Raw genomic sequence first — 144,179 nt, forward strand, 5'->3', positions numbered from 1 at the left:
TGATTTGTGTTCGAGGAGTACACATTTTCTTAGCCTACTTACGAGGTGAGTCTTCTCACTATACTTACCATGAGTGGTATCTTTGTGCCACCGGAGGGTGCTATGTGCTTACTTGGGTTATATGATATTATGCATTTTGTCTGTGTGATATATATGCTATATTCTATGTCTAAAATATTTTTATTTTTTGTTAAAATATCAATATTTTTTTGCTGAAATATCATATATTCTTGCCGAAATGTCATACATTATTAAATTTTCGATATTAAAAAACTATTTTCGAATTATAAAATCAGTTTATTTTAATTTTTTAATATCTGCAGCAGCATGCAGATGTTAGAAAAACAAACACGCTTCTTATTACAGTCTGCAGCCGTTTGGTCCACCTCTTCTACTGCAGAGGGTTGCAGAGGTGGTCCGCAGACTTTATGGATTTTTGCTTCAGAAAAACAAACAGCACCTAAGTGTTGTGCGGCTCAGCAAGAAGTGGTCAGAAGTGGTTTTTCTGAAAAGTCAAACAACACATAAACTTTTAGTGTTTACTGTTTAGGCTGGGGAGTAGTGGTAGGGCAGGCCACACAAAGGGGAAGAGAAGAGAAAAGATTGTAGGAATAGAAATTTGGTGATGAAGGATCTTATTTTTCTGACCATGAAAAGTTTATGATACATGCACTCAATATATACACTTGTACATATGGACATGTGTACATGGGCCAAATAAAAGTATACAATATATGGCCCGCAAGCTATATAAATATATCTACTGCTATAGATACCCCCCTTCGCCTACCCATTTATCTAACCCAACATCTCATTTTTTTCTAGACCCAACACACCATTCAGTTACCCACCAAGCTGAAGGACCGTCTATGTTTTGGATTTGATTCTCTTGTTATTTCTTCTGTAATTATGTTTATCATTAATTTCTTCTGTAATTATGTTTATGTTAGGAAAATATAACCCAAAACTGTACGAAAGAACAAAATCCAACAAATTCTTGAGTGAGGCCTATGTTGAACTCAATTTCCTTAAAACAAATTCGCCCTATATGGGTGTTTGTTTCCCAGGATACAACAGTAGAAAGCAATTCTTCTAGATTGTCCGAACCCTCGCTTGGCCCGGATGATACCTTGGTTGCAGCAGGAGAGAAAAGATGAAGCAGAAGCGGAAGAGAGGAAGAGAATGATTTCGCTTCATCCGGGGTATGGAATCAGTCACATTTTCACTGTATATATACTATCCAATGTAATCGATGCAATTAAAACGAAATCGTAACTGTCACAATTAAATAAGAAAATTAATCAAGAAATCAAAACCGAAATCTATGATTAATTGCTCTTAATTCGGTTTTGTAACTGTTAACCAAAAGGAAAAAAATGCAAAAAAGGTCCTTGAACTTTTCTAGTCGACCGGTGGTGCATTTGTGCCCGCAGGACGCACGCTCGCACACAAGTTCAGTAGCACGAATCCAATTTGGCTCGCATTTGCACCCCCTTGCGTGCGCGCGCAAGAGAGAGCCTTGGTTCTAATAAGTCTTACAAAGGTAGCTAGTCTTTGTAGTTATAAACCAATTTCCTTTTCATTCTCCCACCAATGTGGGATGAGTTTTAAACCCACTTAACTCTTTTATTTTCTCTTCCAATTGCTCTACTTTGACAAGTAATTTCTCATTCATTTTTACTCCGTTTTGGACGTGTGATATACTGAAACGTAGATATCACGGAGGAGAACACGAATATATAATCAATAACTCGTTTTGATTGTATTTAGAGTCCAAAATTTGTGCTCAAAAATGGAGAAAATCTATTTTTGGAAATTAATTAAATTAATTTTCCAACAGTTTATCATTAATATATTTTTCTGTTTTCAAGGGATGCTAGAACGTAAACATGTTACTTATATAGAGGTTGTTTTGACTGAATAAAAGCATTCACATAGGTCACGTATGAATCGGTTAGCATTCAACGCATTTGATACAACCTAAATGGTCAAGGAACTTCACATTCTCCGAACCATTAAAAAGTTGGAATCATTCGACACTAAATAGTTCAATTTTATCAAACAACTACTACTTTCGTCCTATATTTATTGTCCATTTTTTACTTTTGAAGTCTTTATTCTTCAATTTTAACCTTAAATATTTTTTGTTTTTAATATATAATACTTGATGCAAAATACATAAATGGGTTGTGTTTTAAACGTCTTTTCATTGTCATAAGTTTCATCAAGTATAACACAAATAAAAACATATAACTATATAAGGTTAAAATAGAAGAATAAAGACTTTAAAAATAAAAAATGAACAATAAATATAAGACGGAGAGAGTATTATTTATGACTAGTACAATTTTATCAAACAACTGCGGTATTATTTATGACTAATACATAGTAATCAGTTACGTAAATCTAAAGTGTGCCTCCAATCTCTTACGTATTTCTCTTCTTCCATTTGTCGTTGTTAAGATTTATGGAGTCATGAACAAATTGACAAGTTCCTAAAAGTTCAAGGGCCATAAATGTAACTTAGCAAATTAAACAATTTAATTGTATTGTTTAATGGAAAAATGGACGGTGGTTCAATTATTTAATATTGAATGGACGCACATTTTAGGTGGAATAGTTTTGGACGGCATATATTTCAATTCAAATATGGCGGCTCAATTTCATGTGCAAATTGCGGCTCACAAACATATATATATATATATATATATATATATATATATATATATATATATATATATATATATATATATTGCAAGAAGAAAGTGTGCAGCAGCGTAGCGCAGAACAACAAAAGTGCCGAGTGATATTACCATTTGTAATCTTATAGTGAGTTAATATAAAATCTAGTTGCGCCCGTGGACGTAGGATTTACACCGAATCCGAACCACGTAAAATCCTTGTGTTCCTTCTTGCTTTATTTCCTTCGTGTGTTTGTGTGTGTGATAGTGTTTCCGCTGCGTGTACCCTGTCTCAATTCCTAACAACTGGTATCAGAGCCTGGTTAGCGAGGTTTTGGAGGGTACGATCGTTTTTTTATCACGCACGAGTGTACCTGATTTGTATCTTGTTTGTCGTAATGGCTGAAGACAAGATTATAATCGAAAGGTTCAATGGTTCTGATGTTAGCTGGTGGAAAATGCAATTAGAAGCATTGCTATGTCAGAAAGACTTGGACATGGTACTCGGAGACAAACCGGAGAAAATGGAAAAAGCTGCTGAAGATGCGTGGAACTCAAATGACAAGAAAGCCAAGGCGGTTATTACATTGTCGTTGACGAAGAGCGTTGCTTTCAACATCATGAATGAAACCACGGCACGTGGTATGATGGAGGCTCTGTCAAATATGTATGAGAAACCATCGACGGCTAACAAGGTGTTCTTGATGAAGGAGTTGTTCACTACAAGGATGAATGAGGAAGGCTCAGTTACGGTTCACATTAACAATCTAAATTCAATTCTATCCAGATTATCATATGTGGGAATTAAATTTGATAACAAGACTCAAGCATCACTGCTACTAGCTTCTCTACCTGATAGTTGGTCCGGAACAGTTACCGCTGTTACGAGTTCCGTGGGGACCAGTGGTATGACTTTTGAAGGGGTTAGAGATTTGGTTCTAGGATAGGATATCAGACGCAAGAATCAAGGTGGATCTTCCTCTTCTGATTTATTAAATGTCGGAAGAGGTAGAGGGAATAGCAGGAATAGTGGAAGCAGTGGGAGTCGGGGAAGAAGTTCATCTAGAACTAAGAAGAATGTGAAGTGCTGGAACTGCCAGGAGGTGGGACATGTTAAGAGTCAATGTCCAAAGAAAGAATTGAACATTACCGGTGCTGAGAGTGTGTCTGAGGATGATGCATTGATACTCAGTATGGAAAGTTCTGTAGACTCTTGGGTCATGGATTCAGGGGCTTCGTTTCACGCCATGGACAACGGGGAAACGATGGTGAATCTAAAAGAAGGAGATTTTGGAAAGGTACAGTTAGCAAATGACGAGATGCTTCAAGTAACGGGCATGGGAGATATTGATTTGGTTACTTCATTGGGAACTACATGGAGCCTGAAGGATGTCAGGGTGATTTCGGAGCTGAAGAAGAAATTGATTTCTGTTGGTCAGCTGGATAAACAAGGACTGGAAGTAAGGTTTGGAAGTGGTAAATGGAGGGTGGTCAATGGTGATCTGGTGATTACTCGTGGTATGAAGTGTGGGTCATTATATATGGTTGAGGTACCTGATGAGGGAAGTATGACCGTCCCTGTTAAGCAAGACAAAATCTGGTTCGCTAAATCTACAGCTAAGAGAGTTCATTTTGCAAACATGAATTCTGGAGCCAAAGAGATGTTAGCTGAATGAGTTCAAAAGTCTAAACCATTCAGGGGATTCTGTGACAGTGGGAGCACGAGACGTGTTCCTGGTACAGTTACAAAGAGCCGTTGGGTTTTGAAGACTAAGACTGAAAAATTCTCTCCTGTTGAATGTTTGCAAAGTTGGGAGAGTGTTAGTGGTCCTCGGTGTATCTCTGGATCTGGTGGAGTGTCCAAACCGGTTGAGACAGAGGATGAGTTGGTGGTGGGATTAGCCACGGCTGAGTTGGAGCTAGTGGGAGCTTCAACTGGCCCTTCTAGTAATTAATGATGAGGGGCGGCTGCAACTAGAGAAATCAGACTAAGTTTTAGCTTGTTCTTTGGAACTGGAAGCTTGAAGGACTTGGTTGTTTTTTAAGATTACTGGAGTAATTAAGAGTTGGATGGCGGAGAAAGACTAATTTGTTCAAGCCTTCAAGTGGGAGATTGTTAAGATTTATGGAGTCATGAACAAATTGACAAGTTCCTAAAAGTTCAAGGGCCATAAATGTAACTTAGCAAATTAAACAATTTAATTGTATTGTTTAATGGAAAAATGGACGGTGGTTCAATTATTTAATATTGAATGGACGCACATTTTAGGTGGAATAGTTTTGGACGGCATATATTTCAATTCAAATATGGCGGCTCAATTTCATGTGCAAATTGCGGCTCACAAACATATATATATATATATATATATATATATATATATATATATATATATATATATATATATATATATATATTGCAAGAAGAAAGTGTGCAGCAGCGTAGCGCAGAACAACAAAAGTGACGAGTGATATTACCATTTGTAATCTTATAGTGAGTTAATATAAAATCTAGTTGCGCCCGTGGACGTAGGATTTACACCGAATCCGAACCACGTAAAATCCTTGTGTTCCTTCTTGCTTTATTTCCTTCGTGTGTTTGTGTGTGTGATAGTGTTTCCGCTGCGTGTACCCTGTCTCAATTCCTAACAGTCGTAATTGAGACCATTGCTTACTTAAAGCAATCCCATCATTCTTGAGTCCATTCATCCATTGCTTCCTATAGAGAATGCATTACCTTTTCTCAAGTCAACGATTCACGTGCATGAAGCAATCAAAATGGGCGACATATTTAATTGGAGCGTGTAGTGGAAATTTAGTTGGGGGGGGGGGGGGGGGGTAGGGTTTTCAATACTATATTCTCTCTAAAACAATTGTACAAGAAAGATAATTATTTTAATAAGATTTTATGTTAAACCGTATTGTCAAAACTAACAAGATACACATATTAATTATACGTTTACAATATAAAAGATATGATTATAAATAACCAAGTTATTAGTTATTTTAAAATACACGTTATCTAAAACTATCATTTAAAAAAAAAAAAAAAAAAAAAAAAAAAAAAACTTTCATTTGGATGAGAAAATTGTAGAGTAAATTACACGAATGGTCCCTATGGTTTACGGTAATTTATGCGTTTGGTCTCTAACTTATTTTTTTAACTCGGAAGGTCCCTACTGTTTGTTTTTGTTACGTGCTTGGTCCCTGTCTTACTTAAAAACACTATTTTGCCCTTGATTTTCTAATGTATTTAAATAAACACAACTCCAACCCCACCCCCCTCACCTTACATTACCTACCCCACAATTTTTCCATATTTAAATAATAGTCTTTTTAGGTAAGACAGAGACCAAGCGCGTAACAAAAACAAATAGTAAGGACCAAGCGTGTAACAAAAACAAAGATTAGGGACCTTCCGAGTTAAAAAAATAAGTTAGGGACCAAACACGCAAATTACCCCAAACCATAGGGACCATTCATGTAATTTACTCAAAATTGTACGGATCTAAAATGGTAGGTGAATTTGGGATCAGTGATTGAGGAAACACTTAAGATTTAATCAGATAAGTAATGAAGACAATAATGAGATTATGACCGATACCTTTTTTTTATTCTTTTAACATAAATATATTTAAAACTCTAGTTTCATGTAGCATTAAAAAGAAATCGTATATTGTATCTAAAAAAGAGTTTTATTATAAGTATCTTGATCGAAAATTATGAATACACGACTAACCAAATATCATCTGAATAAAATAAAATATTTTAAATAACTTAATCATAATTCATAACAAAACGTATAAATTTAATAAATTAAAACCAAAACTTTTAGTTACTTGACAACAACCACACACGGGAAGTGCACCCCCACACACACCTACAGACAAAAGAAAGAATCATAGTACTAGATTCGTGTTCACACTGGCTAGATCCGGTTCCTAATCCCTTTCACACTCAAAATATATCCGGTTCGTCCGTTAAACCGGCCATCAAACCAACCAACGTCACTTACTTAATATAAATAAAATTAAATACAAATAATGTCCCCCAACTATTTTTAAATCACTAATTTTAGTTCAGTGACATATTCTTTTTTGGCATTTACTTCAACATAATTATTTTTTTAATCATTAATATTAGAAATCAACATCTTAAAGATTAACATTATGTTTCTGATTTTTCAATTATGAAAAAGAATAATGTAAAATAGGTTGTGGCCCCCCTTTTTTTTTTTTTTTTTTTTTTTTTTTTTTTTTTTTTTTTTTTTTGCTTATAACTAGTTTAACCCACAAATTCTTATATATATTAGCCATGAAAATATAAAAATTAGGCTTTGGCCCTGCTGTTTTTTTTAAGAACTATAGTTTTAGTTTTGGCCCCCCACATAATTTGTTCAAGCTCCGCCACTAAGAGCAATGATAAAGATCGATGATAAAGTTAAATAGACTAAAATACCCTCATTAATGTTTGTGTTCTGTTAATTTTTTCGACAAAATTTGTACTAATCTTTTTCTTCAAATGGTTTTACCGATATAATGTCAATAGTAAAAATGACCAAATATAATAATGAGTTGACAATTCAACGGTAATGGATACTTGATCTACTTACATACATTATTTTTACATGTGTTTTTTGAATTCAACCGATATAGTTAATTTATTTTTGATTGAACATGACTTTTATTTTTTTATTACAACTTATAAGTAATTGTAATCAATGATGTTTCTTCAAACTAGGCGGACCTAATTAAAAAACAACAAAGACTAAAATTTCAATTTTCATATAGCCGACTCAAAGCATTTCGGGATTAATCAAACCGTAATTGACTAAAAATCAAAATCATAAATGAAATCCATAAAAGGTAGGACCGAGCTTTTGCACATCTTGGTATGACTACCCATATTTGAATGTTTATTATAAATATTCAACACTTAATAGATTATTGATTGAACGGCATGTACACACAAAAAATAATAATAAATACTTTTGCAATCACAAATAACATACCAAAAACATATTAAATTGTATATATCAAGTCAATTATTATAGTATTTTATAAGGAGTAAATAAATATGCATTATGCATACAACATATGTCGAAATTTTAAAAAGAATGAAAAGTCGACAGCAATATATAGTTGTTTATTAGATTATGATGATGATTAACCTTACACATAATTAATATGTAATTAAAAACTATGCTATAACCGTTTCGATTTTTGTATCTAATAAATATTTTCAAAAATCTTTGTATGAAATAACTCTTCCCTTGAATAAAATTATAATCAATCCATAAATTTCAACATCCTTAAATATATCATTTTCCCTTTACTACTGCATACTACTTATCCTTTTTAAGTTTTTTCCGTTAAACTTTTTAACCTTTTTCATTTGACATGGTAAATAAAAAAAAAAAATTACTCAAATCGATTTATTTAATAACTGCATACTACATTGAGTATATCACAATATTTATTAATAGAGAAATTAAAAATGATTTTATTTTTGTTTCTACATATCATCTTATCAAATTAAATGATGACATGAGTCATATTAATATATTAAAATAACATTAAGTTACATATATCAATATTTAATTGGATAGAATGATTTATAGGAATAAAAAATAAAAAGATATTTAATTTCACTTATTAAAAAGGTTGAGCATTAAGTCTAATCGTGAATATATATAATTTAAGAAACAGTTTAAGAATATAATAATATGTTAGATTTGTTGTTTTTTTTAAAATAAAATAATAAATGAACTAGATTTTAGATATTATAAAATAAGTAGATTAATTATTGAGTAATTGAGTTTGGTAGTTGGGATAGGGTCAAACCAACTATACGTACTGCACCTGCCAGGTAGGACACATTGACACCATCCTACGTGGCCATCCACATCTCTTTGACCCTTTCTTCTTAACCTATACGTACACGCTTTTTTATATATATCCACCCATCGTCACTCTTATATATTATTCATAAACACCAATCGGATTCCCAAATAATCTCTGCTTTCTTCGTTAAATTTCTGAAAATCCAAGAAATCGAATGGGAAACTGCTTGAAAAAAGATTACGACAACCAATGGGGCGGCGATTATTGGGGATCTCCAGCAACATCGCCAGAAAAAGCGCTACTTTCATGCGAACCTCGCAGTACAGGTGAAAAGAAGTTAGTGGCCGGAGATGGAAATGGAGATTCCGATGACCTTTTTCCTTCTTCCGGCAGTAAAAGAAAAAGACGGACGACGGAGGTGAAAATTAAGATAACGAAGAAACAATTGGAGGAGTTATTGGGTATGCAAGAGATGCAAGGGTTGACGTTACAACAGGTGTTGACTCAGTTGATGAACAGCAGTAGTAATATTAATGGAGGATTTGAATCAAATCAACGGCCATGGAGACCTGCGCTTCATAGCATACCAGAGTAACTGTAATCCTCTACATGTATGTTTAGTAAATTAAACGAGTGTAGTGATTGAACATATTTTTAATTTCATTTTTGTAAATAGTGTCTTGAATTCAAGATTTTCAGCGAGTATGAATTATAGGTTTTTCATGTAATGTACAAAATCTTTCATTTTTTAAATCGACATGATAAGTTGAACTTACTAGCGGTTACAAATCATTCAAAGCAGTTTCCATGGCTTTCTTCCCACTCCAGAGAATGATCTGTTCGTCTTTATACAATATAGGCACACAAGGTACCAGATCCTGTGTTAAAGAGCCAATAGTGAAACAAGATTATCGGATTTTTTATCAAAAAAAGACATAAAGATGGAAACTTTTTATCACATGATTTGATTATAAGTCAGAAACCACATACCCTTAGCTTCACAGCGATCCTTTTGCAATCGCTCATATCCACATGGGCACAATCGGATAAATTGGTGGATATGGCTTCCATAGCATTAAGGGAACGAGAGGTCTATTCTTGGGGTTGTAATTTCGTTCACGATAGAGTAGCAAGATGTTAATGTATGAAATGAGTAGTTGTTCACTTTTTTGACACATAGAACGTATGGAAAAACTACTCATTTCATACAGTTAGTAAAAATGTGAAATGTCTTAGAAATAGAAAGAAACATGATTATGCATTTCGTCATTAAATTCAACTGTAATTGTCCATTCAAGATTCTATAAACAACATAAACCCATTGAATCTTTTTACTTTTCAAAGATGATCACTGAAAGCACAATCTAAAATCAATCATAAGTTCATAACAAGGTCTTCTACATAGACCTGATTTCACTTTCAAACTTCAATCTTTCATCCTTGCATCTCCTCTGATCTACAACCATTGACTCAAAAACATCCAACAAACAATCCAAACCTTCAAGATCTTCTCCCCCAAGTTCTTTGAGCGCATAAACAATGCTCTCAATCGATGACAAACATCCAGCTTTTGGTTGTCGCCTCACTTCACCATACAAACTCAGCTCATCAATATCCAACTTCAAATGTGGCAACAGTTTCAACCATGGATTTTCATTGTACATCTTTGTGGCTTTAGACCATGTTCCATCTAATACAATCAAATTCTTGACACTGAAATTAACATCTTCTATCCCAATCGAATTCTCACTTGGGAAAAGAAGCAATGATCCTGGAGGAACTTCAATTAGAAATTCTTCCATGTATTTGTGATCACTCCCTCTCTGCGTCTTTTTCACAGTAAACCCATTTCTTACTCCATCAATCGCAACCAAAAGCTGATTAAAATCTTGGTTTTGATCCCAATTATTCACAAGAGATGTGATGGCACCTTTTTTCTCAATAGTGAAACTGATATCAGCAGGTGATAAATGTTCAATCTTTTTGCTGTTTTCGACTGAATTACGAGGACCCATTTCAGGATTAGATTCGGAAAAGTGTAAATCAAAGTGGGCTTCAGAAAGAACATCTGAAACACAAATTACATCGATGTTCTTCAGACCTAGTTTTGCTATTTTAGCTGAATTGAGTGGGTGTTTCTTCTCCACGCTGTGTTGGAGAACTGTGACGGCTATGGAGTTTTCAAGAATTGGGGTTTTAATTCGAGTGCAGAGGCAGAAGCTAGTTGGTCTTGAACAAGATGGGCATGTGGGTCTTCGATTATCAGGAGCAGAGAGAGTCGCCATTGCTAGGGTTAGGGTTTGAGGAAGATTGATGACGACGGGTGGCGGGTTCTGTGGAGATTTGAAAATGGAGAAGAAGGGGTTGCTTCCAGTAGTTCGTAAACGGATTCCAGATCCAAAGTTGGCGAACATTTCATTCGCATTTAACTATCCTAATCAAAACTGCTTCAGTTTGGGAACAAGGATATGGGTCATGGACTCATGGAGGCTCATGGGTAGTCTGTAGTCAGGTAGACAAAGTCTCGATTTTCTGCGACTTTTTTTTTTAATCATTTTCATTGGATTACATCATTACATATTCTTTTTATGTTTCTATAGATTTTGATAATTTTAGTGGTCTTTTTTATTTTGAACCTCAAACAATATTTCTTATTATATATTATACATAACATTAAATTACCATTAAAAATAAATGATTTATGAAAGGATAATGACTTAAAAGGGTAATATATTTTTCGTTTTTTACATATTTAGTCACTAAGTTTTTTTTTTTTGGCATATTTACCCATTCAACTTGTTAAACTGTATACATTCAATCCTTATGACTGGTTACTCCAGGTTAGCCAGGAAAAATGATTTAATAGGGTAATATATTTCTCATTTTGTACACATTTAGTCATTAATATTATTGTACACATTTAGTCTTTAGTATTTTGTTTCAAAATAAGTCATTTTTGTTTTTGTACTAATTCAGTACTTACAAATGATTTCTTTAGATTTTTCTAGTGTTGTAAAAATCGATCTAGGCAGCCGATTAATCGGCGCCTAGGTACTTGGCGGCCTCCAACCGCCTACGAATAGGTGTTAGAGGGTTAATTAATCGTGTAACGCCCCGACTCTCAGGTATAAACTTTCAGTCTTGTATTTCCAACTTTTAAGGTCGACTCGACGAGTTGGTTGCCCTGACTCGTCGAGTAGGCACGCTTTTGGTCGCGGGTCTTAAGTGACTGACTCGACGAGTCGGTAGACGGACTCGACGAGTAGGAACTGATGGACGAAACCCTAATTTCCGGGGTTTCACACCCTATTTAAAGGATCATTAGCCTCCCTTGGCCTCCCCTCACCATCCCATTGAGCTCTAAAACCCTAATTCGTGTGTGTGTCTCATTTAGTGTGATTTTTCAAGTTGGAAGGAAGATTTTGTTGCAATGAGCTTGAAGACCAAGAAGTGTGAGGTCAGGAACGTGTGTAGATATGAAGTCTACCTCAGTTTAGCATCATTTGAAGGTATCAAGTCATTACCTTGATCTTCTTATAGCTAGATCCTTCTATATTTGAGTTTTGGGGCCATTTTGGGCATTTGGTGCTACATTTCGAGTGATGAACCAAGATCTGAAGTTGCAACTTCAGATCTAGGCTCATCTTGGCCCTTACAATCATAAAGTCTCAGCCTTTAGCATGCTAGTGTGATTCCTTTGCCTAGAACCTCTTCTTTAGCTTGATTTAAGTCATTAGCACCTTGCATGTATGTAAAGTTTGCAACTTTACGTAAGAAGTATGCCCTAGGAGCTTAGATCTACATTATGGAGCTTTGGAATGGCTTAAAAAGCATCTGAATGGAGAAAGACTGAAGGGACTCGACGAGTTGCAGGGTCAACTCGACGAGTCCGATGAAGATTGTCGTGCAAGGACTTTTGCATGGACTCGGCGAGTCAGTAGGATGACTCGGCGATCCAGTTAGGGTTCGGTCCGCGAAGGTGCAAGCATCAAATTTAACCTTGCCACCTTCCGGACAGGAACAGATCTCGAAGATTGATTCCGTCTTCTCGAACCATTGCGAGAGGGCAATGATTCCGCCAGTCCCGTTGAAGGACCTGGGCTTACAGTTGGTGAAGTCCTTGTAGGAGCACTCTCTAGAGCGCACTGGAGCATCACCTGTAGTGGGAGGCACATTAGTCCCACTCCCGCTAGTACCGGTCGAGGTGAATTGTGCTAGGGCTGCCGTAACAGCCGCATTTATAGCAGCTTGAATAGCTGCTGGGTTGTATTGAGGAGGAGGAGGTGGAGTTTGATTTAGAGTTATTGGAGTAGCGCGTATGTTCGATCTACGAGGAGGCATCTTGTTGCTATAAGTTTAAACAGATGAAGATATTGGTAAGAATTTAAAGAGAGAGAATGATGAGAGTGAAACATGGACTAACTCTCCGTAGCATAAAAAAACAGATGAGAGTATGATTGATATTGAGATCTAGTACTAGAAATATGAAAGCATTTGGATAATAATTTCCATGATATTAGATAACTGCCGATATTATGGGTATTACAGATGTAGCTAGTTCGGGAAAAATGACCTATACATCAAACCAAAATGAGAAAATTTCGACAGCATAGAGACCTAATAGACTGAAAGTTCAAGGTCCTAAGATAACATGAAATTTACAGGGGAAAAGTGTTACTTAGAGCATAGCTATGAAGGCTATTCCTTAAACCAAAAGAAAGGATGAGCAGAGCATCCCCTACTGGCAACGGGCACCTCTTGGGCGAACCCTCAAGTCAGCCAGTTGACGCTCTACATCGAGAAGGCGTCGTTCATAAACCCTTTGGCGTACTCGGAGCTCTATAACTTCAGCCCGAGTTGCAGCCAGTTCCTGCAGTAGAGACTCATTGTCTCTCGCAGTTCTCTCACGGTCATCTTCCAGTCGACGAATGTGGACAGTATTGATTCCAGCATTGCCATCAACCTCCACAATTCGGTTGAGGGCTGTCCTACCCTGTATTTCGTTACGAGAAACCCTGCGCACCAGAATAGGTAGGACTCTGTCCGCTGAGCCTCCTTCGCTCAGGTTGTAGAAAATTCGGTCCCCATTGTATGGCATGGGTTGTCTTTGTTCTTGACTCCATGTTCCCAAGTTTTCCGCCCACAGAGGCGTCGGGCCTTGAAAAGCCGGATGAGGGTTAGGGTTGGGGATTGGAGCTTCCAGAGGTAGATCGTTGACTTCTGGCTCGGAGTCAGAATCCTCAGGGAAGTTCTCTGTGAAGTCATCATCCAAAGAGATTGGATGATTCTCTTCTGGCTCTACGTCGAGCCATCCTCCGTTGCCTTGGTTGGGGAAGTACGGATATCCGGGTATATGGAATCCATCCATGATATCTACGCGAGAATAGGGGTAAAAGAAATAATTAATAGACGTACTAATTAAGATAATTATAATTTGATCCTTACCAGTTACTCCAACATTTGCGTAGCACATACCAGTCATATGTGACCAAAACAGGATAGACCTTCGAATAGGTGACCCTAACTCTAAGCCCACAACCAAACAAGGAACAAGAAGTAAAGCAAAGATCACAGATTCTAAGTCTATAAAACCCTAGTCACATATAACCTTAGCGTATCCACTCCGCAACTATTGGCATACTAGTAAACACCTTTTTAGTTTGCACATAAGTAATTATAGTAACACAAAATACTCCTATAGTATTTTAAGTTTATGTTCTGTTCTAAAGTTTTCATTGTAGTAGTGTTGGTAAGTTTTTAGACTTGTTGCAACACCACAACCATTCCTGGGCACATGTTAATCACTTCTCGGAAAGATATAGTTGATCATGCTACATCACTCTCAGATCTGATTATATGTTCCCAAGCCTGATTGTGTTGTTCAACAATCGCAATACTTATGTTCTGTCCTATTGACACTGATTTTAGTATGAATGAAGGTATGTATACTTTGTTAAATATTTTTTAGTTAAAAGTATAAACTCTTGGTCAGAGTATTTTAATCCCGATGTGTTTATAGTTGTATATCTTTTGTGGGTTGATATACTCAATTCGCTATAAACAATGCTCTGATACCAATCTGTCACACCCCAAAACCGGAACGGCTGAAACGTTCGGGTGCGGAGGACGTCATGTACATCTTCTCAAAACATGGTCATCAGTACCTGTCTACTGGCGACCTGAGAATACAAGTTATTTTGAAAGCGTAGATCAGCATTAAAGCTGGTGAGTTCATAAGTATTTTAGTGTCATTGTTTGTATAAGTTTGAAGAAAGAGCTTGTAAATGTTTGATGTAAAAGTTTGTAAGTGTTTGATGTAAATGTTTGTAAACTTCCTAGAAAATCCTATATTTTCTACTAAACTAGTCTTCTACCAAGACTCAACTGTTCTCTATGTTTGTTCTTTTGTAAGAGTGTGAGTTTTCCCAAAGTATGACTATTATTACCAAAATATAGTTTTTCATTACCGTTTATGTGAGAAGATCACAATGTAAATGAAATGGAAAAATAAGGATGTACTGTAGTTTTATCTAGGTAACTACCAATATACTAACTACCTTAAACTTGTTAGTTTAATTAAGGTAAAATGTGATAAGATTGTAACCATACTTGATCAACTAGTATAACACGACGTTCGAGACATCGAAATGATATGACATTCGTCACTCGTAGACCTGCAGGTCCCACTGTAGCTAGCAACAAGTATATTGCTATGCCGTGAAGTAGTGGTTTCACATTAATGTTATCTTGTTCTTGTAAAAGGATTTATGTTATTTTCTATTCTTGTTATTGTATGTTCCTTTATGTTCTTGTTATTGTATGTTCCTTTCTATTCTAGTTATTGTATGTTTGAACTGACTCATGTATGAACTGACTCTTGTAAGTTTCATCGTTCTAGAAATAGTAAGTAGTAATCCTCTAAACTATACCTATTATAGTTTACTAGTAAGCTATGTAGATGAATGACTGTTCATGTTTGTACACCTTTGCTACCCAAAGGTATTGAACTGATTGGAAGAACTTTTATATCTACATACATATACATAATATATAACTAAGATTTAAACAACATTCGGACAAACAACCGATACTCTAAGTCCACAACCAAACAAGGAACAGGAAATAAAGCGAGTTATCAGTCCTAAGCCCTTTCAACCTTATTTATATAACTATATCTATATAGACATGATTTTGACAATATATAAGCTTAAAAGAGTTTTGTAAAATGATAAAGAGTTTATAAAGTGATTTGAAACAGTTTGTTTGGTAACACAGTTTTGAAGTCTAAGAAATCCTTTTGTTTGATAGTTATAAATCACATGTGATTGATACTATAACTATATTGTTTTCTACTTGTATTCACCCCATAAAAGCATTTAAAATCATTAAAATATAAGTTTAGGGGTATGAACTCACCTGTAGTGAGTGATTCAAATGAAAGATAGATATAGGATGCTTGAGATCACAAATGAAGTCCCAAAGCACAATTGGATCCTATTAGACATATAATCACATATATAGGCATACAACTAGTGTATATAACAACTAATCATGTAAGGGAACAACCTTAGGTACTAGGAAACACTTGGAATGAAGTGTTACAATCACATATGATTGTATGAAAGGGCTTCACGGCCACACAAGGAGGGTTCACGGCCATGTCAAGATCCTATGAAGGGTTCACGGCCACATGAAGGGTTCACGGCCGTGAACTCTTGAAGATCTTGCACAAAGTGGTTGTTTCATGGTTGGAAATCAAGAGCTTCTGATGGATAGCAAGTGTATGGAAAAGATACTTACTTAATGGTAGTGTTGAATGTGTTCACGGCTCCAAGAACAAGTGTGTGTTCTTGGTGTTCTTGGTGAAAAGATGATGATTTGAAGATCTAAACCCAAAAGGGATGAATTCATGTATGAAATCATAGGGTTTCACTTGAATAAGAAGGATATCAAGAAAGAATGGAAGAATCACTTACACTTTTGAAGATTAAGGAGGATATCCATGATGATACTTGAGAGAGATATGAAAGTTCTTGACTTGAAGATGTGGATAATGAAGGAATAATGAGTGATACCCTTCATATGAAGAGAAGTTCACGGCTACCATGGGTTCACGGCCGTGAACTCCTTGTGAAGGTGGTTCCATCTCTATTTCAACTCAATGAACTTAAGTTAATACATTCTAACACACAATCCTTGGGTGTACTAGGCTTAGAACTCTCAAATAGACCCTTAACAAATCTAAAAGTTAACAGAAACGAGTCTGACTTTAGATTGAAATGATTGGCTTTACAAGATAGAAATTTCGGGTTGTCACAGTAACTCACTAACCCTTCGAGCTTACATTTATCGACTATTGTTTCAGGTACTTCTGATGATCGCGGGAAGACGAAGGAGTGATCGTACCGCTCCTCACAATTTATGATTTTATGTTTTGATTCTGGGAAACTCTGACAATATACTATTTTGAAAACAAGTTTTGTAATGATCATGGGTTTTAAAATGTTTTAAAAGTTTAAAATTTGCTTTAATTTTATGAGTGTTACAAGTTGGTATCAGAGCCTTGGTTTGAGTGAATTGGAGGAAACACTCGTGTGTCTCCAGTCTCAAATTGAGGACAAGATTTTAAAACGATTTTCTTAAAATTTTTTCAAAATAATAAAGGAGGATGCAAGTGTACGATCGGCCGGAGCTCGTGGATAGACCCCAAAATACCTTGCGGATTACCTGATTATGTGATATGTTAGAACAACATGCTAGTACTAGGCTAGGGATCTTCAGGAATTGCATGATAGAATCGCCTGATTATATGATGCCTGGTAGCCTAGGGTTTACCTCATATGAAATTGACATCATTACTGTAGTTGCTTAGTGTATGCGTTACGACTGTACATAATTAAGATCTTATAGCCCGAGAATGTTTGGTTTAGCCTTATTTCCTGTTCTTGTTTGATGAAGGGCTTAGGTAGGATCGGGTATTCGAAAGTCTATAGGGTCCAGCGTTATGTATGGCTAGCATACACGAGGGCTTAGGGTAGGATCGGGTCTACAAAGGTTTGTTCTTCAATTTATACTCAGATTAGTTGCTAGGGTGTGTTTTGTTGGTAAAATCGATTCTCTCTCGACTCAAATTGGTCATACAATTCTTAAGAGAAATTTTAGTGATATGGTTGATATGGTTGTTTGATAACTAGCATGCCAAGTGTTTGTGTAAATGCTTAAGAGAAATTTCAGTGATTTTGGTCATAAAATGCTAAGATGGTCCAACAACATTCACATGAGCATAAATTTTACTGATTTTGGTCATACAATGCTTGGATTTGCTTTTTTAGTTGCAGCCTATGATACAAGGTACCGAATGGGGGTTAGATACAAGGTGAATGCTGACGGAAGTGTTACAGAAAACTACTGGGAACAACTTCAACAAGAGACTAAACCAGTAGATGGAAAGAGAAGAAGACCATACATGATAGAACTAGTTGGATTTATCTGTGATGCTTATCTAGTTGTCATTAGTGGCATCAGGTAATCAAACCCCCTTTCCCACATATTAATATATATTATACAAATTACATTTCTTACATTGTTGATTCATTCATTCATCAAGATTGTTGGCTTAATTAATTGTTAACAGGAGAGCAATCATGTGTAGAAGGGCTGTGAAAGTGAGGTTACCGTCCACATCACAAGAGTCTTTAAAGTCAAAGCAAAAAGGAATCAAAATGATTTATCATTTACAATGACATATTTATCAATGTTATATTTAATGTTATATTCTTAGGATTAATGTTATATTTATTCATTTTTTAATAACTAATGGTCCCCGATTAATCCCCGCCTAGCCGATTAATCCCTTGACCCCAGTTGTCACACCCCAAAACCGGAACGGCAGAAATGTTCGGGGGCGGAGGACGTCATGTACAGTATCACAACAATGCATAATAGTAAAACAAGCAACAACATCATTCATTGCATTAATAGTATAATTTAATACAAGTGTGTTCTGTATAGTTTATAAGACACCAAAAATATGAATCAAAATAAGAGATGAGTCTTGAATGTGCTCCATCTTCTCAAAACATGGTCATCGTTACCTGTCTACTGGCGACCTGAGAATACAAGTTATTTTGAAAGCGTAGATCAGCATTAAAGCTGGTGAGTTCATAAGTATTTTAGTGTCATTGTTTGTATAAGTTTGAAGAAAGAGCTTGTAAATGTTTGATGTAGAAGTTTGTAAGTGTTTGATGTAAATGTTGTAAACTTCCAAGAAAATCCTATATTTTCTACTAAACTAGTCTTCTACCAAGACTCAACTGTTCTCTATGTTTGTTCTTTTGTAAGAGTGTGAGTTTTCCCAAAGTATGACTATTATTACCAAAATATAGTTTTTCATTACCGTTTATGTGAGAAGATCACAATGTAAATGAAATGGAAAAATAAGGATGTACTGTAGTTTTATCTAGGTAACTACCAATGTACTAATTACCTTAAACTTGTTAGTTTAATTAAGGTAAAATGTGATAAGATTGTAACCATACTTGATCGACTAGTATAACACGACGTTCGAGATGTCGAAATGATATGACATTCGTCACCCGTAGACCTGCAGGTCCCACTGTAGCTAGCAGCAAGGTGTGGGATGGTCAATCCCGTATAGATCTATACACAAATTCACGCTCTCCCTCCAAGAGACTCTGGGTACAAAACGTGACGCAGCAGTATATTGCCGAGCCATGAAGTAGTATCTCACATTAATGTTATAGTATTCTTGTATTTGTATAGTATGTTCTAGTGTAGTGTATTTTCTCTCTATCTAGTATGTAGTATGTTCTCTAGCGTATAGTGTGTAGTATGTATTGTTTCTCATTATAGTATGCTCTATCTGTTTCCCTTTATAGCGAGTATTGTCTCTTGTTATAGTATGTTTGAACTGACTCATGTATGAATTGAATCTTATATGTTTCATTGTTCTAGTAATAGTAATAGTGACTTCCTAAACTATACCTATTATAGTTTACTAGTAATGTTGTTTGTATGAATGAACATGTTTGTATACCTTTGCTACCCAAAGGTATTGAACTGAACGAAGAACTTTTATATCTATATACATATACATAATATATAACTAAGATTCAAACGACCTTCGGACAAACAACCGATACCCTAAGTCCACAACCAAACGAGGAACAGGAAATAAGGCGAGTTATCAGTCCTAAGTCCTTTCAATCCTACTTATATAACTATATCCATATAGACATGATTTGACAAAGTATAAGTTTAAAAGAGTTTGATAAATGGATCTTTGCAATTAAAAGAGTTTGTAAAACGATTTAAGCAATTTGTTTGAAAACACAGTTTGAAGTATAAGAAATCTATCTGGTTGATAGTTATTAATCACATGTGATTGATATAACAACTATAATGTTATCAACTTGTATTCTCCCCCATAAAAGTATTTAAAATCATTTAAAAGGTAAGTTAAGGGGTATGAACTCACCTGCAGTGAGTGGTACGAATGAAAGATCAGTTTGTAGGATGCTAAGTGCTAAGTGAAGACTTGAGCACAACAGATCCTAATAAGCATATAAGGACACAGATATGTATATAATTAGTGTTTATACAACTAATCATGTTAGGGAACCACCTTAGGGACTAGGAAACACTTGAATGGAGTGTTACAATCACATATGATTGTATATAAGGGGTGTATGGCCACACAGTGGTGTTTACGGCCAAGGTGTTTACGGCCCTATGAGTTTACGGCCATAGGGTTTACGACCCTATGTGTTTACGGCTATAGGGTTTACGGCCCTCAGAGTTTACGGTTGTAAATTCGTGAAGTCATGTGCCAAAGAGTGATTTTAAGGACTTTCAAGTAACAAGGAAGTGTTCTAGACCCATTCCTAGCCTTAAGAAGAGTTCATGGCCAACTAGTAGCCTTAACAAGGGTTTACGGCCAAGGGAGATGCTCCTGGCCGTAAACGCTTGCAGTTTATGCATTAAGATGATTCAAGGCTAGGAAATCAAGAGTTTAACAAGCCTAACTATGAGATAGAAGATATACTCACGTTTTTGAAGCTTGGGAGGGGGTTCACGGTCCAAGAACTAGTAGGTGTTCTTGGTGTTCTTGGTGAAAATGAAGAACACTTGAAGATCTAACCAAAAGAAGAGATTTCATGGATGAAATCATGTATCTTTACTAGATGTAGAAGGATATCTACTTGAAAATGGAAAGATTACTTACAAGGTTGAAGATCAAGATGAAGATCCTTATGATACTTGAGAGAGAATTCGGGTTTCTTGAGGTGAAAGTGTAAGAAATGAATAAAAGTGAAGGAGTGTCACCCATAAAGGCATGAGTTTACGGCCACCTTGAGTTTACGGCCGTAAACTCATGTGATGTGGACATAAACTCCACATGATGAATTTTAAGGCTTGATTGATGGTTTGAGCTTCAGCAGATACTTCCTAACATTCATTCCTTGGATGTACTAGGCTTAGAAGGCTCAAACAGACCCTAAACAATGCTAAAAGATAGCAGAAACAAGTGTGACTTTGATTGAGTTGAAGGACTTTATAAGATAGAAATTTCGGGTTGTCACATCATCCCCCCGTTAGAGAGAATTTCGTCCCGAAATTAGAGTTTAAACAATTAAGCTATTACAAATAACTAAACGAAAAGATGAGGATATTTCAGTTTCATTTGATCCTCACGATCCCAAGTGAATTCAGGTCCTCGCTTGGCATTCCAGTGAACCTTCACTATGGGGATACGGCTTTGCTTCGTTTGCTTGACCTCTCGGTCCATGATCTCTACAGGTTGTTCCACGAAGTTGAGGCTCTCGTTGATCTCGATCTCGTCGAGTGGGATTACAAGAGTCTCGTCAAACATACAATTTTTCAAGTTCGAGACGTGGAAAGTAGAATGTACGTTACTGAGTTCGCGAGGTAGTTTAAATTTGTAAGCTATAGGGCCGATTCTAGCGATAATCTCGAAAGGCCCTACGTATCTTGGATTTAGCTTTCCACGCTTTCCGAAGCGTATCAAGCCCTTCTAGGGTGAGACCTTCAATGGAACACGGTCACACACCTGGAATTCCAAAGGTTTCCTTCTCTTGTCAGCGTAGCTTTTCTGTCGGTCTCTAGAGGCTTTCAATCATTCACGAATTTGAACGATCTTCTCTATCATTTCCAGAATGATTTCCGGACCTGTGAGAGTGCTGTTAGGAACGTGTCCTTTAGCTAACTAAGTGTCGCCCACCTCAGCCCAGCACAAAGGGGATCTACACTTACGGCCATAGAGGGCTTCAAATGGAGCAGCCTTGATGCTCGTGTGATAACTGTTATTATAGGAGAACTCGACAAGGGGTAGATGAATATCCCATGCCTTCCCAAAGTCAATCACACAGGCTCGCAACATATCTTCCAACGTTTGAATAGTCCTCTCACTTTGTCCGTCGGTTTGCGGATGGTAGGTTGTACTCATGTCCAGCCTAGTTCCTAGGGAACCTTGTAGTGACTGCCAGAACCTCGAAGTGAATCTACTATCTCTATCAGAGATAATGGATATGGGAACACCATGCAGTCGTACTATCTCCCTAATGTAGGTTCTAGTGAGTTTCTCCATCTTGTCAGTTTCTTTGATAGGTAGGAAGTGTGCGGACTTTGTTAGCCTGTCTACGATTACCCATATGGTATCGAGACTGCCAGTTGTCTTGGGAAACTTGGTTATGAAGTCCATTGTGATCCGCTCCCACTTCCATTCAGGTATCTCCGGTTACTGAAGTAAACCTGATGGTTTCTGGTATTCGACCTTAACCTTGGCGCAAGTAAGGCATTTACTCACGAAGGTAGCAATCTCTGCTTTCATGTTAGGCCACCAGTATAACTTTTTAAGATCCAGATACATCTTATCTGAACCTGGGTGGACGGAATATCGAGTGTTGTGAGCTTCGGTCATGACCAAGTATCTGAAACCACCGTGTTTCGGTGTCCAGATCCGATTCATGAGATAAAAGGCTCCGCCACCCTTGACTTCCAAGTTCTTATCCATCCCTCTCATGGATTTACTCCCCATATTTTCAGGTTTCAAGGCTTCGAGCTAAGCCTCCTTAATTTGTGTGGACAAGTGTGAATGGATGGTCATAGTCAATGATTTGACTCTACGACCAGAGTATTCTTTCCGACTTAGGGCGTCAGCTACCATGTTGGCCTTGTCGGGATGATAATGAATTTCGCATTCGTAATCACTGAGTAGCTCGACCCACCGTCGTTGTCTCATGTTGAGCTCCTTCTGGTCGAATACGTGTTGTAGGATTTTGTGGTCTGTAAAGATAGTGCTTTTTGTACCGTACAGGTAGTGTCTCCAGATCTTCAGAGCAAATACCACTGCTCCTAACTCAAGATCATGTGTGGTGTAGTTGACCTCGTGTGTCTTTAGCTGTCTTGAGGCATAGGCGATGACCTTACCTCGTTGCATCAGAACACAGCCAAGCCCTTGGTTCGATGCATCACAATAGACCACGAAGTCTTCTATCCCTTCAGGGAGGGATAGTATCGGTGCGGTGCATAAGGCTCGCTTCAGCGTTTGGAACGTTTCTCTGGCTTCTCTTCCCAGTCAAAGGCTATGCCTTTCTGGGTCAATGTTGTAAGCGGTTTCGCAATCCGAGAGAATTTCTGAATGAACCTGCGATAGTAGCCAGCGAGGCCAAGAAATTGACGAATTTCTGTAGGCGTCTTCGGTGCTGACCAGTTCTCAATAGCTTTGATTTTGGAAGGGTCCACGTGTATTCCCTCTTCGCTAACCACACGCCCCAAGAATTCGACTATTCGGATCCAAAATTCACATTTCGACAACTTCGCATAAAGCTTCTTTGATCGCAGTGTTTCCAAGACCTGACGCAGGTGTTGACTATGCTCCTCCTTACTACGAGAGTAGATAAGTATGTCATCGATGAAGACAATGATGAACTGATCCAAGTAAGGACGGCACACCCTATTCATTAAGTCCATGAATACTGCGGGCGCATTGGTCAACCCGAATGGCATCACTACAAACTCGTAGTGTCCATAACGAGTTCGGAAGGCTGTCTTCGGGAAATCCTCCTCTAGCACTCGTAATTGGTGATACCAGGATCTCATATCTATCTTTGAAAAGTAATTCGCCCCTTGGAGTTGGTCGAACAAATCGTCTATACGAGGCAGAGGGTAACGATTTTTGACTGTCAGTTTGTTTAGTTCTCTGTAGTCGATGCACATACGGAATGATCTGTCCTTCTTCTTCACGAACAAGACTGGTGCTCCCCAGGGTGAGAAGCTTGGTCTAATAAAGCCCTTGCTGAGCAATTCGTTAAGTTGACCGGATAGCTCCTGCATCTCAGCTGGTGCTAGACGATAGGGCGATTTGGCTACTGGGGTAACTCCTGGAATTAAGTCGATTCTGAACTCGACTTGACGCTGCGGAGGTAATCCTGGGAGTTCTTCTGGAAAGATGTCGGAAAAGTTGCTTACCACTAGGATGTTCCTTATGTCCTTCGTCTCTTGGCTCACATCGACAACATGAGCAAGGAATGCGCGAAATTCCTTTCGTAAATACTTCTGGGCTTGTATGCTCGAGATGATATGAAGGTTCGTGCCGGGTTTGTCGCCGTAGATAACCAGGGTTTCGCTAGACGGCAGATTAATACGAACAACCTTTTCGTAACACATGATGTCGGCACGATGAGAACTCAACCAATCCATGCCGATTATGACGTCGAAACTTTTAATTGAGACCGGCATGAGGTCGATTGGAAATGAATGGCTATCTAGTGTTAGTGTACAACCTATGTATACGCAGTTAGTGCTCTCTGTCTTTCCGTTAGCCATTTCTACAGTGAACGGTTCTTTAAGAGCACGTGATTTTTGCTTAAGCAAGTGAACAAATTTCTGGTTCACGAAACTCCTCTCCGCTCCACTATCAAACAGTATTGATGCATATGAGTTATCGAGGAGAAACGTACCAGTGACCACTGTAGGGTCGGCAACCGCTTCCTCGTGGCCAATAGCCAAAACTCTTCCCACTCCGCTGGCATTCCCTGCCTTCGGGCAGTTCCTTTTGTAGTGGCCCACCTCGCCACAACCGTAGCAAGTCTGGCCCACAGCAACGTCGGGGACTTGGGTGATTGGCCTTGCCGGAGCTTTGCAGAAACGGCCAGTATTCCTCGATCATGAGCTCTTTAAGAGCTTCCCAGCCCATAGCATTTGCCACTATAAGAGATAGTGACTTGACATGGCTATTCCACCATGTCAGGGCTCGGTCCGCGAAGGTGCAAGCATCAAATTTAACCTTGCTTCCTTCCGGACAGGAACAAATCTCGAAGATTGATTCCGTCTTCTCGAACCATTGCGAGAGGGCAATGATTCCGCCAGTCCCGTTGAAGGACCTGGGCTTACAGTTGGTGAAGTCCTTGTAGGAGCACTCTCTAGAGCGCACTGGAGCATCACCTGTAGTGGGAGGCACATTAGTCCCACTCCCGTTAGTACCGGTCGAGGTGAATTGTGCTAGGGCTGCCGTAACAGCCGCATTTATAGCAGCTTGAATAGCTGTTGGATTGTATTGAGGAGGAGGAGGTGGAGTTTGTTTCAGAGTTATTGGAGTAGCGCGTCTGTTCGATCTACTAGGAGGCATCTTGTTGCTATAAGTTTAAACAGATGAAGATATTGGTAAGAATTTAAAGAGAGAGAATGATGAGAGTGAAACATGGACTAACTCTCCGTAGCATAAAAAAACAGATGAGAGTATGATTGATATTGAGATCTAGTACTAGAAATATGAAAGCATTTGGATATTTCCATGATATTAGATAACTGTCGATATTATGGGTATTACAGATGTAGCTAGTTCGGGAAAAATGACCTATACATCAAACCAAAATGAGAAAATTTCGACAGCATAGAGACCTAATAGACTGAAAGTTCAAGGTCCTAAGATAAACATGAAATTTACAGGGGAAAAGTGCTACTTAGAGCATAGCTATGAAGGCTATTCCTTAAACCAAAAGAAAGGATAAGCAGAGCATCCCCTACTGGCGATGGGCACCTCTTGGGCGAACCCTCAAGTCAGCCAGTTGACGCTCTACATCGAGAAGGTGTCGTTCGTAAACCCTTTGGCGTACTCGGAGCTCTATGACTTCAGCCCGAGTTGCAGCCAGTTCCTGCAGTAGAGACTCATTGTCTCTTGCAGTTCTCTCACGGGCATCTTCCAGTCGACGAATGTGGATAGTATTGATTCCAGCATTGGCATCAGCCTCCGCAATTCGGTTGAGGGCTGTCCTACCCTGTATTTCGTTACGAGAAACCCTGCGCACCAGAATAGGTAGGACTCTGTCCGCTGAGCCTCCTTCGCTCAGGTTGTAGAAAATTCGGTCCCCATTGTATGGCATGGGTTGTCTCTGTTCTTAACTCCATGTTCCCAAGTTTTCCGCCCACAGAGGCGTCGGGCCTTGAAAAGCCGGATGAGGGTTAGGGTTGGGGATTGGAGCTTCCAGAGGTAGATCGTTGACTTCTGGCTCGGAGTCAGAATCCTCAGGGAAGTTCTCTATGAAGTCATCATACAAAGAGATTGGATGATTCTCTTCTAGCTCTACGGCGAGCCATCCTCCGTTGCCTTGGTTGGGGAAGTACGGATATCCGGGTATATGGAATCCATCCATGATATCTACGCGAGAATAGGGGTAAAAGAAATAATTAATAGACGTACTAATTAAGATAATTATAATTTGATCCTTACCAGTTACTCCAACATTTGCGTAGCACATACCAATCATATGTGACCAAAATAGGATAGACCTTTGAATAGGTGACCCTAACTCTAAGCCCACAACCAAACAAGGAACAGGAAGTAAAGCAAAGATCACAGATTCTAAGTCTATAAAACCCTAGTCACATATAACCTTAGCGTATCCACTCCGCAACTATTGGCATACTAGTAAACACCTTTTTAGTTTGCACATAAGTAATTATAGTAACACAAAATACTCCTATAGTATTTTTAAGTTTATGTTCTGTTCTAAAGTTTTCATTGTAGTAGTGTTGGTAAGTTTTTAGACTTGTTGCAACACCACAACCATTCATGGGCACATGTTAATCACTTCTCGGAAAGATATAGTTGATCATGCTATATCACTCTCAGATCTGATTATATGTTCCCAAGCCTGATTGTGTTGTTCAACAATCGCAATACTTATGTTCTGTCCTATTGACACTGATTTTAGTATGAATGAAGGTATGTATACTTTGTTAAATATTTTTTAGTTAAAAGTATAAACTCTTGGTCAGAGTATTTTAATCCCGATGTGTTTATAGTTGTATATCTTTTGTGGGTTGATATACTCAATTCGCTATAAACAATGCTCTGATACCAATCTGTCACACCCCAAAACCGGAACGGCTGAAACGTTCGGGGGCGGAGGACGTCATGTACATCTTCTCAAAACATGGTCATCGGTACCTGTCTACTGGCGACCTGAGAATACAAGTTATTTTGAAAGCGTAGATCAGCATTAAAGCTGGTGAGTTCATAAGTATTTTAGTGTCATTGTTTGTATAAGTTTGAAGAAAGAGCTTGTAAATGTTTGATGTAAAAGTTTGTAAGTTTTTGATGTAAATGTTTGTAAACTTCCTAGAAAATCCTATATTTACTACTAAACTAGTCTTCTACCAAGACTCAACTGTTCTCTATGTTTGTTCTTTTGTAAGAGTGTGAGTTTTCCCAAAGTATGACTATTATTACCAAAATATAGTTTTTCATTAAAGCTGGTGAGTTCATAAGTACTTACACACTCTATTAGGGTATCTTGTATCGACAAAACCCTCTGGTTGAGCCATGTAAACATCCTCAGCCAACTTTCCATTAAGGAAAGCGGTTTTGACATCCATTTGCCATATTTCATAATCATGAAATGCAGCTATGGCTAACAATACTCTAATAGACTTAATTTTAGCTACTGGTGAGAAGGTCTCATCATAGTCAACTCCCGGAGTTTGAGTAAAGCCCTTCGCAACCAGTCGCGCTTTATAAGTGTGTATCTTCCCATCCATGTCGGTCTTCTTCTTGAAGATCCATTTGCACCCAACTGTCTTACGACCTGGTACATTGTTAACCAAGTTCCAAACTTGATTGTCATACATGGACTGAATCTCGCTGTCCATAGCCTCCTTCCATTTAGCAGACTCAGGGCCTGCCATGGCTTCCCTGTAATTATTAGGTTCATCCAAATCTATTAGTGTACTATCACTAATAAATGTATCACCTTCAGTGGTGATGTGATAACCATAATAAAAATCAGGTGTGTTCCTCACCCTAGTGGAACGTCTTGGAGGTACAGACTCATCTATCGGATCAACAAGAGTTTCCTCCTCAGGTTGGTCGATAGCATTAGAGGTTCCTTCACCATTTGACTCTTGAAGCTCTTCAAGGTCAATTTGCCTCCCACTGTCCCCTTGGCTTATGAATTCTCTCTCACGAAAGACTCCTCTTCTTGCTACAAAAACCACATTATCACTAGGTCTGTAGAAGAGGTAACCAAAGGATCTCTGTGGGTAGCCGATGAAAAAACACCTCTCACTTCGAGGTTCAAGCTTATCATGAGTCTCACGCCTCACGAAAGCTTCACAACCCCAAATCTTGATGTGGTCCAAATTGGGAACTTTCCCAGTCCACATCTCGTGAGGTGTTTTGGCAACCTTTTTAGTAGGGACTAGATTAAGGATATGGGCGGCAGTCTCTAAGGCATACCCCCAGAAAGAGATTGGTAATGAAGCTCGACTCATCATGGAACGAACCATATCCAACAAGGTTCGATTGCGCCTCTCAGCTACACCATTCAACTGTGGTGTTCTGGGAGGTGTCAATTGTGAGACAATCCCACATTCCTTAAGATAGTCAAGGAACTCAATGCTAAGATACTCTCCTCCTCGATCGGATCGGAGCATCTTGATGTTCCTGCCCAATTGATTCTCAACTTCCTGCTTAAACTCTTTGAACTTTTCAAAGGTTTCTGACTTATGCTTGATTAAGTAAATATATCCATATCTACTGTAATCATCAGTAAAAGTCACATAATAGCGATTAGCATCCCTTGTAGCAACTCTGAAGGGCCCACACACATCCGTGTGTACAAGGTCCAACAAACCTTCACCCCTATCACAAGTACCTGTGAAGGGTGACTTTGTCATTTTTCCAAGTAAACAAGACTCGCAACTATCATCTGACTTGAGGTCAAATGATTCCAAGACTCCAACCTTTTGGAGTTGGCCTATGCGCTTCTTGTTAACATGTCCAAGACGACAATGCCACAAGGATGCTTTATCCAAGCTATCTGAAGAATCAATATACAACACATTATTTCCTAGATTGTCTACAACATTCACGGCTTCATATACACCATCACAAGGTAATGCTTTAAAGTAAAATACATCATTGTAATAAACATTAATAGCACCATTTTTATTATCAAATGAAAATGTAAAACCTTGTTTGTACAAGCCATGAAAGGAAATAATATTTATCGCCATTTCGGGCGAGTAACAACACTTATTCAAATCTAACATTAACCCATTATTAAGCAATAAAGAATAAACTCCTATCTTGGTAACAGGTGATGCTTTCCTGTTGCCCATGACTAAGTTTATCTTCCTGTGCTCCACTTGCTCACTTCTTCTTAGTGCCTGCAAATCAGTACAAATGTGAATACCACACCCTGTATCAAGCACCCAAGAATTAGCATTAGATGAGTTGTTAGACAATATTGTGTAAATACCTGCATGGGTGGGTTTAACCTTCCCATCCTTTAGATCTTGCAGATATTTGGGGTAGCTTCGCTTGAAGTGTCCCTTATCCTGGCAATAGAAGCATTGTGCTTCCTTTGGGTTTGAAGAAGGAGTAATGGGACCTTTCTTTGTCCCACTTGAAGAGGAACCATCAAGAGTCTTACCCTTGGTACCCTTTGAAGGGCTTTTCCTCTTCTTACCCTTTCCCTGCCCAATAGCCAGAACAGGGGCTATTGAAGGAGTAGAAGTAGCAACCGCTTTACCCTTAAGGCCATTTTCAGCTGTCCTTAAGAGTCCTTGAAGTTTGCTAAGTGTGACTTCCTCCTTGTTCATATGATAAGTCATACGAAACTGATCATAACTTGGAGGTAAGGAATGGAGAATGATGTCAATCGCCATTTCCTCAGTAAAGTCAACATTTAGCTTCAGCAACCGGTCAACGAACCTTTGCATCTTCTGCAAGTGACCGGTGATGGGTTCACCATCCTTCATCCTTGCGGTTATCATGGAGGAGATGATTTCATACCTCTCCTGACGCGCGCTCTGATGGTACCTTTCCATCAGATCCAGGTGCATCTCATAGGGGTAGAAATCTTCATAGGATTTTTGAAGTTCAGGAGTCATGGTGGCCATCATGATGCATGCTACTTTAGTAGCATCCTTTTCATGTGCAACAAACTCCGCAAACTCTTCAGGAGTAGCAGTGGCTTCACTCACAACCTTAAGCTCCCTATCGAGGACATATTCTTTGTCCTCATAGCGGGTAATCATTCTGATGTTTCTGATCCACTCATTGAAATTGGATCCATCAAAGATGACCTTACCACACAAGTTCATAAGGGAAAAGGAGCCTGTTGGGTTTGAGCCAGAAGCATTGTTGGAAGACATCTGAAAGGAAAGAAAGACAAGTTTCATTATATTAGGAATCCTTAATAATTCACCCAAATGAAATATTAAGGCTAGGATCCAACAAACTATTTATAGTTGGAAGAGGGATGCCGTAATCCATACTATAAAATATTTGAAGGTAGGTAAATGACGATTTACCAATTTCCACCATAAGAACGAAATATTTTATTATTAGGTTTTATTGGTTTTGAAACTCCTAGATCTTTTGAGATACATTGAACTTTTCAATGGCATGTTTGAATCTCGATTGTGCCCTCTCAAGTTTGTGACTGGGATGCCGAGGATCACAAACAAGGTGTGAATAACCATACAAATTGACTTGGTACCCTCAACAATATTACCTAATCGATGTGCCGGTTAACCACACACGCTCCACCGATCTATAATAAAGTCAAGTTACCCTTTGCCACTCTTACTAGTCCATGTTAGTGTGCCGGTTAACCACACACGCTCCACTAACGACTTGGTAAGGTACAAAGTGTAATTTTATGGGCTAGCACCAATTTCACATTTTCCTAAAGTAACTAAGATTGGGAATTTATAATGTATAGTTACTTTATAATTCATTATACTTTTAACAAGTATTTAAAGTCGTATCCTACCCGTTCGGCTAACGACCCTCCACCGATCAAGGAAGCGGTGGGTGAGAGTGGACACCCATTAAGTCACCATTTTATAGGCAACAACCTTATACCCCCCTTATAGACCGGCTTCGTGAATGAGGCCTACTAACGGTAAGAATGACATATTCTTATACATATCTATATAATAAAATTATAATAATAGTATAAGTGTTGATTTTTAAACCTTTTTAAAAATCTAAGGTTTAATTTGGAATTAAAGTATTAAAGTATAAGACTTTTCAAATTCCAAAACTTGAGGGCAAGATTTGAAACTATTCCAAGTCTCTTCAATTTGTAACTTATGAGTTTTAATGGTTCATAAAAATGAAGACTCTTCATTTTATGAAACCTCTTTAGTTCTTTAATCATAATTAAAAGAAGTGACTTTTGGTTATCCATAACTTGAGGACAAGTTATGGACACCATCATAGCCATTAAGATCATGAATTAAACACACATGGTGGTTACACATAATTCCTATGATCTTCTAAAAACTCATAAGAACACAAATTCATATTAAGCAATTTCAAGAAAATCATATAAACATATACAATACTTGAAAATTGATAAAAGTCATGTAAAATGGGTTAACATAATCATTATCATTTTGAAAAACAGATTTTACAAGTCCAAAACAGATTGGGATAATGATCTTAATCCATTTCCAGCAACAAAACTCGAAAAAACTGCCCAGCACGCTCCTACTCGCCGAGTGCATTATTCTACTCGTCGAGTAGGATGAATTTGTTCATGGACTCGGCGAGTCCTCCCCATGGACTCGGCGAGTCTAGTCGTCAAAGTGCAGAATTTTCGATTTTTAAGCAGTTTTGCATCAAGTATACAGAAAACAATCCTAGGCTCTGATACCACTGATGGGTTTTAAGCATTCTAACACTTCCTAAGTGTACATGCAACCCTAATAACCTTGAATCTATGTTTTCTCTATATACATGCAAATTTCTTTTTCAAGGTTATTTCCTAACTAGCATGGCATGGGGATTACATAAAACATAAAACTAGTAGAAATACATACCTTGTTGTTGCTTGGATTCCTTCAAGACTTTGTGAGCCTAGCACCCCAAATGTTGTGCCTCAAATGCTTCACACAACACCACAAGACTTGGAATAACTTGAGAGAATACTTCTAGCACTCAAAATCGGTTATGCCCTCTCTAGTAACACTAGGTCACGATTTTGCTAGCCATAGGGTTCCTTTTATAGTGTTGTCACAATTAGGGTTTACACATGAATGCCCTTAATTGTCATGACTCTTGATTTCTCATGACCCATGGGTTTGTAACTCCCATAGACTATCCATGGAGCTCCATATGGTTATAACCAAACCCATAAACCATGAATCATTAATCCACCATAAAAGAATTGATGATTGTCATAATCAACCCTATATATTTAATTAGTCTCACTTTGATCACTAGATTAATACTAGATTAATACTTGATCAATACTAATTAAATAATACTATTATTAATATATTAGAACTTATAATATATTAATAATCATAAGTGCCTTATTCTCTCATTTAGTCTATCCAAGTATTGCAATGTCATGCAACCCAAATGGACCATGTCGGGTCGGGTCAAGTACATACCAAATAAAGTTATGGACTTAGACACTATATCCAACAGTCTCCCACTTGGATAAGTCTAATAACTATATTTGCAAATATGACTTCAAAATCCGACTAGCAATCGTAGCTCTTTCAAAGTCTCTCGGAACTGAGATGATGATGATACGCCATTTAAGATAAGTGATCATATAATCCTCTGTTCTCATGATATCAGCCGGACAAACACATGGAACATGGTCTTACTTATTGTCCAGCATTTGTTTCTCGATCTCTGATTTGTTTTGACATAGAACTAAATTGAACACATCAATTAGGTTCTGACCGGGCCCGGTACATAGGTCAAAACCAAATCATCGAGGGGCCCAGATATCGCTTCTATTTCTAGAAGGAACAGATAAACTTCGACTGATATGCTTGTACTAACTACTTGTTGAATTATTCACAAAGGCACGTTTTATGACACCGAGTTACCAATGCGTTTTCGTGCAATCAATGAATAACCAACTCATAGTCAACAACTCATATCTCTTGGTTTGAAGATTTATATGATATTACCGTCTCACGATCACTCGAGATAAATTCCATGAAGTGATGCAAGTGAGCGTGGGTTGGATCCAATACTCAGCCCTTATGAGTACTCATGAATGTTGTAGCAACCATTGCATTGTCCAAAGCACTTTTAGACAAATCATACAAGCCAAATTCATGACAGTCTTAAATCAATACTTACTTCCAAAGTTTGACTGACTGTGGATGGTTTGAATAATAACATAATTATTCTGGAAGTAAAAACATGCAAAATTGAAACATAGTAAACAATCAACACAAGATAGTAACACCTTACTCATAAATAAATAACAACTTTTATTTATCATCAAATGTCAATTACATTTGACAAGTTTCAGGAATCTAATTATTGAAACTAATATCATTCTTCAGCCCAATGCGCCTCGCATGCTGTAAATGCTTAACCCTGCTCAGTCCCTTCGTGAGGGGATCTGCCGGGTTCTCATCTGATGATACCCTCTTAGCCACGAGGAGTCCTTCTTCTATTCGATGTCTGATGAAATGGTATTTTCTGTCAATGTGCCTAGATCTCCCGTGATCTCTTGGTTCCTTAGCCAAAGCAACCGCACTTTCGCTGTCACAGAAAATTTCCATTGGCTCCTTTATAGCTGGTACAACTCCAAGGTCTCCGATGAAGTTCTTTAGCCATATTGTCTCCTTAGCTGCTTCACTTGCTGCTATGTACTCTGATTCACAAGTAGAATCAGCTACTGTCTCCTGCTTGGAACTTTTCCAAGTAATTGCCCCTCCATTTAGGATAAAGACCCAGCCTGACTGAGAGCGGAAATTATCCCTATCAGTCTGAAAGCTAGCATCGCTATATCCTTCCACTCTCAAGTCATCACTGCCCCCGAGGGTAAGGACCCAATCCTTAGTCCTCCGCAGATACTTGAGAATGTTCTTTACCGCTGTCCAGTGTGCCTTGCCAGGGTTCCCTTGATATCTACTGACCATGCTCAAAGCAAAGGCCACATCAGGGCGAGTACAAGTCATAGCATACATGATCGAGCCCACAGCGGAAGCATATGGTATATGACTCATTTCAGCTATCTCAGCCTCTGTACTCGGACTCTGAGTCTTACTCAGCTTAGCATTACTCTGGATTGGTAATTCTCCTTTCTTGGAATCTTGCATACTGAACCTCTTCAGTACCTTATCCACATAAGTACTTTGACTAAGTCCAATTAGTCTCTTACTCCTATCTCTCAATATCCTTATACCTAGGATATAGGCAGCTTCCCCAAGGTCCTTCATAGCGAAACACTTCCCAAGCCAGGACTTAACCTCCTGCAAGGTTGGGACGTCGTTTCCTACGAGAAGTATGTCATCCACATACAACACCAAGACGCTAACTATGCTCCCACTAGCCCTGACATACACACAAGACTCATCCTCACTCCTAGAAAAGCCAAACTCTTTGACTTTCTCATCAAAGCAAAGATTCCATCTGCGAGATGCTTGTTTCAATCCATAAATGGATTTATCAAGCTTACACACTCTATTAGGGTATCTTGTATCGACAAAACCCTCTGGTTGAGCCATGTAAACATCCTCAGCCAACTTTCCATTAAGGAAAGCGGTTTTGACATCCATTTGCCATATTTCATAATCATGAAATGCAGCTATGGCTAACAATACTCTAATAGACTTAATTTTAGCTACTGGTGAGAAGGTCTCATCATAGTCAACTCCCGGAGTTTGAGTAAAGCCCTTCGCAACCAGTCGCGCTTTATAAGTGTGTATCTTCCCATCCATGTCGGTCTTCTTCTTGAAGATCCATTTGCACCCAACTGTCTTACGACCTGGTACATTGTTAACCAAGTTCCAAACTTGATTGTCATACATGGACTGAATCTCGCTGTCCATAGCCTCCTTCCATTTAGCAGACTCAGGGCCTGCCATGGCTTCCCTGTAATTATTAGGTTCATCCAAATCTATTAGTGTACTATCACTAATAAATGTATCACCTTCAGTGGTGATGTGATAACCATAATAAAAATCAGGTGTGTTCCTCACCCTAGTGGAACGTCTTGGAGGTACAGACTCATCTATCGGATCAACAAGAGTTTCCTCCTCAGGTTGGTCGATAGCATTAGAGGTTCCTTCACCATTTGACTCTTGAAGCTCTTCAAGGTCAATTTGCCTCCCACTGTCCCCTTGGCTTATGAATTCTCTCTCACGAAAGACTCCTCTTCTTGCTACAAAAACCACATTATCACTAGGTCTGTAGAAGAGGTAACCAAAGGATCTCTGTGGGTAGCCGATGAAAAAACACCTCTCACTTCGAGGTTCAAGCTTATCATGAGTCTCACGCCTCACGAAAGCTTCACAACCCCAAATCTTGATGTGGTCCAAATTGGGAACTTTCCCAGTCCACATCTCGTGAGGTGTTTTGGCAACCTTTTTAGTAGGGACTAGATTAAGGATATGGGCGGCAGTCTCTAAGGCATACCCCCAGAAAGAGATTGGTAATGAAGCTCGACTCATCATGGAACGAACCATATCCAACAAGGTTCGATTGCGCCTCTCAGCTACACCATTCAACTGTGGTGTTCTGGGAGGTGTCAATTGTGAGACAATCCCACATTCCTTAAGATAGTCAAGGAACTCAATGCTAAGATACTCTCCTCCTCGATCGGATCGGAGCATCTTGATGTTCCTGCCCAATTGATTCTCAACTTCCTGCTTAAACTCTTTGAACTTTTCAAAGGTTTCTGACTTATGCTTGATTAAGTAAATATATCCATATCTACTGTAATCATCAGTAAAAGTCACATAATAGCGATTAGCATCCCTTGTAGCAACTCTGAAGGGCCCACACACATCCGTGTGTACAAGGTCCAACAAACCTTCACCCCTATCACAAGTACCTGTGAAGGGTGACTTTGTCATTTTTCCAAGTAAACAAGACTCGCAACTATCATCTGACTTGAGGTCAAATGATTCCAAGACTCCAACCTTTTGGAGTTGGCCTATGCGCTTCTTGTTAACATGTCCAAGACGACAATGCCACAAGGATGCTTTATCCAAGCTATCTGAAGAATCAATATACAACACATTATTTCCTAGATTGTCTACAACATTCACGGCTTCATATACACCATCACAAGGTAATGCTTTAAAGTAAAATACATCATTGTAATAAACATTAATAGCACCATTTTTATTATCAAATGAAAATGTAAAACCTTGTTTGTACAAGCCATGAAAGGAAATAATATTTATCGCCATTTCGGGCGAGTAACAACACTTATTCAAATCTAACATTAACCCATTATTAAGCAATAAAGAATAAACTCCTATCTTGGTAACAGGTGATGCTTTCCTGTTGCCCATGACTAAGTTTATCTTCCTGTGCTCCACTTGCTCACTTCTTCTTAGTGCCTGCAAATCAGTACAAATGTGAATACCACACCCTGTATCAAGCACCCAAGAATTAGCATTAGATGAGTTGTTAGACAATATTGTGTAAATACCTGCATGGGTGGGTTTAACCTTCCCATCCTTTAGATCTTGCAGATATTTGGGGTAGCTTCGCTTGAAGTGTCCCTTATCCTGGCAATAGAAGCATTGTGCTTCCTTTGGGTTTGAAGAAGGAGTAATGGGACCTTTCTTTGTCCCACTTGAAGAGGAACCATCAAGAGTCTTACCCTTGGTACCCTTTGAAGGGCTTTTCCTCTTCTTACCCTTTCCCTGCCCAATAGCCAGAACAGGGGCTATTGAAGGAGTAGAAGTAGCAACCGCTTTACCCTTAAGGCCATTTTCAGCTGTCCTTAAGAGTCCTTGAAGTTTGCTAAGTGTGACTTCCTCCTTGTTCATATGATAAGTCATACGAAACTGATCATAACTTGGAGGTAAGGAATGGAGAATGATGTCAATCGCCATTTCCTCAGTAAAGTCAACATTTAGCTTCAGCAACCGGTCAACGAACCTTTGCATCTTCTGCAAGTGACCGGTGATGGGTTCACCATCCTTCATCCTTGCGGTTATCATGGAGGAGATGATTTCATACCTCTCCTGACGCGCGCTCTGATGGTACCTTTCCATCAGATCCAGGTGCATCTCATAGGGGTAGAAATCTTCATAGGATTTTTGAAGTTCAGGAGTCATGGTGGCCATCATGATGCATGCTACTTTAGTAGCATCCTTTTCATGTGCAACAAACTCCGCAAACTCTTCAGGAGTAGCAGTGGCTTCACTCACAACCTTAAGCTCCCTATCGAGGACATATTCTTTGTCCTCATAGCGGGTAATCATTCTGATGTTTCTGATCCACTCATTGAAATTGGATCCATCAAAGATGACCTTACCACACAAGTTCATAAGGGAAAAGGAGCCTGTTGGGTTTGAGCCAGAAGCATTGTTGGAAGACATCTGAAAGGAAAGAAAGACAAGTTTCATTATATTAGGAATCCTTAATAATTCACCCAAATGAAATATTAAGGCTAGGATCCAACAAACTATTTATAGTTGGAAGAGGGATGCCGTAATCCATACTATAAAATATTTGAAGGTAGGTAAATGACGATTTACCAATTTCCACCATAAGAACGAAATATTTTATTATTAGGTTTTATTGGTTTTGAAACTCCTAGATCTTTTGAGATACATTGAACTTTTCAATGGCATGTTTGAATCTCGATTGTGCCCTCTCAAGTTTGTGACTGGGATGCCGAGGATCACAAACAAGGTGTGAATAACCATACAAATTGACTTGGTACCCTCAACAATATTACCTAATCGATGTGCCGGTTAACCACACACGCTCCACCGATCTATAATAAAGTCAAGTTACCCTTTGCCACTCTTACTAGTCCATGTTAGTGTGCCGGTTAACCACACACGCTCCACTAACGACTTGGTAAGGTACAAAGTGTAATTTTATGGGCTAGCACCAATTTCACATTTTCCTAAAGTAACTAAGATTGGGAATTTATAATGTATAGTTACTTTATAATTCATTATACTTTTAACAAGTATTTAAAGTCGTATCCTACCCGTTCGGCTAACGACCCTCCACCGATCAAGGAAGCGGTGGGTGAGAGTGGACACCCATTAAGTCACCATTTTATAGGCAACAACCTTATACCCCCCTTATAGACCGGCTTCGTGAATGAGGCCTACTAACGGTAAGAATGACATATTCTTATACATATCTATATAATAAAATTATAATAATAGTATAAGTGTTGATTTTTAAACCTTTTTAAAAATCTAAGGTTTAATTTGGAATTAAAGTATTAAAGTATAAGACTTTTCAAATTCCAAAACTTGAGGGCAAGATTTGAAACTATTCCAAGTCTCTTCAATTTGTAACTTATGAGTTTTAATGGTTCATAAAAATGAAGACTCTTCATTTTATGAAACCTCTTTAGTTCTTTAATCATAATTAAAAGAAGTGACTTTTGGTTATCCATAACTTGAGGACAAGTTATGGACACCATCATAGCCATTAAGATCATGAATTAAACACACATGGTGGTTACACATAATTCCTATGATCTTCTAAAAACTCATAAGAACACAAATTCATATTAAGCAATTTCAAGAAAATCATATAAACATATACAATACTTGAAAATTGATAAAAGTCATGTAAAATGGGTTAACATAATCATTATCATTTTGAAAAACAGATTTTACAAGTCCAAAACAGATTGGGATAATGATCTTAATCCATTTCCAGCAACAAAACTCGAAAAAACTGCCCAGCACGCTCCTACTCGCCGAGTGCATTATTCTACTCGTCGAGTAGGATGAATTTGTTCATGGACTCGGCGAGTCCTCCCCATGGACTCGGCGAGTCTAGTCGTCAAAGTGCAGAATTTTCGATTTTTAAGCAGTTTTGCATCAAGTATACAGAAAACAATCCTAGGCTCTGATACCACTGATGGGTTTTAAGCATTCTAACACTTCCTAAGTGTACATGCAACCCTAATAACCTTGAATCTATGTTTTCTCTATATACATGCAAATTTCTTTTTCAAGGTTATTTCCTAACTAGCATGGCATGGGGATTACATAAAACATAAAACTAGTAGAAATACATACCTTGTTGTTGCTTGGATTCCTTCAAGACTTTGTGAGCCTAGCACCCCAAATGTTGTGCCTCAAATGCTTCACACAACACCACAAGACTTGGAATAACTTGAGAGAATACTTCTAGCACTCAAAATCGGTTATGCCCTCTCTAGTAACACTAGGTCACGATTTTGCTAGCCATAGGGTTCCTTTTATAGTGTTGTCACAATTAGGGTTTACACATGAATGCCCTTAATTGTCATGACTCTTGATTTCTCATGACCCATGGGTTTGTAACTCCCATAGACTATCCATGGAGCTCCATATGGTTATAACCAAACCCATAAACCATGAATCATTAATCCACCATAAAAGAATTGATGATTGTCATAATCAACCCTATATATTTAATTAGTCTCACTTTGATCACTAGATTAATACTTGATCAATACTAATTAAATAATACTATTATTAATATATTAGAACTTATAATATATTAATAATCATAAGTGCCTTATTCTCTCATTTAGTCTATCCAAGTATTGCAATGTCATGCAACCCAAATGGACCATGTCGGGTCGGGTCAAGTACATACCAAATAAAGTTATGGACTTAGACACTATATCCAACACTAATTACCTTAAACTTGTTAGTTTAATTAAGGTAAAATGTGATAAGATTGTAACCATACTTGATCGACTAGTATAACACGACGTTCGAGATGTCGAAATGATATGACATTCGTCACCCGTAGACCTACAGGTCCCACTGTAGCTAGCAGCAAGGTGTGGGATGGTCAATCCCGTATAGATCTATACACAAATTCACGCTCTCCCTCCAAGAGACTCTGGGTACAAAACGTGACGCATCAGTATATTGCCGAGCCATGAAGTAGTATCTCACATTAATGTTATAGTATTCTTGTATTTGTATAGTATGTTCTAGTGTAGTGTATTTTCTCTCTGTCTAGTATGTAGTATGTTCTCTAGCGTATAGTGTGTAGTATGTATTGTTTCTCATTATAGTATGCTCTATCTGTTTCTCTTTATAGCGAGTATTGTCTCTCGTTATAGTATGTTTGAACTGACTCATGTATGAATCGAATCTTATATGTTTCATTATTCTAGTAATAGTAATAGTGACTTCCTAAACTATACCTATTATAGTTTACTAGTAATGTTGTTTGTATGAATGAACATGTTTGTATACCTTTGCTACCCAAAGGTATTGAACTGAACGAAGAACTTTTATATATATATATACATATACATAATATATAACTAAGATTCAAACGACCTTCGGACAAACAACCGATACCCTAAGTCCACAACCAAATGAGGAACAGGAAATAAGGCGAGTTATCAGTCCTAAGTCCTTTCAATCCTACTTATATAACTATATCCATATAGACATGATTTGACAAAGTATAAGTTTAAAATAGTTTGATAAATGGATCTTTGCAATTAAAAGAGTTTGTAAAACGATTTAAGCAATTTGTTTGAAAACACAGTTTGAAGTATAAGAAATCTATCTGATTGATAGTTATTAATCACATGTGATTGATATAACAACTATAATGTTATCAACTTGTATTCTCCCCCATAAAAGTATTTAAAATCATTTAAAAGGTAAGTTAAGGGGTATGAACTCACCTGCAGTGAGTGGTACGAATGAAAGATCGGTTTGTAGGATGCTAAGTGCTAAGTGAAGACTTGAGCACAACGGATCCTAATAAGCATATAATGACACAGATATGTATATAATTAGTGTTTATACAACTAATCATGTTAAGGAACCACCTTAGGGACTATGAAACACTTGAATGGAAGTGTTACAATCACATATGATTCTATATAAGGGGTGTATGGCCACACAATGGTGTTTACGGCCAGGGTGTTTACAGCCCTATGAGTTTACGACCATAAGGTTTACAGCCCTATGAGTTTATGACCATAGGGATTATAGCCCTATGTGTTTACGGCTATAGGGTTTACGACCCTCAGAGTTTACGGCCGTAAACTCGTGAAGTCATGTGCCAAAAAGTGATTTTAAGGACTTTCAAGTAACAAGGAAGTGTTCTAGACCCATTCCTAGCCTTAAGAAGAGTTCATGGCCAACTAGTAGCCTTAACAAGGGTTTACGGCCAAGGGAGATGCTCCTGGCCGTAAACTCTTGCAGTTTATGCATTAAGATGATTAAAGGCTAGGAAATCAAGAGTTTAACAAGCCTAACTATGAGATAGAAGATATACTCACGTTTTTGAAGCTTGGGAGGGGGTTCACGGTCCAAGAACTAGTAGGTGTTCTTGGTGAAAATGAAGAACTAGTAGGGGCTTCAGCAGATACTTCCTAACATTCATTCCTTGGATGTACTAGGCTTAGAACGCTCAAACAGACCCTAAACAATGCTAAAAGATAGCAGAAACAAGTCTGACTTTGATTGAGTTGAAGGACTTTACAAGATAGAAATTTTGGGTTGTCACACCAGTCCACCGCTTAGCCTACGTCGAGCGATTTCTACAACCTTGGATTTTTCTCACGACATCCTACATGAGACAATCATTGATGAGGTGTTTGGGGTTGTTGATGCTTATGTCCATCGTGATCTCTGACTGCTTAGTTGCGTAGGTCTTGTGGTATATATATATATATATATATATATATATATATATATATATATATATATATATATATATATATATATATATATTCTTTCCCGCCCGCTATCTAAAACAAGCAAAGAAAATAGTAGAGATGAGAGAAGCAGAATTTTATATACATGAACATGATCATAAATTTTATGCACCAAGTTTTGATCCCTACAATAATCTTCTACTTAACATGCCAAAATCCATCAATATATACAATACGACAGCATGTTGTAAATTTGCCCTACTATACTCTACTTAAGACTTAAGACTTAAGACTTAAGAGTGATGGGTATTAAGTAGGTTCAACAATACTTGGGTCTGGAGTAATTTGGGGGCATGGAGGGGGAGCTTTCAGTCATATGTGGGTACGGCTCAATACTATTGTATCTCGGCATCTCCATCTGATACTTCCTGTAACATCCCAAAATTCAAGACCAAAAATTTCATTTTAATTAAGTTATCATATAAAACCAACAATATAAAAACCTTCATAATAATATATCATGTCAAAACCAAAGTGTCAATAATCAAAACATATTATCATAAAACAATATCAGAGTGTAATCCCAAGATCTCTTATGCGGAAAACATAGTGTGATGCGCTGCGATCAAGCCGGCTCCTTTCCTTTGAAACAATGTGCCTAAAACCAAAATTGTAAACTGTAAGCACGAAGCTTAGTGAGTTCCCCCATCATACCACACACCATACAATAACATACTGCCAGACGATTCTGGGGTGCCTGACCTACCCATGTCAAGCCATTCTAGGGTGCTCGACCTACCCTGCCAGTCAATTATGGGGTGCCTGACCTACCCATGTCAAGCCATTCTGGGGTGCTCGACCTACCCTCCGATTCATCTGAACCGGCTACGAGGACTATTTCACCCCTACTACTACTACCATATAATAACATAGCATAAACATACTGCCAGGCAATTATGGGGTACCCGACCTACCCTTCGGTCCTTACGACCGTGACACGGGGACTACTCCCCCTACTACCACTATCACACAACATCATATCATGCTAGCACATATAACATATCAGGTAGTAGCAAACCTAGATAATTATCACAAAGCCAATCATCTAATCAAACAACTCCTACTAGTGGTCCGACATTGTGGCTGTAGACCCACTTCTACTGGAAGGTAACTCACCTCACACTGCTGAAGTCTCGCAGACGAAAACTCTAGCTGCTGGATGACAGATTCTCGATCTGTCAACATCAAAATAACACCCAATTAATAATTGGGTTCCAACACATAACCATAAGTACATACTTGGGGTAAATACTACTTTACCCCTAACTTAGCTTTACTCAAGCCCAAGGCCCAATCCAAAGGCCCAAAAGTCAACTATGAGTCAAAGCCCAACATATGGCCTAATTTTCCAAATTGAGCCCAAACCTTTACATGGTCTTATTCTAAGACCCAACCATTTAGTCCAGTCCAAACATTTGGCATTTCTAATGGCCCAATATCTCATAATCATAAAGGCCCAATTATGGCCCATCTATGGCCCAATTTTCTAAATTGGGCCCAAACCTTCATATGGGCCTTACCCTGAAGCCCATCTAAATATTCTAGTCCATTTGATTATTCTTGGATGGCCCATTATTGGCCCAGTTACCAAAACCCAATAGGAAGGCCCAACTTAAGGCCCAAACAAGATTAGGGTTTTTACATAAAATGACGATTAGGGTTAAGTGTTTCTCACTTAACCGAATTAGGACTTAACTCATTAAGTCCATTATTCCATTAAGCCATCATACAATGAAGTCAACATAGGTCATAACTTTTGTCCACTGGTCCACACGCGGGTCCCAATAGGTCCAAACCAACATTCTCTAAAATTAGGGTTTTCAAGCCCAACGACGAACCAGCCCAGTCCAAAGTTAAGCAATTGGGCCAATTAGGGTTTCACTAGGCCGAGCACCATCCACTGCCACCTCAGGAAGTGGTGGTCGGCAGCGGCTCACGACGGTAGGCGGCGACAGCCACCACCTTGAGGTGGTGGTGGTGGTTCCTGGCAAAAATCGCATATACAGCTTCACAACCACAAAACACACACTCTCACACACAATAACACGCACACAACCACCTTTCATGGTGGCTGGTGGCGGCAGAAATGGTGGCAGTGGTGGTGGTGGGTTTTCCGGCCTAAAGCAACTCATACAACAACAACAACACCGGAATCAACCTATATTCCGGTCATACATCCACTTAGCCACCTTCCATGCAGCTGACGCCGCCAGAATGTCGTGTAAATGGAGGCCAAAAGCCACCGGCGGTAGCAGTGGCGCATCTGACATTGCACACGTACAAATGGGACGGATGAGAGAAGAGAGAGGTGGAAGATGGTATTACAGGAATATTATGACTGTTGGCAGCCTATTCTTCGCTGTTCACAGCTCTACTCCAGTCTCGGTGGTCCTCCTGGCCGTTCACGGTGTCACCGGCAGCAGGGGCTGTGGCAGTGGTGCTCGGCGACAAAGTAGAGGAGGCGTAGCAAAGTGGTCGGACTCAACCAAGCAGGTGCTGCTGGCGCATCTTCGTTCATGGCGGCGACTGGAAGGAATGGTGTCACACCCCCAAACCGGAATGGCGGAAACGTTCGGGGGTGGAGGACGTCATGTATAGTATCACAACAGTTACATCATAGTAATCAAAGTAAACACAACCATTACATTGAATATATAAAAGGGTATTTACATCTGTTTGATTCATATTTATATACATCAAAAGTCGAAAAATTGTAAGGTCCCTAATTTGCTTGTGTATCAATCAGATCCGTTTGATGGTGCGGAATCCCAATCAAACGGATGATGTCAGATCAAATAGAAGAGAAGGAGAAGAAGAATATGATGAATCTTGTATGTATTGATATGAATGAAGATCCGGATACAAGATTCACACACACTAACACACACTCTCTTCTCTCTCTCTTTCTCTCTCTAGAACACCTTCAAATGCACACACTTAAGCTCCTCTAGTGTTCATCCATCATCAATCCATTCCTCACACCCCTCACCCCTATATATACTCGACTGGGCCGCAAAATGGGTTTACGGCCGTAAACGTGTTTACGGTCGTAAACGTGATTACGGCCGTAAACTCACAACACATTACAGAAAAATACAATTTCTTAGAAAAGCAAAGTATAAACCATATTTTTGACCCAACAATCTCCCCCTTGGTTTATAGCTTTCTTTTCTTTTCTTAATTGACCCAACAAGCTCCCCCTAAAACTTAGCTGGCTTTTCTTCATAATCTTCATTGGGAGCTTGGCTTCAGCTTTAATCTTCGAATTCTTCACAGCATCAAGATGAACATATGAATCTTCCATGAATGACTTCATCTTGAGCAGTTGGGCTTTTCTTCAGAATTTGGCATTGAACGCACGTTGGGTGAGGAGGCTTCTTGATAAGATTCTTGAAAGATAGCGCTTTCAGCTTGAGAATCTTCAGAGAGAACATCAGAGAGAACTAATCTTCTGGATCACTTAAGTAGGTTTAAGATAGCAGCAGACTGATTGAGGAGGCTTCTATGCAATCCGACACATTATCTTCAAGTGCAGCTTCACCTTGCTTCTGGAGTTGAAAGATTGAATGTCGAAAGAATAATCTTCATTTCTTGCTCCTTCGAATGAGAATTCTTCGATACTAACGGACGAGGCTTTGGCTCAGAAATTTTCAACACAAACTCCATGAGTCTTATGTATACCTGAAATCACTTTTCAAGACAAAACAAAACTAAAAGAAAAATTTAGCACACAATATTTTTGGATTTTTCATATTTTCTGAAAAAGAAATAAAACAGAAATAACACTATTTTTGGCTTTTTAATTTTTTGATTTTTGTTTGGTTTTCAAAATTCTTAATTCTCCCCTAATATTTAAATTAGAAGAAACTTTGAACAAATTTAACAAAAATAAAATGATATCTAACTTTAAGAATGATTTGGGATCAAAGTTTTTAGACAGCCTTTATCCACTTTTCGGTACCTTTTATCTTCACGTCTTTGTCTGGTCGATCGCCGGTATTGTTGTCCACTTAAACACGAAAAATTGTGACAGATTTTGGACATTACTATTTGTTACAAGACAGGTGAGCTTAAGTTCCTAGATACTATATCTTAAGGACCATTCAGCTGACGACGACCAGGGATATTGTTGTCCACCTAAATTAAGTAGCGAGATCTATAGACAATCTTTGAGTGTTCAAATTTAATTATACTGGAACATGTTTCCCGCTTCCTGATATGCCCCAGTAATCAAGGACTTCCAGAGTACTCCTTACATCGGGTGAGCAGACAATCATTAAGAGAGAAGATAGATTCAGATTATTGTTAATTATAATTTTAGAGGGATTGAGAAGTAGAAGGTTGCATATGCTGTGTACCAGGTCGGATTGTGAGTCACGCAAAGGAGACAGCATATGGCTAACAGATAGGAGGAATTTCATAGATATAATTTGCAGAGAAATAGATTTGCATATGTTACAGTCCAGGTCAGATCTCTTCCAATCACGTAAAGGAGGCAACATATGACTGACAGATAAGAAGAGAAAGAAAACAATTTTCTACAGACCTAACTCATCGGAATTTACCAGTCGCCCCATCAATACCGGAATTAAGGACAAAATCCGCACATCGAGGAAAAGTTAATCCACGGTTCCAAGTATGGGTTCATTTAATGTGACGAGTAGATTCCCATATATATCTCCCTGCTCAACCTATCAAAGCGTCGTATTGTCAGGCTAAACGGATTTCACTAGGTCAAAATTTGTCAAGTCTATGAATTCCTTAAGTTCATTAATGCCTAGTCAAGTTCATTTATAATCTTTCGTGCCTACCAGCGCATCAAACCCAGAGCATAGACCCTTCAACTTTGGGTACGTTACGCAGACTCAGATTGCCTGTTATCACTAGATAATATCACTTCCCAAAACATCTCACTCAAACTCATTTCATCAACCAACATATTTTTGGATTTTTTGGATTTTCTAATGTTTTTGGATTTTGTTTAAAACTTTCTAATTTTTTGTTTTGTTTTTATTTCTCCCCCTAAATTTGTGCATAAGAGAGAAACGAAAGTAAATGCGCAAATTTAAACTATCCTAAAACAAAAATTAGTCTTTAAAGCGAATCAGCTTAAGAAAAAACTCAGGAGTATAGAGAGGAAAACTCAAACCGTAAGTCACCGATTGAATTTGCATCCAGAAGGTCTGAGAACAGCACGCATAATCTCAGAACAGATCCAAAAATTCTTCATGTCATTAAGCACTAACCCCATGTGTGATCCCTTCTTTTCTTCCTTTCCCGCAAAGGACACATACTCCCAGACAATGTTCTGAGTGTTGTACAGTTGAGAGATGTCTCCTATCATGTGCCAGGAACAGCCACTACCAACAAACCGAAGTCTGATGATATGCCTCCATAGCTACTCCGACACAGAGCGGGATCAGTTGGTCTTTGGAACCCAGTCCATTTTGAAACTGGGTCGACCTTTGTCATCCTTGCACGGTACTCTCTCCCATGACATATCCTGTTTATCACAAACAGAAGATGAAGAAATATTATAGTCATTAGTTGATTTGGGAGAGTGAGCCTTTGGAACCCATTTGTAGTTGGGTTTAACCCATTTCTTTTTCGATCTGATGGGTGGCTCAGTACTTGCTTTTGATCTTGATGTCGGCCGTTGAGATGACTTTGATTTTGGCTTCACGGGAGCATCTCTTGGATTTGGCTTCTTGGCCGGCATTCCCTTCTTGTCCTTGTGGGTTTGATTATTGACCTTCTGCACGTTCCAGTCATCATGGTCTGAACGTGACCTTGAGGGGTTTCTTTTGAAGTATCTCCCTCTTGGCGCGTTCTGCCAGCCTTGTGCATAGTAGGGAACGTATGCGCTATTTGGACAATGTATGGCAATGTGTCCAGGTGTTCCACAGTGAAAGCAAGTCCTTTTCTTCACTAGGAAATTGTTTCTTCCTGCCCCTGGTGGCGTATCCTTGCCTTGTCTCTTGTTTTTCGCACAGTTACAACAGGCACTCTGTTTCACTGGAATTGGTGGCCTGTATTTCTGAACAGCAAGTTGATCAGAAGCAACTGAGTTTGAAGCAACCGATTCAGAGATCAAGGAGATGTTGGTTTGTTCAATGGTGTTCTCCTTGTTCTCATCCTCTACTACTTTACCAGCACATGTAACAGAAACATCAGGAGCATCAGGATTATCAACATTAATAATGCCTCCTGATACAAAACCAGCTGGTTTGCCATATTGAAGATGTGCCTCACTATCAATTTCTTCCTGTATCGAAGGGATGGATGTGTAGTTATGACTGAAAGGTGGAGGAACACTATCATACCCTAGACCCTTGTTTTGATTATCTTTGAATTTTAATTGGGTTTCAAATAAGGAGTCGACTGTCTTACTTGACGCAGTATAATTTTTGAAACTAACATCAGTTTTTCCACACTTAATTTTCAAGGCGTCAAGTTCTTCGGTTACAGCATCAAGTTGTCTCTTAATATAGTCATAATTTTCACACTTGTTGCTGAATTCTTCCTGAAGCTTCCTAAAGTCCTTTATTTTTGTTTCTAACTGGGCTTTTAGGGGTTTCTGTCCTTTCCTGAGTTGATAACCTTCATATCTCAGGTCCTCAACTTCTCTTTTTAATAAATCATTATGTTCACGAAGAAGTTTAATCGTGGCTTCACATGATTGAGAACATGAAACTTCACATGATTGAGAACAAGAAACTTCATTGACCGGAAGGTTTGTGGAACTCATTGTTTTTCGACAATTCAAAGCGTCAAGTTCTTCAATTACAGCAGCAAGACTAAGACGATTGAGATCTTTTGTCTTCTTGATGTCAGCCACGTTCATATCCCATGATTTCGGAAGTGCATTCAATAGCTTTTTGTTTATCTCAGATTTGGTCAAGAAGATCCCAGCTGTATTCATCTCAGAAGTGAGTGTGGTAAAACGCTGCAACTGAGCTTCCAGGGTTTCTCCAGGGATATAATCGAACATGTTGAAATTTTGTCTTAACATCTCCTGACTACTCTCTTTCATGTCTTCAATTCCCTCGAAAACTTCAAAAACTATTAAAAGCACAACTAGAACTTAAAAGTCAAACTTAAATTTAAAAAAAAAGCCCTTTGACTATAAACCTCAAAAGTCAACCTTAAAAGTCAAATTTAAAAAGTCAAACTCAAAAGTCAAACTTGAAAAGTCAAACTTAAAAGTCAAACCGAAAAGCTAAATTTGAAATTTTAAAAGTCAAACAAGAAGGTCAAAGTTTAAAGTCAAAGGTTAAACTTTAAAGTCAAAGTCAAAACAAAAAGTAAAAAGTCAAAAATAAAAGTCAAAATTTAAAAACTAAAATTTTTGGTTGAAAATGGATTTTAAAAATAAAATTTTTGAATTTTTTGGGTTAAAAATGACAAAATGCGAAATCTGGAAGCGACAGGGAGAGGTTAAGATTAAAATTTCGATGGATTGAAACAAATGATCGGTTGGTCGAGTTGGCTAAGCGCGCTGTGGTAATCACCTGGAGGTCCCGGGTTCGATCCCCGGCACCCCAAACCTCGCGTCCCTTTTTATTGAAGCCGTATTCCGAGTTGGCTAAGCCTGAATCCCACTGATGCTGCCGAGCCGAGCCGATCAGTCCTCCAAGCCGCGATCCACCAAGCTGTATTCCGAGCCGAGCCGCAGACGATTCGAGCCGTAAACCGCCGAGCCGAGCCGCAACCGGCGACCGTAAACCCGTTTACGGCCGTAAACTCCGGACCGTAAACCCTTCAAAGACCGTAAACTCTTCAAGAACCGTAAACTCTCCAGAAATCGCTGTTCTTAACGAAAAACAGCGTTTTTTCACCCTTTTTCCTCCAAAACTCGATCAAAAACTCGTTTTTACGAAAAACGCAAAGAACAAACCCCCCTTATTTTTCCACGATCTATCCAAAAACGCAAGAATCCTTCAAAAATAAGATCAAATAAGCTCCAGATCTGACAAAAATGAGTGATACAAACCAGGCTCTGATACCAATTGTAAGGTCCCTAATTTGCTTGTGTATCAATCAGATCCGTTTGATGGTGCGGAATCCCAATCAAACGGATGATGTCAGATCAAATAGAAGAGAAGGAGAAGAAGAATATGATGAATCTTGTATGTATTGATATGAATGAAGATCCAGATACAAGATTCACACACACTAACACACACTCTCTTTCTCTCTCTAGAACACCTTCAAATGCACACACTTAAGTTCCTCTAGTGTTCATCCATCATCAATCCATTCCTCACACCCCTCACCCCTATATATACTCGACTGGGCCGCAAAATGGGTTTACGGCCGTAAACGTGTTTACGGCCGTAAACTCTGTTTACGGTCGTAAACGTGATTACGGCCGTAAACTCAGTTTACGGTCGTAAACTCACAACACATTACAGAAAAATACAATTTCTTAGAAAAGCAAAGTATAAACCATATTTTTGACCCAACAAAAATATAAAGACGTGACTCTATACACTCCGTCTTCTCAAAAGCCTGTGGGGTACCTGTCTACTGATTTCCTGAGAATACAAGCGGTTTTGAAAGAGTATCAGCATTAAGTTGGTGAGTTCATAAGCATGTTTTTGTAATGAAAACCTGTTTATAAGTCAATGAGAATGTTTGTATGTTTCTAACAAAATCCAATGTTTTCTAACATGTGTGTTTTTGTTACAGTATCCCATAATGTATTATTTCATATGCCTGGTTACCACTAGATGTGTTGTATATTGTTGTTTTGAATGAAAAACCCTTTTACATGAAAACCCTGGCTATCACCATGTAACGCCCCAATTCTGGTATGTAATTTAAATAAGGTAATTTTCATTCCTAAGAGGTACTCGATGAGTCCGACGCTCAACTCGTCGAGTAGAGTTGGGATTGGCACGCGGTTTAAGTTGGCGACTCGACGAGTCCATATTCCCGGACTCGGCGAGTCTGCCAGTCTGGATGAAACCCTAATTTCAAGGGTTTGCACCCTATTTAAACATCTTATGTGCCCCAAGACCAGCCTCCCTCACCCACAAAGAGTCCCATACGAAACCCTATCCGTCTTGGAGCATTTTTGGAGTAATTTCTCTCTTGTTAAAGTTTTAGTGCATCTTGGGGATTTTGGGAAAGAAGAGAGAAGAGAAGTATTCAAGGGGAGCAAGTAGATCCAGATTTCTTGTTGTACTTCAGTCTCCTTTGAGGTATCAAGCTCGAATCTTTGCTTATTATCAATTAGATCTCTTGAGAAGTTTGCTCTTGTTGATTTTGAGCCCTTTCTAGACCTTAGGGTCGAATTAAGAGTTAATATGATGAATGGACTTCAGATCTAAGCTTTCCAGAGCCTCTTAAGCTCAAGGTTGCCACCTTTATTGAGCCAAGTTTCCATTCCAAGCTTAGATCTCTTCCTTTAGCTTATTTTGGGTATTTGAGCTTCATATTAGCATGCATGCACGTAAAGTTAGAAACTTTACGTGAAAAACCAGCCCTAGGGGCCCAGATCTATGAATGGAATGCACTGGATTCGAGCAGAATCGACTGTTAGTAATGTCATGCTTGGGACTCGGCGAGTCGTTCTTCAAACTCGACGAGTCGAGTCACGAGTCCCCAATTTTCCCCCATTTGAGAGTTTAAGGTGGAATCAGTGAGTAGATAATGGACTCGTTGAGTTAAGGCTCAGATCTAGTAGTGGAGGGAGTCGACGAGTTGTTCATACAACTCGACGAGTCAAGGACCGATCTCATTCATAGGATGAAGGAGGACTCGACGAGTTGTTCATACAACTCGGCGAGTCAGATGAAGATGAACTAGATGTTAGTATCGAAGAGGAACTCGTCGAGCCTTTGCTAAACTCGACGAGTAGAAGCGTATAGAGGTTTGGGAAATAAGGACAGGGAATCGGCGAGTTGGCGGCCCAACTCGACGAGTCAGGTCAACTGAGAGTTGACTTTGGCCAAAAGTTTGACTTTGACCAGGGGTAAAATAGTCATTTTACCCTGAGGGCAGTTATCAGTATCTGATCTAGTGTTTTTGGGATGTGTAGCCGGGGAGTTCCGGAGCAGCAGTCAGCCAGCTTCAGATTTAGCATCTCAGCAGCTAGCGTTACGAGGGGAGTTTCCTTCCAGTAGGAACGAGTCTACGGCTACAATGCCGACCCGTTTAGATAGCAGTAGTTCCGGACTCCGGTCCGATGCAGTAGTTCAGTATACTTGATGTCTTTGTGATTCAGGCATGTTCATGTGTTAGTTAGTCCGCACTGCGGTCCGATGGAGTATGCAGTATATGTGTTTATGTTATATGCTATGTTATGCTATGTTCAGTTAGTCCGGACTTCGTTCCGATGCAGGGGGCAAGGCCCCAGTTAGTACGGACTTCGGTCCGATGCAGGGGCAAGGCCCCAGTTAGTCCGGACTTCGGTCCGATGCAGGGGGCAAGGCCCCAGTTAGTCCGGACTTCGGTCCGATGCAGGGGGCAAGGCCCCAGTTAGTCCAGACTTCGGTCTGATGCAGTGGGCAAGGCCCAAGTTAGTCCGGACCTCGGTCCGATGCAGTGGGCAAGGCCCAGTATGTGCTTTATGTGTTATTGTATGGTATGTGGTAGTTTGGGGGAGCTCACTAAGCTTCGTGCTTACAGTTTCAGTTTTGGTTTCAGGTACTACCGCTAGAAAAGGGAAGAGCTCGGGATGATGGCATCGCACACACCGCAGTTTCAGTTTTAGCCTGGGAGCATTTGAGACTCTGATATTTTTATTATTCAGTTTTTGATACAGTGATTGACATGAGATTTTGAGATACACGACTTATGGTTTTTCTTATATGATATTGGATATATGGTTTTGGTAATGTTTTCAAACGAAATTTTTAGGCTGTATTTTTGGCATGTTACAAGTTTGTAACGCCCCAATTCTGGTATGTAATTTAAATAAGGTAATTTTCATTCCTAAGAGGTACTCGACGAGTCCGATGCTGAACTCGTCGAGTAGAGTCGGGATTGGCACGCGGTTTAAGTTGGCGACTCGACTTGTCCATATTCCCGGACTCGGCGAGTCTGCCAGTCTGGATGAAACCCTAATTTCAAGGGTTTGCACCCTATTTAAACATCTTATGTGCCCCAAGACCAGCCTCCCTCACCCACAAAGAGTCCCATACGAAACCCTAGCCGTCTTGGAACATTTTTGGAGTAATTTCTCTCTTGTTAAGGTTTTAGTGCATCTTGGGGATTTTGGGAAAGAAGAGAGAAGAGAAGTATTCAAGGGGAGCAAGTAGATCCGGATATCTTGTTGCATTTCAGTCTCCTTTGAGGTATCGAGCTCGAATCTTAGCTTATTATCAATTAGATCTCTTGAGAAGTTTGCTCTTGTTGATTTTGAGCCCTTTCTAGACCTTAGGGTCGAGTTAAGAGTTAATATGATGAATGGACTTCAAATCTAAGCTTTCCAGAGCCTCTTAAGCTCAAGGTTGCCACCTTTATTGAGCCAAGTTTCCATTCCCAGCTTAGATCTCTTCCTTTAGCTTATTTTGGTTATTTGAGCTTCATATTAGCATGCATGCACGTAAAGTTAGAAACTTTATGTGAAATACCAGCCCTAGGGGCCCAGATCTATGAATGGAATGCACTGGATTCGAGCAGAATCGACTGTTAGTAATGTCATGCTTGGGACTCGGCGAGTCGTTCTTCAAACTCGACGAGTCGAGTCGCGAGTCCCCAATTTTTCCCCATTTGAGAGTTTAAGGTGGAATCAGTGAGTAGATAATGGATTCGGTGAGTTAAGGCTCAGATCTAGTAGTGGAGGGACTCGATGAGTTGTTCATACAACTCGACGAGTCAAGGAATGATCTCATTCATAGGATGAAGGAGGACTCGACGAGTTGTTCATACAACTCGGCGAGTCAGATGAAGATGAACTAGATGTTAGTATCGAAGAGGAACTCGTCGAGCCTTTGCCAAACTCGACGAGTAGAAGCGTATAGAGGTTTGGGAAATAAGGACAGGGACTCTGCGAGTTGGCGGCCTAACTCGGCGAGTCAGGTCAACTGAGAGTTGACTTTGGCCAGAAGGTTGACTTTGACCAGGGGTAAAATAGTCATTTTACCCTGAGGGCAGTTATCAGTATCTGATCTAGTGTTTTTGGGATGTGTAGCCGGGGAGTTCCGGAGCAGCAGTCAGCCAGCTTCAGATTTAGCATCTCAGCAGCCAGCGTTACGAGGTGAGTTTCCTTCCAGTAGGAACGGGTCTACGGCCATAATGCCGGCCCGTTTAGATAGCAGTAGTTCCGGACTCCGGTCCGATGCAGTAGTTCAGTACGCTTCATGTCTTTGTGATTCAGGCATGTTCATGTGTTAGTTAGTCCGGACTGCGGACCGATGCAGTATGCAGTATATGTGATTATGTAATATGCTATGTTATGATATGTTCAGTTAGTCTGGACTTCGGTCCAATGCAGGGGGCAAGGCCCAAGTTATTCCGGACTTCGGTCCGATGCAGAGGGCAAGGCCTCAGTTAGTCCGGACTTCGGTCTGATGCAGGGGGCAAGGCCCCAGTTAGTCCGGACTTCGGTCCGATGCAGGGGGCAAGGCACCAGTTGGTCCGGACTTCGGTCCGATGTAGTGGGCAAGGCCCAAGTTAGTCGGGACCTCGGTCCGATGCAGTGGGCAAGGCCCAATATGTGCTTTATGTGTTATTGTATGGTATGTGGTAGTTTGGGGGAGCTCACTAAGCTTCGTGCTTACAGTTTCAGTTTTGGTTTCAGGTACTTCCGCTAGCAAAGGGAAGAGCTCGGGATGATGGCATCGCACACACCGCAGTTTCAGTTTTAGCCTGGGAGCATTTGAGACTCTGATATTTTTATTATTCAGTTTTTGATACAGTGATTGACATGAGATTTTGAGATACACGACTTATGGTTTTTCTTATATGATATTGGATATATGGTTTTGGTAATGTTTTCAAACGAAATTTTTAGGCTGTATTTTTGGCATGTTACAAGTTTGTAACGCCCCAATTCTGGTATGTAATTTAAATAAGGTAATTTTCATTCCTAAGAGGTACTCGACGAGTCCGATGCTGAACTCGTCGAGTAGAGTCGGGATTGGCACGCGGTTTAAGTTGGCGACTCGACTTGTCCATATTCCCGGACTCGGCGAGTCTGCCAGTCTGGATGAAACCCTAATTTCAAGGGTTTGCACCCTATTTAAACATCTTATGTGCCCCAAGACCAGCCTCCCTCACCCACAAAGAGTCCCATACGAAACCCTAGCCGTCTTGGAACATTTTTGGAGTAATTTCTCTCTTGTTAAGGTTTTAGTGCATCTTGGGGATTTTGGGAAAGAAGAGAGAAGAGAAGTATTCAAGGGGAGCAAGTAGATCCGGATATCTTGTTGCATTTCAGTCTCCTTTGAGGTATCGAGCTCGAATCTTAGCTTATTATCAATTAGATCTCTTGAGAAGTTTGCTCTTGTTGATTTTGAGCCCTTTCTAGACCTTAGGGTCGAATTAAGAGTTAATATGATGAATGGACTTCAGATCTAAGCTTTCCAGAGCCTCTTAAGCTCAAGGTTCCCACCTTTATTGAGCCAAGTTTCCATTCCAAGCTTAGGTCTCTTCCTTTAGCTTATTTTGGGTATTTGAGCTTCATATTAGCATGCATGCACGTAAAGTTAGAAACTTTACGTGAAAAACCAGCCCTAGGGGCCCAGATCTATGAATGGAATGCACTGGATTCGAGCAGAATCGACTGTTAGTAATGTCATGCTTGGGACTCGGCGAGTCGTTCTTCAAACTCGACGAGTCGAGTCGCGAGTCCCCAATTTTTCCCCCATTTGAGAGTTTAAGGTGGAATCAGTGAGTAGATAATGGACTCGGTGAGTTAAGGCTCAGATCTAGTAGTGGAGGGACTCGACGAGTTGTTCATACAACTCGACGAGTCAAGGACTGATCTCATTCATAGGATGAAAGAGGACTCGACGAGTTGTTCATACAACTCGGCGAGTCAGATGAAGATGAACTAGATGTTAGTATCGAAGAGGAACTCGTCGAGCCTTTGCCAAACTCGACGAGTAGAAGCGTATAGAGGTTTGGGAAATAAGGACAGGGACTCGGCGAGTTGGCGGCCCAACTCGGCGAGTCAGGTCAACTGAGAGTTGACTTTGGCCAGAAGGTTGACTTTGACCAGGGGTAAAATAGTCATTTTACCCTGAGGGCAGTTATCAGTATCTGATCTAGTGTTTTTGGGATGTGTAGCCGGGGAGTTCCGGAGCAGCAGTCAGCCAGCTTCAGATTTAGCATCTCAGCAGCCAGCGTTACGAGGTGAGTTTCCTTCCAGTTGGAACGGGTCTACGGCCACAATACCGGCCCGTTTAGATAGCAGTAGTTCCGGACTCCGGTCCGATGCAGTAGTTCAGTATGCTTCATGTCTTTGTGATTCAGGCATGTTCATGTGTTAGTTAGTCCGGACTGCGGTCCGATGCAGTATGCAGTATATGTGTTTATGTTATATGCTATATTATGCTATGTTCAGTTAGTCCGGACTTCGGTCCGATGCAGGGGGCAAGGCCCCAGTTAGTCCGGACTTCGGTCCGATTTAGGGGGTAAGGCCCCAGTTAGTCCGAACTTCGGTCGGATGCAGGGGGCAAGGCCCCAGTTAGTCCGGACTTCGGTCCGATGCAGGGGGCAAGGCACCAGTTGGTCCGGACTTCGGTCCGATGCAGTGGGCAAGGCCCAAGTTAGTCCGGACCTCTGTCCGATGCAGTGAGCAAGGCCCAATATGTGCTTTATGTGTTATTGTATGGTATGTGGTAGTTTGGGGGAGCTCACTAAGCTTCGTGCTTACAGTTTCAGTTTTGGTTTCAGGTACTTCCGCTAGCAAAGGGAAGAGCTCGGGATGATGGCATCGCACACACCGCAGTTTCAGTTTTAGCCTGGGAGCATTTGAGACTCTAATATTTTTATTATTCAGTTTTTGATACAGTGATTGACATGAGATTTTGAGATACACGACTTATGGTTTTTCTTATATGATATTGGATATATGGTTTTGGTAATGTTTTCAAACGAAATTTTTAGGCTGTATTTTTGGCATGTTACAAGTTGGTATCAGAGCCTTGGTTTGAGGGATTCAGGCACACTTTTGAGTATGACTGGACTCAAACTAAGGAAATGGTAAAAGATTTTCAAAAGAAAAATGTTTTCGAAAGAATTTTTGAAAAAGATACTTAAAAAGAAAAGAGTTTTGAGAAAAGGAAAAGGGTGTGGTGCATGCGATCAACCGAGCTCAAGTAAAGTACTCCCAAATTACCCATACAAGTTTATGTTATAATTATCAGTTCCAGTTTCAGTAGAACAACATGCTAGAATAGGACTAAGGATCTAGGAGGATGCCTTATGTGACTGTTATATGTGTTTCAGCTTATTGAGAATTGCATGCTAGTATTGAATAGACAGCCAATAGGATAGCCTGTTTAGGTTATGCCTGATAGTATGAGCTTAGCATTGTATGCTAGTACAGTTTCTCGTGATGAGGATAGATTTGCTTGAGTAGTTTCCTGTGTCCGAATGATGCTTGCTTCGTGCTTTGTAGGACTCGGAGTGATGGGAGTTAGCCATTAGGTGAATACGTCATGTCACATGTAATCAGGGTTGAATAATCTCAGAGTGCTGGATTTGGCCCTATTGCGCAGCTCTTGTTTGAGTCTAACCGTTGTAGGGACGAGTCTTTTACTCGAAGGATTATCTGAGCCTCGTCACATGTGATGGTGTTCAGGTGATGGCTAATTGGCATTACAAGGAGGCCTTCAGTAGCTGAGGACTGGATTTGGGTGGAGTCAGAGATTTCCCTAGGGCAAGCCTAGGATGAGAGTAGCAGAGATCAGTAGCAGTAGAAGTGACTTGGTGGAGTCGAGGCAGTACTTGAGGAAAGTACGGATAGATGTGGAAGGTAGTATGGGCCCGTACTACTGAAAGCAGAGGATCCGTACTTGAATCGAGGAAGGCTGAGATGAGACCAGGAAACTTGTAGTAGTAGCGATCCCTCGAGATATATCAGTGTTTATGACGTTTGTCTATATGTGTTTCAGAATGGTGGTTTTACGCCCTAGGCCAGCAGTCGGCAGTTCAGGTGCCGGAGAGGGATCAGGATCAGGCTCGGGGGCCGAGCATATGGATGAGCAGACTAGGGAGTTTCTCTCTTCTGAGATTACTCGCATCATACTCGAGTAGACTCCTGTGATCTTTGGTTCGATCAAGGAGGGTATTTTGGAGCTGATGGACGAGAGGTTGAGCACGTTCCGTGCTGAGGTGTCGACCATGATGGGGTCGCGCACACTCACTTTCAGGGAGTTCAGAGCATGTGGAGCTCCAGACTACCATGGGGCACGGGACCCCATAGCGAGTACCAGGTGGTTGGCGGATGTCGTCAATGCTTTCCGCACCAGCAGATGTCCCGAGGGGGACAAGGTCAGACTAGCATCCTGTCTTCTGAAGGACAGGGCACGGGATTGGTGGGAGGAGATCGGACATGTCATTGGAGATGACGCAGCCCTTGATGCGATGACCTCGACTGATTTTGTTACCAGGTTCAGAGCCGAGTTTGCACCAGTCATTGAGGTGCAACAGTTAGCCAGGGAGTTTCAGGATCTCACCCAGACTATTGAGACAGTGGCGGAGATTACCGCCAAGTTTAGGGAGAGGGCTCTTCTCGTTCCTCAGTATGCAGCTGATGAGGAAATGAAGAAGGCACGTTATCATGAGATGTTGCGGAGTGATATCCGCCAGTTTGTGAGCCGGTCCAGCTGTAAAACGCTGGATGATATGATTACGAGGGCTCGCGAGAGAGAGATTGATCTAGAGATGGAGAAGAAGAGGAAGCCAAAGGCGGCATCTGGAACAGGGAGTTCGGGCAAAAAGCCCAAGGTATCAGATCACAGATCTAGAGGACAGCAGAGCCACAGTTGGTGTGGCAAGTGTGGGAGATTGCACGATGGGGCGTGCAAGGCAGGTAGTGCCGGTTGCTACAAGTGCGGCCGGACCGGACATATGAGCAGAGATTGTGCAGCTACTGCTACCACCACCACAGTATCTGATCTGATTTGCTTCCATTGCAATCAGAGGGGACATAAAAAGTCCCAGTGTCCGAGTTTGGCAGCAGCAGGGAAGGTGGCGGCACCTGCCCCTGCTACTTTGAGGATTACAGACGGCCATTAGGGCTGGGGTGAGGCGCCAGTGGCGAAGAGTCGAGCTTTTCAGATGACAGCGGAGGAGGCGCGAGCGACTCCTGATGTGGTGACGGGTATGTATCTTCCTTTCATCTCTTTATTGATATTGATTGTTTCTTATGAGCGTATGTTTGTATATATAGGGTCGTTCCTAGTGAACGACATTTCAGCTATAGTATTGTTTGATTCGGGGGCTACCTGATCATTTGTTTCGCTTGCGCTTAGCAAGAGGTTTAGCAGAGGTTTGGGGGAGCTGGATTATCCACTCGAGGTGGAGATAGCAGACGACAGGACCGTCAGGGTCGCGAGAGTGCATAAGGGGTGTTCGCTTCGGTTATTCGATGAGCAGTTTTTAGTAGACTTGGTTCCTATTCCTCTGCGAGGGAACAAGGTTATAGTGGGTATGGATTGGCTGAGCCCCAATAGGGCAGTGATTGATTGTGAGCTGCAGTTAGTGAGGGCTCGCACTCCCGGTGGGGGAGAGTTAGTGATTCAGGGCGAGAGGCCACAGCGCGGACCGATTCTCTGTTGAGCAGCGAGAGCAAGGCGCTACTTCCAGCAGGGTTGCGCGGGGTATATTGCCTATGTTTTAGATACCTGAGAGAATGGCAAGGCGGCAGTGGACGATGTTCCGGTAGTGCGAGACTATCGGGATGTATTTCCAGAGGATTTGCCTGGAGTACCTCCTGAGAGACAAGTTGAGTTCAGGATTGACCTGGTTCCTGGTGCGGCTCCGATAGCCAAGGCACCATATCGGTTGGCTCCTCCAGATATGCAGGAGTTGTCTACGCAGCTGCAGGAGCTGCTAGATAAGGGTTTTATCAGGCCGAGTAGTTCACCATGGGGAGCCCCGATCCTGTTCGTGAGGAAGAAGGATGGGTTGCACCATATGTGCATAGATTATCGAGAGCTGAACAAGGTAACGGTGAAGAACCGTTACCCACTTCCGAGGATAGATGATTTGTTTGACCAGCTTCAGGGAGCATCTTGGTTCTCCAAGATCGATCTACGGTCAGGATATCACCAGATGCGGGTCAGGGATGAGGATGTGCAGAAGACCTCTTTTAGGACCCGCTATGGTCATTATGAGTTTGTGGTGATGCCGTTCGGGCTCACCAACGCTCCAGCCGCGTTCATGGACCTCATGAACCGCGTATGAAGACCGATGCTGGATCGGTCATTGATAGTGTTCATTGATGACATCTTGGTTTATTCCAAGACTCAGGAGCAGCATGAGGAGCACCTGAGAGAGGTGCTAGAGACGTTGAGGAGGGAGAGACTGTTCGCGAAGTTCTCTAAGTGTGAGTTCTGGTTGCGCGAGGTGCAGTTCCTTGGTCACCTCGTCAACCAGAAGGGTATACTAGTAGATCCGGCCAAGATAGAGGCCGTGATGCAGTGGGAGGTCCCGAGGTCTCCATCTGAGATTCGGAGCTTCCTAGGATTGGCAAGGTATTATCGGAGATTCATCCAGGATTTCTCCAAGATAGCAGTTCCACTCACCCGACTGACCAAGAAGTCGGTGGTGTTCCGCTGGGGGCCTGAGCAGCAGGCAGCATTTGAGACCCTCAGACAGATTGTGCGAGGCGCCGATCCTCACCCTGCCAGAGGGAGTAGAGGATTTTGTAATTTACTGTGATGCTTCGATCACAGGTATGGGAGCAGTGTTGATGCAGCGAGGGCATGTGATAGCTTATGCCTCTGGACAGTTGAAGCCTCACGAGGCTAACTATCCGATGCACGATTTAGAGTTTGGGGCAGTGGTGTTCGCCCTCAAGATTTGGAGACATTACCTCTATGGGGTCCGCTGTATCATTTACACGGATCATAAGAGTTTGAGGTACCTTATGGATCAGTCGAATCTGAACATGAGGCAGCGCCGATGGTTAGACGTAGTAAAGGATTATGACTGTGAGATCCTTTATCATCCGGGCAAGGCCAACGTAGTGGCCGACGCCCTGAGTCGCAAGGCGGTAGCAACCCCGATCAGGGATATTTGTCTGAGAATGACGGTGATTACTTCATTGTTGGAGCAGATTAGAGAGGCACAGGTTGAGGGCCTAAAGGAAGAGAGGCAGAAGTGTGAGAGGATTGTGGGCCGTGTAGCCTCTTTCGATTATGACAGTCGAGGATTGTTGACCCTTCATGGGAGAGTTTGGGTACCGTACTGGGGCGGAGTACGGCAGATGTTGATGGACGAGGCTCATAAGTCTCGTTTTTCCATCCAACCAGGGGCGACGAAGATGTATAGGGATCTTCGACCCAATTATTGGTGGCCCTGCATGAAGCGGGACGTAGCTTGGTACGTGGAGAGATGCCTGACCTGCAGGAAGGTCAAGGCGGAACATCAGAGGCTCCATGGCAAGATGCAGCCGTTAGACATTCCTGTGTGGAAATGGGAGGATATCACTATGGATTTCATCACTAAGCTTCCCAGGACCGCACGTGGAGTTGATTCGATTTGGGTCATAGTGGATCGGTTGACCAAGAGCGCGCATTTTATACCGATTCAGGAGAGTATATCGGCCGAAAAGCTAGCTGATATTTATGTGCGTGAGGTAGTGGCACGGCATGGAGTGCCTGTCTCGGTGGTATCAGACCGAGACGTTCGTTTTACTTCCAGGTTTTGGAAGCAGTTTCACGACGAGATGGGTACTCATCTCCATTTCGGTACCGCTTTCCACCCCCAGACGGACGGGCAGAGCGAGAGGATGATTCAAACTCTCGAGGACATGCTTCGGGCATGTGTCCTAGATTTCGGTGGCAGTTGGGATACGTATCTTCTTTTCGTATAACAACAGTTACCACGCTAGTATTGACCGCCCTCCTTTCGAGATGCTCTGTGGGAGGAAGTGTAGGACCCCGATTTGTTAGGGCGAGGTCGGTCAGCGAGTCATCGGGAGTACCGAGGTGGTGCTCAAGACCACAGAGTTGATCCAGCAGGTCCGTAGCAGACTACAGACTACGCAGAGTCGGCAGAAGAGTTACGCCGACAGGAGGCGTTCGGACTTAGAGTTCCAGGTGGGCGATATGGTCCTCCTGAAGGTATCACCCTGGAAGGGTGTTATCAGGTTCCGGAAGAGGGGCAAGCTGGGCCCCAGGTTCATTGGTCCTTTTAGGGTTTTGGACCGGGTGGGTCGGGTTGCTTATCGGTTGGATCTTCTAGCAGAGCTTATCCAGATCCACAACACTTTCCATGTTTCGCAGTTGAGGAAGTGTTTGGTGGACGAGTCAGCAGTGGTAACCTTGGAGGATATTCAGTTTGATAGCAGCTTGAATTATATTGAGAGACCAGTTGCGATCTTGGATCGGAAGACGAAGACCTTGAGAAACAAGGTAGTCCAGCTAGTGAAGGTGCAGTGGCAGCACCGGAAGGGTTCAGAGTGGACGTGGGAGGCCGAGGAGGAAATGAGGGAGCATTATCCGGAGTTATTTATAGATCCAGCAGCAGCAGACTTCGAGGACGAAGTCTAAGATAAGTGGGGGAGAGTTGTCACGCCCCAATTCTGGTATGTAATTTAAATAAGGTAATTTTCATTCCTAAGAGGTACTCGACGAGTCTGATGCTCAACTCGTCGAGTAGAGTCGGGATTGGCACGCAGTTTAAGTTGGCGACTCGACGAGTCCATATTCCCGGACTCAGCGAGTCTGCCAGTCTGGATGAAACCCTAATTTCAAGGGTTTGCACCCTATTTAAACATCTTATGTGCCCCAAGACCAGCCTCCCTCACCCACAAAGAGTCCCATACGAAACCCTAGCCGTCTTGGAGCATTTTTGGAGTAATTTCTCTCTTGTGAAGGTTTTAGTGCATCTTGGGGATTTTGGGAAAAAAGAGAGAAGAGAAGTATTCAAGGGGAGCAAGTAGATCCGGATATCTTGTTGCATTTCAGTCTCCTTTGAGGTATCAAGCTCGAATCTTTGCTTATTATCAATTAGATCTCTTGAGAAGTTTGCTCTTGTTGATTTTGAGCCCTTTCTAGACCTTAGGGTCGAATTAAGAGTTAATATGATGAATGGACTTCAGATCTAAGCTTTCCAGAGCCTCTTAAGCTCAACGTTGCCACCTTTATTGAGCCAAGTTTCCATTCCAAGCTTAGATCTCTTCCTTTAGCTTATTTTGGTTATTTGAGCTTCATATTAGCATGCATGCACGTAAAGTTAGAAACTTTATGTGAAAAACCAGCCCTAAGGACCCAGATCTATGAATGGAATGCACTGGATTCGAGCAGAATCGACTATTAGTAATGTCATGCTTGGGACTCGGCGAGTCGTTCTTCAAACTCGACGAGTCGAGTCGCGAGTCCCCAATTTTTCCCCATTTGAGAGTTTAAGGTGGAATCAGTGAGTAGATAATGGACTCGGGGAGTTAAGGCTCAGATCTAGTAGTGGAGGGACTCGACGAGTTATTCATACAACTCGACGAGTCAAGGACTGATCTCATTCATAGGATGAAGGAGGACTCGACGAGTTGTTCATACAACTCGGCGAGTCAGATGAAGATGAACTAGATGTTAGTATCGAAGAGGAACTCGTCGAGCCTTTGCCAAACTCGACGAGTAGAAGCGTATAGAGGTTTGGGAAATAAGGACAGGGACTCAGCGAGTTGGCGGCCTAACTCGGCGAGTCAGGTCAACTGAGAGTTGACTTTGGCCAGAAGGTTGACTTTGACCAGGGGTAAAATAGTCATTTTACCCTAAGGGCAGTTATCAGTATCTGATCTAGTGTTTTTGGGATGTGTAGCCGGGGAGTTCCGGAGCAGCAGTCAGCCAGCTTCAGATTTAGCATCTCAGCAGCCAGCGTTACGAGGTGAGTTTCCTTCCAGTAGGAACGGGTCTACGGCCACAATGCCGGCCCGTTTAGATAGCAGTAGTTTCGGACTCCGGTCCGATGCAGTAGTTCAGTATGCTTCATGTCTTTGTGATTCAGGCATGTTCATGTGTTAGTTAGTCCGGACTGCGGTCCGATGCAGTATGCAGTATATGTGTTTATGTTATATGCTATGTTATGCTATGTTCAGTTAGTCCGGACTTCGGTCCGATGCAGGGGGCAAGGCCCCAGTTAGTCCGGACTAAGTTCCGATGCTGGGGCAGCCCCAGTTAGTCCAGACTTCGGTCCGATGCAGGGGGCAAGGCCCCAGTTAGTCCGGACTTCGGCCCGATGCAGGGGGTAAGGCCCCAGTTGGTCCGGACTTCGGTCTGATGCAGTGGGCAAGGCCCAAGTTAGTCGGGACCTCGGTCCGATGCAGTAGGCAAGGCCCAGTATGTGCTTTATGTGTTATTGTATGGTATGTGGTAGTTTGGGGGAGCTCACTAAGCTTCGTGCTTACAGTTTCAGTTTTGGTTTCAGGTACTTCCGCTAGCAAAGGGAAGAGCTCGGGATGATGGCATCGCACACACCGCAGTTTCAGTTTTAGCCTGGGAGCATTTGAGACTCTGATATTTTTATTATTCAGTTTTTGATACAGTGATTGACATGAGATTTTGAGATACACGACTTATGGTTTTTCTTATATGATATTGGATATATGGTTTTGGTAATGTTTTTAAACAAAATTTTTAGACTGTATTTTTGGCATGTTACACACCAGTATATATATAGTAAGTTAGGAAAGACTCTGGAATCCTCCAGTACGTATAGTAGTTCTATTACTTTAAAATAAAACTAATTGAAGTTATTACCATTCATACATTAATCGTATTATTTATTACCAAATTCATGAGTTGTTATAACCATACTTGACCATTGAATTGCCTGAACGACGTTCTTCAAGTGTCGGAATCGGAATGACTTTGTCACCCAGGCCTGCCGGCCTAACTATAGCTAACAGTTGTGGTGCGGGATTGTCAATCCCGTATAGATCTATACACAAACTCATGTTCTCTCTTAAGGAGACTCTGGTTATAATCTCAGGACTTTTGTTAGTGCTTAAGTAAGTACGCAAAGAATGCTCACTCAAAAAATGCTATAGTAACGATTAAGTGTAAAATAAAATGAATCCATTGAATTTAAATGACTGTTTTTATGACCCATAAACTATACCCTATATAGCTTATATGATTGTTCGCATTGAATCTATGTTTCGTGCATTGATAAGGTAATTTTTCCATAAACTATTCCTATTATAGTTTATATGTTCGTTAACGTATTCAATTCATGTTTTACACTGAAAACTCTATGATTATGTTGAAAACTTCCCTTATGCTCAACATTTTACAAAAGGGATGAATATCTAAATGTTTTATAAAATATAAAAATCTTTGGTTTGAATCAATCACATGAGTTTTAATCCTGTTTATATAAGTCACAATATTTATTTATGTCTTGCTTGTATCCTCCCCCTAAAAACGTTAAAAACATTAAAAGTGTAGGGGTATAAACTCACTCTAAGTTGCGTGAAAGTGTCGGACAACGAAACTGTGAATGAAGACCCTCAGGTTGATGTACGCGGCACTTAACGAGATCTTAATAAAAATTAAATATATATATATATGCATTTTATTAGTGAAACCATTATTTATAGTGTTGGAAAAACACTTGATTTTGGTTTAGGAATGTTACCAGGACTCGATTGAATCAGAGAAAGCGGGTTTTCAGCCAAACTCACGACTTGAGAAGGTTTGCGGCCGTGAACAGTTTACTGTCGTTGAAGGGTTTACGGCCTTTGAAGGTTTGAAGGGTTCACGGCCTGTTCTTGGTGAATATGAAGATTTGACGGGTTCATGGCCGTGAACTCAAGAACAGCAAAGCTCGGTTTGATGAAAAACAAATGTTTTGATGCTCCAAAACGAGTTCCAAGGCGGATAGAGTGCTAGATGAAGAGAAATCTGGTGTTTTCGGGTGACGATTTTTAGAGAGAGAGAGGGTGTTTGCGGCCATAAAAGTGCAAATGAGGGGTAGGGGCTCATATATATAGGGGGTTTTCATGGTCGGTGGTGGGGCCACCAGCCGTGAACGGGTTTATGGTCGTGATCGGGTTCACGGTCGTGAACACCACTCGGGCCGGAATCCGCTGATTTTCGAAGGAAACTCGGGTTTTCGCATGATTTTGTTTCCGACACTTATAAAAACGATCTTCTAAACCATAAGAATTTAACATAACAAATAAAATTCGTAATTTATTTAACGGAAAATGGCTAACTTTAATGGAAAAAGGTTCGGGTTGTCACATCATCCCCCAGATAGAGGGAATTTCGTCCCATAATTCAAACGTAGAATACAATCATGGACTCGGAAAAAGATGCGGGTATTTCTGTTTCCTTTGATCTTTGCGCTCCCAAGTGAATTCAGGTCCCCGCTTGGCATTCCAGCGGACCTTCACTATCGGTATGTGACTTTGTTTCGTTCGTTTGACTTCCCGATCCATGATTTCAACTGGTTCTTCCACGAAATTAAAGTTCTCATTGATCTTGATCTCATCAAGAGGGATCACAAGGGTTTCGTCGGATAGACACTTTTTAAGGTTTGACACGTGGAAGACTGGATGAACGTTGCTAAGTTTTTGGAGTAAACGAAGTTTGTATGCTACGGGACCGATCCTAGCGGGAATCTTGAATGGTCCTATGTATCTCGGATTTAGCTTTCCACGCTTTCGAAAGCGTATCATGCCCATCCAGGGTGAGACCTTCAAAAAGATGCGGTCACCAACCTGGAACTCCAAAGGTTTCCGTCTCTTATCGACATAGCTCTTTTGTCTATCTCTTGAAGCTTTTAGTCGTTCTCTAATTTGTACGATCTTTTCTGTGGTTTCTCGGATGATTGCTGGGCCTGTGAGAGTGCTATAGGGGACTTGACCTTTAGCTAGCTGCGTGTCACCCACCTCAGCCCAGCACAGAGGAGATCTGCAATTATGGCCATAGAGGGCTTCAAACGGCGCAACCTTGATGCTGGTATGATAGCTGTTGTTGTAGGAGAACTCGACCAAGGGCAAATGGGTGTCCCACGACTTGCCAAAGTCTATAACACATGCTCTCAACATGTCTTCCAATGTCTGAATGGTCCTCTCACTCTGCCCATCAGTTTGTGGATGGTAAGTTGTGCTCATATCCAGCTTAGTTCCAAGAGCCTTCTGCAGTGACTGCCAAAATCTCGAGGTGAATCTGCTATCCCGATCGGAGATAATGGACACAGGCACACCATGTAGACGAACTATCTATTGGATGTAGATTCGGGTCAGTCTCTCCATTTTGTATGTTTCTTTAATTGGTAGGAAATGGGCAGACTTAGTCAATCTGTCGACGATTACCCAAATACTATCAAGGTCACTTGGGGTCTTGGGCAGTTTGGTAATGAAGTCCATTGTGATTCATTCCCACTTCCACTTAGGTATTTCTGGCTGCTAAAGTAGACCTGAGGGCTTTTGATATTCCACCTTCACCTTGGTGCAAGTCAGGCACTTGCCCACGAAGGTAGCGATCTCTGATTTCATGTTTGGCCACCAATATAGCTTTTTGAGATCCAGATACATCTTATCCGAACCTGGGTGAACGGAGTATCTAGTTTTGTGAACTTCGCTCATAACAACTTCTCTGTAACCACCGAACTTTGGGGTCCAGATCCGGTTCATGAAATAGTAAACTCCGTCTCCCTTGATCTCTAGGTTCTTTTCCATTCCCCTCAAGGCTTCATCCAACATGTTCTCTGGTTTTAAGGCTTCCAGCTGAGCCTCTCTGATTTGAGCGGAAAAATGGGAATGGATGGTCATTGTCAGTGCCTTCACTCTACGACCTGAATACTCTTTCTGGCTGAGGGCATCTGCTACCACATTGGCCTTGTCGGGATGACAACGTATTTCACACTCATAATCATTGAGTAGCTCAACCCATCGCCGGTTCCTCATGTTTAACTCTTTCTGATCGAAAATGTGTTATAGGATCTTATGGTCGGTGAAGACGGTACACTTGGTTCCATAGAGATAATGTCTCAAAATCTTTAACGCAAAGACCACTGCTCCCAACTCCAAATCGTGAGTTGTATAATTGACTTCGTGTGCTTTCAGCTGTCTCGAGGTATAGGCAATAACCTTTCCTCGCTGCATGATCACACAGCCTAGGCCCTGACTGGATGCATCGCAGTAGACAATGAAGTCCTCCGTCCCTTCTAGGGATAAGATAGGTGCGCTGCATAAGGCCTGCTTTAATGTTTGGAATGCAGTGTCTTGACTTTCTCCCCAACTAAAGGTCACACCTTTCTGAGTCAGGGCGGTTGGAGGCTTAGCAATCCTGGAGAAATTCTGGATAAACCTGTGATAGTAGCCAGCAAGACCCAAGAATTGACGGATTTCTGTGGGTGTCTTTGGTGTTGACCAACTTTCTATCGCTTTAATTTTGGAAGGGTCCACGTGTATGCCTTCTTCGCTAACCACGTGACCGAGGAAAATTAATTTTCTGATCCAGAATTCGCACTTTGAGAATTTTGCATATAGCTTATCCGCCCTCACAGTTTCTAATACTAGCCTCAAATGTTGTCTATGATCTGCCTCACTCCGAGAATAGACAAGTATGTCATCAATGAATACTATTACGAACTTGACTAGGAAGGGGCGGCATACCCTATTCATCAAATCCATGAATTCCTCACTACAAACTCATAGTGACCATATCGAGTCTGAAATGTTGTCTTAGGAACATCACCCTCATGGACTCGTAACTGATGGTACCCTAACCTTAGGTCTATCTTGGAGAAGTAACTGGCTCCTTGAATTTGATCGAAGAGGTCGTCGATTCTGGGTAAGGGGTAACGGTTTTTGATGGTAAGCTTGTTCAGTTCACGATAATCCATGCACATCCGAAAGGATCCATCCTTCTTTTTCACGAATAGGATCGGGGCTCCCCAAGGTAAGGAACTTGGTCTGATGAATCCCTTGTTGAGTAGTTCATTGAGCTAGCTGGATAACTCTTGCATTTCTTCCGACGCTAGACGGTAAGGGGATTTAGCTACGGGGGTAGCTCCGGGGATTAAGTCGATTCGGAACTCAACTTGGCGCTCGGGAGGGATTCCGGGAAGATCTTTGGGGAAGACATCAGGAAAATTGCAGACTTCGGGGATGCTCTCGAGGTCCTTAACTTCCTATTTCTCATTAACGACATGGGCTAGGAATGCATGGCACTCATTTCGCAGATATTTCTGGGCTTTGATGCATGAAATGATACGTAGGTTTGAGCTGAGTTTATCACCATATATAATAAGGGCTTCGCCAGATGGCAGATTGAGGCGTATGGATTTTTCGTAACAAAGGATATCAGCACGATTGGGGCTCAACCAATCCATGCCGATGATGACATCGAAGCTTTTTATGGAAACCGGCATAAGGTCGATCGGAAAAGAATGGTCGTTTAAGGTAAGGGTACAGCTGATGAACACGTCATTAGTGCTCTCTTTCTTTCCGTTAGACATCTTGACAGTAAATGTTTCAGTTAAAGGTTGGGATTTATGTTTGAGTAGATGCTTAAATGCATGACTAACAAAACTTCTCTCTGCACCAGAATCGAAAAGAATGCATGTATAAGAGTTGTCGAGAAGGAACGTACCCGTAACTACGGTGGGATCAGGGACTGCTTCCTCCTGGCCCATTTCTAGCACCTTTCCTGTGTTTCCAGCAGTTGTTGCTTTGGGACAATTTCTCTTGAAGTGCCCGGTTTCTCCACAACCATAACAAGCTTGGCTTACTCCAGCTCCAAAGGCCTGATTGGTTGGTTGGACTGGTGTCCTGCAGAAACGAGCTGTGTGCCCCTTTCTGCCACACTTGTCACATTGCATCTCTCTGCAAACTCCCAAATGATGGAAGTTGCATTTGTTGCACAAGGGCAGGTTTACAGCATAACGGCTGGGAGTTGTTGGAGTAGTGGGAACAACAGCAGGAATGGTAGCAGCGTGGACTGCCACTATTTGTTGCTTCTTGGAGGGCTCCTGCGAATACTTGCCCTTGCGTTTGTTCCAGAACCTTTTCTTCTCACCACTCTCCTTTGGTGGTTCGAGAACGGCTGCTACTCTTTCATGATCAACCCCGTAATCTATTAGTGTCTGTGCTAAGCACTTGGCGCTGTCAAAAGTGGAAGGTTTAGCAGCCAAGACATTCCCTTGAGTTGGGGGTGTCAATCCCCAAATGTATCTTTCAATTTTCTTGCTTTCCGGGGTGACCATCCCGGGACAGAGAAGAGCCAGGTCGCTGAACCTAGCAGTGTACGTAGCAATGTCAGAACCTTTCATCCTTAGGTTCCAGAGCTCATGCTCTAGCTTTTGCATCTCGCCCCTTGGGCAGTACTCGGCGAGCATTAGTTCCTTTAGACTTTCCCAACTCATGGCATTGGCCACTGGCAGAGTTAGGGATTTGACTCGGCTATTCCACCAAGTTAGTTCTCCATCGGTGAAGGTGCAGGCGGAAAACTTCACCTTGCTCGCCTCGGAGCACGCACAGATTTCAAAAATTGATTCGATCTTCTCGAACCAAAGCGTTAGGGAAATGACACCTCCATTGCCGTCGAAGGATTTGGGTTTCGCACTCATGAAATCTTTGTAGGAACACTCCTTCGGGTGTCCCTGGCCACCATCAAGATTGCGGGGGTTGGATCCACTACCCGAACCGCCAGAGCCGCCAGGCTTCATCTGCGACATTGTAGCAGCCACAACGACTGTAACATGACATGATCGAACTGAGGAGGTGGTGGCGGTGGGGGATCGTTCTTCTTCTTGTTGGGTCTCTTCCTAGGAGGCATCTTTCTCTAAAAGATACAAGGGAAAAATGACGGTGAGCCTTCTATGTGGATCATGAGTCGGATACTTTCGAACAAGATATATCTTAACCCTACAGCGTTAACAGAGATCTATAATAAAGGTTTACTAACATAACCAGGGAATTTTAGGTCTTTCATTTGTGAGGATTAGTACTATTTGTAATAATTTTGTGCAATGTTATAAAATACTCCAATAGTATTTTAAGTATGTGCTTCATTAGTATAGGATTTGGTGAGTTTTAGACTTGTCGCAACACCACAGTCACTCCCAAACACATGTAGTCACATCTCAGAGAAATATAGTTGATCAGGTTATATTGGCCCCACATATGAGTTCATAACTATCCAGGTTTAACCGTAGTGTCCAACTCATCCTAAATACTTTTATGTAATTCCTACTATGTTATAGCTTCTTGTACGTATGTATACTTGTATACTTCTTGTAAAATACTTATATTTTAAAGTATACTTTTAGTTTCAGAGCGCTTCGGCCCCTTTAGTGTTTATAGTTGTATACCATGTAAGGTTCGGTATACTTAGTTCACTATAAACAATAGCTCTGATACCAATCTGTCACACCCCCAAACCGAAACGGCGGAAACGTTCGAGGGTGGAGGACGTCATGTATAATATCACAACAATTGCATCATAGTAATCAAAGTAAACACAACCATAACATTGAATATATATAAAAGGGTATTTACATCTGTTTGATTCATATTTATATACATCAAAAGTAGCAAAATATAAAGACGTGACTCTATACGCTCCGTCCTCTCAAAAGCCTGCAGGGTACCTGTCTACTGATTTCCTGAGAATACAAGCGGTTTTGAAAGAGTATCAACATTAAGCTCGTGAGTTCATAAGCTTGTTTTTGTAATGAAAACCTATTAATAAGTCAATGAGAATGTTTGTATGTTTCTAAGAAAATCCAATATTTTCTAACATGTGTGTTTTTGTTACAGTATCCCATAATGTATTAGTTCATATTCCTGGTTACCACTAGATGTGTTGTATATTGTTGTTTTGAATGAAAAACCCTTTTACATGAAAATCATGGCTATCACCAGTATATATATAGTAAGTTAGGAAAGACTCTGGAATCCTCCAGTATGTATAGTAGTTCTATTACTTTAAAATAAAACTAATCGAAGTTATTACCATTCATACATTAATCGTATTATTTAGTACCAAATTTATGAGTTGTTATAACCATACTTGACCATTGAATTGCTTTAACGACGTTATTCAAGTGTCGGAATCAGAATGATTTTGTCACCCAGGCCTGCCGGCCTAACTGTAGCTAACAGTTGTGGTGCGGGATTGTCAATCCCGTATAAATCTATACACAAACTCATGTTCCCCTTCAAGGAGACTCTGGTTATAATCTCGGAATTTTTGTTAGTACTTAAGTAAGTACGCGAAGAATGCTCACTCATAAAATACTATACTAACGATTAAGTGTAAAATAAAATGAATCCATTGAATTTAAATGACTTTTTTTATGACCTATAAACTATACCCTATATAACTTATATGATTGTTCGCATTGAATCTATGTTTCGTGCATTGATAAGGTAATTGTTCCATAAACTATTCCTATTATAGTTTATATTTTCGTTAATGTATTCAACTCATGTTTTACACTGAAAACTCTACGATTATGTTGAAAATTTCCCTTATGCTCAACATTTTACAAAAGGGATGAATATCTAAATGTTTTATAAAATATAAAAATCTTTGGTTTGAATCAATCACATGAGTTTTAATCCTGTTTATATAAGTCACAATATTTATTTATGTCTTGCTTGTATCCTCCCCCTAAAAACATTAAAAACATTAAGAGTGTAGGGGTATGAACTCACTGTTAGTTGCGTTCATACCTAAATGTTCGCGGCCAGAAAAGTGCAAATGAGGGGTAGGGGCTCATATATATAGGGGGTTTTCATGGTCGGTGGTGCGGCCACCAGCCGTGAACGGGTTTACGGCCGTGATCAGGTTCACGACCGTGAACACCACTCGGGACGGAATCCGCTGATTTTCGAAGGAAACTCGGGTTTTGCGTGATTTTGTTTCCGACTCTTATAAAAACGATCTTCTAAACCATAAGAATTTAACGGAGCAAATAAAATTCATAATTTATTTAACGGAAAACGGCTAACTTTAACGGAAAAATGTTCAGATTGTCACAAATGGTCTCTTAGTGTTTGGAGATGCGACGTGGGGGTGGGCACTGGATTAAGTCCCGATCATTTCAACTTTCATCAGATACACACCTTTGGTCCGTCCTTCCCATTTTCTTTTCAAGATTAGGCTACAATTTACCTTTTAAACCTTGATCCCATAAATTCCTTTCATAATAGATCCCTAAATTACCAATTACCCCCCCCCCCCCCCCTAAGCCTTCAAATCATTTCAATTTAAATTACCAACACCTTGCTATATAATTATTTATTTTAGGGCTACTATACACTCATAAATTTATTTATTTATTTATTTAATAAATGGGGGTGTTACACTTCCCCTTAATTTGACAGTATGCCAATTTCACCCTGTCACCATCATTGCACCACTTTGGGAGACGACTCGAATTGTTTTCAAACAAGTTGAGGGTATAAGCGTCTTTTATCTGTATATACATATAAGGATAATTATCAAAAACGAAAATAAAAAACACCCACAACCAACATGTGATGTGGAGGTAAATCACAATTAGGGGGCAAAAGTAAAACTGGCAGTGAATTCAGTAACTTGAATATAGTTTGCAAGATCACCAAAGAGTCCAACTGCTTTGTACATTTCAAGGATGAATGCAACACAAGATGCTGATTTTCCATCCATGTATGTCCAGTCATCCTGTTCAGGAATGGTTAATAGTTTCGCGAAAAATGATCCACGCCTTTCCACTTCTACCAAGATCTCCGGAAGGTCAAGATCCTACAAAGAAATAGCAACGTACTTTCATTGATTTGTTAACAAAGCATAATGCCTAATAAGAAAAAAAGTGAAAGTACAATGACTTTATATGATTAAATAACAAATCTGAGTACCAAGTCGCTTGTTCAAGGCTTCGTTCCATATTTTGGCAGAATATTCGGGTCGTACTTGGTTCCATATGGTCATAACAGAAGCAACCTGTACACCATAATCCAAAATACTTTTACACTTGCATAAATAAATAAAAAAATAAATAAGTACCAAATACCATTTTTCATTTTGTGGGACAAATTCAGTGAAAATACCAGATGAGCATCAAATGGTGGTGGATAATTTCCATCAATGGTGTCGATCCAGCTAAATATCAGATTATGATAACCGTATGGTTTTCCTATCATGCTTTTTGCATACTCTCATGCAGCCGTTTCATTGAACTTGGCCCGAACCTCCGGATGCAAAGGAAGCAATGCAATATGCGGATTTGTAGCTGCGGCGACACATAGATCGAAGCTAGGGTTTGTAGCGGCAGCGGCCTCTAAAAACCCTAGGATTTCAGGAAACAAGAATGACGACAACCTTTGAAAACCCACGGGTCTCCTTCTTTCCTTCTTCAAACTCGATTGAAGCCTACCTGAGGGTCATTTGACGGAACCAGGAGGGTCGTGAGACGGTGGGGACGGATAGAAACGGTGGTGAAGAGGGGTGGTAATTGGTGTTTCCAGTGGCCTTTTCTCGGTTGTAAAGGCCTCGTCAGGGTCTGTTATGGCATTGAGAGGTAGTAGCGGACCAAAGCGACGACGGGGGCGGAGAGTGATTTGGTCGCCATCGTTGTGTTTTGGTCTATAAAGACGAAGCTCATCGGTTCTCAGGAGGCGGCGGATCTAAAACCCTCGTTTCAGAGCTGGAACAAGACATCGTCTCTATTTCAGATCTCGATCTCCTTTCTCTCGTCGTCGATTGTCAAGGTTCAAAGGGAGGGAAACAACGATTGAAGCGGGTGGTGCTACCTGATCGGAGGGAGGCGGAGGGGCAGCCTAGGCCGACGACAACCGCCTTTCTTTTTCTTTGGGCGGTGGTAAGCAAGAAACGAGAGAGAGAAAGAGTGTGAGAGAGATAATGTGTGTGTGAGAGAGAGACAAAGAGTAAGAGAGAGAAAGTATTCTTTTTTCTTCTTTTTATTTCTATAAGACTAAACTACACAAATGGTCCTTGTGGTTTGCTCAAAATTGCCACTTTGGTCTAAAAAAGTTTGCACTAGCACCACAGGTCCAAAGTTTTCATTTTGTTGCGAGTTTGGTCCAATTTGCTTTGAACTTTTTCATTATGACGATTTTGCCCTTACTTTTTTCTTTTTTAGTTTTTTTATTTATTTAAATATTTTTCTGTTTAAAAGAAAAAAAAAATTGTCTTTGCTATTTTACTTTAATAATTTTTTTATAAAGAAATAAATAAATAAAATATACAATTTCTCTCTCTCTCTCTCTCTCTCTCTCTCTCTCTCTCTCCACCCACCGTCTTCCCCATCCCTCTTCCATCTTTGTGTTTCACTGTTGTTGCCAAGAGATACCCTCAAAGAGCATCTCCATCTCCAACAAAAAATTAGGCAAGTCGTCTACATCCCTGATCATCCCTCATCATCGCCATTCTATATATATATATATATATATATATATATATATATATATATATATATATATATATATATATATATATATATATCATTTCTTGCTTACCACCATCCAAAGAAGAAGAAACCGACGGCTGTCGTCGGCCTGGACCCCACTCTGCATCCCTTTGTTCAGGTAGCACCACCCCAAACACCCACTTCGATCGTTTCTACCCTCCCTTTGAACCTTGATAGCCGAAGACAAGAGAAAGGAGATCGAAATTTGAAGTTAGGGTTTCTTGGCGGCTAGGGTTTTCAGATGCGACGTTTTGCGACTGGAAATCAAGGGGCTAGACATGAGGTGAAGGGATGGGTGTTTGGTGGTAGGGATTGCTTTAACAGACGACTTTAACAAGGGTTAGATTGGTGGTGGTTCATCTTCGAGATCGATTTAGATGAAACTATGAAGAAGAATGTGATTTTATCATCATTTTGTCTTCCATGTCTACGTCGTGGTTCAGAGAAGACAAACCGACGGAGGTCAATCGAAATCAATCTCTCTACCTTGTCATATATGCTCCGAGATATGAAGACAAAACGAGATCTATTCGTGTATGTGTGTTTTCGTGTTTGAAGGCAATATATCGATTTCTTTCCCCTAAATCTAGTTCAAATCTTCAGTGGTGGTGGTGATATTTTATTTTATGAAAATCGTAACTATAAAGATGTGTTTTGATTTCTGAAATAGGTGTTCATGGATTTTTAAAGTGGTGTTCATGGATTGTATTTTATTTTATTTTTTTATTTTTGAAAAGAAACGAAGTGGTGGTGAAGAGAGAGAGAGAGAGAGAGAGAGAGAGAGTTTTGGCTTTTTAAATTTTTAAACAATTTTCTTTTAATCAGAAAAATATTTAAATAAATAAAAAACTAAAAAAAGAAAAAAGCAAGGGCAAAATCGTCTTTATAAAAAAGTTCAAAGCAAATCGGACCAAACTCGCAACAAGATGAAAAGTTTGGACCTCTGGTGCTAGTCCAAACCTTTTTGGACCAAAGTGACAATTTTCAGCTAACCACAGGGACCATTTGTGCAGTTTTGTCTTTCTATAATAAAAAATTTAAAAAAAGAAAATACAAAGGGCAAAATCGTCATTTTATTAAAAATTAAACCAAAATGGACCTAACTTGCAAAAAATGGAAGATTAGGGAAAATACCGGCTATAAACATTCTTTGGGGTTGAATTCCAAAATATAGACACAAAAAATTGGATTTCCGGGTATAGACATGGATTCCGCGGAGGTAAGCTATGAGGACTCCGCGGAATCCACTGTAGCTCCGCGGAATGGCAAAATCGTAAATAAATCAGGGTATTAAAAAAAACTCAAGATCCATTCCTTGGAGCTACCTCCGCGAAATGAGTTCATTCATCGGAGGTAGCTCCGAGGAATGGATCTTGAGGTTTTTTTTAATACCCTTATTTATTTACGATTTTGCCATTTCGCGGAGCTACAGTGGATTCCGCGGAACCCTCAGAGCTTACTTCCGTGGAATCCATGTCTATACTGGAAATCCAATTTTTTGTGTCTATATTTTGGAATTCAACCCCAAAAAATATCTATAGCCGGTATTTTCCTAAATTTTGGACCATTGGTACTAGTCCGAACTTGTTTGGCCAAAAATAGTAATTTTGGACATACCATAAGGACCATTCCTGCACTTTTGTCAAATAAAAATAAAAAAGTGGTTTAAAGGTACGTTGATTAGCAGCCAAAAAAAACGTGGCATTTTTCTTTAAAAAAAAGTAAGGGCATGGTTTTTCTGTTATTTTAATAAAAACTAATAGACCTGATTGAGGTGTATTTGGATCTTTAGAGATGACAATATCTAATGGAGATGGTGAGTGTGACTGGGGAGGAAGCGGCTGCGCACTCATTGCGCGTGATCTACGAAGGCGAGCGGCGGAGAGGCGGAGCCCTATTCTATTTGGAGTGACGACTATGTTCCATCGTGCGGATTGGAGATGGCAAGCCTGCAAAAAAGATTTGAGGCGTGTGTGTTACCGGTACAACAGTTGATACAAGAAGTCCTACATATAGAGAAGAGATTAGAAGCAGCAATACGCATACACAGATAAGGGATTTATTGACTTCAAATTCAATGGCGCTGATTATGAGCTTGAGTACGAGTGTGAGCGTAAGCAAGTGTTTGGTTCGTGTGGCTGTACCCCAGCATCAAACATGGAGAATGACTTCTCGGCCTACTAGAAACCTGGTCGTGGTGGCGATGGAGAAAAAACGGCCTCTTCTGGCTCTGGTCACAAAGGCACTCGGTGCCGATCATCGCTTCTCACACCCGGAGGATGAGGATGAGGATGAGGATTCCCTACTCTTGGAGTATAAGGTATTAATAAAAACATCTTTCTTGATAAAGTGTTTGATGTGAAATCAAAATACAATTAAGGTCATTATAATGTTAGTAATGATTGATGATTGTTTACGTTTGTAAGATTAGATCACATAATCAAACTGTGAAATGTAAAACTAGCAACCAAAAGAACAAATTTTTTTTTGCTCTCTTAGTATTTAAATGATTTGTTGAATGTTAAAATCAGAAACATTTTTGGCTCGTCATCTCTACATAATTTCTAGGTCTTCTGTCTGCCTTATCATATCATTTATTACAAACAGAAACAATAAACATTAAAACATAAAATATGAATATAAGGTTGTTTGTTTTATTAAAATTAATTGGGTTGTTGCAGAATTTTGCTGGAGAGGTGGTTGCATCAGCTTCATTTGCTGAAGCAATATGGTTTTACCCCTCAGAGGCAGTAGCAATTAATGCTGCCTTAACATATGCAGGAATGTTCCAAACTTTTGCACACAACAAGTTTCAGCCAACTGAATACATCTCTTTCTCTGATAACATGGTTAGTCCTAGTTTTCCACCCATGAGGAGCAATAATATTAGTGAGGCAGAGAAACTTATTTCTCAAGGAAAAGTTGCTATTGTCTTTGTGGACCCCATATATTGCAATGGAGAGATATGCAACTTTAAACAAGAGCAGCTGCAGTCTTTGAGGACTGCTTGTGACAAAGCAGGAGTACTACTCGCATTCGATGAGGTAAATGTAATTAGTTATTAGTTATTACTAGTATAAAATTATATATGAATGCTTATAATTCCAATTAATTGCAGTTTGAATCTGGGCTTGGTGTAACTGGGCGGCTTTGGGCCCACGAAGTGTTGGGTGTAAAGCGGGATCTAATGATGGTTAAATTCGGAAGTTTGGCCATACATGGTCTCTTGGTGAATGAAAAAATGAAAGCCCACATATGCAAATTCGAGGAGGATTATATCCCGGATGAATGCAGTGGAGTTTTAGAATGTTTCAGACTAATAGCCCGACCCGATGTTTTGGACATCACAACAAGAAAAGGCATATTCTTAAAAAACATTTTAAGTGAGAAACTTGGAGGAAAAGGTCATGTAAGAGAAATACGAGCATCCGGGCTTCTAGCTGCAGTGGAGCTAGATGTTGAAGCGCAACCTGTTGTTGATAAATGCAAGGAGAATGGTGTTCTTATAATATCAGCAGTTGGCAAAGAAAACAATATCATCCAAATCAATCTTTCATTTGGAATTGGTGTCCACGTTATGGAAACTATCGTTAATATCCTGCAGGAATGCCTCAAGGTTCTTGATTAGCTAGGAGGCTCAAATGTCAATGGTTTGGTTTGGTTGGGTTGGGTTGGGTTAATTAGACGAATGGTTTTTTGTTAAGACTAATTATTAGTGATTAACCCACTGTTTCTTTATTTTGGGTTCTATTGACTAGTGATTAATGGTTGACTTACGCTTTTTATTGTGTGTTCTATTTCTTTTTGTTGCTAATGCCGTTCAAATTTATCATTTCATATATTAATTTATTTATTTTTGTCATAACTTCTAGTAAGATATATAATTTAGGTTAGGTCGCTAACATTGTGCATATAGAAATGGCATCGTCCCAATAAAAAAATATGCTTTTAGTTTCCTTGTGCGCCAGAAGCTGTGGAGCTACTCAACAGAGTCCAACGTGTCATTCATACTAATGTTATGACTCCAAGATCTATAGATGTTTTTAAAAGAATTAGTTTTGTCATCCAAAAAGGGGTTGCGGAACAACTTGTTGCTCGTTTACCCGCTACGTCTATGTAAATCTTTCTTATGGAACTTCTTTAAATGAAAAAACAACTAATAAACTAAAAAATATTTAATCATAAAGGTTCTAAATTATAACCGATTGAAATCAATTTCACAAAAGTTTTTATTTTTAAGAGAAGATTTAATTGTTATTTTTATGTAACATATACGTTTTGAGATCGTGTTTTATATAAATAATATTATGAAATATTATGTGATATTGAGTATTGAGTTCTAACAGATAGTTTTTACTAGAAATAAGGTAAAACTATGTTTAGAATCACTCATAAATTATTGGAAGTCTTATGAGATTCCAATTAAAAGCTAAATAGTGAAATTTAGCGAAAATATAAAACTTGAAATAAGTAAAATTTTATTGTTGAAAGTTGTAGATAATCTCGTTAGAAACATATAGGCGAAAACCGCATCGAAATCCGAGTTATAACGAAGAAGTTATGACCAATCAAAGATCCGCGATAAAACCGGCACGGTGCCGAATGACGTAAAAGTGAGTTTTTGATAAACTACTTTTTAGCCTTAGTGATCTAAATGAAAGTCGTAGTATTCGTTAAACCGAGAATTTCGATAAAAAGAACGCCAAAATCTGACTTCGTATGAGGAAGTTATGATTTTTACAAGTTTCAGCTTAGTAGTAGACAGCTAAAAACTCGAATTTTAGATCGAGTGATTTTTAGCCGACACAACCTAAACGAGAATCGAAGGTCTCGTCATTAGTAGTACAACGGTAAAAAGTCTGACGAAAACGGACGTCGGATGTAGAAGTTATGAATTTTTAACGGATTTACCAGTCCCGGTCTGTTAAAAATAATAATATAAAAATAAAGTCAAAATTTTCCGACGAAGTTTAAACGAAAGTTGTAGAGCATAATTTTCTCTACGCGTGCATATAAAGAACGTCAAAAACGGAGTCCGTATGAGAAAGTTATGGATTTTACAACATTGGGCACATTTTTCGAGAAATTTCGCATGAATAATGATTGCCACATCACCCTCGCTCGGAGTTGGCCACGTGTCCGAAGCTGCTGAGTGGCATGCCCGAGAAGCGACGCATGTCGCACAGATGTCCGAAGGGCCACGTGATCCTCGCATGCCACACGTGATCCGACCCTCGTGTCCTCCTCCCATTGGACCGAAGCAGCCGACCCGATCCGAAGCCAGAAGCCGCGTCATCCGACCAATGCGAAGCGAGCACCTGTCCGTCCGAGCCTCGCCCTGCTGCAACCTGGTCCGAACCTCGCAGCCGCGTGCCCTCCTCTCCTCGCTTCGGATCCGAGGCTCGCACCTATATAAGGGGTGCGAGACCTCCCGGTTAGAAGTTTAAAACTTGGCCTTTTTCACCCCTTTTCAACATTTTCTTGCATTACGACTTCCCCCGAAGCCCCGGTACTTATTCCAAAGCCCGAAACGCGCCCCGAGATTTCCGAGAAGCCCGAAAAATTTATCTTTTCGGTTTCGAAGCTCTACCTTCGCAGAGCCCGGTTTTCAAGAAAACTCCCGGTTTTCAACGAAAAAAGTCATATTTAAAGCCGAAGTGCTGCCCAAATTACTATTTTGACCCCCGGTTATTTCTCGGTGAGTTTAATATATAGGAACAATTGTATGTTATGTGTTATATGTGCTATGTGCTTTTCCATGTTATCATCTCGAGTTGTTGTATCTGCTATTTTATAGCAAGGTTGTACCTCTGACTTGAAGTGTATGACATAAGCATCACTTGGGTATTGGTATGAACCGTTGACCATGAAGTGTATGACATAGGCATCACTTTGGCTTCGGTAGTATGCTAAGATAAGGCTGAAAGCCTAAATATTCTAGCAAAATGATATTCTTAAGTATTTACTGTGCCATTTGTGCTGAAACTTTATTGATTTTATATCAAGTATGGAATTTGTTATGTCTCATTGATTAATGTGGAAAGCTTTTCGCATTATGCCTTTGTTGTTCCTTGTTCCTCTTTGCTTCTGGCATATTACAGTATATATATGGCATAACGTTATATTGTATCTATTATTGAACTCACTAAGCGCCACCGCTTACCCCTCTCAATGTTTAACTAATTTGCAGGAGATAAGCATCCAGTATAGTTATATACTGGTAGCAGATTTTTGAATAGTTTGAAACTACTGTATTGATAGAAGATTTTCGAATAGTTTGAAACTATTGTATTTTGCACTCCCATATGTATAAATCTATAGAATCCTGGGAAGTTATGTAATATATAACACTATAAGATAGTGGGTTTGTATCCAGTAGTTTGTAACCGTTTTATCAATATAAAATATTGTTTTATGAATATGCATGTAGCATGTTCGGAATAACAACTGTCAAATATGAAAGTTTGGGTCTTTCAGAAATATGAAAGTATAGAAAGGGGTTCTTCGAGAGACTCTCGAAGAACACAAAAAGAGTGGTGATAAAGGAAAAGAGAAAGCCACTAGAGAATCTTCGCGAGGAGAGGTGAAGCGTCCCTCGTTTAAAGATTTCAAGAGTAGCGGTGCTACAGAGTTTTCTGGTGTTCTTAATCCAATTGTTGTTCTTACTTGGATCCAGAACACAGAAAAAGTGTTTCGTATTTCTCATGTAGATGCTGAAGACAAGGCTAACTATACTTCTGCAATGCTCATCGGAGAAGCCTTGGTCTGGTGGGAAGCAACCTATGAAGCTCTCAGCAAGTTTGACCAGGAGAATTTATCCTGGGAAATGTTCAAAACTCGTGTGCTAGAGAAGTACTGTCCTCTAGACATGAGGAGGAGGTTGGAGAAAGAATTCCTCGAGCTTAAACAGGGAGGAATGACTGTGAATGAGTATGAAACTCAGTTCAATCAAAAAGCACGGTTTGCCGTAAAGTATATTCCAACTGAAGATGAGAAAATTCAGTTATTCTTAGAAGGACTATGGCACGAAATTCACGATTTCGTTGCCAATCGGGAAGTACTATCATTTGATAAAGCTGTTGAGTATGCTCGAAAGCGTGAGCATGACTTAGAAATACGTGGTGCCACTCTTACTGTTCCGAAACATCCACGTACTGAAAGGACTGCTCCTGCTTCCCCTATTCCACCAACTCAATCCGTTCGATCTGAACCTAGCAAGCAAATACAATCTCAGAGTGCTTTTCGTGGCCGCGGCAGGTCACAATCTTTTTCTCTTCAGTCGCCAGCTTGTCGAAATTGTGGAAAGAATCATCCGGGCGAATGCAGACTAGAGGAAAGAACCGTGGTCTGTTTTGGATGTGGAGAAGTAGGACACAAGAGGCCCGTGTGTCCAATGAAAGGTGTTACATGCTTTGCATGTGGTGTTACTGGCCACAGGAAGCGTTTTTGCCCCACTCTTACTAGTCAGATGACGGGAAGTCAAGCTTCTGTTCAACAACCGGCGAAAAGTCAAGCTTTCGTTCAACAACCGGCGAAAAGTCAAGCTCCTGTTCAACAATCAAGGGGTACTCCAACTAAAAAGGAGGAGGTTCCAAAAGCTAAGGGTCGTGCATTCCAGATCACCACAGAAGAGGCACGTGAGGACCCGAATGTTGTGACGGGTACATTTTTTGTTAACTCTAGACCTGCTCACATCTTATTTGATTCCGGTGCCTCAGATTCTTTTGTGTCTTATGAATTTGTGCATTCTTTTCAAATTGCTTGCTATGCACTCGCGCAACCCTTTCACATAGAGACTGTTGGAAGTATATCATTACTTGCCGATAAAGTCTATAGGAATTGTGTTATAGAAATTGAAGGCTACAATTTTCTTGCTAATCTAATTCCTATCTCCTTGCCCAACTTTGACATTATTCTCGGCATGGATTGGTTGTCGAAGAATCATGCAGACCTTTTGTGTTATGAAAAGATAGTACGTATTCCCATTGAAGGGGAGAATCCTATCTATGTTTATGGTGAACAAGGAACCTTAAAAATAATATCTTTCCTTAAAGCCCGTAAATTCATATCGAAAGGGTGTTCTATCTATCTGGCCTACACAGTCGATGTCTCAAAAGAAGATAAGAAAACGGTGAATATGTTCCCATTGCTAAGGAATATCCAGATGTTTTTCCCGAAGAATTGCTTGGACTTCCTCCGGACAGGCAAGTAGAATTCCGAATTGACCTTGTGCCTGGTGCTGCTCCGATTGCTAAGACTCCTTATCGTCTTGCGCCAGCTGAGATGAAAGAAATCATGATCCAACTGCAGGAATTACTTGACAAAGGCTTTATCCGACCAAGTACCTCTCCCTGGGGTGCTCCGGTATTGTTTGTTAAGAAGAAGGATGGATCGATGCGGATGTGCATTGATTATCGTGAGCTGAATAAGGTGACTATCAAGAACAAATATCCACTACCTCGCATCGACGATTTGTTCGATCAACTTCAGGGTGTTAGCTATTTCTCAAAGATTGATCTAAGATCTGGCTATCATCAGTTGAAAGTTCACGAGCAGGATGTACCGAAGACTGCTTTTCGTACTCGATATGGGCATTACGAATTCCTTGTTATGCCGTTTGGTTTAACGAATGCTCCTGCTGTATTCATGGATATGATGAATCGGGTATGCCGCCCAATGCTCGATAAATCTGTCATCGTATTCATTGACGATATTCTAATCTATTCCAAGTCTGAAGCTGATCATGCCATTCATATTCGTGCGGTATTAGAACTTCTTCGAAAGGAGAAACTTTATGCTAAATTCTCGAAATGTGAATTTTGGCTTCGCCAAGTTCAATTTCTCGGCCATGTTATTTCTGGTGACGGTGTATCCGTAGATCCTACTAAAATTGAAGCTATTCAAAATTGGGAAATGCCTCGTAATGCTTCCGAAATGCGTAGTTTCTTGGGTCTCGCGGGATATTACCGGAGATTTATTAAGGATTTTTCTCGTATAGTCGTACCTCTCACGAGTCTTACACGAAAGGAAGTGAAGTTCGAATGGGGTGAAGCCCAAGAAAAAGCTTTCTCGACTCTAAAAGATCTTTTGACCCATGCTCCAATCTTATCACTTCCAGAAGGTGATGATGATTTCTCTGTATATAGCGATGCTTCAAGATTAGGACTCGGTTGTGTGTTGATGCAACGTGGTAAAGTGATAGCCTATGCCTCAAGACAACTGAAAGATTATGAAAAGAATTATCCCACTCATGATCTCGAACTCGCTGCAGTGGTATTTGCCCTAAAACTTTGGAGACATTACCTCTTTGGTACAAAATGTCAATTGTATACCGACCACAAGAGTCTCAAGTATATATTCAGTCAGCAAACTCTGAATATGAGACAACAACGAGCCATGGAGCTGATCAAAGACTATGACTGTGAAATCCTATATCATCCTGGAAAGGCTAATGTAGTTGCCGATGCACTTAGCAGAAAGGTTTATCGTAATAGTATGTGTTATGCTATTACTCACACCACAGTAAAGTTCACTATTCTAGATGAACTAGAGAAATGGCAAGTAGAAGCCCTAAAGCCAGAAAATGTGAAGAAAGAAGGAATGGTACATTAAACCAATGTTTTACTTGATGATCCACGAGGATTGAAGGTATTCAAGAATCGGCTATGGATTCCGAAGATTGGTGAATTAAGAAAGAAGATTTTAGATGAAGCCCATAAGTCTAAACTGTCAATACATCCTGGTACAAGTAAAATGTACTATGATGTAAGAGCTGATTATTGGTGGCCTGGATTAAAGAGAGACATTGGAAGATATGTACAGGAATGCTTAGTATGTTTACAAGTCAAAACAGAGCACCAAAAGCCTTACGGAACCCCAGAAAGCTTTAGTGTACCTGTATGGAAATGGGAAGAACTGTCCATGGATTTTATTACCAAATTGCCAAAGACTGCTAGACAGCATGATAGCATTTGGGTAATCGTCGACCGCCTGACTAAAAGCGCTCATTTTCTTGCCATGCGTGAAACGGCTCCAATGGAGAAATACGCACAAGTATACTTGGATGAAATTGTTGCAAGACATGGTGTGCCACTAAAGATCGTTTCCGATCGTGATACTCGCTTCACTTCTCACTTTTGGGCGAGTATGCAACGTGAATTGGGATCTCGAGTTGCTCTCAGCACAGCCTATCATCCCCAGACAGATGGGCAGACGGAGAGAACAATCCAAACTGTAGAAGATATGCTTCGTGCATGTGTATTGGAGTTCGGTGGTAACTGGGATAAATACTTACCTCTTGTCGAATTCTCGTATAATAACAGTTACCACGCTTCAATTAAAATGCCACCATATGAGGCATTATATGGTCGCAAGTGTCGTACTCCATTATGTTGGCGTGAAATAGGACAGAAAATCCTTGGAGGCCCTGAAATGATTCAAGACACCACCGACAAGATTCAAATTGTATGAGAAAGAATGAAAGCCGCCCAGGATCGACAAAAGTCCTATACGGAAAAGAGGAGACGACCAATAGAATTCCAGGTGGGGGATTTCGTAATGTTGAAGGTATCCCCATAGAAAGGTCTTATGTGATTTGGAAAGAAAGGTAAACTAAGTCCTAGATTTGTTGGTCCTTTCAAAATCCTCCAGAGGATTGGTAAACAAGCATACCGCTTGGAATTGCCTGAAGATTTGGCTGGTATTCATGATGTCTTCCATGTGAGTTATCTGCGCAAATGTTTGAGCATCTATGATGAGGCAGTTCCATTATCTGAGGTGAAACTGGATAATAAGTTAACTTATGTAGAAGAGCCTGAAGAGATCGTAAACGAAAGAACGACTAAGCTGCGTAATAAAGAAATAGAGTTGGTGCTTGTCAAGTGGAAACACCATCGAGGCTCGAACTATACTTGGGAAAAATAAGAATGAGATAAGATCGGAATACCCCCATTTATTTTAATCTATGTAATTTCGGGGACGAAATTCTCAAAAGGACGAGGTATTTGTAACATACACGTTTTGAGATCGTGTTTTATATAAATAATATTATGAAATATTATGTGATATTGAGTATTGAGTTCTAACATATAGTTTTTACTAGAAATAAGGTAAAACTATGTTTATAATCACTCATAAATTATTGGAAGTCTTATGAGATTCCAATTAAAAGCTAAATAGTGAAATTTAGCGAAAATATAAAACTTGAAATAAGTAAAATTTTATTGTTGAAAGTTGTAGATAATCGCGTTAGAAACATATAGGTGAAAACCGCATCGAAATCCGAGTTATAACGAAGAAGTTATGACCAATCGAAGATCCGCGATAAAACCGGCACGGTGCCGAATGACGTAAAAAGTGAGTTTTTGATAAACTACTTTTTAGCCTTAGTGATCTAAATGAAATTCGTAGTATTCGTTAAACCGAGAAGTTCGATAAAAAGAACGCCAAAATCTGACTTCGTATGAGGAAGTTATGATTTTTACAAGTTTCAGCTTAGCAGTAGACAGCTAAAAACTCGAATTTTAGATCGAGTGATTTTTAGCCGACACAACCTAAATGAGAATCGGAGGTCTCGTCATTAATAGTACAACGGTAAAAAGTCTGATGAAAACGGACGTTGGATGAAGAAGTTATGAATTTTTAACGGATTTACCAGTCCCGGTCTGTTAAAAATAATAATATAAAAATAAAGTCAAAATTTTCCGACGCAGTCTAAACGAAAGTTGTAGAGCATAATTTTCTCTACGTGTGCATATAAATAACGTCAAAAACGAAGTCCGTATGAGAAAGTTATGGATTTTACAAGATTGGGCACATTTTTCGAGAAATTTCGCATGAATAGTGATTGCCACGTCACCCTCGCTCGGAGTTGGCCACGTGTCCGAAGCTGCTGAGTGGCATGCCCGAGAAGCGACGCGTGTCGTACAGATGTCCGAAGGGCCACGTGATCCTCGCATGCCACACGTGATCCGACCCTCGTGTCCTCCTCCCATTGGACCGAAGCAGCCGACCCGATCCGAAGCCAGAAGTCGCGTCATCTGACCAATGCGAAGCGAGCACCTGTCCGTCCGAGCCTCGCCCTGCTGCAACCTGGTCCGAACCTCGCATCCGCGTGCCCTCCTCTCCTCGCTTCGGATCCAAGGCTCGCACCTATATAAGGGGTGCGAGACCTCCCGGTTAGAAGTTTAAAACTTGGCCTTTTTCACCCCTTTTCAACATTTTCTTGCATTCCGACTTCCCCCGAAGCCTCGGTACTTATTCCAAAGCCCGAAACGCGCCCCGAGATTTCCGAGAAGCCCGAAAAATTTATCTTTTCGGTTTCGAAGCTCTACCTTCGCAGAGCCCGGTTTTCAACGAAGAAAGTCATATTTAAAGCCGAAGTGCTGCCCAAATTACTATTTTGACCCCCGGTTATTTCTCGGTGAGTTTAATATATACGAACAATTGTATGTTATGTGTTATATGTGCTATGTGCTTTTCCATGTTATCATCTCGAGTTGTTGTATCTGCTATTTTATAGCAAGGCTGTACCTCTGACTTGAAGTGTATGACATAAGCATCACTTGGGTATTGGTATGAACCGTTGACCATGAAGTGTATGACATAGGCATCACTTTGGCTTCGGTAGTATGCTAAGATAAGGCTGAAAGCCTAAATATTCTAGCAAAATGATATTCTTAAGTATTTACTGTGCCATTTGTGCTGAAACTTTATTGATTTTATATCAAGTATGGAATTTGTTATGTCTCATTGATTAATATGGAAAGCTTTTCGCATTATGCCTTTGTTGTTCCTTGTTCCTCTTTGCTTCTGGCATATTACAGTATCTATATGGCATAATGTTATATTGTATCTATTATTGAACTCACTAAGCGCCACCGCTTACCCCTCTCAATGTTTAACTAATTTGCAGGAGATAAGCATCCAGTATAGTTATATACTGGTAGCAGATTTTTGAATAGTTTGAAACTACTGTATTGATAGAAGATTTTCGAATAGTTTGAAACTATTGTATTTTGCACTCCCATATGTATAAATCTATAGAATCCTGGGAAGTTATGTAATATATAACACTATGAGATAGTGGGTTTGTATCCAGTAGTTTGTAACCGTTTTATCAATATAAAATATTGTTTTATGAATATGCATGTAGCATGTTTCGGAATAACAACTGTCAAATATGAAAGTTTGGGTCTTTCAGAAATATGAAAGTATAGAAAGGGGTTCTTTCATTTTATGTTAAACACTTTGTATTTATATACTAGTACTAGTTTTACATCAATCACAGTTTCAATATTGTGGTTATATTGTAATCATTTTGATAGGTTAACTTATGTTGAAATCCGTCATATTTATTTTTGTGGCGATGGTGTTGGATGTTGGATGTAATTCCATTATGTTTGTATCTATCGATGCTTCAACTTAAAAGTTAAAACAACCTTACTCACACACATACATTCTTATGACAAGCATATATAGAAAATAGAGATGAGATAAGCAAAAGCAGAATTTTACTTACATTTGATCCCTACAAATACAATCTTCTACTTAACATGCCGAAATCCATCAATATACACAACATGTTGTAGATTTGTCCTACTTAAGAGTTAAGACGGATGGATGATGGGTCAACAATACTTGGGTCTGGAGTAATCTGGAGGCATGGAGGGGCAGCTTTTAGCCATATGTGGGTATGGCTCAATAGAATTGTATCCCAGCAGCTCCATCTGATACTTCCCCTTAATTTGACAATACCCAAGTTTCACATCATTGCACCACTTTGGGAGACGGCTCGAATTGTTCTCAAAGAAGTTGAGGGTATAAGCGTCCTTTATCTGCATATATTTATTATTAATTAATTATTAAATGAAAATAAAAAACACCCACAGCCACATGTGATGTGGAGGTAAATCACAATTAAGGTGGTGGGCAAAAGTAAAACTAACCATGAATTCAGTAACTTGAATATAGTTTGCAAGATCACCAAAGAGTCCAGCTGCTTTGTACATTTCAAGGATGAATGCAACACAAGAAGCTGATTTTCTATCCACGTATGTCCAGTCATCATGTTCAGGAATGGTTAACAGTTGCGCGAAAGATGATCCACGTCTTTCCACTTTTACCAAGATCTCTGGAAGGTCAAGATCCTGCAAAGAAATAGCAACGTACTTTCATTGATTTCTTAACAAAGCATAATGCCTAATAAGAAAAAAAGTGAAAGTACAATGCCTTTATGATTAAATAACAAACCTAAGTACCAAGCCGCTTGTTCAAGGCTTCGTTCCATATATTGGCGGCGTATTCGGGTCGGACTTGGTTCCATATGGTCATAATAGAAGCAACCTGTACACCATAATCCAAATCCAAAATACTTTACACCAAATACCATTTTCATTTTGTGGGACAAATTCAGTGAAAATGAGATCAAAAGAATGAAACGCATACCGTATGCTTCAGCAGTGGGTTCAATTATGTATGTTATGACATGTACAAGGCCAAATGTAGCTTATGTTATTAGTATAACTAGTAGATATCAAGCTAATCCTGGCGAAAAACATTGGGTGGTTGTTAAGAATATACTTAAGTACTTAAGAAGAACTAAAGATATGTTTCTGGTCTATGGAGGAGTTGAAGAAGAGCTCACTGTAAGATGTTACACTGACACTGGTTTCAACACTGATCAAGATAACTCATGATCACAGTCGGGATATGTGTTCACACTTAATGGAGGAGCCATTTCCTAGAAGAGCTCAAAGCAAGAATTGGTTGCACTCTCCACAATAGAATCAGAGTACATAGCTACATGTGAAGCGGCTCAAGAAGTTGATTGGATGAAGAAATTCATCGGTGATATGGGTGTTGTTCCAAGCATCAAAAATGTCATTGAGATGCTTTGTGACAACACTGGTGCCATCGCTATCGCAAGAGACCCGATGGTTACCAACAAGAGTAGACACATTCAACGAAAATTCAATTTCATTCGTCAGGAATTAGAATTGGGAAATGTACGCATTGAAAAGATTCATACAGATGATAATCTAGCAGATCCGTTCACAAAGGCTCTACCTCAAAGCAAGTTTGAGAGTCATGCAAAAGGAATCGGTCTACGATTAGCTAGTGATTGGATGTAAATCTGTACTTGACTAATATCTGGATATTCAGAATTATGTAACAATGATATGTAATCTCCTCTGAATATGAAACATCACTTTTGTGTTGAATATTATTGTGTTCTATATTAGCATGTTATTCAATCCTTGAATAATGTAATTATTCAAAATTTGTCCATAGTCAGTCACTGTTGCGGGAGCAACTGTAAATTAAGACTAATATGAATCGGCTTGGTTGATTTCAAGAGGTGAAATAGCAAAGTGCTACATTCAAATTCATATGTACTTGTTTGAGAACAACTATTGGAAATGACCCGCATCAAGAGTCACTTCATGGATCGATATCATAAGTGAATCTTGATCACAGGTAAATATCTTTATGTCTTTCGACCTAAGATGCATATTGAAGAACTCAAGTATGGGGATTGTTATACTTTGACATGGTTAAACGTTGTTCATAACCGTGCAGTTATAAAAGCCTTCGTTTGGTATAGCATGAACTATATAAGAGTGTGTATGTAGTCAAGATGGGATTTGTTCCTCTTATGTGTTGAGAGTTAGACATCCAAGGCGCCTTTCTTAAAAGTTGGATGGCAAATGAGAACGATCACGTTCCATGTCTCATATCCAACATGATGTCTGTAACAAAGAGAATATTGATACACTTACCTTATACTTCAATTATAGCTAGCGAGCTCCTGGAATTGGATGTTGATTGATGGCACCCCCTTCGTATGTTATTAGGGGCAGTAGCCCATTGCTAGATGTCAGCTACTGTATATGTCAGTCTTTAATTGAATCTTGTGCAAGTGGGAGATTATTGGATCTATATGCCCAAGAATCATTATTGAGTGACATTGCTAATTACATATGATCCTATAGGGTCACACCTTAATCAAGTTGGTACTTATTGAATATTTATTAAGTATTTGATAATTAATAAAAAAATTCAACTCTTGTATTTAATTAGAGAAAAATTTATATATATATATATATATATATATATATATATACACACACACACCATATGGTATGATATATAAGTCATGTATAAAGTTTTGGACACTTTCACCAAAGATTGACAAACTAGCTAGTTAATTAAGTGACTAAACAACAAACTAGAAAATCCAATGGACCATTTTAGTCCTTAAAACTTTGGGTTATCAAGGCTAGGAGGTTGAAAGTCAATCTCCAACATTCTTGCCCCCCATGCTTAGATTATGTCCCATGTTTGTTCATTACCTTGCATGTAGTACACAACATGATCATATTATATAAGGCTAGTTGTTTTATCACTAAATGACTTGAAGAAAAAAATCATTCACTCTTTCATGCATAGAACCGTAGGTTCTCTTGCCTTCTCTCTCTCTCTCACACTTGAAGTTAGTTCGTGGGTTTTTAGAGTTCATCTTTTGTGTCTTCCTTTTCACTTATTAGTTAAGTGCTTAAGCCTTAAAGACAAAAAGATTATACAAGAAGAAATCTAGCAATTCTGGTACCTTATTCTTGTTGGTGGATTACTTGTAGAGAAGATCGAGCTCCTTGTTCTTGCCATCTACTTCAACACCCCAAATCCAAGAGGGTCAAAAGGCTACAAAGGTTGTATTTTCTAAACACCCTATGGTTGTTGTAACATCATTCTAACCTCTTTAAAAGGATCCTTGATGGTTTGTTTTGTTGCTTCACTTGAAATTTATAAAAAAAATTAAAAGCTTTCGTTGCCGGTTTTTGTGAAAAACTATCTTTTTATGCAACAAAAATCCATTCACTTGAATCATTTCAATGGTCCCACATTTGAAATCAGAAACCCTAAGCATCGGCATACGAATTGCCGCCACCACTCCAGGTGGTTCTGACCCTCCACTACTTAGGGTTCCGAGCTCTAATTCATGGTCCAAAAGTTTCACCACTTCGCTCTGTTTAATTTCTTGATGTACAAAAAAATGTACATTAAGGGTTCATCCACCTGTTATGTGTTTCGAGTTCGATTCTTTTGGGGATTTTTGTTGTTTGGTGGGTTCTTGTTATACTCTCTTCATCTGTTCATCAATTTCTGGTTTAAAGCACCGGTTGATTTTATGGTGTTGATGGTCACTATTTTAGCTGAAATTTATGAAGTTCATCATTTTCTAGGTATCATATTTGGTCAATAACAGGGGGAAATGGCTCCTGAAGTTGCTCTAAACACAATTAGAGCATCAAATTTTATGTTTTTCTTGGGTTTTGTTTGGAATCATATGCAAGCTTCATGATTTCAAAAGGGGAATTTTTCTTATTTTCTCTGGGTTCATTTTTCTTGGTTTTGATTTTTGGATTCCCCACCAAAGATGGTTCATGGTTTCACTTGTATGTATAACTCAAATCAGATGGAGGTGACAACCTGCATTCTTGCAATCTTGATTCAAGATTTCCGAATGTGAAATAGTTGGTGATTTCACACCCCAGATTCACGAGACAAACCTTTACCGAGAGTTCATTCCCTTTTCTTCTATTTTGTAACCTGCAATGGAGGACACACATAACTGCAGAGAGGAGGTTGAAAGATATGAGGCTACAATGAGATTAAAACATGTTATAGTGGGTTAAGTGACTTTTTAACAGGTTAAACAAGAGTTCATTCCCTTAATATACAAACAAAAAATTTGGGTGACTTTTTAAAACAAACACGAATATGACATTTGTCTGTCTATATTTGTATAAATTTCTCAAATATACATTTAATTACTTATTTTATAAATTATAATTTTAATAACATAATTTAGGTTAGGTCGCTAACATTGTGCCTATAGCAATAGCATCATTCAATAACAAAATATGCTTTAAAAAAGATATCAGTTCAAGAACGGTTCCAAATTATAACCAACTGAAAGGTGTTAACTTATTTATGTTGAAAATAGTCTGTTGTTTTAGTAAATTTACTTTTCTGGCGATGGTGTTTGGATGTTGGATGCTTCTACTTAAAAGTTACTTTAAACCAACCGGAATCTCCATACTTAATAAATACCTCTTTTAAACGCCACACGACATTCTATTAAACCCCAACTATGCCACGTGTCATTACAACAAAAATCATTTGACTGTTTTTCCCGCCTATATCCTTCATCTTTACTTTATTTCGTTCCTAAAAATTAGGAATCAAATTAACTAATTAAGGATTCGATATTATCACTGAATAATTAATAAAAAAAACTAAAAAAAATAAAACCATTAATACAATCTGTTAACAATACGTTTCACCCCCAAACCATATCTACTCATCGGTTTATTCCCTAGATCACGCGTCTGTTTCCTTCAATTTCGACTTCTTTGTTTTGGAAATCGCTTCAAATTTAAAATACTTAAATCCTTTATCAAATAGAAAACTTCAATTCTACCTTGTGGTTCAATGATTTACCGGTCATCTCTACTGTGCAGATGATCAACTGTGATTTTTACTTCAACGCACCTTATATAGCCGCTTGCACTCATCTTCCTTCGTTGATCATTTATTTGATGTTGCAGTGAAAAAGAATGAACCTAATATTAGCATGTGATCCCCTTCCTTGGATTTCAGGTAATAACCTTCAGTTTCTCCCTCTTAACCCTAAAAGTTACAGTTAACCTCAATTTTGGACCATTTTTTTCAAAACCCCATGAAGATTTTAGTTTTTAATGACTCAAATTCTTTCATTTTCCTCTCACCCGGTTGATTCATGTTAATGTTCTAATTTTGTTTGTTCTTTTTTCAATTTTTTTAGTTATATCAGGTTTATAGAGAATCGTGTTTTTGTCATGACAGATGTCGATGGTCAAGAAAAAAAGAGTTTTTGATGTTCATATGAGAAAACGTCATTTGATAGTAGCCATTGTGTTTTGAGAATGAACTGGTAACCCATAACCCATATCTTCATCTTTTATTATCGTTATGCAGATATTTAATTGAACAAAGATGCAAAAACTTGTGTTATGGTTATTCCTTTGGTGGCTCATATGTATTTATTTGCTACCAGATTGATCTTTTTATACCAGCAAAAGTTCAGAGTTGATAGTTGGTATGTATTTCTGAGACAACTCTCTTTATGGAGTAAAACACAATTGTATTATTAAAGTTTATGGAAATTTTAATATAAAAAAGTTTGATTTTGTAGTAATCTGTTCAAGAGCTGAATTTTTTTTGATGTTATAGGTATGATTCAGTTACTATGCTTTTCTCCAAAGACTAAAAATCTCATCTCAAAATATCGTATTCTCGATCGTTGAACTTTAAATTATTTATGAATGAGTGGTATATTAATCAAGTTTTCACCATTTGTTCCTTTTGTTGAACTTATTTTTTGATCTTTTGTCAACTTACAGCGGGTACTACATTAGGAACAATGATTGGGCTTTGATCGACTAAGAAACAAAAAGTGTATTTTTTAGAAGTGGTGTTGTAGAGCCATGTCCTGTTTTTTTTTCATTAAAGTTTTAAAATCTTTGAGGAGGATTGGATTATTTTTCTACTTTTGAGAAAAATGGTCCACTAATTATTTTTTAATTTGGTATACTAGACATTATTAAATAAATTTTCAATCTTTATGCAGGTGGGTTTACATACTAAGGACGTAATTACAAATGTAAGTAGGATCGATAAGGGTTGAGTTTTCACTAAATTTATTAAGTTTTGTTTTTTCCTAATCAATTTCTGTTTTTATAGCATCCTACTTCCACTTATAGCATCCTACTTTAAAATAATGTTTCTGTAACTGTCCAAGAGGTATCATGCAACCCTACCTCTTTGAAGCCGACCATGTATGACCTGAAGTAAGCAGCACTGTGGGGTGCTCTTGATGTAGAGCTATTCTTATTGGTGTATATTTGTTTTGAATTTTAGGTTCATAGGTTGTAATTTGTTTGTTCATTAACTGTTGGATATTTTTTTAAATATCTTTTTAATACCGAGCTTACTTTAATTTCTTAACAAGTAAACTAAATATTTAATAAATGTTATATTGCCTTGCTATAGCCCTATAATAACATTGTACTCATCAGTTTTTTTGTGTTACTGTACAAAATATAAGGCAAATCTTTAGATATGCCCTCCATGTGTTTGATATTTTATCACCTTTATTTTTTTCTTTGTAGACCTGGTGGTTTCATCTTTTGTTAGTAGCAGGGGTATTCAAGATTTGCAATCTGGTATCTTGGTTTGGTTTGTATTTTTTTTCAAATGATTTTTATATATAGTAAATTGAAAAGTTGCCCTTATTTAATTTTCTAAAATAAAGTATAAACTAATTTAATTCTAAATTGATTGTTTATAAAAACAGGTTTCAGAGTGTCGGTTATTGTTGGATATGAAGATATCAGATGAGTTTATTCTGTTATGAGGGACAATGGGTAGGGTTGTAAAGTCGAGGGTGGGATGTGACAATGATGGTTGTATGGCGTTGTCAAAAGTGGTTGTAGGTAACTAGATGATGAATGCAAAGACAACAATAGTGGCTATAATGGGTGCGACTAGTGGAGTCAAACAAGTGAAAGAATAGCAAGGAGGCATTTCGTCTTTAGCAACTTACCAAACAAAAATCATATATGAGAGAATTTCAACCGACCATGTTGTGTGTAAAGACTTTCCTAGACGGAAATTAGACGACTTCCAAAAACTAACTTTTTATTTATATGATAATAACATTGTCATTGTCCTTATTCAATCGTAATTCAATAGGGCTGAAGATGCAGTTGGTGTAGCTAATAAATATGAATTATGGAAACCATGCCCGTACAAATGGTAGTTTGACATCCAATGCAAAGGAAGCATGATTCACTGAAGGTATTTGGTGGAAATCATAGCATGTGACTCCAAGTTTTCTTCTTTACCTTTTATATTATTTTTTAAAAGCTATTTTGTTTGTTTCATCAACATATTTGTTTTACTTATTGATTTTTGTTTTTTTTTTAGATTAGGAATTGGATTTTTTTAATAGTTATGATTTATGAATATGGTGTGATTTAGAAGATGAAGATTATGTGATGAAGTTAAAATGAAGGAAGGTGTGAGGGTATGATGGATAAAATAAATATTTTAGTGGTGAAAGTGTTTTTTTTTCAAGTGGCAACATTAATCGTTTATATATATATATATATATATATATATATATATATATATATATATATATATATATATATATATATATATATGGAATTTATTTCATAAAAGTGTTTCCCATTCCTAAACATTGGAGCTTTCACATGAGTGGCTGTACATTTAAAATTTTGGAACCACAATTTTTAATAGTCATAATTTACGCTTTAATGCTAATGTTTTTTTATATATAAATTATAATTTAACTCTCTCCCTAAATGAGATTATAATTGAGCTTTATGCATTATATATGAAAAATGTCATGAACATGCAATTTTTATTGGGTAAGAGTTCATTTTAGGGATTCTACTTTAAAATGATATTTTTATGCCTAAGAAATAATAAAATGCAAGAAAGTATTGATGCAAGGTTCTATTTTTAAATGCAAAGTATTGATGGAAATTTTTATTTTTTGAATAAATTAAGTATATTACCATGCTTTAAGAGACAGATGAACGGAAGTATTGATGCAAGTATGTATTTTTCATGTGTTATTGAAATTTATTACAGTGATTTAATAACAAAACATGAAAGTAGGATGTTTAAATTTGCAAGTTAATAAAAGTATATTGTTATTTTGCAAATGTAGTAGTAATTATAACGTCCAATAACTAATTAAAATTGTTTTACATATTCACCCGTGTAGTACACGGGTTATAACCTAGTCACATATATATATTCTTACCCGTCCGCTATCTAAGACAAGCATAGAAAATAGTAGAGATGAGAGAAGCAGAATTTTACATACATGAACATTATCTTAAACTTTATGCACCAAGTTTTGATGCCTACAATAATCTTCTACTTAACATGCCAAAATCCATCAATATACACAATACGACAGCATGTTGTAAATTTGTCCTGCTGTACTCTACTTAATTAGGTTCAACAATACTTGGGTCTGGAGTAATCTGGGGGCATGGAGGGGCAGCTTTCAGCCATATGTGGGTACGGCTCAGTAATATTGTATCCCGACAGCTCCATCCAATACTTCCCCTTAATTTGACAGTATGCCAGTTTCACCGTGTCACCATCATTGCACCACTTTGGGAGACGACTCGAATTGTTTTCAAACAAGTTGAGGGTATAAGCGTCTTTTATCTGCATATATATATATATATATATATATATATATATATATATATATATATAAGGATAATTATCAAAAATGAAAATAAAAAACACCCACAGCCAACATGTGATGTGGAGGTAAATCACAATCACAATTAGGGGGGTAAAAGTAAAACTGACCGTGAATTCAGTAACTTGAATATAGTTTGCAAGATCACCAAAAAGTCCAGCTGCTTTGTACATTTCAAGGATGAATGCAACACAAGAAGCTGATTTTCCATCCACATATGTCCAGTCATCCTGTTCAGGAATAGTTAATAGCTGCGCGAAAGATGATCCACGCCTTTCCACTTCTACCAAGATCTCCGGAAGATCAAGATCCTGCAAAGAAATACTTTCATTCATTTCTTAACAAATCATAATGCCAAATAAGAAAAAAAACGAACCTGAGTACCAAGCCGCTTGTTCAAGGCTTCGTTCCATATATTGGCTGCATATTCGGGTCGTACTTGGTTCCATATGGTCATAACAAAAGCAACCTGTACACCATAATCCAAAATACTTTTACACTTGCATAAATAAATAAATAAATAAGTACCAAATACCATTTTTCATTTTATGGGACAAATTGAGTGAAAATACCAGATGAGCATCCAATGGTGGTGGATAATTTCCATCAATGGTGTCGATCCAGCTAAATATCAAATTATGATAACCGTATGGTTTTCCTATCATGCTTTTTGCATACTCCCATGCAGCCGTTTCATTAAACTTGTCCCGAAGATCAGGATGCAAAGGAAGCAATGCAATATGTGGATTTGTATTATCTTTTGTCAGCTCAAACTCCCACCACTCTTCCCATGTCATCATCGCAATAAGATTTTCACCCTAAAAAAAATCCACTTCATTCCATTTCATAAACATAACAAAAAGATAATGATTATTTATTTTATTTACCTCTTCATCTTCATGTCCAGATTCTCCAACCCACAGTTTTCCTTCAGAATCCCTCAAGCAAACAGCGGAGTGACCCGCGTAAGCCCCGGATGCCCATTTCTCAAGAGTCTCAAACCCGCCCCATAACCCTCGGATCTTGGATATTGCAAGAAATTCTCCTGATTGTATGTCATCTATGTTAATGTTAGTTACCCATGGCTCGGGTCGCTCTTCAAATTTAGCTCCCATGTTTTTCTTTAGAAAAGCAAGATTTGCACTTTCCCCCCATCCAGTATTTGTAAACAACGGGAAGACCTCCCACAATGCTTCAAGGGTTCCTAACATCCCTGCTTCCAAGAGAAAAATGGAAACTCCATTCTTTTTCACCTTCAACAAGGAAGAAATAGGGTTTAACTTTAACACACGATAAGTGGCTTATTAATCACAAATGGTTAGAGTCGACAAATAATGGAAACTTACATATTCATATTCGGGTTTCCCTTCCCATTCACGAAACTCAATTTTATGTTACCGAGATAAGAAATAATAGTCCCATGTCACACGATATGGAGTTGCAAAGATATAGAGATCCATACATGTCCAACTGTGTGCATTACTTACCTAAAATAAGATAAGATGAAAGTATTTTAGAAACTTAAAAAGCTTTTAACGCGTTACGTGCATTATAGGATAACGATATTTGATAGTTGGGGGGTGCTTACAATTTTGACTCAAATGTAAAGATGAAATGATCATTTAGTCTTATTCAGACGGTTTATTCAGTCTACAAAAGAAATAGACTTTATGTCTACATCACTTTGTCCAGATAAACATCATCACCCATTTAGTCATTTTACCCATAACAACTTAATGGGGAAAAAGAGAAACAGTCCCTAAGTCTTGTATAGGTAATGTGGCTAAATGGGTAATGATGTCTGTCTGGATACATAAAGATTGTTACTTTTTCTAGACTGAATAAATTGTCAGAATGAGACTAAATGACCATTTAATCCTTGAATTCCAAAAAAACAAATTTTACAATATCCATCAACTTTGTCCAGACAAACATCATTACCCATTTAGTCACTTTACCCATACAGAACTTAATGGGGAAAACAAGAAACATTCGTCTTGTATGAGTAATGTGGCTAAATGGGTACTGATGTCTGTCTGAATACATTAAGTTTGTTACTTTTTCTAGACTAAATGAACATTTAATCATTGCATTCCAAAAAAAATTACAATATTCATTAATTTTAACATGAAAAGAGTTGGGAGGAAAAAGTAAGGGAAAATAAGTAAAGGTTAGTTTCTTAATACATTAAGTGAGGTTTTTTTTGGCCTAACCCATTAAGTCATTCTGTCCAGGTTAAGTAAAAAAACAAACAATCGTGTATAGTTGTCCAGATTAAGTGCTTAACCCATTAAGAAAAAAAGAAACAACTCCTAACCCAATAACCACTTAATAAACTCACAATTACGAAACTATTCATAACTTTAGTCAACTAGTAATCTGATTCTTATTATTCAAGTGCCAATAATAACCACAAAAATCACACATCCAAACACCCCTTAATATAGAGAAAGGTATTTTTCATGTTTTGCACATGAAACATGATTAACAGAAGTACAGAACTAATTAAGCAAATGATAAAACCAATCAACTGGTTCATGAACACATCATTATTAGCTTAATTATTGAACACATCATTATATTGGACAAATCCTACCACTCCAAACATACTTTTAAAAAACCCTAACAAGTTAAGCTCCAGATCTTTAAAACTTCACTAAAAAACTTGTATCAGCTTCAATTCAAAAATCAAATGACGATTAAAAATCAAGAAATCCATAGCCCACATGCCAAAACGAATCAAAATACAGAATACATCCAAAATAAAGGGTGGCTAAATTAAAAAGGTGAGGTTGAACACATTGAAGAAAACAAAGAAACATAAAACCTACAAAGGTATGAATCTCTACAGCAACATACTTCAAGAAACCCTAAACATTTAACCTCAGTACCAGAAAAAGATATACTAAAAATTTTATTGGAAGCAATTCAAGAATTGAGAGATCAATAACTTACATGTCAAACAAATCAAAATACCCCAAAATAAAGGATCAATTCATCAAAAAAAAAGTGACTAAACGATAGAAGGAAACCAATAAACAAAAAAACTAATATAGATGTATATGCATAAGTATGTATTATGTACCTTGATATGGAGAGTGCCTCCACCAAATTCACTGCCGGTTTTATTATGTAGCTCTAACCAGGCAGAGTTCTCATAAAAGCAAGAGCCTTTCCAATTTATATAAGAATTGTTGGAAATAGAGGCGGCGCCAACGAAGGTGGGCAAAAGATCGGTGGCGGCTCGGAGGGAAGTGAGAATGGACCATGAAACTTGACGGGGTAATAACGGAAGAAGGTCGTGTGGAAAAATGGGTGCTTTAAGAGGTTCTACTACTGGAACATGGGAACAAGTGAGGATTAAGAAGGTTATGATGGTTATGGCGTAATGGGGTTTCGAAGGAAGAAGGGACGATGGTGATGAAGGGGGTGCCATGATCGTGGAGTACAAACTCGAAAGATCACCCGAGAGTCTTGAGTCGTTACGGATGTGAGCATCTAGTCTAGAAATTTGGATTCTAAAATTTTTGTTAATCTTTAATAAATCCAAAAAATGCATCTCAATATCTCATAGTCTTGAATCTTGATAACATGAAATACACTTTTTATTAATGCTAAATATTTGACGACTCTTTTTAACGAAGACAAAACTTCATAAATAGTCACCAGGTTTCACCAAATCTGAAGTTTTGTCTTTAAGTTTCAAAAATCTCCACGATGATTTCTGCGGTTTCAAAAATTTTAATAAAAAGGTCATTATTGCTTACTCTGTCAATTTTTGTCCGTTAAGTAAAGGACATTTCCGTCATTTCACTACCACAGAGATCATTTATGAATTTTTTGTTATTTAATATATATATATATATATATATATATATATATATATATATATATATATATATATATATATATATATATATATATATATATATATATATATATATATAGGGTGAGGTTCAATAGAGAACCATAATTAACCAATGAACCAAAGAACCAATCGTGAGTGTCGGAAATCATAACGATCAACGGCCAAAGAAATAGATGTACACTTTTAAATTGGACGCACACACACCGGATTATACCAAAAAATCCACCCTTTACAAAAAAAACTCACCACTTTTTTTTGTTTAAAATTTTTTTAGGCCATGGTTTTTTTCGAAAAAAAAAAACCGAATATACCGTTGTTCACGATTTTCTGTCCTCTTTCCATAGAGATCCATGATGATATATAAAAAACGAACTTTTTTTTTTCGAAAAAAACTCAGTTCATTTTCTTTGATAAAAAAAGTTAAGGTCTATTTTTTTATAGAAAAAAAATTAATAAATATATCAAAATTCATATTTTTTGTACTTTTTAAACATAGATTCATATTCATGTTAAAAAAAACGATATTCCAGTTCAGATTCACATTGTGAACCTGTTCAGATTTATATTGTAAACCTATTCAGATTCACATTGTGAACCTCCTCAGATTCACAGTGTGCACAATAATAAGTCAGATTCACAGTGTGAATCTGAACTGATCGGAGTTTTTTTACATTGTGAATGTTAAAATTTGAAATATTTACAGTTTAGATTCACAGTGTGAATCTACACTGATCGAGGTTTTTTTTGTGAACCTTCTCAGATTCACAGTGTGCATAATAGTAATTCAGATTCACAATTTGAATATGAACTCTTCGAGATTTTTCATATTGTGAATGTTAAAAATTGAAATATTTACAGTTTAGATTCACAGTGTGAATCTACACTGTTCAAGTTTTTTTTTTCTTTTTTTTTAATCGGTGTTGATGTTTATTAATAGAGTACAAAAAATTAATATTTTTGGTATAATTAGTTTTTTTTTATAAAAATAAACTTAAATATTGAAAAAACTAAGAAAATTAAGTGAGTTTTTTTTGAAAAAAAAAGTTTGTTTTTTATATATCATCATTGATCTTTATAGAAAGAGGACGAAAAATCGTGAACAACTATATATTCGGTTTTTCTTTTCGATAAAAAACTTGGCCTAAAAAACAATTTTAAATGAAAAAAAGGAAGTGAGTTTTGTTATAATCCGGTACATGTGCGTCCATTATAAAAGTTTACGACCTTTCCTTTTGCCGTTGATAGTTTTAAATTTCCACACTTTGAATTGGTTCGTTGGTGCCTTGATTAATAATATTCCACCTCTCCTCCCCCAACACACACCATTAAAGTCGATCCTTCATCTTCTTTCATCATCAAATCCACCAATCGAAATCTTCCTAATATGTTCAAAACACTCAATACTTCCTGTAATCTCCAAATTATAAAGATGATGTCGATGATTTCGAAGAAGACCCAGATGCGCAAGATCCGGTGTTGCTTGACAGGAATGAGAAAGGAGAGAGAACGAAAGTCAAAAATAAAGAAGGAGGTGTCTCTGATCTACCAACCCACCCCACCATCGACATCTCGCCCATCACCATCAGCACCTCACTCATCAATCATCACTATCTACTCCTTCCATGGGAAAACGAAGGTGTTTGGCTCGCCATTACTATGTGTTTGTGTATGCGACAGAGGGAGGGATGGGAGAAATTGTTGATGGAGAGGGGCGCTCTGTTATGGGTGATCGATTTTGAAGGTGTTGAGTCCTTCTCTCTTAAAGTACATTCTTTCTTGTTCTTTTTTGCAGGAGTGGCTTCACAACCTTCAAAGATTCATACTTTAAGATTCAGGTGTAGAAAAGAACCTGAAATCATTCGTCAAAAGTGCAGAGAATAACAAACCTCCCAGCCATTTTAATAGAGCAGAAATCGAACATCGTATAAGATCTTTACAGGTTCGTCAACTGCAATAGTTTAGAGATAAAAACACTAACTTGCTTCTTTACATAAATTTTGTTGCTTTGATTCAATTTATGTTTTTGCTGAACAAATTAGCTTGTTGTAATCCATATTTGATGGTTCCAAAGTAATTGATTTGTCTTTAAAGATGTGTGCTCGGTGTGGACGACTTCCTGTTTTTGGCTGTAACTTAGAGAACTTTTTGCTTTATCCATCAAATGCAGATTTGTTGTGATTTGATCTCGTTGACTATTATATATCATATAGATTGCAATGATTTTTTCTTCTTAATATTTTTTGGGGTAATTTATTCATGCATGTCCACATCTAGATATATCAATTTTCTCAAGAACAAGTAAACTACTTAGCTAATACAAAGTTTTTATTTCATAAAGTTTCAGTTTGTAACTGATCCTTTCATTAATAAATTGTAATAGGACGGAGAAGAACAATGCAATCCAGGTGTTTGATGAAACACCTGAAAGAAAAATACATTTTTAAGAGAGAGAGAGAGGGGTAGGTGACCCTTTATATATTAAATAATTACATTTTCTTTAATTTTTTTTAAATAACAAAAAACTTCATAAATGGTCCATGTTTTGTGAAATGACGGAAATGTCCTTCTATTAACGGCTAAAAGATGACGACGTCAGTTAAAAGGACCATGTGTTAAAAGTTTTGAAACCACAGAGACCAGGACCATGTGTTAAAAGTTTTGAAACCACAGAGACCATCTGTAAGGTTTTTTGAACTTAAGGACGAAACTTTAGATTTTGTGAAACCACAGGTACCATTTAGGAAGCTTTGTCTTTAATAAATAACATTTTTCAGGTCCAACATTTTAGACAAAATTTCAAAAATGTCCACTATGGTTTCCAAAAAGTATCACTTTCACGATATCTTTAGAAAGCGCTACACTGATGGTCCTTATGGTTTGTAAACGTTACGTGGTTGGTCCTTACGCTGTTAACTCTAACTTTAGACTTGTTAGTTTTTTTAAAATGACTTATTTACCCTTGGATTAAATATGAAATATACAATAAACCTTAAGGACCATTTACTTAATTTATTATTTATTATGTGAAATAAAGAAAAATTAAATAAAACCATAATTTAATTCCTCATATCGTTCAACTTCAACCTCCCACCCCAATACTTTTCCTCCATACTAGCCACTACACACAACATCATTTGACGAGAATGATTTGAAGGCATATGAACATTGTCGGTGCTGATGGGAAGGAAGCGAGGCACAAGAACTGTGACGGTGGTCTCCTACATCCCCATCGATTTTTGTGATGTTGGTGTAACGACCCAAAAATCAAGGGTAAAAATTTCATTTTTAATATAGTCAAAATATAGATATTATTTATTCCAAACATCTAAAACATCGTTAATTAAAAGCATTTATCAGAGTTCATCCCAAAATCATTCAACGCGGAAAACATAGGTGTGTGCGTTGCGATTAATCCGGGCTCTTCTTTTCCAAACGATGATACCTGAAACCAATAAACAAAACTGTAAGCACGAAGCTTAGTGAGTTCCCCAGAGCATAGCCCACATAATCCACATAATCACATAATCCATATCAGCTGTAACAGCTACATCAACCATATCAATCACACAAGCCATGCATACAAACAAATAAGGATGCCCTGGAAACCCTCCAGGCTCTTACTCTGGGTGTCATGGGAACCCCCACATGGTCTTAGCCCACTGTCATACCAACCATACATATAAGGATACCCTGGAAACCCTCCGGGGTCTTATTCCAGGTGCCATGGGAACCCCCACATGGTCTTAGCCCAATGTCATGGAAACCCTCACATGGTCTTGACTAAGGATGCCATGGAAACCCTCCAAGGTCTTACACCCTAGTGCCTCGGGAACCCCCCGAGGTCTTCCCTGCAAGCATCACAAAGACAACTAGCATATCACATACCACATAATCAACTAGCATACCATGTAACACGAAATCAACTAGCATATCACATAATGCATAATGGGTCGGTCTTGGTGCCTTAGACCCATTGATATGGTGAGAAGACTCACCTTGAATGCAGAAGCTTCCTGAAGAAATCCTTAGCTGCTGCCCCGCCAGCTTCCCGAGCTGCCACTACCAATCAATATACCCAAGTTAGCAATTGGGCCCCATACCATAATCCTTGATCCACGCATGGGGGTAAAATGACCATTTTACCCCTGGCCTAATTCCAAAACAAAAGCCCAACACTAGGTAGGCTTTCCAAGCCCACTAGTGGCCCATTAATGGCCCAATTTGCCAAATTAGGCCCATATCCTCCAATGGGCTTTACCCTAAGCCCGAACATCTCCTTGGCACACATTACCTGACTTCCAATGGCCCATCAAGCCAATACCCAAGCATGCCTCCAAACCTTGGCCCAAAAGATATAGCCCATACAGACAGAGTACGCGGGGCGTACATCTATGTACGCTAAGCGTACAGGCAAGATGGTGCGTACGCTGGGCGTACCTGCACGTACGCTCAACGTAATTCCTCTGTTAAGACCTTTTCCCAATAAGTGCTTAATACTCAGATCTACAAGCTACCATTACAGATCCTGGTCCTTTTCCACGTCTCAACCCATAAAGTCACTAACTTGGTGACTTGCAACCCACCAAATAAGCCCAAACTCAAAAGGTGACAACATACTTCCATAACAAGGGCTAAATATCATGCATGAACCCATTAGGACCATCAAGATTGAAATTTTATTACTTATGGGACACCTTTAGCTCTGAGGGTGGCAACCCCAAGCTCAAAATCGAAGTTGCTCCAAAAAGGTCCATTCTTAGGACCAAAATAACCCCAAAACCACACTACACAAGATCTAAGCTTTCTTAAGCAAAGTTATGAACTTTATACCTCAAAAGGGTTCCAAATGATGATGCTGTTCCAGATATATAAGCTCCAACTTCCCAAGTCCTTCTTTGACAACTTCTTCTTTTCCTCTTCCAAGCTTAAAACCACCAAAATGAGCTTCCCAAGGTCAAGATCTCACAAAATGAAAGGATGAGGCGTTCTAGGGTGTCTCTGAGGTTGGGGAGGCTGATAAGGAGGATAGGGTTGGAGCCATTATGTTCTTTATATAGTGGCACTCCCTAAAAATAGGGTTTTGAGGCTCTAAGCGTACGCTGGGCGTACGCCTCTCCGCACCCGCGATCATTTGCTCCACTACGCTGGGCGTACCTATGCATGTTCCAAAAATGCATGCATGGCCTTCCATGCGAACTTTTCTCCATAGGGGTCATTATTGCCAATATCTTCAAAGTGTCATAACTCCTTCATTCTAGATCCGTTTCCGATGAACTTTATATCCACGAAAAGGTGGCGAGAAGCCCTATGCTTCTAACGACACACTCCAGCCCAAAACCTCTCGAATAAAAACTTAAAACCCATAAAAGACCGAAACGCCCCTAGCCTTGGCCTTTGAAACCCATAAACATATATTTTCAGAACAGGGTGTTATAACTCTCCCCCACTTAAACTAGACTTCGTCCTCAAAGTCTGCCACGACCAACTATCCTGCAATCCGCTCACATCCGCTTCATCCGAAATCTAAAGTCTCGAGATGGTCTGTCTCTCTGACAGACTGCCCACAACGAATCACCATCGAGCTGATTTCCCAAGAAACCAGTCTAGATAGAATACTTTCCACTCGCAATACCTTGATGCTTCCTAAAGAACATCATCACCGATCAACTGCAACTACCGAATAACAAGCAATTCCACACACAGACCCCAAATCACTGAAGTTGCTCCTACTCCTCTTGCTGCCACTTGACTGCTTCCCTGGAGAACACCCGGGAACCTCCCTGGTCCCAACCTGTCTGTCCGCTGTCTGGAACACCTCACACACACCCGATTGCTGAGCCAAAACACACTCAGCAGTCCCCCTGCGACCTCCGACAGAATATTTCGTCTAACCTTAATTGCCCTGGCTCCTTCAACCTGTTGATCCATCCGATCGAGGTAGGCTGACAACCTGTCCCATTGAGCCCAACACAAAAGGTGAATACCACCAGAATAGTTGCAGACTTACATCATACCCGGCCTCCGTCGACCCATCGTTTCCTGATTTCGACCTGTCGTGGCTCTATTTCAGATAGGGCCACTCGAGACACATCATAATGGCTTAAACTACCATTAAACCAGCCCGTACATCACCCTGGAATTCTGCCCTCGATGCCCTTGGCATATAAATGTCCCACACCCCATCTTACTGAAACAAAATCTTGCACGAATTCCGATTCAGATTCCAATCCAATCCGAATTGTTACCCTGCTCCTAACCAGAGATCCTCGAATCGGCACTTACATAATGCACAGTGACTCCCAGTCATCCTGTACTCGACCGATTAATACATACCCTTAGCCAATTCCTTGAGACCACCAGTCTCGCACCCGGTCTAACCACCAGGTTCTTCCAAGATCCAATATCAGGGCTACCCAGCCGTAAACCTACTGAGACATGCACTATTCATCCACACGATCCTTTATCTCAAGTCCCGTCCCTCGGTTCAATGGTCTCTACCGGTTCCAACCTGGATTCCCATAACCACCCGAGCTCGCCCCCGGATAACTGATCGGTCAATCACCTCTGGTCCTGATCCTCACCACAACCCTACGAACTAGCTTGCCCTAGTCTAAATCACTCGAAAGAACCCGTGAACGCTACGGCACCCCCGCAGTCTTACAACACTCTCTCTACTGCTAGTGAATGCTGCGGCTCCCCCGCAGTCTTACAACACTATACCCTACTGACCATTAGCGAATGCTACGGCTCCCTCGTAGTCTTACACCGCTTTCACCCTTGCTTCTGACCTGGATACCTGGACGGTTCTCCCCCACTGATAATCGATCAAATAATTCCTCCGATCCTGATTCTACCTAAGCTGTGGCGTTCCCACAACCTCGCGAACTGGTCTACCCTATCCTCAATCTCCCGAAAGAATTTGTGAATGCTACGGCTACCATGTAATCTCACAACAATTCCCACACCATCCGTTCATTAGTGAATGCTACGGCTCCCCCGTAGTCTTACAACACTTTCACCCTGACTGTCCATACACATCTCAATGCTGAGCACCCATGCAGTCTATCCTCCCAAACTAAACTCAAATACTGACTGGAACACTACCTAGTTCCCTCCCCCGAAGCCTGCAATATGACGTCAGAAAGACGCGTTCCAAATGCTGGGGAGTTTCCCGAACTCCCATCTCACGATGTCCGATACTCAGTTAACCCCTAAGGCCACCTTTCCTCCCCAAAAAAGGGGAATGTGAGACGCATCCTCGTCTCACACTCGCTTTTATCCTGGATATCTGAATGATTCTCCCCCACTTAGATTCGACTAAATCCGCTTGGCACATGAAAATTGAAGGATTCCCAAATCCTCTTTTGTTCCAATGATCAATCTACTGACGGGCGATGCCTAACAAAGCTACAACACCAAAAATAACCCTGCCCAAACAACACACTACTTGAGATCCAGCTAACACTTCTTGTATCCCGACTACATCAATGACTCCAAACGCTTAAAAGCGATATCCCGCTCAGATCTCAGAGTCCAACGAACGGGTAGTCTAACCAAAATTTCGGCGACAACTCTCTCTGACCCCGACAATCCCGATGGCTCTTCCAAACATAAATACCAAGGCTACTGAAAACTAGTCATAACTCCCTCGTTCAAACCCTTGGACCAACCACAAAAATGACTGGAGCAGGTGCACTCGCTGCCCCTCCCTGATCGTCAGACAGTCGACCTCCTTGTCGCCCACCTGGACACAACGAAAATATAAAGGGCTTGGTCCCTATGGCCAATCCCTGATGATGTGGCCAAACCTGCTACACCTGTAGCAACCCCGGTCACTGAACAGATTCTGTCAATGACTCGAAGCAATCATGGTATACGCGGAATCCGCTCCGCGAGGTACATCCGCCCGAAGATCCCTCAAAGATTCCTCGACCTACTGAAAGGCATCTGTCAACCCTTGCTATCCCAAACAATAGCAGAAATTCGACCCGAGATCCAACTCATCACAATTCCCAAGCGATACAAATACATGATATCCATCGAAAATGGCCAAAGATAGCATATCCGCAACATCTGGAGTAACCTTGACCACCTCCTCCTGGGTTACCTCGACCACCCTGAGAACATGATGAAACACTTCATTCCGATCCTAATGACAATCCAATCCCTTGGAACAAAACTCTGTCGTGCAGTTCTGCAAGCGTTGCACTGGTTCCGACCCTGCTGGCCTCTCAAAGGCTGGTCCAAACTCTTGGGTCTCCGCCCGAGACCCCTCAATAAATTCACCTGACCTAGACCTCTCTCATCGAGGTACTCTTAATCAATCATTCGTCCTCGACTCTGTGATCCATATCATTCAGGGTCTCGCACCCTGATCCACTTACTAGCTCAATCGTCACAACTACACTGTAATAGTTTGAGCAATCTCTGCTCTAAACCGGGTTACAAACTATTCCTGAGTCTTGGTCTCCAATCCCGAATGTGCAATAGATCACACAATTCTTGTCGCCTGATCCAAGGTGAACTCAAAATCCTGACAGTCCTTCCACTAACTGGCTCACCACCGGAGCTGGGACCAAACCCTGCTCCTACCCATTCGTGCACATCCTCATTCTGCAAAGCAGCTACTCTCACGATCAAGGCATAACCAAGAATTCTCCTTCCCGTAAGCTTCTCAGATTCTCCAAGACCCTTACTGATTCGAGTATGGATCATGTGCTTTCAATAGTACGGGACCAATACTACCTTCAACAACTATCCATACTTTCCTCAGCAATCCTCTCGAATCCTCTAAGTCACTTACTCCATCGGTATACTAAATGTTTGCTAAACAGCAAGACGATATCTACCGTAGCACCTCCTAGGCTCCTCCTAGGCTCCCCCTAGGTTCCCAACTTCATCGAACCGCCCCACTAAGCTCCCTGGAGCATATCCTAGGCTTTCCTAGGCTCCCAACCTCACCCTGCCCTCAGCTGCTGAAAGATTCCCATTAATGTCAACTAGCTACCTCATGAATATAGCCACATGTAGCAGAGATCAGATAATCTTTCAAGTTAAAGTCTCATCCCTAGAACGGTTGGACTCAGACAAGAGCTGCGCAATAGGGTCAAGTCCATCACTCTGAGATTATTTGTTCTGTGCTACATGTGACTTAGCATATTCACTTAACAGCTAACTCACATTAATAAGAATCCTACAAAGCACAAAGCAAGCAGCATTCAGGTAATCGGTAAATCTAACCAGCATACACCAGACAAATCAGTCTATCCACCCGTATAATCCGCAAGCGGGTAACACATGTCACCAGTCTCATCCTAGGCACTCCCTAGGGCACTCTCCAACCTGCGAAGCTATCATCGGACATTCAGTCCATGTACCACAACCCATGCTCTCACGTCCACTCTCACTGTCGGCTGACTTGATGCATGCAAATTGTACACAGAACAGGAAACGAGTCCTAACCGTATACAATTTTTTTAAACATACACTTAATAGGTACAAATACCAATTATCATTCTAATTCCAGCGTGACATCCAATATCCTCATGGCTACGAGCACCACATATCAGGCAAACCTATTGCTGACTACTCAGCACTAGCATGCAAGTCTACCAGCTCATACAACATATAAAGGCATCTCCCCTAGCCCTAACTAGCATGCGATTCACAGATTCATAATCAGATTATAATAGATAACAAATGTGGGTATTCTTGGGGAACTTACTTGAGCTCGGTTGATTGCATGCACCACACCCCTTTCTTGTCTTAGAAATCCTTTACTTAAAACATTCTCTTTTGAAAGCTTTTGAAAACTTTACAGATCCTCAGTTTGAGTTCAGACACACCCGAAGGTATGTCCGAATCCCTCAAACCAAGGCTCTGATACCAACTTGTAACGACCCAAAAATCAAGGGTAAAAATTTCATTTTCAATATAGTCAAAATATGGATATTATTTATTCCAAACATCTAAAACATCGTTAATTAAAAGCATTTATCAGAGTTCATCCCAAAATCATTCAACTCGGAAAACATAGGTGTGTGCGTTGCGATTAATCCGGGCTCTTCTTTTCCAAACGATGATACCTGAAACCAATAAACAAAACTGTAAGCACGAAGCTTAGTGAGTTCCCCAGAGCATAGCCCACATAATCCACATAATCACATAATCCATATCAGCTGTAACAACTACATCAACCATATCAATAACACAAGCCATGCATACAAACAAATAAGGATGCCCTGGAAACCCTCCAGGGTCTTACTTCGGGTGCCATGGGAACCCCTACATGGTCTTAGACCACTGTCATTCCAACCATACATATAAGGATGCCCTGGAAACCCTCCGGGGTCTTACTCCGGGTGCCATGGGAACCCCCACATGGTCTTAGCCCAATGCCATGGAAACCTCACATGGTCTTGACTAAGGATGCCGTGGAAACCCTCCAAGGTCTTACACCCTAGTGCCCCGGGAACCCCCCGAGGTCTTCCCTGCAAGCATCACAAAGACAACTAACATATCACATACCACATAATCAACTAGCATACCACGTAACACGAAATCAACTAGCATATCACATAATGCATAATGGGCCGGCCTTGGTGCCTTAGACCCATTGGTATGGTGAGGAGACTCACCTCGAATGCAGAAGCTTCCTGAAGAAATCCTTAGCTGCTGCCCCGCCAGCTTCCCGAGCTGCCACTACCAATCAATATACCCAAGTTAGCAATTGGGCCCCATACCATAAGCCTTGATCCACGCATGGGGGTAAAATAACCATTTTACCCCTGGCCCAATTCCAAAACAAAAGCCCAACACTAGGTAGGCTTTCCAAGCCCACTAGTGGCCCATTAATGGCCCAATTTTCCAAATTGGGCCCATATCCTCCAATGGGCTTTACCCTAAGCCCGAACATCTCCTTGGCACACATTACCTGACTTTCAATGGCCCATCAAGCCAATACCCAAGCATGCCTCCTAACCTTGGCCCAAAAGATATAGCCCATACAGACAGAGTACGCGGGGCGTACATCTATGTACGCTAAGCGTACAGGCAAGATGGTGCGTACGTTGGGCGTACCTGCACGTACGCTCATCGTAATTCCTCTGTTAAGACCTTTTCCCAATAAGTGCTTAATACTCAGATCTACAAGCTACCATTACAGATCCTGGTCCTTTTCCACGTCTCAACCCATAAAGTCACTAACTTTGTGACTTGCAACCCACCAAATAAGCCCAAACTCAAAAGGTGACAACATACTTCCATAACAAGGGCTAAATATCATGCATGAAGCCATTAGGACCAAACCCCAAGCTCAAAATCGAATTTGCTCCAAAAAGGTCCATTCTTGGGACCAAAATAACCCCAAAACCACACTACACAAGATCTAAGCTTTCTTAAGCAAAGTTATGAACTTTATACCTCAAAAGGGTTCCAAATGATGATGCTATTCCAGATCTATAAGCTCCAACTTCCCAAGTCCTTCTTTGACAACTTCTTCTTTTCCTCTTCCAAGCTTAAAACCACCAAAATGAGCTTCCCAAGGTCAAGATCTCACAAAATGAAAGGATGAGGCGTTCTAGGGTTTCTCTGAGGTTGGGGAGGCTGATAAAGGGGCTAGGGTTGGAGCCATTATGTTCTTTATATAGTGGCACTCCCTAAAAATAGGGTTTTGAGGCTCTGAGTGTACGCTGGGCGTACCTCTCGTATGCTGGGCGTACACCTCTCCGCACCCACGATCATTTGCTCCACAACGCTGGGCGTAACCCAGCTTACGTTGGGCGTACCCATGCGTGTTCCAAAAATGCATGCATGGCCTTCCATGCGAACTTTTCTCCATAGGGGCCATTATTGCCAATATCTTCAAAGTGTCATAACTCCTTCATTCTAGATCCGTTTCCGATGAACTTTATATCCACGAAAAGGTGGCGAGAAGCCCTATACTTCTAACGACACACTCCGGCCCAAAACCTCTCGAATAAAAACACAAAATCCATAAAAGACCGAAATGCCCCTAGCCTTGGCCTTTGAAACCCATAAACGTATATTTTTAGAACAGGGTGTTACAGTTGGGTTGCTCCGTCGCTATAGTCAGCGAATTTTTGCAGGTGAAACTGTATCGACATCAATTTTTGCACCTCTAATTCCATATTGTTCTTATCGTTCCTTCCCCCGTCTCTAACTGGAACAGCCATCCAATTCCATCATTTTGTTAATGGTGTCCCATCGATTGTATTTTTCAGGAGGTAGGGATCGTCGTTTCCATGGTTGTGCCATCCCATTTGTTGTTACCTTAACTAAATGGTAATCAAATTTTGCATCAACACCAATGATGAGGTGCATGATTTTTTCAATTCTTGGATTTTAGATTTAAGGTGCTATTTTTAGGTTTATATTTATGGTTTTTCTTTCAGTTTTGGATTGTAAAACATAAGTTTCTTTATGGGAAAATAACTTACCTAGGTAATTATCTTTTCCGTTTTGTTCACATTTAGGTAACTTTTTTATTTTTGTACACATTTTGTAACACCCATAAAATTCAAGCCAATTTAAAACATTTTAACCTATTCAAAAACCATTAAGTTATTACAACTTGTTTTCAAAATAGTTTAAACATCAGAGTATCCCCAGAACCAAATCACAAAATCATGAAATATGAGGAGCGGTACGATCACACCTTTGCCTTGCCTCGATCACCTGATGTACCTGAAACAATAAACTGAAAACCGTAAGCTCGAAAGCTTAGTGAGTTCCCCCAAAATACCCGAACACACATAACCATACACATACAACAATGAACAACATACTATGGGTCCAGTCAACCGTCAGGTTGGAATACCCCAGGCCCTCAACCATCGGGTTGGAATGCCAACATACTACGAGTCCAATCATCCTCGGGATGGAATACTCTCGGCCCACAACCATCGGGTTGGAATGCCCACCTACTGTACATACAATAAATACTATGGGTCCAATCATCCCTCAGGATGGAATACCCCAGGCCCTCAACCATCGGGTTGGAATGCCCACCTACTATGAGTCCAATCATCCTACCGGGATGGAATACTCTTGGCCCACAACCATCAGGTTGGAATGCCCACCTACTATCAAACATGTGCACCTATCAAATAATCACATAACAGTCTACAGAACGACATACTAGGGCCCTATCATCCTACCAGGATGGAATACCCTCTACTACTACTCAACACGTGCACATGTAACAGGTAATCTCCTACCAGCATACAGACAGTCAGACCAACTACCGGTCACTAAGCATAGCCACATCCAATCTACCAGAATACCGATCTAACAGAGCATACCATCATATAGTCATCCTATCTACCAGGATGCCAACTAACATAACACAGCAGTAACTAACTCAAATAACAAATCAAAGCGCCGACCTTGGTGCCTTAGACCCTTGGGTATAGTGAGGATAACTCACCTTGCAACTGCCGAGCCGAACCACGAAAGCACAATCCCGAAGCACTGCCTCAAACTCCAACACCTATAGCCATCAATGATCTATTGACATAAATATCCAAATTACCATAATACCCTTGACGGTCAAACTGGTCAAAGTCAAGGTCCTGGCCGAAGTCAACTTTCCTGATTGACCCTACTCGCCGAGTCAACCCGCTGACTCGCCGAGTCCCCAACTTCAGAAAACTCTTATATCACAACTCGACTCGCTGAGTCACCCCATGACTCGTCGAGTTCAACAATCTCTGAGTCCTATCATGTCCAACTCACTGAGTCACCACTCAACTCACTGATCTGAGTCTTAACTAGAAGAGGTTGGGGTTTTGTGTTCTGACTCGCCGAGTCCAAGAACAGACTCGCCGAGTTGTTCCTCCAACTCGTCGAGTTCATGCCTATCTTCAACAGACTCGCCGAGTCCAAGAACAGACTCGTCGAGTCCCTTCAGTCCTTTATTCATATAGAGGATTTTCGAGCCATGCAGGGGCTCCAAACTGTAGATCCACTCTTCTAGGGCATAACTCCCACGTAAAGTTGCAAACTTTACGTGAAACCAAGGAGCTATAAGCCCAAATCACTCTAGGGCTAAGGTTTAAGACAAGGATGCTTCACCAACAAGCCAAAGGCTGATACTTTGTGAGTTTCTGGACCAAGACAAGTCTAGATCTGAAGTAGCAACCTCAGATCTAGACCCCTAACCCGAAATGGATCCTTAACATGCAAAAAGGGCCCCAAATCTCATTCTTGAATAGATATAAATGCAATAGAGTCAAGGTAACAACTTGTTACCTCCAGAATGTGCCCAAACTGCAGTAGATTCTGGATCTACACCACCCTCTTGATGCAAGCCCTTTTGATCTTCAAGTTTCTTCCACTAGAAACAACTTCCAAAGCTTCAATCTCCCTCCAAAGGCCTCACACACACGAGCTTAGGGTTTTCTGGTTCTCAAGGGCAATAAGGAGGCTGAGAGAAGGACATAAAGTCCTTTAAATAGGGTGCAACCCCCGAGATTAGGGTTTTTCTCATTCCAGCACCAACTCGTCGAGTCCAGCTTCCGACTCGGCGAGTTGGTCACTTAATTCGCGACCCAAGACCCGCTCCGACTCGGCGAGTAAGCATACCTACTCGTCGAGTCCCTTCTTCCAAGTTACACTTTAAACCTTTAAATCACACCTCTGATATTTTAGGATGTTACACATTTGACCATTTAACTTGTTATATGTGTTCACATATTGTCATTGTCACCGGCTATAACAGGTGACAATGGTAATATGTGAACAAATTAACAAGTTAAACGGTTAATTATATACAAAAAAAAGTTACCTAAACATGAACAAAACGAAAAGTTAATTAACCTCCTAAGTCATTTTCCCTACTCTTAATAACGATTTTATTTTTCATATTTTTTTGTATTATTTTTTTTAAACGTTATTTTTAAAATATCCATAATTTCGTAAATATTAGTTAAATATAGATCAATTTTAAACTTTACTTTTTAATTAATAAATATGTTTTTGTTTTGTGAAATATTTTATTTAACCTCTTATAATTTTTTTCTTTTGTTTTCAAGCATATACAATTTTTTTTAAATAAAAAGTATCTAACAATAAAATTAAATAAATTAAATGTGTAACAATAAGTATGAAGAGTCTTTTAAAAAAATAAAAAGAAAATATTACTTAGCAAATAAAAAAACAAAAAAAATCTATATAATGTAAATGTTTTAAAAATTGTAACACTTGGATTTGGGTATGTTCCTTATTTTCCCTTTTATAATTAATTGTTGCATTATTGGTCCGTGGAGTAGTACGCGGAGCGTACCACACGGTACACTTAGCGTACTAGCTGAGAAGCTAGTACGCGAGGCGTACCACATGGTATGCTTAGCGTACTAAGGTGGAGTTTGATCGCGGGTGTGAGGCCTCGTATACTGGGCATACGAGGGTTACGCTTAGCATACTTGGAGGATAAGAAACCCTAATTTTAGGGTGTTGCACCCTATATAAAGTCCTTAGGGCTGGCCTCTTTACCAACCTCCAAACCTCCTAAACCCTAAAATTGACCCTTAGCCTCCATTGTTGTGTCCTTGAGCGTTTGAGAAGAAGTTGGTGTTTATTTTTCTCATTTTGAAGGGATTGAAGAAGAGTGAAGGTTCATTGCTTGGTGTGAAGCTTATAGATCCATAATCATCATTCTTTTTGCAAGTCTTTTGAGGTATCAAGTTCATACCTTGTTATCTCCATGCTTAGATCTCTTTCATGTCATGATTTTTATGTTTTTAGTCCCTTTTTGGGTTAGTTTGATGGGTTAGGTCGTTTTTGGGGTTATTTTTTTAGATCTGGACATTTTATGAGTTTCTTTGTAACATCCCCCACTGGCACGTATCACAATACTGTCCGCTTTGGGCTCCCGGCGTGAAAACTTCCTAGGGGGTCACCCATCCCTGGATTGCTCTTGCCTGAGCACGCTTAACTGCAGAGTTCTTATGGGATTTGTTGCCCTCACGACTTTAAAACACATTGTGACAAGGAAGGTGTCCACACTCCTTACAAGGAAATGTTTCATTCTCCTTCCAAGCCGATATGGGATTAGGTGTAACCCACCTTCACCCCCCATTATAGGGTTCGACGTCCCCATCGAACACATTGACCCGTGCCCCAGCTCTGATACCATTTGTAACATCCCCCTCTGGCACGTATCACAATATTGTCTACTTTGGGCTCCTGACGCGAAAACTTCCTAGGGGGTCACCCATCCCTGGATTGCTCTCGCCCGAGCACACTTAACTGCGGAGTTCTTATGGGATCTGTTACCCTCACGGCTTTAAAACGTGTTGTGACAAGGAAGGTATACACACTCCTTATAAGGAAATGCTTCGTTCTCCTTCCAAGCCGATATGGGATCAGGTGTAACCCACCACTTGTGACATCCATAAAATTCATAAAAAATTAAAACTTTTTCAAGCATTCAAAAACCATTATTTATTACAAAATGTTTTCAAAATAGTTTCATATCAGAGTATCCAAAAAATCAGAATCATAAAAATATGAGGAGGTGCACGATCAAGCCTTCGCCTTCCCGCGATCATCTGAAGTACCTGAAATCAAAACCAAACTGTAAGCCCGACGCTTAGTGAGTTCCCCCAAAATACCCATACACACAAAAATATACATATAATCATAAACATCATACTATGGGTCCAATCAACCATCGAGTTGGAATACCCTCGGCCCTCAACAATCGGGTTGGAATGCCAACATACTATGGGTCCAATCAACCATCGGGTTGGAATGCCAACATACTATGAGTCCAATCATCCTCGAGATGGAATACTCTCGGCCCAGAACCATCGGGTTGGAATGCCCTGGTATGTTGGCTCTCGCACAAAGCATATAAGCCTTAACCCCTAATCAATCATGTGCACATATATATCAGATAATCACATAACAGTCTACAGACAGACATACTGATCTACAAATCACTAAGCATAGCAACATCCTATCTACCAGGATACCGATCTAACTGATCATAATCACATAGAAACATCCTATATACCAGGATACCGATCTAACAGATCACACTAACAATAAAACAGGATAACAATCCAAAGGGTCGGCCTTGGTGCCTTCGACCCTTGAGTATAGTGAGGAAAACTCACCTCACAATGTCGAATTGTAGTGATAAGATCAAACTCCCGAATCTCAGCCACGAACTCCACCACCTACAACCACCATATGCCTAAGTCCATCAAATCCCAAATTACCAAAATACCCTCAGAAGTCAAACTAGTCAACCTTTGGTCAAAGTCAAGGTCAACGGTCAAGGTCAACAGTCCATGTCGACCAAACTCATCGAGTACACCTAGCAACTCGTCGAGTTCCTCCAGAACTTAGAAATCGCAAAAACCTGAGTCAACTCGTCAAGTCCATGCAGCATCCAGAATATCGGGAAAACCCTAACCAACTCGTCTAGTCATATTGCTAACTCGCTGAGTTCATGTAGAATCCAGAAACGGGAAACCCTCATCATACTCGTCGAGTTGCCTATGCAACTCGTCGAATTCCTTCAGCCCTTTTTCCATTCAGACGTTTTAAGCTAAACCAAGGCTCCAAACTGTAGATCTAGTCTCCTAGGGTGTAGTTACCACGTAAAGTTGCTAACTTTATATGCATGCAAGGCTCCAAGAAGCTAAACAATCAATACTAGCCATAGGAAGAGGTTTTGGCCATGGGGGAGGGCTAAAGCTTCTTAAAGCTTGAGGCTTTATGTCCATAAGGGCCTAGAGGAGTCTAGATCTGAAGTTACAACTTCAAACCATGAACCAAACCAGAAATACTTCAAACTAGGCTAGAAATGGCCCTAAGCTATTGGATGAAGAGATCTAACAAGAGGATGATCAAGGTAATGACTTTTTGCCTTCAAATGAAAGCCAAAACGATGTAGATGCTGGATCTACAAGCTCCTTCCCATTCCAAGCTTCTCAACCTTCAATCTTCTTTAACAAATGCATAAAAAACACACTTTTAGCCTCACACACACACACACACTCTCAAAATAGGGGTTAGATCGCTTAGGGTTTGCTTCTGGACGTGAAGAGGTGGTAAGGAGGCTGGAAGAAGGACTTAAGGTCCTTTAAATAGGGTGCAAACCCTAAAAATTAGGGTTTTTCATATTCAGCTCCAACTCATCGATTTGGGTCCTCCAACTCATTGAGTTGGTCCCATAATCCACGCGGCCATAAAGGTTCCTACACGACGAGTTGGGGCCTTCCAACTCGTCGAGTAGACTTTCGAAAAGGCCTAAAATACCTAGAATTTAAGCCCTGGAAATCGGGATCTTACAACTCTCCCCCACTTGAACTAGGCTTCATCCTCGAAGCCTGCTGCGGCGAACTGATGGGTTTTGTACAAACAATCCTATGTGTGCATGCAACCCTAGAATTGGATCTATGTTTTACTATTAGATATACAACATTATGAACACATGAAGAACCCTAGCATACTCCCAGTAATTTCGAAATTCACAAAGGAGAATGGTTTACATACCTCTTGTTGTTATATTGAAAGCAAGTACCACAAGTGTAGTACCTCTAATGGCTCACAAACACCAAGAGCAATGGAGAGGCAAGAGAGAGAGAGAAAGAGAGGGGAGAGGTAGAAAATTGGCTCTAGGACTTCTAATCATCAAGTGGCCGAATTTCCTAAGCCAGGGGGTCTTTCTATAGCTGTAGGGATTAGGGTTTTAGTCCTTATCCTTATCTGGTTGCTTAGCCACCAAGCAACCCAAGGATAACTCTAGAAGCCCTATCCTTGGACGAATTCTAGGGCCTTATCCCCTAGAATTCGTCCACCCTATCCCTAGGGCATCCTTTGCCCTACTTTCCAACTATCACATAATTGCATTTCAGTCCCCCTAGTTTAGTTAATTTCTTTTGAACACAAAATTAATTCTTAATTAATTCTTGAACAATATTAACTAAACAAATATGATTTCTCTTTTAATATATTATTCTTATAATATATTAATAAATCATAATAACCTCTTTCTCTATTATTTCTCCATTCAAGTTGCTTTGGTGAAGGCAACCCAAAAGGACCATGCACAACCGGGTCAAGTACTTACCAAATATGGTTACGGGCTTAGACACTAATCCAACAGTCTCCCACTTGGATAAGTCTGGTAACCATAAATGCAGGTAGAATCCGATTAGCAATCGTAGCTCTCAAAGACGCTGTCAAACTCTGATCCCATCAGTAACCTGTCCTTTAGATAAGGGATCGTATAATCCTCTGTTCTAGATATCGTGCGAACAATTACATGGATCATTGTCATACTCATTGTTCAACAGTTAGTTTCTCGATCTCAAATTCATTTGACATAGTACTTAATTGAACACATCAATTCAGTCCTGGCCGGGCCCGACACATAAGTCAAATCAAATCATCGAGGGGCCCTGATATCGCTTTTACCCTCTTAGGATAAAAGGAATAGATAAACTTCGACTTATATGCATTTATTATCCACTAATCAAATCATACACAACAATGCGTTTTATAACATCAAGTTACTGATGCGTTTACGCATTATCAATGTACAACCAACCAGCAAACAATAAACCATATATCTTGGTTTTAAGACCATATGATATTATCGTCTTGCGATCACTCGTGATGAATTCCATGAAGTGATTCCAGCAAGCGTGGGTTTATTCCAATGCTCAAAACTTGTTCATAAGCACTCATGAACGTTGTAGCAAACCTTTGCTATGCCTAACGCACTTTAGACAATCTACACACCAATTCATGACAGTCTTCATTCATACCTACTTCCAACATATGAACGAATGTGGATCGTTCGAATAATTCGATTATTATCAAATAATTCAATTATTCAGGATGTCAAAACATGCAAAATGAAACAATAGGTAAATGATTAACATAAGACAACAACATTACTAATAAATAATACTCTTTTATTTAATCATCGAATGTTAATGACAATTCATCTATTACACATTTCAAAACTATATAATCTAAACTAATATCGTCCTTCAGCCCGATGCTCCTAGTGTGCTGCAAGTGCTTAACCCTGCTCAGTCCCTTCGTAAGAGGATCTGCTGGGTTATCTTCTGACGATACCCTCTTTACTACGAGGAGTCCTTCTTCCACCCGATGTCGAATAAAGTGATATTTTCTGTCGATATGTCGAGATCTACCATGATCTCTTGGTTCCTTGGTCAAGGCAACCGCTCCTTCATTATTACAGAAAATTTCCATAGGCTCCTTTATGGCTGGCACAACTCCAAGGTCTCCAATGAAGTTCTTCAACCATATCGCCTCCTTTGACGCTTTGCTCGCCGCTATATACTATGATTCACACGTTGAATCAGCTACGGTTTCCTGTTTGGAACTTTTCCAAGTCACTGCTCCTCCATTAAGGGTGAAGACCCAGCCCGACTGCGAATGGTAGTTGTCCCTGTCGGTCTGAAAACTGGCGTCACTATACCCTCGCACATTTAAGTCATCACTCCCACCCAGGACTAGAAACCATTCCTTGGTCCTCCGAAGGTACTTAAGAATATTCTTGACTGCGATCCAATGTGCTTTGCCAGGATTCCCTTGATATCTGCTGACCATGCTCAAAGCGAAGGCCAAATCAGGGCGAGTACAAGTCATAGCATACATAATTGAGCCAAATGTAGAAGCGTATGGTACTCGGCTCATTTCTGCCATCTCGACTTCGGTGCTCGGACTTTGAGTCTTACTCAACTTGGCATTACTTTGGATTGGTAGTTCCCCTTTCTTTGAATTTTCCATACTAAAACGTTTTAGTACCTTGTCCAAGTAAGTATTCTGACTAAGTCCTATTAGTCTCTTACTTCTGTTTCTCACTATCCTTATTCCCAAAATATAGGCAGCTTCTCCGAGGTCCTTCATAACGAAGCACTTCCCGAGCCAGGACTTAATTTCCTGTAGTGTCGGGATGTCGTTTCCTATGAGCAGTATGTCATCGACATACAATACGATAAAGCTAACTATACTCCCACTGGCTTTGACATATACACATGATTCATCCTCGCTTTGCAGAAAACCAAACTCTTTGACCTTCTCATCAAAACAAAGATTCCATCTGCGAGACGCTTGCTTAAGTCCATAAATGGACTTCTCAAGCTTACACACTCTATTGGGATGCTTCACATTGACAAAACCCTCTGGCTGAGCCATGTAAACATCCTCAGCTAACTTCCCATTAAGGAAAGCGGTTTTGACATCCATCTGCCATATTTCATAGTCATGAAATGCAGCAATGGCCAGCATCACCCTGATAGACTTTATCTTCGCAACTGGTGAGAAGGTTTCATCGTAGTCAACTCCAGGAGTTTGAGTGAAATCCTTCGCAACCATATGCGCCTTATAAGTGTGCACGTTTCCATCCATGTCAGTCTTCTTCTTGAAGATCCATTTGCACTCGACCGTCTTACGACTTGGTACATTATCAACCAAATTCCAAACTTGGTTGTCATACATGGATTGAATCTCGCTGTCCATGGCCTCTTTCCATTTTGCAGACTCCGGGCCTGCCATGGCTTCCTTATAGCTGTTAGGTTCGTCTAGATTCACTAGTGTACTATCACTAATGAACGTATCCCCTTCCATAGTAATATGAAAACCATAAAACTGGGGTGGAACACTAACCCTTTCGGAACGTCTATGAGGTAAGGACTCGTCAATCGGTTCAACCGGAGTTTCCTCCTCGGGTTGAGCGTCAGTGTTAGAGGTTCCCTCATCGCTCGAATCTTGAAGTTCTTCAAGATCGATTTGCCTCCCACTGTCTCCTTGTCTTATGAGTTCTCTCTCTCTCTCTCTCGGAAAACCCCTCTCCTCGCAACGAAGACAACATTGTCACTCGGTCTATAGAAGAGATATCCAAAGGATTTCTGTGTGTAGCCGATGAAAATACATCGCTCACTTCGAGGTTCGAGCTTGTCGTGAGTCTCTCGTCTTACGAAAGCCTCGCAACCCCAAATCTTGATATGTGCCAACGAGGGAGCTTTCCCTGTCCATATTTCATGAGGTGTTTTGGCAACCTTCTTCGTAGAGACTAAGTTAAGGATATGGGCGGCAGTATCTAAGGCATACCCCCAGAATAAGATAGGTAGTGAAGCACGACTCATCATGGAACGAACCATGTCTAGCAAGGTTCGATTATGCCTCTCAGCTACACCATTCAACTGCGGTGTCCTAGGTGGCGTCAATTGCGAAACAATTATGCATTCCTTGAGGTAGTCGTGGAATTCAAGACTTAGGTACTCTCCTCCTTGATCAGATTGAAGCATCTTGATTTTCCTGCCCAACTGATTCTCCATTTCTTGTTTAAACTCTTTGAACTTTTCAAAGGTTTCTAACTTATGCCTGATTAAGTAGATATACCCATATCTGCTATAATCGTCGGTAAAAGTCACATAGAAGCGGCTCGCATCCCTTGTGGTGGATCTAAAGGGTCCACATACATCTGTATGTATGAGATCCAATAAACCCTCACCCCTCGCACAAGTGCCAGTGAAGGGTGACTTGGTCATCTTTCCAAGTAAACAAGACTCGCACACGTCATCGTCCCTAAGGTCGAATGAATCCAACACTCCATCCTTTTGGAGTTGGGCTATACGTTTCTTGTTGACATGTCCAAGACGACAATGCCACAAGCATGATTTATCGATAATATTGGAAGAATCCACACACAACACATCATTTCCTAAGTTGTCTACAACCATCACAGTTTCATATATTCCATTACAAGGCAATGCTTCAAAATATAAAACATTATTAAGATAAGCACAAATAGAACCCTTTTCATTATCAAATGAATATCTAAAACCTTGTCTATATAAACCATGAAATTAAATGATGTTTCTTGCCATATCTGGCGAATAGCAACAATTGTTCAAATCTAAACCTAATCCATTACTAAGCACTACGGAATAAACTCCAATCTTGGTCACATGCGACGATCTTCTGTTTCCCATGATCAGATTCATCCTTCCATGCTCCACATCCCTATTTCTTTTTAGTCCCTGCAAATCAGAACATATGTGACAACCACATCCTGTATCAAGAACCCAAGAAGTAGCATGCGATAAATTATTAGATTTAATTGTGTAAATACCTGTGAAAGATGGCTTGATCTTCCCATCCTTGATGGCCTGCAGATATTCTGGGCAGCTTCTCTTCCAATGCCCTATCTTGTGGCAGTAGTGGCACTCTGCCTCCTTAGGGTTTGAGTTGGGTTTAGCAGAACCAACTTTGGTTCCACTAGAAGAGGTGCCATCTTGGGACTTTCCCTTGTGGTGGCCCCTTGAGGGAGCCTTCCTCTTCTTACCCTTCCCTTGCCCTATTGCCAAGACAGGGGCAGCAGCGGGAGTTGGAGTTAATGCAACAGATTTTTCTTTGAGGTTGCTCTCAGCAGTCCTCAACAAGCCCTGAAGCTTGCTCAAAGAGACCTCTTCCTTATTCATGTTGTAGGTCATGCGGAACTAGCTATAGCAGGAAGGCAATGAGTGAAGGATGATGTTAATTGCCAGCTCTTCATCAAAGTTAACATTTAGCTTAAGCAGGCGATCGACATATCTCTGCATCTTTTGCAGATGGGCGGTAAGGGACTCTCCATTACCCATTTTGGTAGTGATCATCGAAGTGATGATCTCGTACCTTTCTTGCCTAGCGCTCTGGTGGTAGCGTTCCAACAAATCTTGATGCATGTCATAGGGGTACTTGTCCTCATAGGACTTCTGGAGTTCTGCAGTCATAGTCGCCAGCATGATGCAATGGACTTTCGTGGCATCACGCTCGTGGGCCTCATAGGCCGCGATCTCTTCAGCAGTGGCAGTTTCGATGTCAATATCCTTTAGCTTCTCATCGAGGATATATTCTTTGTCCTCGTAGCGAGTGACCATGCGAATGTTGCGGATCCAATTACTGAAATTGGTCCCATCAAAGATCACTTTCCCACACAAGTTCATGAATGAGAACGAGCCAGAGGAGTTTGAACCAGAAGCGTTGTTGTTTGCGTTCGACATCTAAAAAGGAAAAGAACAAAGTTTGATTAGAAATGAATCCCCAATTAAACACCCAAATGAGAAATTAGGGCTAGGATCCAACAACATTATTTACAAATTAGAAGAGGGATGCCGTAATCTAACAGGTAAATAATTTGAAGGTAAGTGAATGACGATTCACTAATTCTCCACCATGAAAAACGAAAAAGAGATTAAGTTTTAAATGTATTGAAAACTCCTAGATATTTTGAGATTCATTGAACTTTTCAATGACATGTTTAAATCTCGATGTGCCCCTCTAGTTTGTGAGTGGGATGTTGGGGATCACAAAGTGGGTGTGAATAACCATGCAAATGTACATGGTGCCCTTATTGTTACAGTCACCTATTCGATGTGCCGGTTAACCACACACACTCCATCGAAATATGACAAACAATGAGTCACCCTTTGCCACCTATGCTTAGAAGCCAATTAGTGTGCCGGTTAACCACACACGCTCCACTAACGTCTTAGCAAGGGTGCAAAGTGTAATTTCATGGAATTGCACCAATTCACTTTTCCTAAAATAACTAAGATTGGGAATTGTTTGTCAAAACATTTAGTTATTTTTATAGTTCATTATACTTTTAATGAGGAAGGGTTTGCCCTATCCTACTCGTTCGGCTAACGACCATCCACCAATCAAGGAAGCGGTGGGTGAGAGTGGACACCCATTAAACGACCATTTTGTAGGCCATAACCTTATACCCCCCTTATAGTTTGGCTTCGTGAATGAGACCTACTAACGGTAAGACTAGCATTTTCAGTTATACATATATATATATATATATATATATATATATATATATATATATATATATATATTAATCTTGTAATATTATAAGAGTATAGGGTGTATTTTAAACATTTTAAAACACTAGGGTTTTAATTTCAATTTAAATTTTTTCGAATTTTAAACGTTTTAATTTAAAATTTTAAATATTAAAACTCTCTTGATTTAATAATTATCCTTGAAATAAAGATTTTATTTTAATTATAAAATCTTAAAGGATTATCTTTTAAATTAAACAATTAATTTAACCTAATCCCTTAAATCCCCAAAAATCGAAAATATGGGATGGGATAATTCAAAATCTTTAATTACCATATTTTAAACACTTAAAAGATAATTACAAGATAAGGGATTATCCTTATCCCTAAAATTTAGGATCTTATCTTGGGGAGGAGGCTAAAATCGAAACCCTAGGGTTTGCAAACCCTAGATTTCGAAATCTTGGGGGCTAAGAAAAGGGTTTGAAAAACCCTTATCAATTTTCGAAATTTAGGGTTCAAGAACCCTAATTTCGAAATCTTGCCTCCTAGGGTTTATTGGCCATAAACCCTAATTGTCCAATTCATACTTTTGTATAAACTAATTGAAAACAACAAAACCAATGGCTCTGATACCACTGATGGGTTTTGTACAAACAATCGTATGTGTGCATGCAACCCTAGAATTGGATCTATGTTTTACTATTAGATATACAACATTATGAACACATGAAAAACCCTAGCATGCTCCCAGTAATTTCGAAATTCACAAAGGAGAATGGTTTACATACCTCTTGTTGTTATATTGTAATAACAACTCAAATCTTCAATCTTCTTGTCTTGAAAGCAAGTACCACAAGTGTAGGGATTAGGGTTTTAGTCCTTATCCTTATCTGGTTGCTTAGCCACCAAGCAGCCCAAGGATAACTCTAGAAGCCCTATCCTTGGACGAATTCTAGGCCCTTATCCCCTTGAATTCGTCCACCCTATCTCTAGGGCATCCTTTGCCCTACTTTCCAACTATCACATAATTGCATTTCAGTCCCCCTAGTTTAGTTAATTTCTTTTGAACACAAAATTAATTCTTAATTAATTCTTGAACAATATTAACTAAACAAATATGATTTCTCTTTTAATATATTATTCTTATAATATATTAATAAACCATAATAACCTCTTTCTCTATTATTTCTCCATTCAAGTTGCTTTGGTGAAGGCAACCCAAAAGGACCATGCACAACCGGGTCAAGTACTTACCAAATATGGTAACGGGCTTAAACACTAATCCAACACGAACAACTCCGGATAATGCTCTCGCATTTCAGTCTCCGACTCCCAAGCCTACTCGGACCCCTTCCCATGCTGCTACTGTACCTTTACCAAGGTATCTCCCTTCTACGCAGAACCCTTACCTTTCCTTCCAAGACAGCCACCGGCCTCTCGACATAATTCAGGCACTCATCGACCTGTATACCACCCAATGATACCACGATATCCCCGTCCTACACGTACTTTCGTAACTGCGAAACATGGAAAGTGCTATGAATCCGACTAAGCTCCTCTGGAAGATCCAGTCTACGCGCCACCCTGCCAATCTTGGCAACAATCCGAAATGGCCCGATATATCCGGAACCCAACTTCCTCTCCTAAAGCGATTGACACCCTGAAAACCTAAAGTTCTAGCCAGAAACAGAATCACAGATCATACGCGACTGTCGATATTTCATGGCTTCTAAGCTGACAGGATAACGCTTCCTTTAGCTCCCGAATCAACATACATAAACAACCAGCTAACAAGCATGAACACTAATACCTGGCCCAATCAGACTCAGACTGGAATACCAGGCATGCCCACGATGGGTCCAGTCATCCCTAGGATGGAATACCCTCGTATCACGCACATGTTTGGCCCAATCAACCCTTGGGTTGGAATACCAAACACGTCAGGTCCAATCAATCATAGGGTCCGGTCATCCTCATGATGGAATACCCTAGATTGGAATACCACTATATACATAACTCGGGTCTAAGCCCCTAACTTGAGATCTAAGGACCTATCCTTGCATCTCGTCCCAACATCCTCTGATTCGTCGCAACCGATTACAACTCACCCGAAACTCAACAATACATCCATTCCGAAAGCACTCCAACAGGAGTGATAAACCATTACGATCTCTAGCCCCACAGCCTATGACATGAATGCTCCCGATAATCTATCAACGTTGTCGTCTTCTAGTCATTTTCCCAATCCTTCGGGCCTGAAGGTACCCACCTTCCTCCATCGGCCAAGAGGCCTAATCAACGTTCCTCACATCACCAGACAAGCACCGCAATACTGAAACTCTACCCTGCACGATCCCCTTTTTGGAGCAAGTTGCTACCCAAGAGTTTCCAGGCTCTCTTACATGACCACCGACAGTCCTTAAGGGCACTTCATAGATGATAACCAGTAAGTATAGATAACATAGGGTTCCACCGGTCATTATCACAAAGCAGCATGCTCAATACCGGAACGTAGATCTAACAGAATACATACAGAGTCTTCAGTATGACTGGACCGCCTCACCGGGCCTTCAGCCTATCTGGACACTCTCGGAACCTTCAACATGTCTGGACCGCCTCTCCGGGCCTTCAGCCTGTCTGGACCATTCTCCGGGCCTTCGACATGACTGGTACGCCCCGTTGGGCCTCCAGCCTATCCGGGCCGCCCTAGATCTGTTGAGCCAAAATCCTCGACCCATCATGGTGCCCTTAACATAAATAACTAGCTCTCCCCCACTTGGGATTCGAACTCTTGATCCAATTCGCAGACTATAAAACCAACCTAACCATACACATAATTCGAACCAAACCGCAATGCTACCTTGAAAACCTACAGATACACTCGAAGGATCACCTCCATGCGCATACTTACGGATACCCTTGACCTCATGTTTGATCTCCCGACCTCTCTGGAAACCGTTATTCGGACAACAACAGACAAAATCTTCAATGGCTGATGCTCCATCTGAGAATTTTCAATTCTCCCCCACTTAGGACACTAACCACTACCTACTGGTGGCGAAACTAAAACACGACTTAACCGTCCCAACCAGGTATTACCATACTTAACCACGGAATGATTAACCATGGAATGAATAATCTGCGCAGAAAAACCCTCCCGTCACAGAGCAACCGAACTTTAAGGGAAACCTGAATCCCAGCTGAATACTTCTGAATTTCCAAATTACAACTACTGACCCTGGAATGGCGATTCTCTACCCTAACTTCTCATCCTCAAATGCATCCGTGGATCCTAACCATCTACAACCCTTTGACACTAAATTCCCCTGACCCTCCTATGTCCTAGCATTTCATGCAGAAGGTAAATGAAAGTTCACAATATAATCATAAACAGTAAGATAAGATGTAAATACATACCAGTCGTCACATTAGGTGCTGTCCTGTCCTCCTCAGCAGTGAGCCGAAAGGCGCGTCCACGAGCCCTCGGGGGCTCCGCCCCACCCCCGTCCGTGATCCTCAAAGTAGTCAACGCTGGTAGGGCTGTTCATTATTCATATAAAACCGAATTATCCAATTGGACAATTTGGATTGGACTGTTTGGTTCGAATATTCGGATTTTTGGATTGGTTTTCAACAAAACCGAATTATTATTTTGGATTTCGGATTGGTTTTGGTTTATAAAATCAGAACCGAATAGTCCAAAAAAACCGAATAAACATTTATAATTTATCTATTTATAATATGTATCTATAGTTATTTATTAATTTTGTAATTTATTTTTTCAAATAGGTTCAAAACGTTTCACCCGATAAAAAAAACATTAATATGCATTTTCTCTCAAAAGTTTTATGTCTATAAAATATTTAACTATAATATATCTTCTTATTAGTTGTTTATAAATTTCAAATCACAACTAAATAATTTTTTTTGCTTATTGTGTAAAGTTGGGTAATATTATTATTATATGTCGTTTTAAAATGTTTCGGTTTTTGTGAACCGAATTATAAAAACCGATCCAACTGAATTGTAATTGGTTCGGATCGGATTGGATTTGAATTTAGTTTGGACTATTCGGATCCATGTTTTGAAAACCGAAATCAATTTGGATTCATTTGATTAGATATGATCAAACCGATCCATCCAAACGAACACCCCTAGGCGCTGGTGCCTAAGCCGGCCTGGCAGCTAGTAGGGGACACTGGGCCTTCATATGGCCCACATCCTCATAATGGTAACAAAGTCTGACACTAGAACCTGGAGTCTGCTACCTATAATCCTTCGCGATGTGGCCCTCCTTGCCACACTTGTGGCATCCTGAAGAAGATCGGCAAACCCCATCATGCACCTTGCCGCACTTCCCACAAGTGCGACCCCTCTGACTCTTCTGCCTGGAATCTGCGGCCCTAAACCGTTTCGGTGCAGGCTGTGACTGCGCCGGGGCCTGCCTCTGCTCCCTTAGCTGAAGCTCGATCTCCAACTCAAGCCCGACCTGTCCCCGCACCTGCAGCCGTCACGGCTGCAGAGGCTGCAACAGTCGCAGTCTAAGCAATGGTTGCGTATCTGTCATCAAAATACTTCATCATGGCGGTCTTGATAGACCCAAACATCTCCGGAATCTGAACCCGGAGTATCTCAATAACCTCCTCCCGGATGATCTCCCTGACGCGATCCTCTGTCAACGCTGGACTATCCTGGCTGCCAGCTCCTGATCCTGACCCAGATCCGGCCTTAAATCGTCTTGTAACCGCCATACTGAAAATACATATCAGGAAGATATCAGACATTCCGTGCAACAACGGAAAACCAACTACCAATCAAACCCTAGGGGTTGTGACTTCCTTGCTACGCGTATGAGTCCTGTGCTTGGAGTAGTATGGGCCCATACTACCTTCCACACCTACCCATATTTGTATCAAGTATCATCACAACGCCCTGACAATATACATAAGCATAGGCGAGCACTCAATCCTCACCCCTAGGGGAAGGCTAAATATCTCATAACTGGCCAACCGACCCCTCACAATTCACCCGTGAAACTTCCACCAACCCTGTAGCACTCGTGTATGCTAGCCATACATAACACTGGACCCGATAGACATTCAAATATCCGATCCTACCCTAATCCCTTAATCAAACAAGATCAGGAAATAAGGTCAAACCAAACATTCTAAGGCTATAAGATCTTAGTTATATACAACCGTGATGCATACACTAAGCAACTACAGTAATGATGTCAATTTCACATAAGGAAAATGTTGGGTTTTGAGCATTCTAACACACCTATGGTGTACATGCAACCCTAAATACCTTGGATCTATGTTTTCTCTATTATACATGCAAATATCAATTTTCCAAGGTATTGTTCTAACTAGCATAATATAAAGTACATGTAATATAAAATCTAGTAGAATTACATACCTCTTTGTTGGTGCTTGATTTCTTCAAGCTTTAAGAGCTTAGCCCCAATAGTGTGGAAGCCTCAAATGGAATCAAAAATCACCAAAACACCTTGGAAGAACTTGAGAGAATATGTATGCACACTAAAATCGGCCCACTCTTATTTTCACACACTTGTGCTAATTTTGTGAGCCAAGGACCCCTTTATATATTATGGAGTATTAGGGTTACATCCATGTAAACCCTAATACCCATGACCTTTCATTTACATAGGATCCATGGGTTAAAAGCTCCATGGACAATCCATGAAAGCTTAGCCCAACCTAAATGAACTTGGCCCATTCCATATATATAAGAGTCCATATTTAATTAGTTCTTTTTGATCACTTAATTAATTCTAAATTAATTCTTGATCAATACTAATAAAATAATATGATTCCATATTAATATATTAGAACTTATAATATATTAATATAAATCATAAATATACTATTCTCAAAAGACTATCCATATAAATTGTGCCGGTGAAGTGTAACCCAAATGGACCATGCCGGTTCGGGTCAAGTACATACCAAATATAGTTATGGACTTAGACATTAATCCAACAGTCTCCCACTTGGATAAGTCTAAAACTATTATTGAGTATGACTTCAAAACCTAACTGGCAATCGTAGCTCTTAAAGCCGCTGTCGAACTCTGACCTTGTCAATGACTTGTCCATTAGATAAGGGATCATATATTCCTCCATTCTAGATATCATATGGACTGAGACATGGATTATAATCATTCTCTCTGTCCATTTGTTGTTTCCCGATTTTCGATTTATGATGACTGACTGATTGAACAAATGAAATCAGTCCTGGCTTGGCCAAGCACTCACATGTGTCATCGCTAAATCATCGAGGGGCCCACAAATATCGCTTTTATCCCGAAGGTAAAAGGAATGGATAAACTTTGACTCATATGGCTTGTTCTACTACTTGTTGAATCATACACAAAGGCACGCTTTATAACATCGAGTTACCAATGCGTTTTCATGCAATCAATGTATAACCAACTCATAGTAACAACTCATATCTCTAGGTTTGAAGAATATAAGATATTATCGTCTCATGATCACTCGTGATAAAATCCATGAAGTGATTCAAATGAGCGCGGGCTGAATCCAATACTCAGAACTTATGAGCACTCATGAGTGTTGTAGCACCACTTTATCCACCAACTTGGACCTCTACAAACCAACCCATGACAGTCTTGATTCATATCTACTTCTAACATATGACCGACTGTGGATGGTTTGAATAACTTAATCATTCAGGAAGAGCGACTTAGTTATTCTGGAAGTCAAAACATGCAAAGTGAAACACAAGAACAAATGAATCAAATATGGTATCAAACCCTATGAATATAAATAAACACTTTTATTTATCACCATACTGATTACTCATTATTCATTGTTTCAGTTTTATCAACTTTATACTTGAATTAAAAACACTAGTTGTCCCATGCTCCAAGCATGTACACTATATTTTTCTTAAACAATAGCTTTGCCATACACCAAGTATGCACTCTATGTTTGTCTATGATCCTTACTTTGTGAAATAAACCAATTGAACATAATTTCAATGATTCTAATTTCACACTCCCAAATCCTTATCGAAAAATGTGAGAATTTCAAATTCCTATCATTTATCGAAATCTGTTTAGTTTTTAAACTTATATGCACTGACCCTCCTGTAATGAATATGTACAAAGTCACAAAGACTTGTCAACAGTCATTATAAGGTATTCCAATGGAGATCAACTGCATGGAAACTAAGTCTCATATGCAAAGTACATTGCTTTGGACATGCTTCTTGCATTAAGTTTTCTAATCTTACACAGATAACTTCCACTTATGGAGACAACTCCATATTCTCATTTTGACTATCACTTCTGAATAAGAGATGCTTGTTTTCAGAATATGTCAATATGGTCCTTCCAAAATTAGCACTATACTTCCAACTGTCCTTGAGCAACCAATCTTTGGTAAACCTCAGATTGTCCTCGACAATTGCTTAATCATTTTAGTCATATCCAATTCTAGACCTTTTCCCTTCTTAATGCCCCAGACATTTGGAAAATTTTAGAAAGGATGAATATAGCACTTGTAATCGATCCTATATCCGAAGCATATGGGACACGATTCATGATGTTTCACATAAAGACTAAACCAGTCTTTTGCTATAATATTTCCATTAAAATTTGCCAAGTTCTCATAATTCAGATTATGAAAAGGGATGCCGTAATCATAATCGAATTTTAGAACGCAAATAATGGACCCATATATAGAATTTCCTTATGTTGAGCCATTCCAACATGAAATTCATATATATATCCTTGACTAAATACGATTTAAAACCTCAATCTAAACTTTTAGATTTGAGATGAAGTATAATTTCCTCTCCCTTAATTATAGCAAAACAACTTTTTCCCAATTGAAACCTTTTGTTTTCTATAATTAACATTGCCAACTTGCAACCTTTATCATAATTATCATGCTCCCACTAACACGATGATTATTAGCATAACACTTATGCTCCCACTAGCTTTGACATGTACTCAGAAATCAGCTAAACTTCTAGAAAAACAATACTTTATTGACTTTCTTACCAAAGTTCAGATTTCTGATACTAGATTGCTTTGATAAAACTTTATCAATATCATACACCTTATCTTAGATAGCTCACAGGTGTGTCTAAACAATTTTAAGAACTATGAAAAGGGATGCCGTAATCATAGTCTCGATTGTTTAGACCTTTGCCACTGCTTCAAATCTACTTGGTGGAAGTGTTTCCTCACCATCATTTTCATGAATCGGAGAGAAACCTTATGACCCTTAGATTTTATGGTGTATGTGTTCTTATCCATGTGAATTGTCAAAGCCATAGTCACAATACAAAGATAATGACAAATCCAAACTCATATGGACTGAACTCAATCTTAATTTCTTGCCATCTGGCAGCTCAAGGGCCTACCATTGCTTCCAAGTTCTTATGCAACCAATTGAGAACTCTAAGAACTCATATGCGAAGCCAACTTTAACTGGAATGGGCACAAAAATAAAGTATGTCAATACGATAGGTTATAAACCTCACGTCGTGTGCTAGTGCTAAACTACAGGTTTTTATTCTTGATTAGATCTTGAAATTCTTTTCAGGATCTTTAAGACTCCCACTGTCCTCTTGACATATAAGACTATCTTGTCAAATATTCAAGATATAGTGCGGATTCTTTATCAAGACAAATATTTCACATAATTGGCCTTGGTTGGTCTTTGTTTTATCCAAAACATCACAACTTACCAATTTCAAATGTACAAGAGTAGAAAACTTTTACTCTGACATTTGACAAGTGTTTTAAACCTTCTTTAAGACATGTCACTCAAGTTACAATCTTAGAGTATAACTCTAAGAATTGTTTTTGGAACGAAGTGAATCATCTTCTTGATTTAACCACTTCAACAATTCATAACTCCTCTTCTTAACTATCAGAATGCACTTAGAGGATGAATTGTGATAAGGTCTCAAAATCATTAAGATGGTCTTAAAACATGATACTAAAGTACTCTCCCATATTTTCAGATTTGAGAAACTTTTATCTTTCTGCCTAAGTTGATTCTTCTTATTCGCTCTGCCATACATTGGAACCTTTTCCAATGTCTCAGAATTACAGTTAAGCTTGTAAGTATAACCATTTTTACTGAGCTATAGTAAATTATGACGAATAGTCTTATCGATCTTTTGTGGTGGACTTAACTAGTGCACAAGAATGTGTACTCGATCCCTTAGTCCTTTACTTGACTCACACATCCATGAGAACCAATAGTTAGTCTTAATTTTTCCAATGCTTGAAAGTTCTCATTCATCATGCTATACAAGTTGCATGATTCCAAGTTTCTATCCAACTGAAACTTGGGTGATGAGAATCTTTCCTTATTTGGTAAATTTAGACATTACCACAAATGAAAGAATCAAATTCACTTTCCAATTTTGCTAGCAATGGAATCATACAAACAACAATTTTCACAAATGCCATTGTAAGGATACTTAAAATAAATAAAATCAAAAATTTCCTTTTATTTTAAAACTTTGCGGAAAAACTTATCCTTACCATCCATATGAAAACCTTGTTGTTATCTATTCCTAAGCAATGTGTCATAACTCCTAAGTAACAGCTTCAAAATTCTGATGCGATCGAAATCCATCTTCGCGATCAGAAGCAGCATATACTTCCTTTAAGCTTTCTCTCTTTTCTTTGATTCTTATAACATCACCATGTGACCCAGTCACATTATGTAATAGAATCTCCAAATCGGAGCTTAACAAAGTTAGACAATGGACTTTACCTGAAGTAGAGTCAAACTTATTGACTTTAACATCCTTAGGTAAATTTGGCAGCTTCGCAACCAATGCCCCTTCCTTTGGCAATAGATACCTATGGGCTCTTGATAATAGGACTATCTCAGACTTAGCCTTTCTATTTACCATTTGGTCAACCGAGTTGACTATGGCCGATCCCTTTCCATTGGGAAGAGAGAGCTTTACTGGATATCCAATGTCATCATTGTCAATGTCCATAAAGTTTTAGGAAGTTGATCTTAGCAAATAGACAAGATCATTAAGGGTCTTGTCATAGTCTGTTTCATAGGAGTCCCAAAGGAACTCACTATGTGACTTAGAAAGTGATTGATCATCAGCTTCCTCTAGACTTTGACACCCAACTCTCCCGGCTTGTCAATATGTGACTACATCTCCAAGATGTGATCACACATAGACCTTTGCTTGCCAATAGGGCTTGAGTGACCTTGAACTTGTGGGTTAGGGAGAATAATTGGAGGATGTGGAGGAAGAGAAGTATGACTTCCATGAGCCAAACTCGGGAAGGCATATTCATTAGGAAAGCTTGGTTTGGGAAGATCATTGTTGTCTAAACCAGACATCAACAATGGGAGATATTCAAGGTAGTTGATTTAAAGTCCTTAATATAACACCCAATATGAAATATTAAGGCTAGGACCCAACACAATACTTTTATAACTTGGAAGAGGGATGCCGTAATCCAAGCTATAAAATATTTGAAGGTAGGTGAATGACGATTCACCAATTTCCACCAAGATAAACGAAATGTATTATTAGGTTTTAATTGGTTTTGAAACTCCTAGATTCTTTTGAGATTCATTGAACTGTTCAATGGCATGTTTCAATCTCGAGTGTGCTCTTCAGGTTTTGTGACTGGGATGCCGAGGATCACAAAACATGGTGTGAATAACCATGCAAATATACTTGGTACCCTTAATATTTACCCCTCAATCGATGTGCCGGTTAACCACACACGCTCCATCGATACTATGATAAACATTAAGTTACCCTTTGTCTACCTTGTTAAATACGAGTTAGTGTGCCGGTTAACCACACACGCTCCACTAACCGACTTAAACAAAGTGCAAAGTGTAATTTCATGGGTTAGCACCAAATTCACATTTTCCTAAGTAACTAAGATTGGGAATTTATAAGTGTTTAGTTACTTAGTATTTATCATTAATAGTTTTAATGAAGGGAGAATTATAGTCCTTGTCCTACCCGTTCGTCTAACGACCCTTCACCAGTCAAGGAAGCGGTGGGTGAGAGTGGACACCCATTAAGCTGCCATTTTATAGGCAACAACCTTATACCCCCCTTATAGACCGGCTTCGTGAATGAGGCCTACTAAGGGTAAGATTGACTTTATCTTATACATATCTATTTAATTAAAATTATAATAATAGTATAAGGGTGTATTTTAAACATTTAAAATACTTGGTGGTTTAATCTATTAATTAAACTATACTCTTAATTTAATTAAACTTAAACCATGTCTTTATGGAATTATTAACTCTTTTAATTAAACACTTTAACTAATTTAATGAAGTCCATAAAGTTTGAATTTTAACTTTTAAAATTGTAGAGTTTGGAATTAAAGCATTAATGTGTGTGAGACTTTACAAATTCCAAAACTTGAGGGCAAGTTTTGAAACTATTCAAAACCTTTCATTTCATAACTTATGAGTTTAATGGTTCATTAAAATGAAGACTCTTCATTTTTATGTAACCTCTTATTCTTTAATAACACTTTTAAAGAAGTGACTCTTAAACATCCATAACTTGAGGACAAGTTATGAAGTCATAAAATAGTTTAATGGAAAAAAAAAACTCTTCATTTTTGTGTAACCTATGACACTTTTATGAGTTTTAAGATTCATAAATGTGACCTTTTATGTGACTTGAAGAAAAGTTACAAAAACACCTTTTATGAACTTCTTTTAGATTAATATGGATTGAAAGCAACTTAACAAATAATATTTTTCATCAATCTAAATTAACTCATAAAACAAGGTAACACAAAAAAACTTTTCATGTTCCATAACTTATGGAGGTTTCAAAAAACTCTTTAGATCAAACTTTTAAAACTAATAAAATAATCATATCATTTTATTTTTTGCTAAATTTGACCTAATTCAACTCATATAGTAATGTGACTCAAATTTTAAAAATAATTAGTTTTTCATAAAATCAAGTAATTATCTTAAAATATGACAAACTAAAAATACATTTGCATCAAATATAATAGAAAACAACCCATGGCTCTGATACCACTGTTGGGTTTTGAGCATTCTAACACACCTATGGTGTACATGCAACCCTAAATACCTTGGATCTATGTTTTCTCTATTATACATGCAAATATCAATTTTCCAAGGTATTGTTCTAACTAGCATAATATAAAGTACATGTAATATAAAATCTAGTAGAATTACATACCTCTTTGTTGGTGCTTGATTTCTTCAAGCTTTAAGAGCTTAGCCCCAATAGTGTGGAAGCCTCAAATGGAATCACAAATCACCAAAACACCTTGGAAGAACTTGAGAGAATATGTATGCACACTAAAATCGGCCCACTCTTATTTTCACACACTTGTGCTAATTTTGTGAGCCAAGGACCCCTTTATATATTATGGAGGATTAGGGTTACATCCATGTAAACCCTAATACCCATGACCTTTCATTTACATAGGATCCATGGGTTAAAAGCTCCATGGACCATCCATGAAAGCTTAGCCCAACTTAAATGAACTTGGCCCATTCCATATATATAAGAGTTCATATTTAATTAGTTCTTTTTGATCACTTAATTAATTCTAAATTAATTCTTGATCAATACTAATTAAAGAATATGATTCGATAATAATATATTAGAACTTATAATATATTAATATAAATCATAAATATACTATTCTCAAAAGACTATCCATATAAATTGTGCCGGTGAAGTGCAACCCAAATGGACCATGCCGGGTCGGGTCAAGTACATACCAAAAATAGTTATGGACTTAGACATTAATCCAACAGAAAACCCTAGGCTACCAGGAATCATATAATCAGGCAATTCTATCATTCAATTCTTGAAGATCCCTAGCCTAGCACTAGCATGCTGTTCTAACATATCACAATATCAAATAACAGTATGGTATTTTGGGGTCTACTTACTGGCTCCGGCTGATCGTACACTTCGCATCCTCCTTTAGTATTTTGAAAACCATTTGAAAATCATTTTGAATTTCTTTTTCTTAGTTTGAGACTGGATTCACACGAGTGTTCCTCCAATTCACTCAAACCAAGGCTCAGACTCTGATACCAACTTGTAACATCCATAAAATTCGAGCCAATTAAAAACTTTTTTCATGCATTAAAAAACCATTACTTATTACAAAATGTTTTCAAAATAGTTTCATATCAGAGTATCCCAGAAATCAAAATCATAAAAATATGAGAAGGTGCACGATCACGCCTTCGCCTTCCCGCGATCATCTGAAGTACCTGAAACAAAATCCAACACTGTAAGCCTGAAGCTTAGTGAGTTCCCCCAAAATACCCGTACAACAAATAACACACATATAATAACAGTATACTATAGGCCCAGTCAACCATCGGGTTGGAATGCCAACATACTATGGGTACAATCATCCTCGGGATGGAATACCCTCGGCCCACAACCATCGGGTTGGAATGCCCACATACTATGAGTCCAATCATCCTCGGGATGGAATACTCTCGGCCCACAACCATCGGGTTGGAATGCCTTGGTCTGTTGGCTCTCTCACAAAGCAGATAAGCCTCAACCCCCAATCAATCATGTGCACATATATCATATAATCACATAACAGTCTACAGACAGACATACTGATCTATAGATCACTAAGCATAGCAACATCCTATCTACCAGGATACCGATCTAACTAATCATAACCACATAGAAACATCCTATCTACCAGGATACCGATCTAACAGATCACACTAACAATAAAGCATGATAACAATCCAAAGGGCCGACCTTGGTGCCTTCGACCCTTGAGTATAGTGAGGAAAACTCACCTCACAATGTCGATCGGAACTGAAATATCAGACTCCCGAAACACGGCTCCACACACCAACACCTACAACCACCAATGATCGCCTTCCATAAATTCCCAAATTACCAAAATACCCTCAGAAGTCAACTGGTCAACCCTTGGTCAAAGTCAAAGTCAAAGTCAATAGTCAAGGTCAACAGTCCATGTTGACCCAACTCGTCGAGTGCAGCTTACTGACTGGTCGACTTCCTTCAGAACTCAAAGAATCGTGAAACCCCAGTTGACTCGCCGAGTTTTCAGACAACTCGTTGAGTCCATGCAGTGACCAAAATGTCTGTAAAATCCTAAACAACTCGTCGAGTTAACTCATTAACCCACCGTGTTCATGCAGAATCCAGAAACGGAAAACCCTCATCCTACTCGTCGAGTTGACTATGCAACTCCTCGAGTCCCTTCAGTCATTTTCTCATTCAGACGCTTCTAAGAAAAACCAAAGCTCCAAACTGTAGATCTAGCCTCATACGGTATAGTTACCACATAAAGTTGCTAACTTTACGTGCATGCAAGGCTCCAAGAAGCTAATACACTCATAAATAGCCTTAGGAAGAGTTTTTGGACATGGAAAAGGGCCAAAGCTTCATAAAGCTCGAGGCTTTATGTCCATAAGGGCCTATAGGAGTCCAGATCTGAAACCATGTTCTCATGACAAGCTTAAACCCGAGCATGACCCCCCTTTTTGCACCAAATTGCCCATATACTAACATAAGAAGAGATCTAAGGAATGTAAAGTCAAGGTAAGGACTGAAGGGACTCTGGATGTGATGGTCCAATATCTCATAATTAACAAGGCCCAGTTACGGCCCATCTATGGCCCAATTTTCCAAATTGGGCTCAACCTTTTCCAATGAGCCTTATCCTAAAGCCCAATCCAAATTTTCTAGTCCATATACTTGTTCTTGGATGACCCATCAATAGCCCAATCAAGAAAGCCCAACAAAAGGCCTAACTCAAGGCCCAAGCAAAATTAGGGTTTTCACTTAACCCATTAAGGACTTAATCCATTAAGTCCATCACTCCACCAGGCCATTCATACAACATAGTCAGGCATAATTCAAAATTCCAATCTAACAGTCCAAACACGGGTCCCGACAAATCCCAAACCAACATTTCCAAAATTAGGGTTTTCTAAACCCTAATTAGGGTTTTCAACCCAAACACAAGTCAATTAGTCTCAATGATTATGTTTTTGGCTGATATAAGATTCACTAGGTCGGGTACCACCCACTGCCACCTCGGGTAGTGGTGGTCGACGGCGGCTCACGGAGGCAACCACCGCCTCACGGTCGTGGTGGGGGGTTTTCCTTTGTTTTTCTCCGGCCAAAACACACAATCAACATCCCAATCATATAGGAAACACACTCATACACATCTAATGACACACATACAACCACCCACGCGGTGGGAGGCGGCAGCAAGCGGTGGCAGCCACCACCTCACGGTGGTGGCGATGGGTTTTCCAGCCAAAAATCGTACCTACAGCCCCACAAATACATCAACCAGCATGTTCCTTCGAACACACACCCTTACAGCTACTTCCTAGGCGGCAGGCGTCATCGGAAAAGACGAAAACAACGGCACCATGGCCACCGGCAACAGTAATGACTTCTCCAGCATCGTGTTCACAGTAAATAACGAGGAAGAGAGGAAAGGTATGTTGCAGTTGGACTTACCAAGTGTTTCCGGTTGTTCACGACGCCACGCAAGGACGAACGCCGCCCATTCCTCGGTCTTCGGCGGTCCTCTCGGCTGCCCACAACACCACCGACAGCAAGGGTTGTTGTGGAGGCGCCGACAAGACTTCACCGACAAAGAGAGCAGCGACGGCTGTATATGTTGGATAAGGTGTCTAAGTCCATAACTATATTTGGTATGTACTTGACCCGAGAGTACCATGGTCCATTTGGGTTGCATGGCACCGGAACAATTTGAAGGTTGGACTTTTGAGAAGAGGTTATTTATGATTTATTAATATATTATAAGTTCTAATATATTAATATGAAATCATATTATTTAATTAGTATTGATCAAGAATTAATTTGGAATTAATTTTGTGATCAAAAGAGACTAATTAAATATGTGGGGATTGATTGTGTAAATCATTCATTCTTATAAAGTGGGCTAGTGATCCATAAGTTCTTCATGTTGGGCTAAACCATGTGGTAACCCATGGATACTCCATGGAGGTTAAAACCCATGGAGCATGAGGGATGTGGAAAGTCATGAACATTAGGGTTTACATGGTGTAACCCTAATTGAGCCTCACTATATAAGGACCCCCTAGGCTCTTGAAATCGGTACTTAGAAAGAGAGAAAGAGGGCTAGCCGATTTTAGAGCATACACACTTCTCTAAAGTTCTTCCAAGTTGTTGGTGGTATTGTGTGAAGCATTTGAGGCATCACACTTGGGGTGCTAGGATCTAAAAGGCACAAGGAATCAAGCTACAAGAAAAGGTATGCCATTCTACTAGATTTTGTATTACATATACTTCATGATATGCTAGTTAGGATGAAACCTCGGAAAAATGAAAGTTTGCATGTATAATAGAGAAAACATAGATCCAAGGTTTCTAGGGTTGCATGCACACCTTAGGAGTGTTAGAATGCTCAAAACCCTTCAGTGGTATCAGAGACTAGGCTTGTTTTCAAATATACTTGATGCAACTTGTGTTTATAGCTTCAAAAATCGAATTTTTGGCTTTCTGGATGAGAGAACAAATTGATCTGATGTGCAAGGACAAGGTTTGAAAAATCAAACCTTGAGTTAATACTTTAAGATCAATGTCTGCTTGCTAATGAATATTCTAGTCAAGTCTGGATAGACCAGTCAAGTCTGAGTTAATGTATTCAACAAATATTCAAGCCATAAATGAAGAATGAGAATTAAGATCAAAGTAAGGTTAATAAATGAAGAACAAAGAGAATGTTTTAAAGATAATAATTAGAAAGATGAAGTAACTTGAAAGTTGCAAAATAGAGTGAATGATTCGTTGTTGATTTAACATTGAGATTTCCTATAAATAGGAATACAAGAAACATGGTACTAACTGATTACAAACATAGGACTGGATAAAAGAGTTACATCTGACACTCTGAATATCCGTGTTTGACAAATAAAGCTAAGTCCTATGACTAGTTAAATAAAAAAAGACAAATACATTTAATGTATAAAGACAAAAATGCAGATTCCGGAACATCAAACATTTCGGACACAAAGTTCATTCCGGAATGCCTTCACTTTCTTTCTTCACATCACCAACTTAACATCAGGTCCGGACACTAACAGATTCCAGAGCAGACTTCACTTCAGAACTACAACTGACTTCGGAATTGACAAAAGGATTTAGGATTGCTAGAGGTTCACTTTCAGGTTCCAACAATCTCCCCCTAAGTGAACTTAACAATCAAGTCAGCTTAGATCAATTCTTCTTTCATGAACGTGTAAGATCGGAACAACCATTCTCGGACTTCAATATACCAGGTCAGCTGACTCACAAACTTTGCTTTCACTTGTTCTGGAGCTTCAGACTTGGACGCACGGCTGATAAACTTTCGAAGAGCTTTGGTAGGAACTAGGTGTTTATCAAGGACTCTGAAGAAGTCTTTCTTGTTTGTCTTCTTTGTTGTATAGAAAAACCCTAGAACCGGTTCATCAATTGGTCCATCAGCAAGCAATTTAGCTTCAGGAAGCACATAATCAATCTTTGCAACAAAATCTTCAGTTCCGAACAGATGAGCCAACTCATAGTCGCATCGACAAAATTCCGTGACATAATCTTTGAGGAAGCTCAGAGCAGCATGGTAAGCACCCATGCTGATATCATCATTTTGGAGTCCTCAAAAGTGAGCAGCTAAAGTGAGAATGTCATTCGGATTCATTGTTGGGAAGTCAGCATCAGTGATGGTGCGGTATGCTGGTTTGTTCCGGATGATGTGA

The 144,179-nt window shown here is 39.7% G+C and overlaps 3 protein-coding genes and 1 pseudogene across 3 annotated transcripts; 1 reads left to right on the top strand and 3 right to left on the bottom strand.

Moving 5' to 3' along the window:
• Nucleotides 1-9,790: 9,790 nt before the first annotated feature.
• LOC145116627 (DTW domain-containing protein) lies at nt 9,791-11,062 on the bottom strand. Its single transcript, XM_079052949.1, has one exon. The coding sequence runs from the start codon at nt 10,933-10,935 to the stop codon at nt 9,919-9,921; it is 1,017 nt and encodes a 338-aa protein (XP_078909075.1). The 5' UTR covers nt 10,936-11,062; the 3' UTR covers nt 9,791-9,918.
• A 30,930-nt stretch (nt 11,063-41,992) lies between these two features.
• On the bottom strand, nt 41,993-77,144 carry LOC145111003 (uncharacterized; annotated as a pseudogene).
• On the top strand, nt 77,094-79,065 carry LOC145117089 (acetylornithine aminotransferase, chloroplastic/mitochondrial-like). The gene is made up of 3 exons (XM_079053392.1): nt 77,094-77,611; nt 77,973-78,335; nt 78,410-79,065. Exons 1-3 carry the CDS (start codon nt 77,369-77,371, stop codon nt 78,917-78,919), a joined length of 1,116 nt encoding a protein of 371 aa, XP_078909518.1. The 5' UTR covers nt 77,094-77,368; the 3' UTR covers nt 78,920-79,065.
• An 18,235-nt stretch (nt 79,066-97,300) lies between these two features.
• On the bottom strand, nt 97,301-101,164 carry LOC145115551 (uncharacterized). The gene is made up of 7 exons (XM_079051854.1): nt 100,731-101,164; nt 98,992-99,132; nt 98,533-98,898; nt 98,218-98,463; nt 98,022-98,114; nt 97,756-97,956; nt 97,301-97,605 (listed from the first exon to the last, which is right to left on the bottom strand). The coding sequence occupies exons 3-7, from the start codon at nt 98,854-98,856 to the stop codon at nt 97,390-97,392; spliced, it is 1,080 nt and encodes a 359-aa protein (XP_078907980.1). The 5' UTR covers nt 98,857-98,898; nt 98,992-99,132; nt 100,731-101,164; the 3' UTR covers nt 97,301-97,389.
• Nucleotides 101,165-144,179: the final 43,015 nt, after the last annotated feature.

Source organism: Lactuca virosa, chromosome 5, assembly GCF_052849685.1.
Source record: "Lactuca virosa cultivar CGN04683 chromosome 5, Lactuca_virosa_CGN04683_v6, whole genome shotgun sequence".
NCBI lineage: Eukaryota > Viridiplantae > Streptophyta > Magnoliopsida > Asterales > Asteraceae > Lactuca > Lactuca virosa.

Coding starts and splice junctions, on each gene's coding strand:
- LOC145116627 (XM_079052949.1), bottom strand. CDS start 10,935: ATGTTCGCCAACTTTGGATCTGGAATCCGTTTACGAACTACTGGAAGC.
- LOC145117089 (XM_079053392.1), top strand. CDS start 77,369: ATGGCGCTGATTATGAGCTTGAGTACGAGTGTGAGCGTAAGCAAGTGT. Junction 77,612..77,972: donor CCCTACTCTTGGAGTATAAG/GTATTAATAAAA, acceptor GGGTTGTTGCAG/AATTTTGCTGGAGAGGTGGT. Junction 78,336..78,409: donor TACTACTCGCATTCGATGAG/GTAAATGTAATT, acceptor AATTAATTGCAG/TTTGAATCTGGGCTTGGTGT.
- LOC145115551 (XM_079051854.1), bottom strand. CDS start 98,856: ATGTTAGGAACCCTTGAAGCATTGTGGGAGGTCTTCCCGTTGTTTACA. Junction 98,464..98,532: donor CTGGACATGAAGATGAAGAG/GTAAATAAAATA, acceptor GATTTTTTTTAG/GGTGAAAATCTTATTGCGAT. Junction 97,606..97,755: donor TTCAAGTTACTGAATTCACG/GTCAGTTTTACT, acceptor ATATATATGCAG/ATAAAAGACGCTTATACCCT.